At 35.8% G+C, this 144,179-nt stretch overlaps 2 protein-coding genes and 1 pseudogene across 3 annotated transcripts; 2 read left to right on the plus strand and 1 right to left on the minus strand.

Moving 5' to 3' along the window:
• Window positions 1-9,801: 9,801 nt before the first annotated feature.
• Window positions 9,802-10,697, plus strand: LOC124993480 (tRNA dimethylallyltransferase-like; annotated as a pseudogene).
• A 5,432-nt stretch (window positions 10,698-16,129) lies between these two features.
• On the plus strand, window positions 16,130-92,716 carry Pik3ca (phosphatidylinositol-4,5-bisphosphate 3-kinase catalytic subunit alpha). The gene is made up of 21 exons (XM_047565104.1): window positions 16,130-16,446; window positions 65,461-65,887; window positions 66,394-66,603; window positions 68,093-68,343; window positions 69,254-69,499; window positions 70,463-70,548; window positions 74,223-74,328; window positions 74,864-75,016; window positions 75,150-75,284; window positions 79,398-79,522; window positions 80,472-80,553; window positions 80,868-81,032; window positions 81,242-81,345; window positions 82,351-82,522; window positions 84,719-84,825; window positions 85,326-85,447; window positions 86,901-86,979; window positions 90,391-90,561; window positions 91,035-91,152; window positions 91,265-91,416; window positions 92,133-92,716. The coding sequence occupies exons 2-21, from the start codon at window positions 65,536-65,538 to the stop codon at window positions 92,401-92,403; spliced, it is 3,207 nt and encodes a 1,068-aa protein (XP_047421060.1). The 5' UTR covers window positions 16,130-16,446; window positions 65,461-65,535; the 3' UTR covers window positions 92,404-92,716.
• Window positions 92,717-97,961: 5,245 nt separating this feature from the next.
• Kcnmb3 (potassium calcium-activated channel subfamily M regulatory beta subunit 3) lies at window positions 97,962-112,687 on the minus strand. Of its 2 annotated transcripts, none has more exons than XM_047564856.1 (4): window positions 112,489-112,687; window positions 105,644-105,835; window positions 102,344-102,542; window positions 97,962-98,216 (listed from the first exon to the last, which is right to left on the minus strand). In XM_047564856.1, exons 1-4 carry the CDS (start codon window positions 112,593-112,595, stop codon window positions 98,148-98,150), a joined length of 567 nt encoding a protein of 188 aa, XP_047420812.1. In that variant the 5' UTR covers window positions 112,596-112,687; the 3' UTR covers window positions 97,962-98,147. The 2 variants fall into 2 exon arrangements, with proteins under 2 accessions (XP_047420812.1, XP_047420810.1); XM_047564854.1 differs by lacking the exon at window positions 97,962-98,216 and adding an exon at window positions 100,701-101,549.
• Between the last annotated feature and the right edge of the window lie 31,492 nt (window positions 112,688-144,179).

Below are 144,179 nucleotides of genomic sequence, written 5' to 3' on the forward strand. Positions count from 1 at the left end.
CATGAGACTGCAGTCAGGCTGTCAACTAAGTTGCAGTTTTCTAAATATTTGGATGATTCTATTTAAGATGGTTCATTACATAGCTGTTAAGAAATCTCAGTTTCTCAATACAGAGACCTCTCTATAAAATGGTTGTATAGTCTCACAACATAGTAACTGGCTTCTCCCAGAGCAAGAAACCCACAGAAAAAGCAACCAGAAGGCCACAGTGTTCTTTATAACCTGCTATCCAAAGTCACACCATCACATGTTCTTTTTTCATCTTCTTCTTTCTATTCAGTAGATACAAGTCACTAAATCCTGCCCATACACAAAGAGAAGATTATTAGGCTCCACTTTTTGATGGAAGCATCAAAGAATTTATGGACATACTTTAATCTACCATATGAGACAAATATAGCCCTAGGAAATTATAAATATGATCAAAGTATAACCATCAAAACAAAAATTCAATAGACATATTAAAAGGTAAAATTTAAAAAGTTATCTCCAAAGTCACAGATGATTAATATGAGAAAAATATGTAAGAAAAATAGAGCTTTAATTCAGAAGTTAAAACTCCCAACTAATTGAAATTTCAGGAAAAGAGAACAAAGAAAATAAAAGAGAGAAATAAATAAAGGAAAATTTTCCCATTACCAAAGGTCACAAATCTCCAGCTTCATAAAAGGATTTGCTTCCACCAAACATGCTATAAGAAAAATTATCCAGACCAAAGCACACCAATACTAGGTATAAAGAGGAGATCCTAAAAGCCTCCAGAATGGACATACAAGTCATGTGCATGTGCAAAGGAGTAGGATAAAAATGGCACAGGACTTCTCAACAATATCACATCTGCAAGGGGGGAGTGGGGGAAGAAAAAGAGGCAATGTTCTCAAAATTCTTATAGAATATAATTTCTATCTTAATTCTATAATCAGGTAAATTATTTTCTGGATTGGATCTTCCCCTCCAAATTCATATGTTGAAACCCGAACCCAGTTTCCCTTCTTCCCTCCTAGCCATGTGAGGTCACAGCAAGAAGGCAGCAACCTACAATTCAGGAAGAGGAACTTCAGCAAACACTCTGGTGATGGGCACCCTGACCTTAGACTTCAAGCCTCCAGAATCGTGAGAAATAAATTTCTGCGATTAAGTCCCCTGGTATAGTTGTTGTTGCAGTCCTATTAGACAAAAACACTATTAAACATATGTGAGGGCTAAAGAAAAATGCTTTCAGACATGGAAGTTCTCAAAAATTTATGTCCCATCCATTAGATGTTCTAGAGATGAAATTCATTAAAATGAGATAATAACAGGAGAAAGAAAAAGACAAGAAATCCAAGAAATGGAGGATTTGATATAGGAAATCCATGAAGTCAAATCTCGGTGTAACTACTGTGCAACTCTGTTGTTTAGACTGAAACATTCCAAGCTAGAGGAGAACAGAGGGCTCTGGGAAAAAAACAGTGTGAGAGGTAAATCATCTGACAGGTCTTGCCATGTTCATAGTTTACTGAGTGTGGGAAGAATTAGTAATAAATACACTTAAAATGAAACAAATTAAAATATGGAATAATTTTAACAAAAATACAAAAGGTATATAAGAAATAAAATAATACACTCTATGGTTCAATGTAATCAAAATTTATGTTATTTAAATGAGGGTCTGACTATAGGACACTTCAGCACAATGATCAGTAAACATAGTCATTCACCTGGAAAATTATAGTTATGGGGCAGTTGTTTAATTTTATTACACATTTCCAAGCACCACCTAGAATTTGAATTCAATACACTTGAAGTGAGGACTAAAGTGTTTTTATTAAGTTCCTCAGGTGAATTTAAAGATTGAACAAGTTTGGAAACCATTTGTGTAAAGAATACTGAGGAGAGTGAGATAAACATCTTTAGCCTTAAGTATCAACTTTCTCTAAAATTATAAGGCATGTTTTTCTAGTCTTCTGCAATAAATAAACTTATTTTTCCTCTGGGTGCCATAATTAACCTCATTTTATAGAATCATGGTAGAGAAAGAAGAAAAGAAATTTTAAAGCACACCTTTAAATTTTGAGTCCCTTGTAGTGTTCTTCTCATATTTGTACATAGGAATGCTAACTTGCTCTCTAGAAGTACAAAGGAAAAGAATAAAAGGAAATGACTTAAACTACAGCAAAATAGCCTTAGGGTAAGGAAATTTCCTGACATTGAGATTTGTTAAACACTAACATGGGTTTCCAGGGATATAATGAAATATTCACCTTGGAGAGTTTTTAGAAAATGTTGCCCATATATCTGGGTTTAGAGAATTAAGACTGGAAAAAAAAAAAAAAAAAAAAACTGAGAGGGCTGAATACATTCCAGGTACCAGGTACCCGGCACTGTGATAGGTGTTGAATATTTTAAGATAGCATTTTTCAAATTGTTTGGATTATGGGATACTTCTTAAATGAAAGTATATGAATTGATCTTCATCAAGAACGTCTAGATTTTCAATAGTTTGCAGCCGCCGGCCGCTAACACCAAAACCTCTTCTAGCTCCACGAACTCCAGCAGGAGAAGGTGGGTAAGTGAGGAGGCCTTTCTACCATGGCTCCTACAAAGCAGACTGCCTGCAAATCGACCGGTAGTAAAGCACCCAGGAAACAACCGGCTACAAAAGCCACTCGTAAGAGTGCGCCCTCTACTGGAGGGGTGAAGAAACCTCATGGTTACAGGCCTGGTACTGTGTGTGGCACTCTGTGAAATTAGTCATTATGGTAAGTCCATTGAACTTCTGATTCGCAAACTCCCCTTTCAGTGTCTGGTGAGTGAAAGTGCTCATGACTTCAAAACAGATCTGGGTTTCCAGAGTGCAGCTATTGGTGCTTTGCAGGAGGCAAGTGAGGCCTATCTGGTTGGCCTCTTCTAAAACACTAACCTGTGTGCTACTATTCATGCCAAACGTGTAACAATTATGCCAAAAAGACATCCAACTAGCACGCTACATATGTAGAGAATGTGCTTAAGAATTCGCTAAGATGGTAAACAGTTCATTCTCAAAAAAGAAAATTATTTTTTTCTTCTCTTCTTCCTGTTATTGGTAGTTCTGAACGTTGATATTTCTTCCTTGGAGTAAAAGGTACCTAAGGATATGATTCTGAGTGAGAAAAATAGGGGACAGAAATCAGTAATTGGCCGTTTTTCCAATTTTGTTTGTGTGTGAATTTTAAATATAAATGCAGGGATATAAAGGATTAATGAAAGTAAAAATGTTTTAGGGAATAAGATTCAGCAGTTTGACTTTATTACAATTGTAAATAAAATTTAAATTTCTCTGGACAATGCCAGCATTTGGATTTTTTTAAACAAGTAAATTTCTTCAACTAAATGGTGTTTGTAGAGTTTTTATCATACAGTAGATTCCATCCATTCACTATATTTTTCTGAGTTGTCCTACATGGAAGTACATGTTTTTAATGTTGTCTGTCTTCTGTGCTGTTCCTGTAAGTTTGCTATTAAAATACATTAAACTGTATTAAAAAAGAACTTCTAATATATAATGTTTATTTGGATAAAAAGAAAAAATCTCATGGGTTAATTACACAATAAAATAAATTATATTTACTAACAAAATGCATTGAGCTTAGAAAAATGGCTTTATTAGAATTTGTTGTAAAATACACATGTTTACAAATTATGTTTATAAAAATTTTTATGAAATGACTACTTTTTCAGAATTTGCAGTTCATCAAGGTCTGATCAGATACAGACAAATGTACCAATCATTAGTTTATTTTCTATACTTAGAAAATATAATGGGGGAAATGGACTAGGGATCTGTTCCAAATAGCAATCAAAATGATGAAATATCTACCAATAAGCTTATAAGAAACACACCTTTTGTATATGAAGAACCTAGAAGTAATTTACTTAAATAGCAAAGAATACCTAAAACAAATGAAGAATTCCTAGAAGGAAGAATCAGTATTATATTATAATAATGTCATTTCCCCACAAACTAACTTATAGATGTAATCCAATTCTAAATAAATTCCCTTGAGTATAGATGTGTTTGTCAGGTTTCTGTTGCTGTGACAATATACCTAAGATACACAACTTAAAGGAGGAAAGGGTTACTTTGGCTCATGGTTTCAGAGATTCAGTCTATGGTGGCTTGGCCATGATGCTTTGGCCATATGGAAGCACAATACATCCTGGCTGGAGCAAGAGGAAGAGGAAGCCGCTCACCTCATGGCAGCCAGCAAATAAAGAGGAAAGGGGCCAGGGTTCCACTATCCCCTTCGAGGGCATCCCCCAATGACCTAACTTCCTTCCACTAGGCCCCCTCTCCTAACAGTTCTACCTCCCAATAGCATCACAGGCTGGCAAGCAAGGCTTTGGCACATGGGCCTCTGAGGAACATTTAGGATCCAAACCTTAACAGACGATTACATGAGATGATATAACATAGAAAAACAATTACAAAGTTCTGTAAAAAGAATAAATACACTAAAAAGAGTCAGAAATGGGGGCAATTCCCATTGGGTTCCCTCTCACCCTGCAGGAGCTCTGTCTCTTTTCTCACAGAAGCCAAATTCAGGAGGTTAATGGTCATATGTTTTCTCTCATGTGTGGAAGCTAGAGAGGAAAAAGGAGAAGAAAGGTGGGGTGAGAGAGATTCACATGAAAAGCAAAGGGAGATCAATAGAATAGAGGAAAGGGACCAGGGAGTGGGAGGAGAGAAGGGATGGAGGAGGAAGTATTAGGGAAGAATATTGGCAAAATTATATTGTGTGCATGTGCTAATATGTAACAGCAAATTCTACTATTATGCATCAATTAAAAAACATGGAGGAAAAAATATCCAGGAATAGATGGTACATTGACCATAGTTCAATTTCTCTCCCTCCATGTTATCACCCAAAAATGGCAATAATTGGGCTCTTGGATAAATTGACTCTTAGAAAGAAAAGAAGAAAAATTAAGAACACCAATTAGCAAAAGAGATCAACAAATTTTAGGAAGATTGAAAACAGAGAAATAATAACAGAAAAGAGCAGGATGCTATAAGTTAAAATGACTACCAAAGAGAAAAAAATTGATTCACTTCACTGAACCCCTGGTAAGCTCAAAATATGGATAAACCAGGTGCCCTAGTTGTGGAAATCCTAACAACTCATCACAGTGCAATGAAGGTTACCAGTCAAATAGTACTATTCATCTTTTTCAGTTCCTCATTCTAAAATATAAATGGGGCCTTAGGATGGAACTCAATGCCAGATCACATGGCTAGCATGCATGAGGCTCTGGGTGCAATTGCCAGTACAGCAAAGAAAAAAAAAAATGATCAGTATACAGCAAAGAAAAAAAAATATCCAATGTAAATGCACAGTCTGGATAACTGAACATTTGAGGAAATCATGTAATGTAAAATACCTGTTACGATTTGGACTGGAATGTTCCCCAAAGGCTCATATTTTGAAGACCTGGTCCCTAGTGCAGCAATGTTCACAGGTAAGACTTTTGGGGAGTGATTGGATCGTGAAGGTTCTGGGCTCATCAATGAATTAATCCACTGATGGATTCATAATTAAATGGACTATCGGGAGGTGATGGAAAGTGAAGGAGGTGGAGCCTAGTTGGAGAAAGTAGTTCACTGGGGGCATACCTTGGAAAGGTAAATCTTATCCCTGACCCCTTCCTTTCTCTCACTTCTTTCTGACTGCCATGAGATAAAGAGCTTCACTCTACCATGCTCCTTTTCCATGATACACTACTTCATCAGAAACAATGCAACTAGCTGGCCATGGACTGAAACCTTTGAAACTGTAAGCCAAAATCTTTCCTCCTTTAAGTTGTTTTCCTCAGGCATTTTGTCACAGTGATGAAAAACTAACTAATAATAATACACTGAAACAAGCAAACAAAGAATGGGGTCAGGTGCGAGGACTCAGCCCAGACAAGAGAAAATGAATAAAGGCAAACATCCAGATATTTTATTATACTTCTTGGTAAGAAAAGGGAAGCCATGGCATATAATAACAGGATGTTATATGTGTGTGTGTGTGTTTTTTCAAAGTAACAATTAAAGTATAAAAAAATAGCTCTGCAAAGTTAAAAACCTAATAATAAAAGTTAAAAATTCAACATACCACTATCATTAAATTCCAATAGTAGAATCCTAAAATTCTGGCATACCTAGAATAGAGATCCTAGGCATTTCCAGAGAAAATCAGTAAATGAAGCAATTGATTCAACTCATTTAAAAGTGGGGACAATTTATTCAGGCAGAAATCATCAAAGAATCCTAATATTCCAGGTGAAAATAATTTAGGAACAGAATAATTACATCATCAACTTTTTCTCCATATACCACTTGTTAATTATAAAAGGAAAATAACTTATAGTGGAGAACATTGGTAGATCTCACCTAAATTAAGTGATCAAACAATGTTACAAATAGTGGAACAAACTGGTATAATGTGCTTCCTGGTGTGATGTAGTAAAAGCAAATAGCATTTATGTAGTATTAGTGCCATGATAAACAGTCAAACTCTGAGACATGAAAATATATCAGACAACTCCAAATTGAGGCACAGTCTACAAAACAACTGACTTACAGTTTTCAAAATGTCAGTGTCATAAAAGACAAAAATAAAAAAGTCTGAGGAACTGTTTCAAATTAAAGTGATATAAAAATTGAAAACAAAATGCAATGTATAACCCTGGACTGGATCCTGGTTCATCATTTTGAAAATGTTATAAAGGGAGCTGGGTTTGTAGCTTAGTGGTAAGCTTCCCCCACATGCCCAAGGTCCTGGGTTCAATTCTCAGAACTGTCAAAAAAGAAAAAAAGATATAAAGGATATTATTATGATAAATGGGGAATTTTAATAATGTTTGAGAATAAAAATACTATAAATGATGTCAAATTTTTAGATTTTCACGATTGTACTATTATATAAATGAGTATATTTGTTTTTAGGAAAGACACATTTCAATATTGAAAGGTAAAGTGATGTGTATTGAAATTTACTCACAAATGGCTCAAAATCACGGGCATCAGAATGACTTCTAATTTCATATTAGCAACATAGTAAGCTAAAAGCTGATGGAATGACGCCTCTAAAATTCATAAAGAAAATTATTTTCCTCATAGAATTCTATACCCAACTGGATCACTATTTTTATATTGTTGTGTAACAGATAATCATAATTTCAGTCACCCATTTATTATCACATATTTTCTGTGGTTTAGAAGTCTGGATGCAAAGTACCTGGGTTCCTTGCTCAAAGCATTACAGAGCTACAATCAAGGTGTCAACTGGATCTGTAGTGTCATCTGGAGTTCAAAGCCCTTTTCCAACTTCGTTTGGGTTGTCGATAGAAGTCAATTCCCTGAGGTTGTACGACTGAGGTCCTTGTTTTCTTGCTAGCCTTCAGCCCAAGCCCACAACTGCTCTTGGCAACTAGTGGTTATATTCAGGGTCTTGCCATCTGGCCCCCTCTTCTCATGACAAAGCAATTTGCTTTATCCTCAAGGCTAGTAGTAGAGAATCTTTAATGTTTTACCCTCTTTTGAACGGTTCACCTGATTAGGTAAGGTTAAAATAGGATAATCTGGCTTTTGATTAACTCAAAGTCAATAGATTCATAACTTATTCATGGGAATTATATCTTATAAAGAAAGGGTAATATCTCACTCAAAGGAAGGGTAAATTCTTTGAGATGTGGGATATCCAAAAAACATTTTTATGGGACTCCAGTTGTTCAAAGCCCTAGTTGCAAACTGGAATTTACTTCCTACTCACTCTTTCTCAGGATGCTACTAAAAGAGTATTCCTCTGAAATAAGGAGGCAATCAAGAAAGAGAAAAGGACAGGTTCCAGGAAACAAGGATTCTACCACAAGAAAATAGCAAAGGGAAATCCCAGATGACAGACAGTAGAAGAATAGAAAGAAATCAGTTCAGCCTGGAGCAGGAGGGATGAAAGACTTCAGGATGTGGTCTCTGAGAAAAAGGAGTGGAATTAATAGGTTATCTGCTATATATGAGCATTGGGGGAAGAAAACTCATATAAGGAATATGACAAATGAATAAGTAAAAAAAAAAAGAACAGATACACAGAAAAATTATACATATGATAAATGATGCTATTATTTTGAGAAAAAGTAAAAACTTTTTAAGAAATAAAAGTATGCACTACTCAGCTCTGCAGTTAACAATACAAATGTGCTCATATAAATATTGATCCTTAACCAAAGTCCGTAGTATTATACTGAGAATATATTAAAGAGAAGTAAGGATATGTACCTGTCTATGTAGGAGAGCTAAATCAAGAAATTGCAAAAAAGTAGTATGCTAGTACAGGAATAACAAAAGATTTAATGTGCTCAACTCCAAAAATATGATAGGAGGGGGAACAACTGATTGCTGTTTTTTTTTTTTGTATACTCCTTACAATTATATTCTTTGTAGCTATGCATGTATTAACTCTTGAAATTTTTTTTAAATAACAGAAAACTCAACAGTAATTACATTAAAGGAAAATAAATTGGTAACAGAAGATTAGTTTTTAATTCAACACATTGGTAAAAGCTGAAAATTCTGACATCAACAGTTACAAAAGATAATGAGGAATTCAGTTTCCTACCTTTTCATACTTTTTCCTTCCTATACCTAGAAACAATAAATTATTTCTTGTTGTATTATTTTTATATAAGCTTTAAAATGTGTTGTTAAAACTTTTACATTTTGCTTCAACAGTTTTTTTCCCTCAACATTAACTCCTTGAGCTTTACCCATGTTGCTATAGGTTGATCTACATGATCATTCTAACTCCCAGCACACTTTTCTCCCCACCCTAATCCCTATATTCTCTTAGCTTGCTCCCACACTTTTTCAAATCTCTACTCAAATCTCAATACGTACTTTGCCAACCATCTCTTTAACAATTACAAATGTTAGCACTTCCCAGTTTCCCGGTACTCTAAAATACTATGTGCTTCTTTATGATGTTTCCTAATTAAAAAAAAAATGTAAGCTTTGTGAAGGCAGGTGTTCCTGCTCCTTTTATTAACTGTTACTTTATTAACTGTTCTCCAGTCTCTACATTGCTTAGAGTATTTATTTTTTGTAAAAATAATAAAATAAATTTTCTGTATGTATATTGTGGAAAAAAGACTGGGGGATTATGTCAAAGCAATGATAACTATCTTTTATATTTTAGGAAGTCCTTTTTCCCCTTCAAATATTTGCATTGTTTTATAATAAATGTGTATTGTTTTACAAAGAATAAAATAACATTTGAGTGAAGATTTTTATAAAATTACATTTATCAAAACAATGCTTAAATTACAACAGTGTTTCTGTTTTATTATCATGTAATACTAAATATCAGAAAAGATATGGCTGAAATGTATACTCTTACTGCTGAATTACCAAAGTAAAGAAGAAAATGAATTTCACATTCTTTGATATTCAAGACCTTCTGTTTTGGGGTATGTTAAAAATCACTTTAGTTCAAATTTTTATGTTACCCCACATTGAAATATCCTTTCCTTCAGAAACTCATTATCCTACCCTTCTTAGAAAACTGGCTGGTTAACTATGAGAGGATTCAAACACAAAAAGTCTTGCTGTTTTTTTAGAAATATTTTAATAACAGCATGCAAATCCTTGGGCTATATTCTGGCATTAATATACTACAGGATTAATTTCAACCATAGCTACTGAGTATAAGAAAATTATTCTCTTTTGTGGTGAAGGTCAAAATTTGCTTTCTAGGCATCCTTTGGCTTTATGCTGACCAAACAGTTCTAGATGAGCGCTTGGATAAGAGAGTGGATGACATGCTTACTGCTGGACTCTTGGAGGAACTAAGAGATTTTCACAGACGCTATAATCAGAAGAACATTTCAGAAAATAGGTATTGAGGCTCTGAAACAAGTAACTAAGAGATATGCCCGGAAGCAAAACCGATGGGTTAAAAACCGTTTTTTGAGCAGACCTGGTCCCAGTGTCCCTCTGGTATATGGCCTAGAGGTGTCTGATATCTCAAAGTGGAAGGAGTCTGTTCTGGAACCTGCTCTTGATATAGTGCAAAGTTTTATTCAGGGTCACAAGCCTGCAGTTGCTCCCATGAAGATGCCATTCAATGAAACTGAGAACAAGAGAAGTTACCATATGTGTGATCTCTGTGGTCGAATCATCATTGGGGACCGTGAATGGGCAGCACATATAAAATCCAAATCCCATTTGCACCAACTGAAGAAAAGAAGAAGATTGGACTCAGATGCTGTCAATATCACAGAAAGCCAGAGTATTTCCCCAGACTGTGACAAAGAACTTAAAGAGAAGAGATCCTCAAGGCAGAATGATGAAGAGCTAAAATCCAGCATTTAAAAGACATGTTCAGTGATTTTTGCAAAGGTGGTGGGAATCTAGTTGAGGATGGAGTCCTGTGCCTATCTCCCACATCTGGGCTGAAGAGTGCTGTTCAGAAAGTCCTACCATTTTATTTCATATAGTGGTGTGGTTTTAAAGTCTCATGTTGTCCATAATGGAAACAGTAGGTCTTCAGCTCCTTGTATGGCTGTTGTGTCAGGGTAGGATTTTTTTTCTTTGAATCTTAAAGATTTTATTTTAAAAAGAAGCACAGAGGGCTGGGGTTGTGGCTCGGTGATAGAGCGCTTGCCTGGCATGTGTGAGGCACTGGGTTTGATTCTCAGTACCATATACAAATAAATAAATAAAGGCTCACCGACAACTAAAAATTAAAGTTTAAAAAAAAAGAAGCACAGATTTGCACATTTTTGTACTTGAGGATTTTTTTAGTGGTGAATGTCAGCATTCATTACAAAAACTTCATTTAAAAAAGAAGTTTTTTTATCCCTGATGCTGGCTAAAATTTCTAATTTCCAGATGCTTTTGTAGGTGACTGAGATATTGTGAGCCATAAATCAGGAGTGAATTTGAGGGAATGACAGGAAAGGACCATCCCCAATAAGATGATTAAGTGAACCAAACAAGTTCTTGGAATTCCACAGAGAAGGAGGGAATCAAACTGAGGTGTTGTGACCTGGTACTTGAATTCTAAAGACTTTGAAAATTTTTGAGCTACTACTGTGTGATAATTGCTATCACTGTTGTCTTCCTGTTGAGTTAGAAATCTCTATTTTTATTGAAAACCAAATAAAGTAAGTTAACAAAAGCCTCTTTGATATTAAAAAAAAAAAATTTGCTTTCTAAGCAATGTTGGTTTTTTTTTTCCCCCCAATGGAGTAAAACTGGTTATTCTTAAGAGTGTCTCTCCAAATTTATAAAAATATCTGCAACATATAAAAATCTCAGCAGACAAAAGGCATTTGTAAATCAGACAGAAAATAGGAGTTCAGGAAAATAAATAGTTCACTAGGTAGGTCAAATAAACTCACAAATTTTACTTGTGGAATTTATTCTACCTGGTATGTTAAAGAAAAACTATTTGCAAATAACCCATTTCTTCACTCCAAAATAAAACGAAACGTATTAAATTTAGTCATATGTTAAGGACTGATTTGCATTTGATGGTTGAGAGATGTAGATTTTATTTTCAACACATGACTACAGGTGACTTCTGCCACACTTCCATCTGTATTATAGATCTGTTCCGTTTTTAACGATCAGCACATATATCAACATGTTTTTCCCATTGAATTTGATGCTAGAACACATAGTCGATGTAATACTTCATTCATTCATTCAACAAATATTGAGCCCCTGGTGTAGATCTGGTACCTAAGTGATATGCAAACAACATTGCTCTCCTACACCTACTGGCAGGACACATACTAAAAAATTACAAATAAAATATTTTAAAAAATAATTCAGCATACCAGCTCCTAGATGGTGTAATAGTCTAATTCTTCCTCTACAGTTCCAAATAAATAAAACAGCAATTATGTGAGGACTCTGAAAATTAAACATAAGTGAGTGGATCACAGAAGGTAGTCAAAAATTTGGAGGTACAACCAGCAGTTCCAAATTTTTCTGTATTATATTTTTTCATTTCATGGTTTTTCCCCAAGGAAAGGCCCTACTCACAGAACTGGGTAGCAGAGTAGCAGAATGAGGGGTAGGGGTAAAAACTACAATGGAAACACATCTGTATGGCCAGGAGAACCAGGAAAATGGGCCTCTAAGGCCACAGGTATGGGGGAACTTCCAGAGGAAAGATCTATAAAGGGGGAATGCCCTAATTCTTTATGGAAACCTTCACAAGTCTGGATATCACCCAGAGCTTTGTAAATGTTGGGCAGATTAGAAGAAATATGGCAAAGATTTTGAGAACTGAACTAACATGTAAACTACAGTTCTAGTGTCAGACTAACCTCTAAGTAACACATGCACAGGACAAGCCCAAAGCAGAAGAGAAAAGGCATTGAAAACTGAACTGAGACAAGATTCATTCAATCATGTTGATTGCCTACTAAAACAAACAAAACTTTAGCATTATTCAGACTATAAGAGGACCCAGAATGAAATCAACATTGCATTCAAATTTTACAATCCAAAATTACTTGACATGTTAAAAGAAGGAAAATGTGCCCAATTCTCAAAAAAAAAAAAAGTAATCAACTGAGAGATGCCAATACTGAGATGCCCAAATGTTAAAATTTTCAGAGAAAGACTATAGCAGTTACTAACTGTGGTAAAGAGGTAAAGACTAACAAACCTCAAATGAATGGAAAGATACAGGTTCTCAGCAAAAACAAAAAATACCAACAATAACAAAAAACTAATAAAAAGCCAACTTAAAAATGAAGACTTGAAAAATATCTTATATTTTTTAAAATACCTTGGTGGGTTCAGTAGCAGAACAGATATCAAGAGTCAGAAGTAAACAACCTAAAAGACAGAGTAATAGAAAATATCTAGTAGAGACAGATATGAGGAACAAGAAAGAGAAGAAAGTTGAAAAAAATTAACAAAGTTTAGAAACATGTAGGACAATACCAAAATATCTACCATTCTTGTCATTAGATTCCAAGAGAAGAAAATTAGGGAAGAGAAAATATTTGAAAAAATAATTGCTAAAAACTTCCCCAATTTGGTGAAAAACATAAATTTATAGACTCAAGAACTCAACAAACCCAAATAGAACAAATCATAGAAAATAACAACTAGAAATATAACCAAACCACTGAAAACCAAAAAATTTAAATCTTGAAATAATATATAGAAAAAAAACAGGTTTCCCCTATCTGAATGACCACAGACAGGTTCTGAAGAAGTCGAGGGAACAGCGTTAAAGTACTGAGATAGAAAAGAAAAAGAAAAACAATAAACAATCCCGTTAGCCCAGATGTCTATAATCAGCTATAACATCTCTCAGGAATTATGGTAAAATTAAAATATTCTTAGATAAAGGAAAACTAAGAAACTTTGCCACTGCTAAAGTTTTTTAGGTTAAAGAGAAATAATATCAGAAAGAGTATATCAGAAGGGGTGGTAAGAGACAATGGAAAGTGTATATGTTTACAAGCCTTTTTTGACATTTTATTTTAAATTGTGTAATATCAATACAAGTGGACTTTGAACATTTCTGTATAGTGGATTCCATAAAGCAACTACAAAGAAAGAAAGAAAGAAAATCGATCTCCCCAAAGGCAATATATAAATTTTAAAAATGTTTAAAAATGTTCATATAATTCAAAAGAAGTCAGAAAAGTAGGAACATTAAAACAAGAACAGGGGACAAACAGAAAACAATAAATAACTAGTAAGACTAAATCCTATGTCAATAATTACATTATATGCAAATCATCTAAATAAGCAATAAAAAGGCAGAGATTGGAGTTTCTTTTAAAAAAGACTTGATATATGCTATCTACAGGTAACCCACTTTAAATACAACAAAAAAGATAAGAAAAGATATAAAATGCAAACAAATCAAAAGAAAGCTAGAATGGCTATTTTAATATGAGACAAAGTAGATTTCAGAAGAAGGATAGAGAATGTGTTTCAGAGGTAGAGTGCTTGCCTAGCACATAGAAGGAAGGCCCTGAGTTTCATCCACAAAACTGAGAGAGAGAGAGAGAGAGAGAGAGAGAGAGAGAGAGAGAAATTGCAAATGTTTTTTAAAATAAGATGAAACGTGTAAGACCAATGATCACCAAAGAAGCCAAAGGCATAGATTGTGAATTAAGTAATAAATGCTATTCCTACACCAATAAGTGCTGTCATGTACTTTGTAAGAGGATGCATTCTATCCTGTGTTATACTTCTGGTCTGGAGGAAGGCTTTGGTCTTGCATGGGCATGTGAGGAAGGCCCACTGGAATCCATATACAGATGGGTAAGTTCTTCCTCTTCATGGGCATTTCTTTCTTGAATTCTCTTCACCTGCTCCCCTAACACATAAAGCAGTTAATTATTTCAATTGCAAAACGGCAGTAAATAACACATATACAATCTGTCATTCATTGCTTCACAACAGGGGGATGGATTCCAAGAAGTCATTAGGCAATTTTATCATGGTGTGAACATATGAGTGCACTTACAGAAAGGAAGCTGACTATATCACTATATGATGAAAAAAAAAAAAAACCTGTCATACATTCAAGTACCAGATAGGGCACTTTCCGCTATAAGACATGATTTTATAACATAAATCATATAATTAGCATCATCTTACTTATTAAAAATCAATGTTAGAAGGAAAAATTTCTCTGGTGTGTATTTCCCCACCAAATACTAGCTATCAATATCTCATAGAACTTGAAAACACAACCTGGAAAACACTACCTTAAGTTCCTAAGGTTTACCTTGACTAGCAATTCAATGTTGTTTTTATTTCTCCGCTCCTGAATAACACAGTGTTCTGAAACTGCTGAAAACACTAGGTCAAGAAAAATATAGAGAAACATAAACCCCTGCAGTGAGATGAAAACCAGTACTTAAAGGGAAAGAAAGAAAACACAGGAAATACAGAAATACAGTCAAGTGAAACTATGACCACACAGAGGAATGGAGCTCATATAGGATTGTGTTACACCCATGTGGTGTTCAAGAAGACTGATATTGGTCGTTTTTGCTCCAGATGCTGAGTAGACTATAACATCTCTAGAGTGTTACACTTCCAAATCCTCTGTCCTTCAAAAATCAAAGGGGAAGAGACGTTGGAGAATTTTTATCTTAGACTTCTGATCACAGCTCCTACCCTTTTCCAATACAATAAAAGACCACTAGGGGGAGAAAACGCAGAGAACAGGAGCCTTAACAGGAATCTCAAAAGTCAACAGATTCCATTACCCTACTCTCACACAAAAAGAATGCTATGGTACGCAACACCAAGACACCAAACACCCGGCATCTAGTCTACAGCAAACATAGCTTTTCTGAAGCTTGTTGACTGTTTGCGAAAGAAATTAAAAAGTCTTTGAATAATCAAGACGAGAATCCTACAAACTGACACAAACCAGGACAAAAAAAGAGGGGACATAGTAAAAGGTCTTCCTAAAACGAGTCAAAGGATTGCAGAGGCCTGTGGCAGTGCATTCTACCTTCAGGATGGGCTACAACCTACACCAATGTTGGCGCAGCAGCTCCGTAACAGGTCTTCTTTACGGAATCGATAGTTACTTTGACAGCGAAGGTTAGTCACCGCGCTCCCTTCATTCTCCCCCAACTAATCCTGTTTCTTCTATGGCCATAAAAGTGAATAAACTCACTCGTTCCCAATAATCATTTCTACACCTCTACCACAGTCCGCCCGTCGTTTATAGAAACAAATATATGACACATACGGTGTCCTAGGATGACACAACACCCTCACTACTGCAAGAGACCAAGCATTAACAGATACATGCCAAAAAAGCAGCCCCAATGACACCCCCACTCCGGGCGGAAAAGCAAGGCGCAGGCGCAGTAGCACGCTGTTAGCCGCCTTGCCCACTTCCCCCGCCTCCTCGCCTCAATTTAACTTCCGCTTCTTTGCACATCTATTTCCGGGGTATTGCAGGCTCGGCCCCTCCTTAGCTCTTACCCTCCACTGCCCGAGGGGGGGAGTCGAGGGGGTGGGGAAGAGTTCGTTGTTTGTTTACACGATGTGAGCGGAAAAAGAGACCAATAAAGTTTATTCTGGAAACAAAAGGAAAAAAAAACAGGGGCGACAGAGAAAGGAGACGGGGCGGGGGCGTGTGACGGGGGCTAGTGAGGAGAGCGAGCAAGAAGGAGAAAGCGGCAGTTCCGGTGCCGCCGCTGAGGTCTCGGGCTGCTGCTACCGCGGCCGCTGGGGCTGGGGCTGGGGCCGCCGGCGAGGCAGGGCTCGGGCCCGGCCGGGCAGCTCCGGAGCGGCGGGGGAGAGGGGCCGGGAGGCGGGGGCCGTGCCGCCCGCTCTCCTCTCCCTCGGCGCCGCTGCCGCCGCCGCCGTCGCCGCCGCCGCCTGCGGGGCTGGGACCCGATGCGGTTAGAGCCGCGGAACCTGGAGGAGCCCCGAGCGTGAGTAGAGCGCCGACAGGCTGGGAGCGGCGCGGAGGGGATGGGGACCGGGCGGGTGCCGGGGACTCCTGGGCGCGCCCGCCGCGTTGGGCGGGGGCTACCGACCGGTTGTCTGCCAGCGTCGGCCCGTGGCGGAGTTCGCTTGCGATCGCCGCTCCCTCTGCCTGGTCCGCCTTGCCTGCCTCTGGCCTCTCCTAGCTGCAGAGGCAAGGGCTCACCGCTGCCTCTCCTTTCTCCCTCCGGCCGCCGCCTCGCTCCTCGTTTCCTTCCTCTCCCATTTTTGGGGATGGGGCGGCTGGAGGCTGAGGAAGTATACCCAGGGCCGCCGCCCCGGCCACAGTGGCGGGGTCTCCCGTGCCCCGCACACCCACCCAGCCCGCGGGTGGCGGGGCTGCCGCGAGCACCGCGGCGTGAGGGACCTCTGAGCTCTTCAGAGGGGCTGTCACGCCCGAGGACTCTGGCCGCCCAGCCCGGCAACCCTGCGTTCTCGCTTACTGGGTTTAAATCGCCCGGTAGGGGTATGGAAGGAAACCCTCTCCCCCCACCTCACAGTTCCCCTCCCACCCTTCCTTTCGAGGTTGTTTTTTCCTTTTAACCAGACAATCAAACGTTTGGATCTTTCATTCATAGACCTGAGACATTGTCTCATGTGACTTGTGTCTTTACTAAGTCTTTTATGCGATGACTGTTTCATAGCTCCTAAGTGACTTGGAAAGATAGGGTAGCGCCCAGGATTGGGCTATGTAAACACCAGACGTTCAGCCAGTGTGTTTTGACCGCAGCTTGAGAGATTTATTTTAGGATGCTAGAGGAATAGTGGTGATGGTGGCCAACCATGTTACTAGACTTAGGAATAGGAATCGAAAGCTATTTTCTTAGATGTTAGTAATTGGGGAACTGTTTACATAGCAATATAAAGGATAAGGGGGGAATAACAAAAGGGGGCTTTGTAGAACAAGTCTGCATGTTCTTTAATGAATTAGAGTTGTGATTTCATCTTCATGAAGCTTCCTCATTCCACCACTGCGCCTTTGTGCACTTGCAGAGCATAGATTTGCCCGACGATGTTTTGGATCATAGTTTGTAAGGCCGCGGGGAGGAGGGGGGAACCCCTAGAAAACTTGGGTAGGTAAATTCCAGGTACTGTAATCGCGTGATGTTTACTACAACTTCTGAACCACTTTGGACAGTGTTGGTGGTATGTTTTCGTGCTTAGAAACTGTATTCTCTGGGTATTTGTTTACTTTGCACTGTATAGAATTCGTTTATGTGCAGGATTGCGTGTTCTAAAGAAGGTCCTGGAAAATACTTAAGATACCTTGTTGCTGAATTAGTTTTGGTAATCAAAACTCTTTGTGTTCTTACTAATGCACCCTTAAAGAACTGCAGAGTAAGATTTTTTTTAGCATGCCTGCATATTTAAGTTTTAAGAATCTTTAACTGAAGCCTTGAATTCTGGTTGATAGCATAGTTCTCCATCTAAACATCACATGTTCTGGAAAATTATAATTATCAGATTAACTGTTCTGCAGTGTCATCAGTGAAAATTATCTGAAGGGAGCCCTGTGTGTGTGTGTGTGTGTGTCTGTGTGTCTGTGTGTCTGTCTCCTGGCACACAAATGTGTGTTGAATGTTGGTGTGTGCGTGTGTATGTCTGTTTTTTAGCTTTTCTCATCTTATGATTTGAGATAGTGTTTTGGGGGAAATAAATAAAATTTCATACTTAACTTTCCAAGTTATTTGTGCATTTTTCAAAATATAATGTTTCCACATTAAAATTACAAAATAGATGATTGAAAGAAATGGTAGCAGGACAAAATAGTAATAACATTGTGATGGAAATTAGAAAATAGTGAATGTTAACATTTTATAATTGGCTAAGTGTGAAGTTTTGAAAGGCATTTCTGCCAGTAGTAATTAAAGAATTTAAAATGAAACATATATACATGCACAGTTATTTTATTTACCTACAGTATTTTTTAAAAAAACTAGATAAATTGGATATAGCATTAAAGAAGTGTGGTTAAATATAAATAGTGTATGTAAACTCAAAATACACTCTATGAAGTGTATGTTCTCATGGGGCTAAATATATATAATAGAAGAGCAGTGACTGCCTGGCTCTATACATGGAACAGTCCTAGAGGCAGAGCTTCCTTCCTGTCAGGATAAGATCCTCTCCATCCCAAATCAGTATTCCCTTAAAAAATAATAATAAAATAAAATAAAAATATCTAGGTTTAGAAATAAAGTATTTATGTGATATAAAGTAGGTCATAATAACTTTTTTCCTAAAACAGTTTACTTTGCAGCTTATTCCTCATTAGTGCCCTTTACTAAATAAAGATTTTTAAACAATTGAGATTATCATGTAAAGGGCATTTGCTCTGTTGATCTGTTTATTTGAAGAGAGCTAACTTAATCCCACTTGATCTCTTTAGCAACTAGAGTAGCATTGAAAGGATCAGTTCTCTATTTTATTTTTCTATATCTTAAATTCCATAGTAGAGACAATTCTTTAAGTGCAAGGTACTTCTTAAGCATCGTAAAAGATTTTGTCACTAGTGAAACTATGATCTTAAAATTTATTCTATTTTAGAATCATAATTCTTTGAATATTGTGGCTTATATTTTATTAGTACAGTTGTCAAATATTTTAAGAGTTTTTTCTCTTGAACTTTATAATCATCCCATAGAGTGATATTACTATCCCTAGGAAATGATATTCTAGTCTGAGGTCAGACAGTTGGCAGGTGACAGACTCATTGACAAAACTAATGTTTTCTGATTCTTTTCATTCTGTTATGCTACCTCTAATCTGCTCCAGCTCATTTTTAAAACTAGAGAAACTAGGGCCCAGAGAGGTATAATTACTTAAGATGGTCTTTAACGTTTTGAAGTAATAAATAAGTATACATAATTCCCTTTATAGTTTAAAGAGTTCTTTCCAACCCTAGCTACCCATTAGAATCATTTTGGAAACTTAAAAAATACTAGTCTCATACCTAGAGATTCTGATTTAATTGGTCTGAAATGGAGCCCAGACATCTGTTTTGTTTGTTTTAAAGTTCAGGTAATTCTGATAGGCAAGATTGTAAAGCCCTGATTTTCAAGGACCTATATGATTTGATCCTTGCTTCTCTCTCTAGGTTCCTTTTACCTTGCTACTCCTACAGCCCCCCTGGCCTTTGCACATTCTAATGTACAAATGCTGTTTGCATATCCTGAAGTATTTGTGTACTCATTTCTCCTTCCTTAACTAGCTGTCTTCTACTTAGCTTTCACGTTCACTCCTTTGAAAAGTACAGCCTGGGACTTTGGCATCTTGTTCCCATGGCATCTTATACTCCCACTGTCATCATTGACCTCACTGCATTGTAATTGCCTATTTATTTGTCTATACCCTTCACCAGGATGTAAATTCCATGACCGGAACTCCTTTCTATCTTATATATGGTTATAGTTTTATAGCCAATCATGCCAGTACATTATAATAGGCTTTTGACTGAATAAATAAATATTTCGGAGACAGATTTCTCTACAATATGTGATAATTCATAAGCATCAGTTACGTTTTTATTCTTGCCAAATACATTTAATATATTTGGCCACTAAAACGTGTAGCCTGAAATTGCCACACACATGAATTTCATTTGGACATATTTGAGATGTTATAAATTATATCAAGAGTGACACTCTACCCCAGGCACAAATGCACACAGCCAAACATAAGAATTGTTATTAGACGTAGTACTTCACAGGAAATTGGGATATTTAAATTCAGATCCCCATTTCACCACAAACATTGTGTCTTTGGCAAGTCTCATCCTTTTCAGGCTTCATCCTCATTTGTAACAACATAAAGGGATTATACTGAAATGTTCCACTTAGTTCTCAGTGATCTAGCCTTAAAATTCAGAGTACTAAATTCCTGGCTTTGAAATCTGTTGTGTCTTAGTTCAAAACCTGGTCCTTAAACTTAACTGGCAGGACTTCCTAGTCTATATAATGGGGGTAATTGCTACTCAATAGTGTTGTTGTTGTTAAATTAAATAATATAATGTAAATCCAAATTAGTTCTTGACCTTTAGGAGATGTAAAATATGAGGATTTAACTGAGATAAAAGAACACAGTTTATGTAATAAGTTCTGTTTTCCACCTTGCTGACTGCTAACACTGCAGGTATGACTAGGGAGCAAAAAACACTTGACTTTTGGTTTCATTTTCTTAGAACCCCATTCTACTGCCAGACACTCAGGTGTTGGTCATCTTGCTTGGGGAATATTATACCGGGAAATTTGAACCTGACATGATAGCAAGTACCAAACTATTGATACATATATAATATGGGGGGGAGGAGAATCTAAACTGATGACCTTACACCACCCCCAAAGATAAATAAAATCAGACTTGACCATTCAAAAGAAGGAAATAAAGTGATTCATAAAAGAAGACCCAGAGACTGGTAAAATCTCTGTTCAACAAGCCTTAAAATTTAGAGACCATTATTAAGTAATTTCCAAGCAATAAGGAAATATAGGAAAAAATGGTCTTGTGATTAGAGCCAGTTCCAGAAAATAGACACCAAAAGGGTTCTCAGTGTCAGATTAGCTGTTGAAAGATACCAACAAAGTTGCTGAAATTTTTCTCTATAAGGGAGCCATTCTTAGTTTTATGTAGTGATTTCAGCCTTTATTTATTTGGTAATATTGAGAGCAACTTTATTCAGAATGTATTTTTTGCTCTGCTGAAGTTACTTGTTGTCAGTCTTATTTCTCTATAAATTAAAATTACTTGCCTGAGTTTACCTTTAAATTTATATGAAAAGTGAATTTTATAAACAACCTTTTTGGAAAATAGTGAAATAAAAATTTAAAACCATGGATAGGAGAAACTGAAGTATTAGGATGTAAAAGAGAAATAGACAACATACAGTGAAGTGTGAGGATCCAACTTGAAAACTGGAGGTTTCCTTATCAAAATGTGATTATAGCTCAGTGGTAGAGCGCTTGCCTAGCACATGTGCCACAATGGATTTGATTCTCAGCACCACATGTAAATAAATTAATTAAGGTCTATCAACAATTTTAAAAAAATCATTCATATTTAAACCTTTTTCATATTTCCTTATTCACATTTAAGCCTTTTTTATATGAATCAGTTGAACCTAGGTAAGGAATTTTTAAGTGTTCTTTCTTTCCCTCCCCACTATACAGTTTAGGGAGTTTAAAGTTAAAATACTCCAGTGAAGAGTTTGTAATGAAAGTGGTGGCTTAGAGCTATCTTTTTCTTCAAATTTAATATTTCTTTAAGTGAAGCTGTTTTTATTACATATTAGCGATTTCCTATCAACATGCTTGAGACTAAATTCCAATCCCAGAGTGCTACTGTGTGTGTGTGTGTGTGTGTGTGTGTGTGTGTGTGTGTAGTATGTATTTAGTTAAAACCAAAGAAGTCAGTGTTGTGTTGTGGAAAAAAAAGCTGTGTGAGGATAGAATCATTGTGCTATGATCATAACCCTTTCCTAACTCACTTGCATATTTCTTTTGATATTTGAAGACTTTAAATTTTTTATTTGTTTTAATTAGTTGTACATGACAGTACAATGCATTAATACATTTTGATAGATCATACATAAATGGAGTGTAATCTCATTTTTCTGATTATGCATATTGAGGATCACATTGGTCAAGCAGTCATATATGTTCATGAGGTAATAATGTCTGTTTCACTCTACTATCATTCTACCCCTTTACCCCTTTCCCTCCTTTCACTCCCCTCTATCTAATATAAAGTAACTCTATTCTTCCCTATCCCCCCCTTATTGTGAATTCGCATCCACATATTAGAGAAAACATTTGGCCTTAGGTTTTTTGGGTTTGGCTTATTTTGCTTAGCATGATATTCTTTAACTCCTTCCATTTATCAGCAAATACTATAACTTCATTCTTCTTTAAAACTGAGTAATATTTCATCACATATACATACATACGTGTGTGTGTGTGTGTGTGTGTGTGTGTGTGTGTGTGTATCACATTTTCTTTATCCATTCATCTGTTGAAGTGCATCTAGGTTGGTTCCATAGTTTAGCTATGGTGAATTGAGCTGCTATAAACATTGATGTGGCTGCGTCACTGTAAGTATGTTGATTTTAAGTCCTTTGGGTAAAAACCTAGGAGTGGGATAGCTGGGTCAAATGGTGGTTCCATTCCAAGCTTTCTGAGGAATCTCCATACTGCTTTCCATAATGGTTGCACCATTTTGCATTCCCACCAACAATGTGTGAATGTATCTTTTTCCCCACATCCTTGGAGAGGGTTCTAACTGAGATTTGTAAGTGAAGGAGAGGCTGTATGTTCTGGTGGAAAGAACATTGTATCAGATATCAGATAGTATGAATTCTGTATTCAGTTATTAACTAGCCATTTGGTCTTAGATCTTGACCTTGCAGAGTTTATTCTTCACCTCCAAAATTTCTAATGTTCTTTACAATTCCTGAACTCTATGAGGTTTCTAGTATGTAAAGTCTGTTTCTGATTTCAGAGAAGAGTAAGCAAGCCACTCTTTAGAGGGAAGACAGTCTATATCAGTTTATTGTATTAAAGACACTAAACTTTTTGTCTGCCTATTTTTACATTTGCACACAATTGAAAGATTTTGTGTGAGATTCTGTGGCAGACAAAGCTGACATTGGAAAAGAATGGAATGAAAACTTTTCCCCCCTTTCTGAAATTATTAGTGACTTTGGAAAACCAAATTTACTTCTGCAGGTGTGGTCATTTTGCTTACTGGCACTGGAAACGGTCAGATGACTAACAGACATTGAGAGTAGGTCATCACTCCACACTATTTGCCAGGGTTATGAGGGCCAGCAGACCTGTCACAGCACCCTTAATAGCCACTGGACATCGTCCTTGTTAAAGACTTCTAGGAAAATATGTCCATAATTCCCTTGGTAACCATCCTACTAGACAGGTTTCAGAAAATGTGTTCCAATCTTAGAAACATAATTCCAGAAGCATAGTAAATTCTTTTTTTAGGTCTATCCTAGAAAATGTACGTAAAGATGACAAAAATCATTGTCCTTGATCAAACAAACATTAATGTTTATGCTGTTGATTTGTTGTTTATATTACTGTTTAAATTACTTTCAAATTTGAATATTTTTTTAACCAGCAAGCTGCTCAGGTACTGAGTTATTTTGAGTTATGTACTCATTTTTCAGCAAGCTAAGCAGATTTTTATGGCTTTGAGAGATCTTGATTTTGTAAGTACTTTCCATGGTGGACTTACTGCAGGTCCAGACCTGAGAGTAGTATTGTATTTCAAAACAACTGACTGCCTTTAGTCTAAAAGTGAATTGTATTTTTCCCCCTTAGGAAGTGAACTGGTTGACAAGTTCAAAAACTTTGGAGTTAGTTTGTTTTGTTTTGTTTTTGTTTGTTTTTGTTACTGGGGATTGAACCCAGAGGCAGTTTACCATTGAGCTACATCCTCAACCCTTTTTATTTTATATTTTAAGAGAGGGTCTGTCTAATTCACTTGGGACCTCAGTAACTTAGGATCACCTTGACCTTGGTGATCCTCTTGCCTCAACCTCCCTAGCTGCTGGGATAATAGGCATGTGCCACCACCCACCAGCTGGAGTTTTTTTGTTGTTGCCTCTAAATCAGCTAATCTGTGAATATAAATTTATTGAATATATCATCAAATGTAAAATCAGCATTGATGGGAAAATTGTGGGGAAAATATTGAAATTGGGCACTAATAAACATTAATCTGCGATGAAACCGTATATGACAACAGAAAAAGAAAATAATTATATTTTGAAACTGTCATTTTCTAAAAATCTAATGACTATTATTCTTTGTACATAAGACCCTCAGGGGTACATCTTAAAGTACTTATGAAAGTAATACTTGCATTCCTTTTCGTAACTCTATATTAGTTGTAAAAGTTGAACATTACTTTTTCAAATGAGTTTTTATATTTGTTTTAATAATGGTAGTAAGACTCAGAATGATTTAGAATATTAAATATTAGGATTTTATAGTGTGGAGACTGGTTAGTTGTTTTTTTCTTCACTAGAAATGACCAACTCTTAGCTTTCTCAGTTCATAGTAACAGGACTCCAGATTTCTTCAAAATCATTTTGGATAAATCTAATGTACAGCTACTAACACAGAACTACATGTGTTATGCTCTTGTCTTTTGTTAAGTATAAATAGCAGACATATAAGTTAGTACACTACTGCAAATATATATATTTTCTCCCCCAACTGAAATGGGGGCAAGTCGTTAGACAACAGGAAAGAATATTTGAAGTCTTACAAAACCCACAAAATACAGTTGGTAGGTTTTTTAAATTTTCCTTTCCTTCTCTTAAATATATATCAATGGTTAAGAGCATGTGCTCTGGAGCCAGACTATTGAGATTACTAGTTTCATAACTTTGAGCAAGTTATTTAACTGGTCTGGGTTAAATATTCTCTGCATGATGCATATTTTCTCATTTGTAAGAGAAAGGGATAATAACTAACTACATCATATTATTGTAATGATGACTAAGTGGGTAATACATGAAAGCATTTAGGACAGTATCTAGTACATAGTACCCAATAAATATTTTTAAACTCCTTCAGAGTAAGAACTATGTCATATTCACCAATTTATTTTGGAGTTTTCACGTTATGGAGTAAATTGATTTCTATCTATTCTGAGAATTTAATATTGGATCCAGTTTCTAGTAGTGAATAATAAAGGTGCTTTCTAACAGGTTTAGAGTAGTCAGTTCTTCACACAGCTTTTGTTTTGTTTTGTTTTGTATGTGTATGTGTGGTCGTTGGTTTGTTTTGACACTGGGGATTGAACCCAGAGGTGCTTTATCACTAAGCTATGTCCCCAACCCTTTTTATTTCTTATTTTGAGACAGTGTCTCACTAAGTTGCTGAGACTGGTCTGGAACTTGCAATCCTCCTACCTCGGTCTCCTGAGTATAGGCATGCATGATCGGGCCTGGCTTTTTGCACGGTTCTCTTAAAACTTTTAAAATTCATTTTAGCTCTAGAAATCTGAATTGAATTTCATATCTAATCCTTAGAAATATTATCATTAGGAGATTTAACTTGAGAGAAATGAAGAATTAATGGACAGAGGTATTAAGTAAATGGATATACATTTTTCACATCTATTCTGAGCTTCCTCTGTAGTGGTTTTTCTGTCTATTCTTAAACTCTCAGAATCCCCAGCAGATATGTTAATAACACTACCATTGGAGCTTGTTTCATGCTATTAGGTATTTCCTTACCCTGACTTTCTTCAGTCACTAAAGACAATACTTAGGTCATATTGTAACTTAGTTCTCATGTTCTGTTTAAAAGCTGCTGGTACTTGTTCATTCTATGTGCTGTGAAGTCTTTATTAAAGGTTTTTACCCTTGTATATAATTTTGTTTGTTATCTAGTGTACACTGACTGAACTTTGTACAAACTTTACAAGTCATTAATGTGAAAATAAGGAATGTAGCCATGTGTTTTAATTATTTGAGTTTAAACTTTAAGTTTTGGCCTTTAATCACCAAAATAGCTTCTGGTGCCACTATGGCATCGTGTACCTAGTTTCAGTTCTGTTGTTGGTACCTTATGTAAGTGAGACTATTAGTTCATTTTTAAGTTTATGGTAAACATAGATATGTTTATTACATATATGTATATATGTGATTATTATATATGTGTATATATATGTATGTCTTACCTCTCTTTAGCAGTTTGGGCTAGTGGTTTTTTTTTTTTTTTCTTTTAGGTATACATGACAGTAGAATTATTTTGGCGTATTAGACATATATGGAGTGTAACTTATTCAAATTAGGATCCCATTCTTTTATATATATATTTTTTTCTTTTTTTAGTTGTTGATGGACTTTTATTTTATTCACTTACCTATATGCACTGCTGAGAATCAAGCCCAGTGCCTCACACAAGCTAGGCAAGCACTCTACCACTGAGTCACAACCCCAGCCCTAGGATCCCATTCCTGCGGTTGTACACGATGTTGAGTTTTACTGGTCGTGCATTCATATATGAACATAGGAAAGTTGTATCCAGTTCATTCTCCTGCCTTTCCTATTCCCAGTCTCCCTTCCTTTGCTTCATTCCCCTTTGTCTAATCCAGCGAACATCTGTTCTCTTCTCCTCACCCTTATTGTGCATTATCATCTGCGTATCATACAGAACATTTGACCTTTGGTTTTTGGGGATATGCTTATTTTAGTTAGCATGATAGTCTCCAGTTTCATCAATTTACTGGCAAATGCCATAATATCACTCTTTCTTATGGCTGAGTAATATTCCATTGTGTCTATATACCACATTTTCTTTATCCATTTATTTGTTGAAGGACACCTAGACTGATTCCATAGTTTAGCTATTGTGAATTGAGCTGCTTTAAACATTGATGTGGATGCATCACTGTATTATGCTGACTTCTAAGTCCTTTGGGTATAAACTGAGGAATGAAATAACTGAGTCCAAGTTTTCTAAGGAATATCCATACTGCTTTCCACAGTGGTTACACCAATTTGCATTCCCACCAGCAGTGTATGAGTGTACCTTTTTCCCCACATCCTCGCCACCACTTATTGTTACTTGTATTCTTGATAATTGTCATTCTGACTGGAGAGAGATGAAATCTCAACGTAGTTTTAATTTCCATTTCCTTAATGGCTAGAGATGTTGAACATTTTTTCACATATTTGTTGACCATTCATATTTCTTCTTCTGCGAGGTGTCTGTTCAGTTCCTTTGCCCATTTATTGATTGGGTTATTTGTTTTTTTGGTGTTTTTTGGGTTCTTTGTGTATCCTGGAGATTAATGCTCTCTCTGAGGTGCTGGTGGCAAAGATTTTCTCCCATTCTGTAGGCTCTCTTCACATTGTGTTTCCTTTGCTGTGAAGAAGCTTTTTAGTTTGATGCCATCCCATTTATTAATCCTTGATTTTACTTCTTGCACTTTAAGGAATCTTGTTGAGGAAGTCTGTTCCTGAGCCAACATGATAGAGAGTTGGACCTACTTTTTCTTCTAGTCGGCACAGGTCTCTGTTCTAATGCCAAAGTCCTTGATCTACTTTGGGTTTTGTGCAGGGTGAGAGAGAGGGTTTAATTTTATTTTGCTTACATGTGGATTTCCAGTTTTCCCAACACCATTTGTTGAAGAGGCTATCTTTTCTCCAGTGTTTGTTCACAGCACCTTTGTCTGGTACGAGATAACTGTATTTATGTGAGTTTGTCTCTGTCTGTTCTGTTCCATTGGTCTTTATGTCTGTTTTGGTGCAAATACCATGCCATTTTTGTTACTATAGCTCTGTAGTATAATTTAAGGTCTGGTATTGTGATGCCTTCTGCTTCACTTTTCTTGCTAAGAATTGCTTTGGCTACTCTGGGCCTCTTATTTTTCCAAATGAATTTCACAGCTGCTTTTTCTATTTCTATGAAGAACTTCATTGGAATTTTAATAGGAATTGCATTAAATATCTACAGGGCTTTTGGTAGTATGACTGTTTTGACAATATTAATTCTGCCTATCTGAGAACATGGGAGATCTTTTTATTTTCTAAGGTCTTCAATTTCTTTCTTCAGTGTTCTGTGGTTTTCATTGTAGAGATCTTTCACCTCTTTTGTTAGATTGAATCCCAAGTACTTATTTTTCAGTGAATGGGATAGTTTTCCTAATTTCTCTTTCAGTTGATTCCTCATAGGTGTATAGGAACACAGTTGATTTATGGGTGTTAATTTTATATTCTGCTACTTTGCTGAATTGGTTTATGAGTTGTTGGAGCTTTCTGGTAGAGTTTTTTATTTAATGGAAATTATTTTAAATTTTTTTCCTTTTTTGTTAATTTTTATTTTTACAGACTACATTTTGATTCATTGTATACAAATGGGGTACAGCTTTTCATTTCTATGTATGTACACAATGTAGATTCACACGATTCATGTAATCATACATGTCCATAGGGTTATGATGTTTGTCTCATTCTACTATCTTTCCTTCCCCCACCCTCTCCCCTCACCTCATTTCCCTCTACACAATCCAAAGTTCCTCCATTGTTCTCTTACCACCACCCCTACCCCACCCCCGTTATGTATCATCATCCACTTATCAGAGAAAACATTTGGACTTTGGTTTTTTGGGATTGGCTTATTTCACTTAGCATATTCTCTAACTCCATCCATTTACCTGCAAATGCCATAATTTTATTATTCTTTATGACCGAATAATATTCCATTGTGTATATATACTGCAGTTTCTTTATCCATTCATCTATTGAAGGGCATCTAGGCTGCTATAAATGCTGACATGGCTATGTTACTGTAGTATGCTGATTTAAGTCCTTTGGGTATAAACCAAGGAGTGGGATAGCTGGGTCAAATGGAGGGTCCATTCCAAGTTTTCTGAGGAATTTCCATACTGCTTTCCAGAGTGGCTGCACCAGTTTGCAGAGTAGAGTTTTTGGGTCTTGTAAATATAGAATCATGTTGTTGGCAAATAGAGATAGTTTGAGATCTTCTTTTCTTTATTCAGTTTCTTTCTGTTGTCATATTGCTCTGGCTAGGGTTTCAAGGACTATGTTGAATAGGTTAAAAAAAAAACACACCCCTGTCTTATTCCAGTTTTTAGGGGGAATACTTTGGCTTGTGTTCTTGATGTTCAGAATAACATATTCTTCTCAAGTTTATGATCCCATAATATATATGTCTAATAAACAGAATAAAATAAAACCTACAGGCTTTTACAGACTGTGTATAGTGTTGCCATTATTACTTTACATGGAGATTCTTTCAGAAAGTAGCAATAGTTTTGGGCATAATTGTTCAAAAATGTTTATTGTTATTTGCTTTTAAGAATTTTTTTCTGAGGGGGAGGGGGCACAGGGGATTGAACTTGGGCACACAGCTACTGAGCCACATCCCCAGCCCTATTTTGTATTTTATTTAGAGACAGGGTTTCACTGTATTGCTTAGCAACTCGCTTTTGCTGAGGCTGGCTTTGAACTTGTGAATCCTTCTGCTTCAGCCTCCTGAGTTGCCTGGATTAAAGGTGTGAACCACCACTCCTGGCTTAAGAATGATTTTTATTAAGCATACTACCAAATAGAACTGTATAATTTTATTGCATAATAAAACTATAGAACTGGGTATAATCCCACACACCTATAATCCCAGTGACTCAGGAGGCTGAGGCAGGAGGATCACAAGTTTCAAAGCCAGTCTCAGCAACTTACTGAGGCCCTATGCAACTCTAAATTTAAAACTCTAAATTTAAGGCTCTAAATTTAAAGCGGGGGGCGGGGCGAGGGGGGGATTGGGCTTGTGGCTCAGTGGCTAAGCACCCCTGGCTTCAATTGCCAGTAACCCCTCCTGTCCAAAAATAAAACCTATAGAATTTAGTCTCCTCTTTCTGGAGTGGAATGCACAATAAAAAAAAAAATAACATGACTTTGAACTGCCCTAGTACTTATCAAAAGTTTATTTCAATAATATGGAATTATGACTAATCTAGGCATTGAAGTTAACAATTATTTATATTTGAACATCATCACAAAGAATTATAGCTAAAAAGCTATGTGAGAAATTTTCTTGATTTTTCTGAATATATATATTCTTTATTTTGAGGCCCCTTAAACCCAAACTTTAATATGAATCTGAGGAAGGAAAATATGATGGACATTTAAATTAAAGGATTATTTCCCTTAATCTTCACAATAATACTTCAGTACACAGGTAGTGTCTTCATTTCAAGTGGAGTCCCACATCAGTACATAAGAATCCCATCACATTTACCTTTCATGAAATTGTCTGCATATACTCAGCCAAACATATAACAAAACAATAATTTAAATATTGCAGTCACATTCTACTGGTAGCTTTTACTTCACAGTAGATAAATTTGCTGTCCCATCAGTTCTTTTCATTGCCTAGGTGTGAACATCTCACTATGTTGAATGTGATTCTTTTACTAAGACATGTAATGTTCATACAACATTACCTCTATTACACATCCTCTAGTGCTCAACCAAAGAAACAGCAATTTGTTCCTGGAAGAGAAATTGCTATTTAGGCTTGTTCAACCATTTTGTTTGTCTCCTTGTTGATTTGCAGATACATGGTTATAACAAGCTATCATCCATGCATGTATTCTCTTTGATATATGTACACATGAGCACTCGTGCATAAACTCACACCCTTTTAAATACATATATTTCATATACTTCACATGTAACTTTATTGAGTTTTAGATCACTGAATATACATTGTATTTTTGTACAAAATACTTCTGTACAAAGTGGTATACAAAAACCTTATACATTTATTTTATGGGTGATTTAACAGATTTTTCAAGGACAATGTTGACCCCAAATATGCAGAGGCTATATTTGCACAAGCTTATTTCTAGAATGTAACACCCTGAAAATATCTATTTCAGTCACTAGCCATTCACTAACAAATTTTCAGTCTTCTGAAACAGAAGTATTTGGTTTGGTGTCACATAATCAGCAGAGAAGTTAGTATTCTGGTTCTGTTCTAGAATCATAGCAATGTCTCATTTTATTGCATCAAACCTTCCTCCCTCCCCAGTGTCAGAGAGATCATGTCTTCTTGGCCCTGTATCCATATCTTTGATTAGCTAGAAAAATGGCACATGGCGGCTTTTCTCTTTACAAGGGTCTAGATGAAGTTCTTGTCCACACATTTCAGATAGGACATAAATCGGGCATTTGTATGAAAGGAATGAATATTATATAAGGAAGTGAGAGTAACATATAGATTTGTCACGTTATTTACATTTTCTGTCTTTAATCTGTTTCTCTAGACTAAGGAGCTAGCCTAGCTCCACTCAGTGTTTTCATACAATAAATTCTGCCTGGTATGGTAGTGTTTTCTTTAACAAATTCATAGACTTAGAAAAGAACAGACAGGAGAAAGAAACATAAATAACAAAGGTCCAGTTATCACAGAATGAGACGTTGTGAGCTACTTATAATTTCTAATATTCTATTTCCATTTTGTTTTAATATGACTCAAGATTATTGCCTCTGGGGAATGAAGCAGATTTTTCTAAAGTGCCTTCGAGCTGGGGATATAGCTCAGTTGGTAGAGTGCTTGACTCACAAGCACAAGGCCCTGGGTTCAAATCCCCAGCACCGCAAAAAAAAAAAAAAAAAAAGACTCTTAAAGTGCCTTCGAAATTTGGGCTGAGAAAATATGGTCACTATGTATATTTATATTTTTAAAAATAACTGAATTTATCCTATTTATTCAGTATACCTCATGCTTGGAAGTATGCTAGACCTTTGATATATAATGATGAACAATGCAAACACAGTCTGTGGATATAAGAGTCAACATTTTCCTTGAAGAAAATTTCTTAAATCACCCACAACCAGGTGTGGTGATACACACCTGTAATCCCAGCAGCTCAGCAGACTGAGGCAGGAGCGTCACAAGTTCTTAGCCCACCTCAGCAACTTAGCAAGGTGCTAAGCAACTTGGTGAAATACTGTCTCAAAATTTAAAAATCAAAAAGGGCTGGGGGCGAGGCTCTACGGTTAAGTGCCCCTGGTTTCAGTTCCTTGTATAAAAAAAAAAATTTTTATCACAAAATACAATGTATGTGGATTTTATGCACAGTATTATACAGAAATGTGTTTTGTACAAAGATATGTATACTCAACAATCTAAAACATATGTTACCATTATACATTTATGCACTGAAAAGGCACACTGTACCCCACAAGTGTGTACACTGTGTGTCAATTAAAAGTAAAGAATATACTGGCCTGTAATCCCAGCAACTTGGGAGGCTGAGGCACGAAGATCACAAGTTTGAGGTCAACCTCAGCAACTTACACATATAGCTCAGAGGTAAAGCACCCCTGGGTTCATTCCCCAGTACCAAAACAATAAAGAAGGAAGGAAGGATTACATACAAAAAAGTAAAGTTATATATGCAATATATAAACTACTTAAAAATATTTAAGTCTTTAAAAGGATGTGGGTTTCTGTGTGAAAGAATGCATCTGTGTATCAGAAAATACTCATGAACAAAATAGTTTGTTATATTAAACCATTTTTGCATTGCTAGGATAAATTTTACTTGGTAGTCATAAAATACACCCAATATACTATTGAATTGTGTTTGCTCCTCTTTTACTTAGAATTGCCATTTTATGTGATCTAGATAAAGTTTGTATCAATACAGTAAGAAATGAATTAGAAAGAAGAGGAATAAGTACTGAAAAGAAATAGCACAGTTCCCGTTTTTGGTGTAATATGATTGCCTTCGTAAGAAAACCAGGAAATTATTGGAATGAATAAGAAAAACTTTGAAAATTAGTAGTTCTCCTTTGATAGCAATAATTGTTAGCAAGTATGATAGAAAATCATTTGTAACAGAATTTTAAAAATTATAGTGGTGAAAAATTCATGAATCTTTGTGAAGAAACCTAAAAAACTTCATTGGAACATAGTAGGTTAGGGAGAGGAATATCATGTTCCTGAATGGGAAATTCAAAATACCAGTTTTTCTCATTAATTTATAAGTACATAATGTAATTCTCTTTTTTAAAAAATGCTTTAGAAATTAACAAGGTAATTTTGCGAGACTAAAACAGATGAAAATGAGATAACTTTTGAGTGAAAAACCAAGACCGTTGACAGAGAGCTAACCCTACAGCACTGTCAGAAACCAAAATATAATGTAAAATTAGAGTAAATAAGAGTTTGAGACTGGCATAAGCATTGATAGTAAGGGAAGAGAAATCCCAGAAACTCTATATATGAGAAAATTGTCATCAGAAATCAGGAGAAGAGGTCATGGTGGTACATGCCTGTAATCACAGTGATTCAGGAGGATCACAGATTCAAAGCCAGACTTAACAATTTAGCTAGACCCTGTCTCAAAGTAAAAAAAGGGCTGAGCATGTGGCTCAGTGGTAATGGTTAAGCGCTCCTGGTTTCAGTCCCTGGTACCAAAAAAAAAAAAACAAAAAACAAAGAAATCAGGAGAAAAAGAGAGACTTAAAATTGTTTTGGGGAAGTGTTAAATATTTAGAAAAATGAGAATTTTTATCTCATACCAAAATAAAGTTAAGATAAATTAAAGAGTTAAATGAAAAAGTAAATATCCTATACTTGTCCATTTTTAAAAGTTGGGTTTGTTTGTTTATTTTGAATTTTGTGCCAGGGATTGAACTCAGGAGTGCTTAACAACAGAACCACATCCCCAGCCTTTTTGTTTTGGGACAGGATCTTGCAAAGTTGCTTAGGGCCTTGCTAAATTGCTGGGGTTGGCTTTGAACTTGTGATCCTCCTGCCTTAACCTCCAGAGCTGCATGTGCCACCGAGTCCAGCTCATTTTAAAAAGATATTTATCTGAATTGAAAGTACTTACTAAGGGAAATTTCATTATATTTGCCTGTTAAAACGGTGACAATCTCTTTTTGCACCCCCATGCAAATGAACAAATTAAAAGATGTGCAAAGTAGGATTAGAATTTCCATAAAAATGTAACAGACAGATGTTCATCTTTAAATTTTAAAGTATAAATACTTTCAAAAGTACCAGTTCCTTGTAGACAAAAGAGTGAAAACTGAGAAGATGGGCTCATTTACTAAAGAAGAAAAAACCACCATTTAAGAAATTTTTTTCCCAACAGGTAATTGAAGAAGTAGAAGTTTTAAATATATTGATATTTTTACTTTTTGAGTTAGCAAAAATATTTTTCTAATAGCTATTACAGTTAGAGAGTGCCTTGAAATGTACTTGCTCATTTAATTCCATTGACTGCCTACATTGTTTCAACTCTTTTGGAAAGCAAGTGAGCAATTTTTAGGCCTTTAAAATTAGCATACCTTTTGACCCAGTAATCCTATTTACATCATTATATAAGCAGTAATTTATGACTGCTTAAATATTTAACACATAAACTATATTAAATTTCCCATAGAAATAGGTAGTCAGAGAAGATGTGTTTATGAATAATTTACAATATGAGGAAATGTTTTTGAAGTGAAAAAAACAAGATACCAAAAATATATACACTATATGAGTACAACTATACAAAGAAAGAAACCGAAAAATATAAGCAAATGAGAACTATAAAAGAATATATCAAAAATGCTAATAATGGTTGTCTTAGGCACATTTTTCACTCTTTTCTTCATTCATTTATGTCCTGTATTTCCATTAATTACAGGGCAGAGTCTCATGCCCATGCACTTCAGTCAGCTTAAAGTGAATGAACTTCTATAATATGTATGGGTTACTTTCACATTGAAAGAAATACAGTATAATTCATATTTGTGTTAAGTGTAATAAGTACTCTAGAAAGTTTTCATGTGCCTCTTACCAACCACCCCCCTTATTTATTTATTTATTCAAAGTGCTAGATATCAACCCAGGGCCTTGCAAATGCTGGGCAAGCTTTCTGTTACTGTGCTATAGCCCAAGCCCTCACATTTTTTTTTTAATATACATTTATTTTTAGTTTTATGTGAACACAATACCTTTATTTTATTTTTAATATGGTGCTGAGGATTGAACTCAGGGCTTCAGGCATGCTAGGCAGGCACTCTACCACTAAGCCACAACCCCAGTCCCTCACATTTCTTTTATGTGACCTTTTTTCTCTTCTAATATAACATCATTACTTGCTTAAGTTAGAAAATCCTGCTAATCTTGACTCTGTTCTCGACCTGCCAAATCCACCTGATCACCAGACTTTAGGTATTCTTTCTTAGACATGTCTTTTGATTTTTATCTTTATCTTTTCTCATAATCACTGCCTCTGTTTAGTTATTTCCTGTATCATAGGAGTATTCCATACAGTCTATACATTTCTGATTTCTTTTTTATTTTCCACACTGCCGCCAAAATATTAGACATGTAAATAGCTAGCAGAATTTTATGTATGTGCTGTAATAAATAAGCTTTATGGAAGAGAGCCAGGGAGAGATTGACATTGCTTCTATACTGTGTGCTACAGTGATTGCTCTAAAAGACAAAATTGATCTGCTTAAAGTTCTTAATTCCTTATTGACCTGTATTGCTCCTCTCAAATTTGAGATTTATGAGAATCACCTACAGAACTTTTTAAAATACAAATTTCCTAGACCCTAGAAATTCTAATTCAGTAGATCTATAGCCTGAGAACCTGAATTTTAATAAGTCTTCCCTTTCATGATCTCAAGCACATGAGAATAAGTTGTTAAGGAACACTGACCTTAGGATGAAGTCCAGCCTCATTAATTTACTACAATACCCCTCACAAATTGGCATCAGCCCCCCTTTTTTATAGTCACTTTCTGCACTTTACCTCATATAACACCATATAATCTAGCCACTCTGGACCAACTCAGACTCACCTAAATCTTTCAGAACTTCTGTTCCTGCTGCTTAGAGACCCTTTTGCTATGGCTGTTCCTGCCCAGTAATGTGTTGACCTGACAACACACATAGCTTCAGTTTATATGTGATCTCTGTAAGCCTTTCCTGTATGCACTCTCACAGGCAGAGTCTATCTCCCCCTTCTATGTATTTATTACAATATACATGTGCTAAATTATACTTAATTATTTACATATTTTCCTCATGAGCCTGAGGGCCTCTTGATGATCAGGGATGTCACTTTATTTATCTCATACTTCTAGCATAAGCCTGGCACATAATAATTGCATAGTTAATATTTTTCTTGTGATTAGCAATTCAGTGAAGAAGGCAGGGAAGAAGGGAATCGTCCCATTTTTCAGTGAGAACAGTGGAGTCTTGAGAAATTATGTATTTGCCCGCCGTTATCTAGCTTTTAAAATGTACACTTGGGACTCATGCTCAAGATATCTGCCTTTTTTGTTTTTTGGTTTTGACCTTTTCAGGAAAGTCAGTAATAGTGTAATTACCCCCTCCTTTTTTTGAACACTTTTTGGCTCCCATGTAATTGATCCATCATATTTAGGGAGAAGGTGTTTTAATAAACTTTTTCATCATTATAAAATAATGCGCATCCCTCTAGGGCAAGAGCTGACTGCTGGATATTAAGCTATTTGTATCTCACTTTCACACTCAACCTCCTATACTCAGCTTTGTGCTGTTTGTTTGCAGAAAACATATTATAATGCCTACTGGGATGTCCACAAACACTTATTTAATTAAATTGAGCTGATATTTATATAGGAAACATTCGGCAACAAGACAAAAAAATTTGTATGTGTAATTATTCAATTGGGTTTCCATTGTAGTTTTGAATGCTCAGTTTCCAAAGTTGAGATGTACTTAGCCTTGCTGTAGACTTCATTCTTAAGGTGTTGATGGAAGTCATTGACCAGCTGCAAAGTTTGGATCCTGTGTGCCATAGAAAACGTGTAGCTATGGTTGAAACCAAATGTTAGCAATGAAATATTTAGCCCCAACTGTTCTTTTAAAAGAAACATTTTAGATAATTAGAGTCATCTTGTAATATACTTATACCCAGCTGTCAGCTTTTAAATTTTTCTGCCAACATTTCTGGAACTGAAACCAAGAAAATGGAAGTTAGTGTACCATGCTTTGAAATAAACTAAACACTTGAAAAACGGTTATGTCTTAGAAGATTTCCAAAGTTCCTCAGTGCCTCAAAAGATTTTTCTAAAAAGCAAATATCTAATAATCTTCCCTCATATTAAGCTGAAATATATACTTGAGTAAGTAAGAGATTTTGAGAAGTAGAAAATTACCTCTATCAGTAATCACTAGACTTGAGGATTATTAAAGTAAATTTGAGCTTTTTAATTCCAGTTTTGAAATTTTCTGTTCCTCAGTTTTGTTACCCTGTTTAATCAACATCTCTCTATCCTTCTCCTACTCTCCCTTTGTTTAGCTTTTGTTATCTTTCTAATTTTAAGATATTCAAATTTAATTTCCTGTCACATCAATTTTCAGTAATATTCCTGATTCCTCACTGTGGGTTAGACAGTAATAATAGTAATCTGTTCTTACTGTCAAGTCTTCTCCCATCCTTCCACAAGAAGTGTATACTTTTTATATTTTCAATTTAATAATAACATTTACACTCTCTTGCATACCCATACTGAAACCCTCTTAAATTTTGACCATAGGTGGATTTTAATAGTTGAAACTAATAGCATCATATGATTATTAAAAAAAAAAGGTTTCACTTCACAACCAAGTGAACCACCATGGTTAGATTTCTTTGAATTCATGTTCAGCATCACAAAGAATATTAGCACTCAGGTCACTTAATTTGTTTTTTCATATACTCCTGATATTTCTCAAAATTGTGCTGTTTTGTTCATTGAGGTAGGATTTTATATGTTTGTTTTTTTTCCCCCTGACTTTTTAACTGTCTTCCCTTTTTTTCCCTATTGTGAGATTCTTCACATCCTTAGTACTAACTCCTCAGTTCTTTCATCTGTTGCTTAGTATCTGTTGACTTATTTTTCCTGAACACTTTTTACTTTGGCCAAAGATTTTGGCTTATTACCTTTTATGATTAATGAATGTAAAACTATTCCAGGATTGCCTTTTCTTAACTATTTATGTGGATTGTTTGGACTTTGGGCCAATATGTGATATTTTCCTTTCTCTTGACCTCCACCTTCAGTTGACCTCCACCTTATCTTGACCTCCACCTTTACTAATGAGTAATAATTATTGAGTTAAGTACTTTAAAATTGGTTCAGGGGAAGTAAAGCTTTGAGAACCTAGTTGTTTGGAAATGTCTTTACCTTTTTTTTTTTTTTTTTTTTTTTTTCCATTTTACATGATTGTTTCCAAGGTGTGGAATTCCTGGTCAAATTATTTTCCAACAGATTTTCATTTCTGCATAGTTTTGCACTTCTGTTATTGATAAGATTAGTGTTGTCAGTCTGATAATTTGTTCCTTTGATTTTTACCTGTTCCCTGTCCCCTGAACATTTTTAGGCTCTTATCTTTCTCATTTATTGTCTATATAGATTCTTCTTTTTCTTAACGTTCTGCCTCACTGACCCTTTGAATCTAAACATGCCTCCTCAGATCTAAAATGTTTTTCTTTTATGTCTTTAATATTCCTTCCATTTTTCTCTTGTTACATAACTTCAGGAATATAAGGATTTGGTTATTGGACCTTTTTGATTCATCAGAGCCTTTTCCTGATTGTTTTCTTTGCTTATGTCTCAGTGTTCTAGCAGGTTTTTTGCTTATTTGTTTTGTTTTTTACAAATATGGTAGGTAACATGCTGTATCATTTAACTTACATTCTGATTGCAGTTTTATTGGCCATTTACATTACTTTTTCTGTGAACTGTCAATTTATATTATATGGTGCATTTTTAATTAGGTTCTTACTATTCAGTAGGGATTTCTCCCTTTATAAGTTAACATGAGTAGCACAGTTTTTACTAGTTTATATTTTCTTTTTGCCTAATGATATTTTCCCTCTACATACAGGAATTTTTAGTATGTGGTTGCATTTATCAGTCTTCTTTATACTGCAGTTTTACTTAGAAAAGACTTTTTCATGCATTATTAAAAGAATTACCTAATGCTTTCTTATAGCATGTTCATGATTTTGCTTTTATGTAGTTTTACCATTTTAAATAGGTTTTAGTTTTATGTATAAATTAAAAATCCACCCTTATATTTTGTATAGCTAGTTCTAAATAGTATTTTCCCTTTTAATTTAAAATGATCTTTGTTATATACTGTGTCTGTTTTTAAATTTTGTTATAATTTTTTAAGCTGACTTTTCATGAGCTGTATCTTATCATTGTACTTATTGTAGTTTTATAGTGTTTTAATATCCGTTCGGACTAGGCCCTTCTCTATCCCATACATTCTCCCTTACTCTAATTTTTCTTGGGTTTCCTGCAGTTTTTTAACATGAGAGTTACGTATGAAACACACACACACACACACACACACACACACACACACACATTGGTATTTTATTGGAATTAGATCAAATGTATAGGTCATATAAGGGATAATTGAATCTTTTTGAATTTATATCTTTGTGTCCAAGAATTTGTGTTTTTTGTTTCCTTTTTTTTTTTTTTTCCTTTTTTTGTTTCTTCAGGTTTTTTTTATATTACATGGGAACATTTTAAAATTTTCTTTATCTTAAAGCCCTAAAATTCAATTTTTTTCCCTTCATGTGTCTATTCAATTCTACCGGGACCTTCTGTTAAATAATCCTTCCTATTACCCCAATTAGAGATTTGTAGGATTTTTCACTGTACAAAATTGTATCAACAACTTGAGTCCATATCTGAATTTAGTTCTGTTTCCTGGATCTGCATTGGCCAGTGCTGTGCTATTCTTTATTAAATGAGGCCAGAAGATCTATTAAGGCTAGCCTTTTCACATTACCCTTCTTTAAAACATTCAGTATATTAAAAGTTATTATGAAACTCCTTGCACTCTTCTAGAGGTTGACAGAGACAATACATACACTCAAAAAGAAAACCACAAACCAGTCTCATTTTAAATGTTTGTTATTCTTGATTAAATATTAGCTCATAGATTCAGGAGTTTGTTCTCACACATGCACACACACACAACACAACCAAATGGTATTTACTCTAGAAATACAATGGTATTTTAATATTAGGAAATCTGTAGAAGACATATTCTCTTCCCCCCACACAGTCTTAGTAAAATAAGAATAGCTATTTTATATTAGTTAAAAGACATCCCAAACCAGAAAATTTAAACAGGCTATATAATGAAAGGCCCACATTCCTATTAACATCATGAATAATGCAAGGAATAATCAGCATACAATGCTAATGCAGTTAGATAAGAGAGAGTTGTCTAATAAGAAATTATAATTTGCAAATTTTGCATTCCACATCCATTTTTGTCTGACTGCCCACATAGCTCCTTCCCAAAGTGAAACCAATGTCATTAATCTGACTAATTTTAGTAGGAAAACTGGGAAGGGGTATAGGGATATATATTTATTTACATATATTTTCAAGCCAGATTTTTAATATTTATTAGTATATTGTTTTTATTATATCTAATTTAAAATATCTTCTGAGTCTGAAATCATATTTCCTTCTTATTTATTTTTCATCATCAAAATTAAATGCATCTTCCAGGTTTTTTTTTTAATATTTTGGTGTAGATGAACACAAATACCTTTTATTTATTTATTTTCATGTGGTTCTGTGGATGGAACCCCATGTCTCACACGTGCTAGACAAGCCTTCTACCACTGAGCTACAACCCCAGCCTCCATCTTTTAGTTTTGACAGTGTGTGGAGGTTGGGTGGTTCTCTTCTTCAGAAAGCAAACTTCAGACTTCTGAAGTAGCCAAAATATATTGTAAGTATTTCTGAAGATAATGAGAGACATTTCAAAATTATAAAGAAACCAGCAGACCAGGAAAATGTAAAAATTCTAAGTGTATGTGTACTTAAGAGGCATAAAATACATGAAATCAAGATTGACAGAACTGAAAGGAGAAATGGCCTATTCAACATTTGTACTCCTTTCTCAACAACTGGTAGAATAAGTGGACAAAAAAAGAGGATACAGAAAGCAGTCAACCAACTCAATTAACATCTACAGAATATTCCACCCAGCAGCAGAATAGACATTCTTCTTAAGTGCATTTGAAATATCCATCAGGCTGGGCAGAATAATGGCCCCCCAAAATTAAATGTGTTAATAAATATGAAAGATATGAAGTAATGCTCAGTGTTTTGTAACTACAAAGGAATTAGTTATCACTAATAAGGAAATTTTTCAAATGTGGATATTAAACTACATATTTAAGTAATCACGTGAGTAAAAAAGGAATTCACTGGAGAAAGTAGAAAATATTTTTAACTGAATGAAAATGGAAATGGAACATATTAAAGTATTTGATATGTATCTAAAGCAGTGCCAAGGAAGAAATACAAAGCATTAAATGTTTATACTAGAAAAGAAGTCTAAAATCAATCATTTAAGCTGCTACCTTGTGAAACTAGAAGAGAAAGAGTAAAGTAAACCCCGTGTAGAAAAAAAGGAAATAATAAAGATCGTTACAGAAATCAAGGAAATATGAAAAATCAGTTAAACACTGGTTCTTTGAAAAGTTTAATGAAATTGATAAACCTGTGATTAAAATGATTAAGAAAAAGAGATGAACTGGGGATATAATTCAGTGTTAGAACACTTGCCTAGCATGCATGAGGCCCTGTGTTTGATCTGCAGAAGGTGGTGGGTGCAGAGAAAGAAAAAATGTAAATTAATAATAGTAAGAATGAGGGGCTTGGGTTGTGGCTCAGTGGTAGAGTACTTGTCTAGCATTGGGTTCAATCCTCAGCACCAAAAATATACAATTTGATGTTTAAAAAAAAATAGGAATGAAATAATGAACATTATTATACATACATTGGGTACTGAAAGGATAAGAAAGGAGTTTTATGAGCAACTTTACAATAACCAATTTGACAGCTTAGCTGAAATGGACAAATTCCTTGAAAAACACAAATTATTAACTCCAAAAGAAGTATAGAATCTAATTAGAACTATATAGAGAAAATAAATTAAATTAGTACATAAAATCCTTCCAAAAAAGAAAATCCAGTTCCCAGTGGACTAGCTGGTAGTTTCATCAAACACGAAAGGAAGGGAAAAATGCAAATTTTTAGAAAATACAGAAAGACTAATATCACAATTCAGTTTATGAGACCAGTATTACTAGTTTCCAAATTCAAAACAAAGGCATCACAAGAAAAAAACTAGCAACCAGTATTCCTCATGAAAATACACACAGAAATTCTTACTCATAAATTAGCATACTTAATACAGTATAAAAAAGATAGTACATTATAACCAAGTAGAATTTGTCCTGGTAATGCAAGGCTAATTTAACTTAAAAATAATTCAGTGTAGTATACCATACTAGTAACATAAAATTGAAAAACCATATGATCGTCTCAGTAGATATAGAAAAAGCATTTGATGAAACTCAGCATAAGTTAATAATAGAAACTAAGCAAACTAGGAATTGAAGGTAACTTCCTTAGACTGAAAGTGGATGTCTGAAAAAAACAATTAACCATTTGTGGTGAATGGTTTTATGCTTTTCCACTTTAGATCAAGATAAGGCAAGGATGTTTGTTCTCATCTCTATAATTGAGCATCCTTATCCTAGAAATTCTAGCCAGTGCAGTAAGGAAAGAAAAAGAACACACAGAATGGAAAGAAAGAAGTAACACTAAACAGATGGTGTGTAAAATAGAAAATTCTAAAGAATTGACACCCTCCCTCCCAAAAAAAACCCTACTAGAATAAGTGATTTTAGCAAGGCCATAGGATAAAAAATAATAATTCTGTATTCTAGCAATGAACTGTTCAAAAATAAAATTAAAAATCAGTCATTCACAATATTACAAATGAAATACTTAGAAATAAATTTAACAAGATATGCAAAATCTATACCCTGAAAACTATAAAATATTGCTGACAAATTAAGGCCCATGTTTGTGAATTGGAAGAATGAATATTGCTAGAATGGCAGTTCTTATGAAATTGATCTGTATAATCTATAGAAATTGATCTATAGATCTAATTCTATTAAAATCTTATTTTTTAATAGAAATTGACAAGTGGGTTTCTAAAATTTATATGGAAGGTAAAGATATAAAATAGTCATAAAAAATTCAACTACCAAATCTGAAGACTGATTTTTTAAAATTGTTATAAAGGTACAAAAATCAAAATAGCACAATGTTAACGTAAGGATAGATCTGTAGGTGAATGGGAAAAAAATTTGAGAGTCTCAAAATAGAACTGTACTTAATATAGTAATTTATTTTTTCATTTTGTTTCTTCTTTTGGACAATTGGTACATCCCATGTATCTTTTCCCCATAATATTAATGAAATATAGTATAATAATTTTCTAACTGAGCATTTTTGCTTTGTATACCTATATTTGCAATTTAGAACACATAAGTAAACTAAGGTATGTAGTAATTTTATTACCTTGACAAAGGTAATAACAAGGTGTCAAGGTAATAAAATGGCAGAAAGAATAGTCTTTTCAAAAAATAGTGCTAGAATAATTGACTATACATGAAGAAATTTTTTAGAAGACCCAGTGCTGTCTCTGCACCAAGCCCCAAAAATGCATTCAAAATGTGGCTGGGCACCAGTGGAGATGTCCAGGAGGATCCCACATCCAAGGCCAGCCTCTGTAACTTAGTGAGACCTGTCTCAAAATAAAAAACAACAAGGGCTGGGAATGTTGCTTGGTGGTTAAGCACCTCTGGGTTCAATCCCTGTTATCAAAAAATAAAATAAAATAAGTATATCCTAACCCTAAACATAAGTACTTATGTAATAATTGACTACAAAGGAAGAAAACTTTTAGGGGAGGATATGGAAGTGTTTTAAAACTTGATTGTTGCTGGATGCGGTGAGGCACACCTGTAATCCCAGTGGCTCTGGAGGCTGAGACAGGAGGATGGAATGTTCAAAGTCAGCCTCAGCAATAGTGGGATGCTAAGCAACTCAGTGAGACCCTGTCTCTAAATAAAATACAAAGTAGAACTGGGGATGTGACTCAGTGGTTGAGTGCCCCTGAGTTCAATCCGCAGTACCAAAGGAAAAAAAAAATTAAAACTTGATTGTTGTGTGGTTCACACAACTGTACACATTTACCACAACTCATCAAAGTGATTTTTAAACTACATCTCAAGTAAGACTGAAATAAAAAACAATATATGCAAGTAGTTTTAAGTTAGGACTGAAAGTTTAATTAAAACAATAGTTGATTACTGCACTTCCCTCCTGCTTTCTTGCCCCCTAATTTGCCTTTCTTCAGGAAAAACACTTTCAACTTCTTTAGCAGCTACTTCTGGTGTTACCACCTTATAATAATGGTTGTATTGCTCTCTCTTGGTTCACATATCCATTAATTGCTTTTTATTTGGGTTTCAGCTCTCCTGTTTCTTCCTTTGTCTTATCTCATCATCCTGATATATTTAATCATTATTGATTGGTTAAGTCAGATTTAGCGGGAAGTTTTGTTTTGTTTTCTTCTATCCTGGGGATTGATGCCATTCAGCTACATTCCTAGTCCTTTTTAGTTTTATTTTGAGATAGGGTCTTGTTAAGTTGCCTGGACTGGCTTAGAACTTGGAACCCTCCAAAGTAGCAATGGGTCTACAGGTATGTGTCTCACAGGCTCAGATTTTGTGTTTTTTATTATTATGACCAAATAGTATTAAGTAAATATTTCTTAGGGTTATATACGTGTGTGTGTGTGTATATATATATATATATATATTTTTTTTTTTTTTTTTTTTTTTTTTTTTGCCGTGCTGGGGATTGAACCCAGGGTCTTACACTTGTGAGGCAAGCACTCTACCAACTGAGCTATATCCTCAGCCCGGGTTATAATTTTTGTTACAATTCAATGATCAAATAATTGCCTCATCTTAAAATTCTGCATAGTTACCATTGCATTTGAATATGTCTTCCCATAGACTAATCCATCATCTTAGTAACTCACCTGTGAGATAATCACTTTGATTTTTTTTTCCTGAGGTATCCTTGCTGGTGCTTCAGTTTTCATGATTTAATCTTGATTGCTCTCTAATTCTGTATCACAACTGTGACCTTAAGACTTGTCTTTGCTCTCATCCTGAAACTTCCTTATACCTACTTCCTGTTTGGAAGCTTTGATTCTTGTGCCCTGTACCTTTATGGTTTTTCTCCTTCATTTTACAGGGGCATTTCCTCTAGTGGCTTTCTACAATGAGATTACTAGGAAGATAAACTTTTGAGAATTTGCATACCTTAATAATTATGCGACACTTCATAGAATTCTAGGTTAAAAGTCATTTTTACTAAAAATTTAAAGTATTGATTGCTTGGTATCTTCAGGCTTCCAGTTTTGCTTTTTAATGGTCCAGTGCCATTCCGGTTCCTGATCTTTTATTTTTGTCTTTCTTTTTCTCTCTCTAGAAGTGATATTCTCTCTCTCTCTCTCTCTCTTTTCATTTCTGGTGTTCAGAAATTTTATAGTGGTGTATGCATCTTTTAAAAAATTTCTTGTGCTGTGTACTCAATAGATCCTTTCTGGAGATTTAATCTGTAATTCCTGGAAGTTTTCTAGCTTTTTTTTTTTTTTTTAAGAATTTCCCCCATTCTATTTTCTTCCTTCTATCTAGAACTACTAATCAGATATTAGACTTCCTGGATAACTTTTCTGATTTTTACCTTTTCCTCTTTTTACTCAACTTGTTCTTTTTATTCTTTTGTCTGGACAATTGTCTTGTCTTTTTTTTTCACATTTTGTTCTCTGTTCTTGTTGGTTTCTTAAGAATTTTCTTACAAGAATTTTAATTACAGTTTCTTTGACATTTTCCTGTGTGTCATCATTCTCTCTTAGCACTTGTGTTTTGTTTTGTCTCAGATTAATATTGGAGATTTTCCTCAAATGTATTAAGATGCTTTGTTTTCATTCATATTTGAAAGGCATTATGAGATGATTAAAAACTCTGGGTTTGGGGTCAGGGCCTTTGTCTATTGGTGGACTGTGCCATATGAAATCCCTATCTTGATCCTTCTCTCTAGGTTGGTTAGCTTGGGATCCTTTTCTGAAGAAAATTTAGTCTCACGTGGGCTGTTATGTTTTAGAGCTATCCTGAAGGAAAAAAAGGGGGTTGGGGGTGCTTCGGGTCTTATTAGACTTCCACATAATCCTCTGGTTTTAGTCACAACATTACCCATAACTACTTCTGTGCCTATTAAAGTTCAAAGCCTCTTGGGTTTAGTTTTTCCAGAAACTGGGCAGTAGTAATTTCTTTAAGGCTGGGAAATCTTTGACTATACCAAGTGGAATTAGAGACCTGGAATTCCATTGTGCTACTGCCACTCTAGGGACCTGGAATTCTAATCATTCTAGGAATCTCCCAGTCCTGACTCTTTTTGGGATTTTGTGAGAATTTGCATTCTTCTTATCTACAAGCACTTAAATTTTAGTATTCCTCACCTCTGCTGAGTCATTTTTCATCCCCTGTCTCACCCTGTCTTCATATATCATGGTTTATGGATCGAAAAAGGTGTTTTTCTTTATCTCATCTTCCTTATTTAGGAATAATTGAGAATATAAAGTCTTTATTCTGCAATTTTAGAACCAGACCTCTTTTTTATGCTTTTTTAAACAAGCTGTTGCATAGCTTTTTCCCATCTCCTCACTGTATCTTGGAGATATGTTTATATCAGTACAGGCTTATCAACAGCTATATAATATTCTATAAAATGTTTTGCTTTGATTTATGCAATCATTCCTCTGCTGGTGAATATTTTGGTTGGTTCTACTCTGTCCTCATGAATATTATTACTGCAGTGAAGATTCTGTAGCCTAATTTTTTGGTAAATTTTTACAAATACAACCATGTGTCTTAATTTCTAGGACTGAAATCGCCTTGTCTAAGAATATGTGTGTTTAAATTTTGAATCATGTTGTCAGTTTGTCTCCCCAAAAGTTTACATCCTCACCAGTGATCTAAGAGAGCTATCTTTTTTTCTTTTTTTTTCTTTTCTTTTTGTGGTACTAAGGATTGAACTCGGGGCACTCGACCACTGAGTCATATCCGCTGCCCTATTTTGTATTTTATTTAGAGACAGGGTCTCACTGAATTGCTTATTAGCACCTCACTTTTTGCTGAGACTGGCTTTGAACCTCCTGCCTAAGTCTCCAGAGCCACTGGGATAAGAGAACTATCTTTGTAGTGACTGGTTTTCATCAAGATTAAGTTGTTTTTTCAATCCACTAAGTAGAAAATGGGACTCTGACATTGTTTTTATTTGCATACTTTGTTATTTTCCTAGGCTTATTGTCTACTTAAACTTCAGTTCCCGCAAATTGTGTATTTGTAACCTTTTTATTCTTACTGATTTGTCTGAGCTATTTGTAAATTACAAAAATTAACCCCTTGCCACATGTGTTAAATATGCCTTCCCAGTTTGCCACTGGTCTAATTTAGTTTATGGTACTCTGCCAGATAGAATTTTCAACATAGGAGGAATATTGTGTGTATTACATACATGGTACAGTAATAGAAGAACCCAGTCACCAGATTAACAAAAGAAATCAGTTATATAGAAATAAATTTAAGCCTAATAGAACTTACATGAGGAAATCTTTTTAAACTATTGAGAAGGAAAAATTTCTTGGATAGGACACAAAATATCGAAACATAAAAGAAATTTTTATATGTAGGATTTACTCAAAATTAATAATTTTTGATCATCAAAAGACAGTATTTAAAAAATGAAATACCCTAGAATGGAGAGAAATTATTAGTACTTATAATAATTGGTATCCAAAATATATGAAGAGCCTTTGAAATCATTTTTTAAATGAAGTAGGTAATTTTAAAAAATGAAAGAATGAAACATTTCACAGAAGATATACAAACAACCTATAAGCACTTGAAAATATTTCACAATTATTAGTCATTAATATGTAAATCATAATCATAATGAGGACTGGGAGGGTAACTGAGTGTAGAGTGTGTACCTTCGGGTCAGTTCGTGTCACCAAAAAACTAACAAACAAAACACCAGTGAACGCTCATTACATAGTGAGGTACCAGTAGAACAGCTAGAATTTAATAGAAAAAAACTGATAACACTAATATTTATGAGACTGTAGAGCAACTGTAACTCTCATTAGTGATTGGGTCACAAAATAGTAAGCCCTTTGGAGAACTATTTTTCATAAAGTTAAACATAACATTTACCTTAATCTTTTTTTTTTTTTTTTTTTTTTTTTTTTTTTTTTTTTGCAGTGCTGGGGATTGAACCCAGGGTCTTGTGCTTGCGAGGCAAGCACTCTACCAGCTGAGCTATATCCTCAGTCCATGTTTACTTTAATCTTGAGAGTATTCCTAAATTTGCTAAGAGGACATAAGATGAAGCATATAGTCATACTTACAGCTTTGTGTTTTACTATAGCAAAAGAATACAGAGCACAGTCAGCAAAGGGAAAAGATAAATGGAACAAAATCCAGGGGAAACTAAGTTCAAATTTCCAAGGGTCCTTTACCAGTGAACTCTTACTGAATTCATCCAGCAAGGAATTTGACGCCACCTGTGAAATATTACATAAGTAAAGCAGACAAGCTCATTAGAGATTCAGTGTCCAGGGATTTTTCTGAGGCCTGATCACACCCTCTGCCTGGCACAAACCCAAATTTCACCCCAAAAGAAAAGCAGGTATTTAGGATAAATCATATTTTTGTTGTATACCTTGTAGGCATAGTGAGCCACTCTTACTGGATAGTGAGGATGGAAATCATCTCCACATCCAAAATTCGAGTTCCCAGACACCAACCTAAGGCCAGACTTGCAATCAAACACTTTCCAGAATACATTCTTTTAAAGAATGTTAATTTCTTTCTGAACACCTCACAACACAGTGTTTCTCTCCCTAAGTATTTATCAAGAGTATTTTATTCACCTAAAAAAGTTTTTTAAATGTAAGAATGTTAATAGCCAAAGCTAAAAACAGCCCATATATTGAACAACTAGAGATTGAATAAACAAGTTCTTGTATATTTTGGAACACTACTTAGAAATTAAAAAGAAGTAACTACCTGAACAAAGATGTAATATGGCAGTAGAGTAGCCTACCATGTGTGAGCCCCTGAGTTCAATCCCCAGCACCAAAAAAAGAAAAACAACTAACTCTTCACAAAGCTGACAAAGTAAAAACATGAATGTAGTCATAGCATCAAAAAAGAAAGTAAACAAAAACATGAATTTCAGAAACAACATACTAAGCAAAAGAAACCAAACACAAGCATTACAATATGTGCCTCAATTTATATTAAAGAGTCAGCAAAAATAAAACAAAATAAATAAATAAAAGAACAGACTAATCTGTAATTACAGAAACAATTGTTTGGGGGGATGACAGAGAAATTAATTGGAAAAAGGCACAAGGGAATGTTCTAGGGCAATAGAAATGTAATGTGTCTTTTGTGGTGGTTTCATAGATATAAAAAGTTGTCAGAAGTCAAAATATGTGCAGTTCATTAGATGTTAACTAAGTACAATTTTTAAAAATAACTATGAAAGAACACTGAAAATAGACTTAGATAAGTGAATGTACTAACTTGGCTAGGAAAAATATTTAACAAAGGTGTCAGTTTTCTCTAAATTTGTATAAAAGTGTTCTCAGTCAAAATACCTACTAGCTTTGCTTTGATCTTTGTTTTTGAATTTAATAAAGTGACTGAAGTTCATCTGAAATAAGCCAAATTTAATGAGACTGAAAGGACTTTAGAGAAGGCATTGGAACTGAATTTAAAGGATGGGTATGAGTGAAATGGCAACAAATAGGAATAGAGATAGAAAAAAGAACATGGACCCTGTTTACAAAAATATAAAAATCCATTGAAATTTGAGCTTAGTTGGAAAAGTAAGGGCAGAGCATAGTTAAAATGGTTGCTGAGACTTTGAGTGTGAAACATACTCTATATTAGAAATTCACCAAACTGATTGAGTTGAATAATGGTATAAGTAGTATGTGTTTTAGATCATCAATTCTAGTGATACTGGGGGTAGTGAAATGGGGAGGGGAAATAAAATGAACATTGTCTGCTTTCCGGACATTTGGATAGTTCATACTCCCACTTAATATGCTATGCCCTTCTCAGTCACCACCTGTCAAAAATCCTTTTCATTCATTCGAAGTGTACCTCCCTAAACACACACGCTTTTTCTTTTAATTACTGCATTCTGCTTCATAGATTGTGAGGTAGACTGGAACTTTGTCCTTTTCATCTTCAGTTGTATGCACATGTGAACATTGTCATCCTTTCTTTTCTATCACCTTCCACTTCAGCAACCAGTATCTTATAGATATAAGCAGTTGGATTAGAGATAGGCCATTTTTCCATATCAGAGCTTGTTAAAATCCAATAGTGATAGAGAAGATTGGGGGAGAATGATTAATTTGAGAACGACTTGATGGAAGTGACATCATTTTGTACAAGAGTTGAAAATACTAATGGTTCTAACCTTGAAGATTGAGAAAGGTGATTTCATGGAGAATACCCACATTTGAGTATGAAAGCAGAGTAAGTGATACCAACAAAATAACTAACTAAAGGAGGTCTCAACATTATAGACTATTTTAAACTTTTTTTTTTTAATTGGAGAAATTTGTAGTGGGAGCTGTAAGTAAACCATTTATAACGTCAATATTTCCTTAGTTTAGTAGGAAGATATATTTAAGATGAAATGTAAAATATGAACCTAAAAACTTTTGTTTGTTGGTTGGTTGTTTGCTTGGTTGCTTGGTGCTGGGGATTGAACCCAGAACTCCACACATACTTAGTCATGCTCTACCACTGATCTTATACCCCCAGTCCCTGAGTCTGAGAACTTTTTAAACACTTAACATTATGGAAATAAATATCCACTTTTAGAATGATCTCTGTGCACTTATTGCAATGATTTTGTAATAGATGCTCAAATAGGGAGGGAAAGATCACAGTGGGGGTTGTCCTGAGAAAATAATATCCTGACAGGATAGAACAAAAGAGCAGTACTGAAATAAGTAGACTAAAGGTTGTTTTCCTCTCACCACACACCAGATATGGAGAGTAGTAAAAGCAGACAGATGGACAATTCTGCTAGTTTTGGAATGTGTGAAAAAAGGAAAAAAAAAAAAAAACATTCTGTTCCTTTTACTTAAAAAAGGAATTCCTGGGCTAAATTACTGGTCTCAGTAATAAGTTTCATATTCTGACCAAAGAAGCATTTTTTTTACCCTGGGGATAATGACTCATGCTCTTCTTAGAATTTTGCTTTTGTGGATACTAAAATGCAGTCATAAATACAGCACTGTTAGTTGGAGCTTAGTGCTAATAATATTATTGAATATGCTAGTGATGGGTAGGAATGTTAGTATTGTAAACCCAGTGTAATGAAGGAACCAAGCACATATTAGTTAACTGATTCTGGAAGATGAAAAAATATTTTTTTTTAAGAAGCTAATTATGGGCTGGGGAGATAACTCAGCTGGTAGAGTGCTTGCCTCGCAAGCACAAGGCCCTGAGTTCGATCCCCAGTACCTAAAAAAAAAAAAAAAGAAGAAGAAGCGGGGCTGGGGAGATAGCTCAGTCGGTAGAGTGCTTGCCTCGTAAGCGCAAGGCCCTGGGTTCGATCCCCAGCACCCAAAAAAAAAAAAGAAGCTAATTATTATAATTTGGTGAATTATGCAATAAAACTGGGACCTATAATTTCATTTTTTAAAATGCTTCATCGTTTTGATACGTTTGTGGAAGAAGGCAAATTTTCTTCCAGTATTGGATGGGGTTTGGTTTGGTTTGGTTCGGTTCGGTTCCGTTTGGTTCAGTTTTGGTAGTTCTGGGGATTGAGCCCAGGGCCTCATGCCAGGCAAACTACTCTACCACTGAGCCACATCTCCAGATCTCTCAACTTCCAGTATTGACAGTGGAGATACCTTTCTCCCCCTATGCCCTTTTTTTTCTTACATTCTTAAAATTGGTATGAGATTTTCAATTTTAATCATATACCATAAAGCAAGTGTCAAATTATAGAAATCAATAGTATTGGCTAAAGGAAATTGAAAGTTTTATGATCCCATTTTATTTTAACCGTAATGTTAAAATTTAATAGAGGTTTAAATGTGCTCTTTATGGACCATGATGGGCACTCTTCACTTGGAATTTTCACCATGTCAGGATATTCTGTCACATGTTCTGTCACATAATTAGTTATTGGACACATACAAAAGACTCTGTTAATGTCCCTTATAATCTATTTCTCCAACCTATACACTTTCCCTTGTCTCTTCACTTGAATCTTCTCAGTCACTGCCTTTTCTTGGGTTATCTTGTTCACCTTTCCATAATGAGGGCTTAGAACTTCAGCTCTTGAAGTTCCCATTTTCAAACTTCCTTACATCTCCCTCTGTACCTTTTTTAAATTTCAGCAAAAGTTAGCTGATAGGTCATATGTGAAGCAGTCGGAAAAGTAGCCTAAAGAGATGTTGATAAGTTTTAGAAGGAAGGACTTCATATTAGTAATTTTTTGTGTGCTTTTGGGTTGTCACCTAATGGACTGTAACACATCATTGAATAAAAATGGAAATATACTACTTACTTAGCACTTAAATTGCTGTTTTTACATAGTTACACCCATTTCAGTTCCTCATTCTCATTGTTCTCTTTTTAAGACATAGTAACTATAATTTCCAAAAGACTTGATACATTGTACTATAACAAGTGTGAGTAAACAGTAATGTTTGAAAAGGCAAAGTAAAGACAATCTACTAATATGTCTCTACCATGCTTAAAAGGATTCTGAAGTACCTCACCCATAGTACATTGTCTTAAAAAGTTTGATTTTTTTAAAAAAACGTTATCCTTAACATGACTGCACTTCGTTGTTGCTGTCGTTCATAGTATTCTTCACGTCTTGGCTGAGTGATGCTTGTGCTAAAATTAAGCTACCCTTTGTCTGGTGGCAGTTCTGGGAGATCTTTCTTCCCTCGCTTGCCAAACAGCTATCCTCCATTACCTCAAGTTTTACTTTAGTGAAGTGCCCTTTTACAAGAAACCAAATACTGAAGGATGATTTAATCATTATTAAAATTGGTCAGTAACTGGTGACAACGGAGTTTTTCATTGTTACTGATATAATACTGGGATCTTCTGTTATTACCAGAAAAGAGGGCAGATGGCAAGCAATTAAATCAGAATTTGATGTTATTATTTTGTCTTTATCATTTAAAAAGTATTTTTTTAATTTAAGTTTCAGTATATTTCACGTCCTTTATCCAGTGACATAATATACTCTTGAAATGTATTTTTACCCAAGGGTATAGAAAGGACATATTCACTGAGCAAATAATATAACAGTTTATATTCATTAGAATATAGTTTGAAGAAAATGGAACATTCTTGATGTGAGCTCTTAATGGGTTTATGTCATTAAATAAAACTAGGAAAAACTTGTTTGGACCAATAAATTTAGCATGTGAAGTGAGCACGTTAAGAATAGACATTAAGTACTCAGCTTAAGAAAAACAATGTTTCGGTGTACTCTCTCTCTCTCTCTCTCTCTCTCTCTCTCTCTCTTTCTCTCTCTCTCTCTCTCTCTATATATATATATATATATACATACTGTGCTTTGTATCTTTTGTAAGAATGGCAATAATATGTAGTAGATACAGTATACAGGAAAGGATAATAAGAGATTACAATAATAGACTCTAAGAAAGGAAATCAGTTCAAGGACAGAGACCGAGATTGTGATATGGGGCAAAAGGTAACAGCAAGGGTAGATAAATAACTAGACAACAATGTCAGAGACCTAAGTATTGATATAGTAAACAAGGATACTTAGTACATTTACAGCCACAGTTTTTCAAGGCTGGAATCTAATCCTGGTTGTATATTAAATACTTTGTAATCTAAAGTATGTCCTAAGACACTGAATTATTCTATTGCTTAATTATATAACGCAATACATCAAGGACTGTGCCTTGGGATGAATGAAACTAAAACTAAGTTCCTAGTATTTTGATACAAATTCATTAGTGTCTGAAAACAGGTTTGTTTTCAGGCAGTATCTACTAAAATTGAAATGACAGCAGAAAACTAGCATGACTCCTCCCTGTGCAAAATTGGTAACACAAGTTCAAGAAGTATTTCATATTTTAAGCTAATCTTTTTATTTGAGTCACTTACCAGCAGGTGGTTACAAAGCAAATTGGTGGAGTTCACTTATACCTCCTCCTTAGCCTGTCAGTATTGGCAGAATCACCCCCATGATCACAACAGCACAGTTTAGGCCTTGTCGTTTGATTTTGGAAATATTGTCCTTATAACACCAATTAGGGCAATGATATATACATCTTTGCTTTGCTCATTATTTATTCCTGAAAGCATGTAATCATAGACACAGACACCATAGGGAACTCTATTGGAAGCAGTATACCATAGAGGTTTGTGAATGGTCCCGAATTCTCTCCTCCCAGAGCATTTTGGCCTTCTGACAGGTAATACAGAAAAATCCTTTAAGTTTGTTGAGTTAGTTTATTAAAAAAAAAAAAAAAAGTGAAACTAATAGTCTAAAACAAAGAGATCTTCTGTGAAACACATCTGGAACCAAACAGGTAAATATGTTGTGCCTTCTAGAGCCCCAATCAAAGTAGTTAGCTCCATTGAACCAGATAGACTGAAAATCTTCTGTGAATACAAACTGTTATATGCAAGGAAAATAGAGCCACAGGTTCTACTGAGAAACCTATAGCTGACCCAGGTTTATCTTTGCTGTGATGGCAGCATAAGATTGATATTCATTATTAATCAGTGGGATGCAGGCAAATTTTAATGCATGTAGATACTAGTGTATCAGAAGAAATGGTACTTGAAATGAGTTCCAATAGAGACTCATGGTGTGTCCTCATGCCATGACATCCAAAAATAAGGCAGCCATTTTTGATGAAGAGAGACTAGGGGAACAGTTTGAAACAAGAGTCTGCCCCTACTGAGGAAGACTTGAAAATGGTCTTCCACTGAGGACAATGGATCAATGATTTGTACTATAGCAAAAGCACTCTAGTTAGACTACTTTGGCTTAGGATAAATATACATTGGGTTAATAAACATTGTTCTTTTTGCTTCTAAATACTGATTGCTTCTAAATACTGATTGCATAGTACTAATTCTAGGGGTTTCCAAAGTGTTTTTAGGTTCATTTGGTATTCATTTGCTGTAGGTGGTTTTAAAGATGTTAAAACTGAAGTCTCTAGTTAGACTCTGTGGAATGGTTAGCTTTTGCTATAAAGAGGTATCAGAGCAAAACTATTAAAATAACAAAGGCAGGATATTGATGTATTTTTCCATTGGACGTATTAGTCATTCTTCTAGTCTGTATTTTAAAATCATAATTTACCAAATACTGTCATCTTGATCTGAAAATGTAAATGGGGTGTCTAGAGTTCCCTGATTTACCATTTATTTCTGACTGCCTGTTGTTTTATGTGAAACTATGATAAACTGCCTTGACTCAGGAAAATAAGAAAAATATTAACTAGAAAATTTTTTATAACTGTGAAATTGTATCCTATTAAATTATATAATATTATGAAATATCTTGTATTTTCCACACTGTAGAACTACATTTGTTCTTCCTCATATTTCTTTCTAACCTTTCCTAATGGTTAATCTCCTTTGGAACTTAAATTTCAAGAAACTTTAGTTTCTACAATTACACACTAAAATTTGAATTTTTAAAGATGAAGTTAAGAAAAATAGTGACTACATATTTAAAGATTTTGTATGGTTTTTTATGTATCTACATAAAATTTTAAATTAATGATTTATCTAATAACCTATAATCAAGTGTTAATCTATACTTCATTAATGGCTGTTGACTCATTTTATTCTGCTCACATTGGTTTCTTTTAACCCACCTCGTTTACATTTACTGATAATCAAAATCTACGTTGTTACAGACATTACTCACCTAGGTCTTATCTGTCATTATTTTTTAAAAAATTAATTAGCACAGATCCTCCCTAAACCCATTCATGAGCCTCATTTTAGGAAAACTTTGTCTTACATGATGCAGTAAATTATTAGAGTGTATTTTCATAATACCTTTTATCGCACTGTGAATATGAATTTAACAGTGAAAATAAACTGCAACCCTTACTAAAGGAATTTGAATTTTCTACATTCTAGCCATGAGAACTTGATTTTCTACTCTAGGGTTGTAAAGGTCTTTCTGTCTCGTTGAAGGCATGAGTTAAATCTGTTTTATCATGGTCAGTTTGTAAAGGTCAGTGAAGGACAGCACTTTGAAAGAAATGGATAATATGCATCCTTCCAGAGCTAGTGTATATTACAGCTGTCCCTTTGGACTTTCTCCAACAACAGCTCTGTGACTCTTAGAGGAAAAGAATTTTAGAGGCCCTAACAGGGGCTTAGAAAATTGTACTAAAGGACACTTGCTTCCCATGTATTTCCATAGCAGTGAAATTTGTTTAAAACTCTGCTTCTTATCTCCCAAATCCAGTTGGTCTTTGAGTATTTTATATTTTTCTTTGCAAGATATCTTCATCCATTTATGTCTTGCTATTCCTATTACTGCCTCTTTCTTCAGGCCTTTCTTGCATTTTCACTGAGATAATTTCAACAATTTAATTTTCTACTTACTCTTCTATGCTCTGAGATTATAGTATACCCCCCAAGACCCCATCCTGTTATATATATGTATATATATATCTTGGTTATATCGTTTTATATATCCTGTTATATATATAAAGATTCATATTCTAGTAGGAAGTCAAAAGTGAAGGTAGATAATTTTGGTAAGAATGTGGTAGGCCACAGTAGAAATACCCATAAGAGGCTGTGGTAACATTAAGAAAAGGAGTAACTGACTTTAGATATATTTAAGAGTAATCAGACCATTTAATTATTAACCCAGGTATTAATCACATAGTTTCTGTAGCAAATATAGAGGGAAATTTTTGTTCTGCTCTAAAGATTCACTTGGTAATTTAAACATTAAGTAGAGCTTATTTTTATATTTTAGCAAATAAAAAGATATAACAGATATAAAACAAGTATTAATGTTTTCCTATTGATATGTCTGAGAGTGAGGGTGGAAAGTATCTTCTCAACATTTATCTAAATATGAAGAAAAATCAGAAACAAGTATTTGTAGAAGCAAACATAAACATTGGTCATTTAACAAACATTCAAGCAGCTTCTGTATCTGTGAAACATAAGTATCTGGAAAATACAAGCCAATTGTTTTAGCTGGTTGTGACTGAGTTGATTTAGACTACCAATTGAGTCAGCCTAGATATGTCCCCTAAACTTATAGATAGAGGCTTCAAAATAGCCTTCTTATTTTTAATGACTTTCTGGTACAGATACAATATTGATGTTTTAGAAATATAACTGTTTGAAATGTACTTCTGAAGTGAGAAGAGTCGCCACTATCTTAGGCTGTGTTTACACAAACTTTTAATTTGCAGCCAGGAGCATATCCAGTGATGGCAGAGATGATAATGTAAGCTGTCTTGCTTAAATTATGGTCAAAGAAATTAGGGGTAAAAAAGAGCCAGGGAAAATTCTAATGACTGTCAAGTTTGTGATGAAATAGAGAATACAGAGCTGAGGGAATGAAGAAGATAATTTAGAATTAATAATGTTAGGGAGAACTTTAGAAATACTTCAGAAAAAGTTCCATATCCACTGGTGAGCTCCTGAGAAGTTCCATATCAAGTAGTGAGCTCCCAGCACTTAAAAGTACCCAATTAATTGATTTCTGAGATACTTTCAAGATATTAATTTTCTGCCTTAAAATTAATGCTTTTCTTTTTCTTCTCCTTGAAAACTTAGGTCAGAAGTATAGAATTGTCATTACAGAGAGACAGGATTGGGGATGACTTCTTAGCCAGTGTACATTTAGAAAATTCTCCATTTGACTTCAAGTAATTCTGATATCTTTTCCGGGATCAGCAAACTTTCTATAAAAAGCCAGATAATAGTATGTTAATCCTTGCAGGCAATATGGTCTCTATAGCATCTGCTCACTCCACTGTTACAGTGCAAAAGCATCATGTGAAAAAAGTTTGTTGGCTGTATATATATGTGTGTTCCAATAAAACTTTATTCACAGAATCAAGTGGTGAGCTGGATTTGACCTGCAGGTCATATTTTGACCACCTTTACCTTAAAAGATGAAATCTAGAAATAGACTTCTATAAATGGGAGAAAAACCTTCAATTTAGTGATTAAAAATAAAACTGTCAAGATGTTGTCTTGGACTGAGCATGCACATCAAATGTTAAAAATACTTGGATTGCCTATTGCATGAAGAAACTTTCCATTATAAAAGTCAAGTGACATTGGATAATCTGAGACTATTTTCTCTCCATTTCTGCCATTTGTTTTATTTTAAAGGAGTCTGATTCCATCTGAGTAGTACCATCCACCCTTCTGGGTCTACTAATGCACTCAACCCTTTCCAAAAAATAAATGCAGGGTCAACCCTTGTAACTCCAGATTAAAGAAGGAAACAAACATCTGTAATTATCCAGGCATGTTTTGTGCTCTTAAGGTGATATGGCAGAGTCCCACATCTAGTCATTTGACCTATTGGCCTTTAATGTATAGACTCTTATACAGTAGTGTTCAAATGTTGATGCTGACCAGATTCTAGTAATGGAAGGGGATGCTGCAAGTACTCAGGCAAGCTTACCTCAAATGAGAAGTGACATTAACTGTTAGAATGAAAGAAAATAGGGAGCATTTTTTAAAGCATCATATCCAACCTGGGGTCATTGGTTTGGGGACTGGAAGAACACCCTTCCCCCCAATTTCTCATAATTGAGTTTTGCTACATTGTGTTACAGTATAGCATGATAATTGCTATTTATAATGAGGACTATAACTTATAAAAGTAAATTGTGAATTATGTATAACTTCTAAGAAAATAGGACCGAACTAATTGAAACAGTTATTTAGATAATACAGAAAATTAGGATAAGCACAACTAATTTATTTCTTAAAGGAATTCTGGATAGTTGTGATTTGTTAGTATATGAATATTTAGTCCTGGAATTCTGAACCAATATAGTGGTTGCTTGATTCTTAATGTTTTAGTAAGTACATTTTTTATTCTTTGATCTCAAACCTCCAAATAATTTAGATTAGTATTTCAAAAATTAATTTTATAATCATTTATTCTCTATTGCTTTTCAAATAAATCTTTTATAAATAGAAGAATATGCATTTAAATTTGTTAATTCCATCTTCTTTATCAACAGTTAATTTTTTAATAGTCTGTTAGGTCTTTTTATTTTAAATGTTATACTTATATTTCTTAATTTTAGGAGGTTCTTTCTAAAGTCAGAGAACTGAGAACATATAGTTAGTATATCATAATGTTAATTTTTATATCCTGTATCTAAAAGCAATTTTTAAGGAAATCTGAGAAAATTTAAAAATCATGAGAAAATGAAATGTTTTTGTTTTTTAAAGATGCATTGGCTGGGCTGGTGGTATACACCTGTAATCCCAGTAGCTCAGGAGGCTGAGGCAGGAGGATCACAAGGTCAAAACCAACCTCAGCAACTTAGTGAGGCCCTAAGCAAATAGGAAAATCCTTTCTCAAAATTAAAAATAAAAAGCAGCTGGGGATATGGCTCAGTGGTTAAGTGCCCCAGGGTTCAATTCCTGGTACCAAAAAAATAAAAATACTTTGGAAACTCCTTTTGACTCTTTTGTGTAGTACAAACTAAACAGTGTACATCATAAAATTCAAACTCTCTAACATGGTTTTATTATCTGGCTTCTACCTGCCTTTCACCCCTCCTTCTTTGTCACATACCCCACCTGTTCCCATGTACTTTAGACTCAAGTAATTAAAAAAAAAAAAAATAGCTTATATTGCTAGTAATAGACTGCACTGTTTTTTATGGTTAGTGACTGTACACTCACTCTGGCAGCCATCTCGCTTGCCCTCCTCATCTAGCACTCCCACATTCAAGCCACTCCCTCTCTGTAAAATCCCTGTAATCCCTGAAACTTTACCTCTCTGAAGCTATCCCTAACCTACTCAGGCTTTTCCATAATTCATATTCTATCTTGTAACAGTTGTCACGTGGTTAAAGTTGTTCCCAGTAAACCAGTGAGTCTTTAAACAGCAGAAGAGAAAGTATCTTCTTTACCTCTAATACCATATTTAGCTTAGAGTCTGGCATAAGTAGTGCTTCTCAAAAGGAGGTGGCAAGAGTAGGGTGCAAGAGGAGGGAAGGGATTCCTCACATTCAAGCTGTAGATAGCTATACCATTTAGGAATCCGGGCAACTGGAAGCAGCTGTAAAAGCATCACATCTGAGTCATTCCCTACTTAACTATTCCAGGCCTATGTGTGAACCTTACATGACCAGTGCTACCTTCAAGTACTAACACTTGAAACTAACATTGCTTTATGAAGCTCCTTTACTTGCCACCCTTGATGAAAGAACTCAGCATCTCCATCTGGTGCTATCTCTGAATAATTCATAATAGCTTAAAAAGATAATGTTGACATTCAGGTTTGTTAATAATATTTAGCATTTATTGAGTGCTTACTATGTGCTGATGAAAAACCATTCATTATAATGTGTTTTTCACATTACCTCATCCAATCCTCTGGTCCAGATGCTTATTATCCCAATTTAACAACTGGAGGATGAGGTTCTATAAAATGAACTAAACTGCCCAGTGCCACATAGCAATTAACTAAGGAAGCTAGAATTTGAATCTAGTGAAATTTAGGGCCCATTCTCTTTTTTACCACCCTTGACTTTACCCAGTCATAACTGAAGCCCAAATAGCATCATGGTTATATTAGATGCTTTAAAATCATCTAGATCTGGATTCAAAATTATTTTTTGGTGGCAAGTAATTTCACTTCTCTGACCTTCAATTTCCTCAAGTAAAATGGTAATACCCCCAAAAGGGTTATTGCCTGACTAAATGCATGGTACATACTAAATAAAATGTTAAGGGATATAGCTCAGTGGTAGAGAGTTTGCCTAGCATGCATGAGGTCCTGGGTTCCAAACTCCCCGACCCCCAGCACCACCAAAAAAAAAAAGTTAGCTCCATTTGCTTTTCTGCACTTCTGTATGTGAGCTCTGAGATAATAGTTTGTACAGAATAAAGCTTGTCATGAGAAGGCAAATAACCATTAGACAAATAAGAAATTTAGTATATTCTGTTTTCTACATAGTTATTACCATAGTGACAAACAGTGCTTACCTTTTAGGATATCTAAACGTTTTATAGCTGTGACCATATTATTCTCTTTATGAAAAAGGTATGTTTTGAGTATTTAAGACCTTTACGACTTTAGAGTAGAAAATCAAGTGCTCATGGCTAGTATGTGGAAAATTCAGATTCTTTTAGTAAGGGTTACAGTTTATTTTCACTATTAAGTTAATATTCATAGTGCCATGAAAGGTATTATGATGACAAATATACTATAGTATAAAAAGGAATGAAATCAGTAATCTATCCTAGATGTCTCTTACTAATTCTTAGGGAACAGGTGAGACTCTTTGGGTATTTATTATATGAAATAGTTGCCCCAGTAGTTCTATAACATAAACTTCTTAGCACTATTCAACAAAGAAAACCAGAAACATAACTGCTATTTTGGTGTGGCTTGTGGTTTTAGAGTTGTTTTTTATTTGAACTGCTTTATACAGGCAGATCATCCTTTAAAAGTAGTCACTTGGCATTTTCCCTTGCATTCTTAAAAATTTTTTATATGTTTTTAAAAACTTAATTAAAGTCTCCTTTGAAATTGTGCACACGGATTGATCCATCTGCTCTTTTTACTAGCCAGTGAATTTTTTTTTTATTGTAAACAAATGGGGTACATTTCGTTTCTCTGTTTCTACATGAAGTAGAGGCATACCATTTGTATAATCATACATTTACATAGGGTAATGGTGTTTGATTCATTCTGTTATTTTTTCCTTCCCTCCCACCCCTCTTTCCCTCCTATACAGTCCCTCCTTCCTCCATTCTTGCCTCCCTCCCACCCCCCATTATGTATCATCATCTGTTTATCAGCGAGATCATTCGTCCTTTGGTTTTTTGAGATTGGCTTATCTCATTTAGCATGATATTCTCCAATTTCATCCATTTGCCTGCAAATGCCATAATTTTATTATTCTTTATGGCTGAGTAAAGTAATATTCCATTGTATATATATACCACAGTTTCTTTATCCATTCAAACTGAAGGGCATCTAGGTTGGTTCCACAATCTGGCTATTGTGAATTGAGCAGCTATGAACATTGATGTGGCTGCATTACTGTAGTATGCTGATTTTAAGTCATTTGGGTATAAGCCAAGGAGTGGGATAGCTGGGTCAAATGGTGGTTCCATTCCAAGTTTTCTAAGGAATCTCCACACTGCTTCCCAGAGTGGCTGCACTAATTTGCAGCCCCACCAGCAATATATGAGTGTACCTTTTTCCCCACATCCTCGCCAACACCTATCATTGCTTATATTCTTGATAATCGCCATTCTAATTGGAATGAGATGGAATCTTAGGGTAGTTTTGATTTGCATTTCTCTTATCACTAGAGATGTTGAACATTTTTCATATGTTTGTTGATTGCTTGTAGATCTTCTGTGAAGTGTCTGTTCATTTCCTTAGCCCATTTGTCGATTGGGTTATTTGTATTCTTGGTGTACAGTTTTTTGAGTTCTTTATATATTCTGGAAATTAGTGCTCTATCTGAAGTATGAGTGGCAAAGATTTTCTTCCACTCTGTAGGCTCTCTCTTCAATTGCTGATAGTTTCCTTTGCTGAGAGAAAGCTTTTAAGTTTGAATCTATCCCAGTTATTGATTCTTGCTTTTATTTCTTGTGCTATGGGAGTCCTGTTAAGGAAGTCTGACCCTAAGCCGACATGTTGAAGATTTGGACCTACTTTTTCTTCTATAAGATGCAGGGTCTCTGGTCTGATTCCAAGTCCTTGATCCATTTTGAGTTGAGTTTTGTGCAGGGTAAGAGATAGGGGTTTAGTTTCATTCTGCTGCATATGGATTTCTAGTTTTCCCAGCACCATTTGTTGAAGAGGCTATCTTTTCTCCATTGCATATTTTTGACACCTTTATCTCATACGAGAAAATTGTATTTATTTGGGTTTGCGTCCGTGTCCTCTATTCTGTTCCATTGATCTACCTGACTTTTGGTACCAATACCATGCTGTTTTTGTTACTGTTGCTTTGTAGTATAGTTGAAATTGTTTTAACTTAGAGGAAATGATTATATATTAAATTCCATCACTTCATTGGATTTTTTTGTAAGTTTGAAGAATATTTTCAACTATCAAAAAATAATTTTCATATATTCATCATTGTCTTTCAGTTAATCTCCTTGCTTACAGAGGTGGGAAGAAGGCTAGAAAGTTCTGCTATCCTCATTCCTTACCCCTTTCATGTGTTACAACTTTGAAGCATATCATAATCATTTGTTTGTAACTGGAAATTGGTGCAACAGAAGTGGCCGATCAAATTAGGGTCTATTACTGTCTTTAGGTCACACTAATTATGAGGTAGAAGATGGATTATAGGGGGTGAACAAAAATGCAAGGAGACCACATAGGCCTTTGCTGTGATCCAGAAAAAAATAGTGGTGGCCTGATCCAGGGAATATATATAATGAGGGAATATAGACAAAGAGAATTTATTGATGGGTTAGATATTAATAGGTGTGATATAGAGGAGTTATTGGGATGGCAGGTTTCTGGATTAAGTGCGTTATCCTCCTCACCCCTTTCTCATTTTGCTTACCCCTTAGTTCATGTGTTACTTTCTGTGAGATTGCTTCCTGCCCCAACCTCCATTGAGTTGAATGACCACACTGTGTTTTTATACAACCTCATACTTCTCCATGATAGCATTTATCTGTTTTGTAACTATGAGTTTACCCCACACACAATTTACACATAACCTTTTCATTCTTGACTTTGATGAGGACAAGGACCATGTTTATCTTATTCCTCATTACATACCCAGTACCCAACATAGTTCTGGAATTGCACTAATGTAATTTCAGTGAATAAGCAGACAGTGACATTTATGGTTATTGTCTACAGTACCTGATAGAGTAATCAAATATAATAGATTATCTGAGCCTTTTTGGCTCATTTCTCTAGCTTAACTTTTTTATTTGGTATCGTTGATTATCTCTTGCTTAACTTTTTTGTTTGGTGTCTTTGGTTATCGTTTGTTGTACCCTTATAGTTTAGTTTACTGAATAAAGGAAAATAAAAACATAAACAGCAATAAATAAACTTGTGTTTTGTGGATTTTGATCATATCTCCCAAAAGAATCCCCAAGATTATTGAAGTCTAAAAAATAAAGGTCTTCAAGTTATAATAGCACTTACTAGTTTTTTAAATCATACAAGTTCTTCACACAGGTGGTTGGAACGTTATACTGACAGGGTCATGGGTTCCATTTGTGTGTAGAACAGTTCATTTCAATTAGAAGTATCAGGACTGAGATATTGGGAAAGAGCATACATCATTGCAGACTCATCATCATACTTCAAGGAAAATGTATTGATTATATTTTATTGTGAATGTATACCTACATCATACTTTTAAAAATAGAATGATATATCACCTAGACAAGAATCAGTGCTCTCTAGTAAAAAGGGGGAAATTACCAAGATGGATTGAAAAAGGAAAGAGCTGGGTGGGTGTGGTGGCCTCAGAAGGCAGGAGGCAAGAGGATTGCCAATTGGAGGCCAACTTCAGCAATTCAGCAAAACACTGTCTCAAAAATAAAAGGGCTAAAATTGTAGGTGTATGGTGGAGCACCCCTGAATCCAGTCCCCGTATGAAGTGGGGAGAGGATGGAGGGATGGAGAGAAAAAAGGAAAAAGGAAAAAAATAAAGACCATATAATTTTTCATTACTGCAGATTGAGGGGTAGGAGGTGAAAAAGGAAAAGAATTTTACTTCTGTAGGCTTTACTTAACTTTTTAAAGTAAGAGCAGTGGACCTATGACCTAAAAAATCCTTTCTGACCCAAATTCTGTTGCTTCAGAAAATAGCACCAAGTGATAAATGTGTTAATAGGTGATGGGAATTTGGGCTAGAATTAAAACTTACTTTGAATTCTTTCTGTGGCCTCAGCACTGTCCTACTCAAGTGTAATGTTTTTAAAATAACTGAATTAGACTTAACTAAATACAAGTGGTTTTATGATTTCTGTTGAAATCTGTTCTTTAAGCCCTAATTTAGAGCAACAGTCTTGATCAAAATATTTAAGATTATTACTTTGCCTATTCAAACTACAGAAAACGTGAATTTTTGCATTTAGCAATACTACAAACGTATTTCTCTACAGTTGTTTTCTCTTTTAACAGAAGTTTTCCTTCTTTCATTTAGGCTATTGCTTTGGAACAGCCATACGTCTAATTTCTTAAAGTAGTTTTATATGTAAAACTTGTAAGGATCAGAACAATGCCTCCACGACCATCATCAGGTGAACTGTGGGGCATCCACTTGATGCCCCCAAGAATCCTAGTAGAATGTTTACTACCAAATGGAATGATAGTGACTTTAGAATGCCTCCGTGAGGCTACATTAATAACTATAAAGCATGAACTATTTAAAGAAGCAAGAAAATACCCTCTCCATCAACTTCTTCAAGATGAATCTTCTTACATTTTCGTAAGTGTTACCCAAGAGGCAGAAAGGGAAGAATTTTTTGATGAAACAAGACGACTTTGTGATCTTCGACTTTTTCAACCCTTTTTAAAAGTAATCGAACCAGTAGGCAACCGCGAGGAAAAGATCCTGAATCGAGAAATTGGTATGGTATAATTTTCAACTAGATAGCATTGTCATCCTATTCTAAAATGCAAATAACTATGAAACCTAACTAGTGTCTCATTATTGAAATATCTTTGTCTAAACCAGTATCTGTATAATCTTAAATAGCTTTCTCAATAAAAATCTTTTTAAATCTGAAGTATTCTTGCCTATTGAGCTATGGAACTATTTTTAATACCTTGATATTCTATAAAGTTTTATTTAAGAAATACCATTTATAGGAAGACATAGATTTGTTATATCCCCGTATTGTGTTGTTATTCTAAAATAATTGATATATATATCAATATATTGATATATATTTGTATATTAAAAATACTTGATCTTACTGAGTACTGCTTTCTGTATTCATCACAGATTTTTTTTTAACCAAGACAAAGTTAACTCTATTGTGATCTTTCTCATCTGTATATTTCCCCATTCTTAAAAACCTATCCATGCTATGCACTTAATAAAATGTTACATCCTTTATATAATGTTTTCAAGGTTTTGTTATCGGTATGCCAGTGTGTGAATTTGATATGGTTAAAGATCCAGAAGTACAGGACTTTCGGAGAAATATTCTGAATGTTTGTAAAGAAGCTGTGGATCTTAGGGATCTCAATTCACCTCATAGTAGAGCAATGTATGTCTATCCTCCAAATGTGGAGTCTTCACCAGAACTGCCAAAGCACATATATAATAAATTAGATAAAGGTAAGGTAATTGTTGGCCTACTGTAAATGTTACTATAGCTAAGTCTTCTATCTGTGCCTTTATTTCTATACAGTCCCTTTTTTTTTTCTTTTAAGCTCTACCTAGATGATAAACTTCTTGAAGGCGAGGACTTCTTGTAGTGACAAGATATACTTAAGTACTAAGTGTATAACTTCTGTACAGTAAAAAATTACTGATCAAATGAATTGTATGATATGGTGCTGATCTCTTGGTGAATTTATATCTCAGTGAAACTAAAGAACTTTGAATTTGAAACTCACTTTTTTAGAATACTAATGGAATTAGAGCTGATTATCTTTTTACGGATAAAAGCAGATATAACTAGAAACTTTTAATGAAGAAAACTTTATGTTCTCATCATTACATATTATATATTCAAAGAAAAAAATTTAATATTAAGTACAATAATTAAGTCTGATCATAATGATTGATAATATATAAGTATACTTGACATTTAGTGAACCAGTTTCAGAATTAAGTGAACATGAAAATATATAAACTTCTTTTGGAAATAAGTATCATATCAGGTAAATATCTGTTTTTCAAGGTAACAAAAGTTCAGTTTGAAGTTATAGAACACCTCATGCTATTATTGAATATAAAATTCTATAAGTAGAGTTAATTTAAGATGTCTTATTTCTGGGCTGGGGATATAGCTCAGTTGGTAGAGTGCTTGCCTTGCAAGCACAAGGCCCTGGGTTCAATCCCCAGCACCGCAAAAAAAAAAAAAAAAAAAAGTCTTATTTCTGTCTCACCCATATTATTCAGAGTAGTTTAGTGCAGTATAGCATAAGATCTTTCAAAATTCTTTTCTGCTGTGGCAAACTTTTTAAAAATGGAATGCTCTTTTCACTTGAAAAATTTCTGTGTAAATTTCCACCATATAGGAGAGTTGAAAAATTGGACCGTGAACATAGTTCACATATTTTTAATCGTTCCATTTTTCACATCTTTTTCTATGGAGGGGGGGTTCTCCTGCCATAACTGATCTTTATAGGAGAAAACTGGAAATCCCATGTCCTCTTTCCTCTTTATCTTCTGACCTTTCCTCCCCATCTTTTCTAACATTCTAATCCAGCATCTATCAGTCAGTCTTTATTCTTTCTTTACTTCACATAGTCTTCCATTTTAGGAACTGTTGAATCTTTGAAATCATCATGAACTTCATAGGGGTTGAACCCTTCAAGTATGTCATGCAGTTTAAAATGTAAATTACCTTGGTCTTAGGTACTTGTGACCCACTGGTTCCAGCTTTGCCTGCTTGCTTTAAATAGAAGTTTTGGTCCTGGTCTGGCAACCTGATCAAATATGAAAATTTTCTGTTTCTACCAGATATTTACCTGTATTTAATTACATTGATGAGAAATCATATCTGATTATGTTTAATGGATAGTACATACTTGAAATTTATCTCTTGAAAAATGAAATAAATGTGATGATTGCATCTCATAATGTTTTTCTGTTACAGGACAAATAATAGTGGTGATTTGGGTAATAGTTTCTCCAAATAATGACAAGCAGAAGTATACTCTAAAAATCAACCATGACTGTGTGCCAGAACAAGTAATTGCTGAAGCAATCAGGAAAAAAACTCGAAGTATGTTGCTATCCTCTGAGCAACTAAAACTCTGTGTTTTAGAATATCAGGGCAAATATATTTTAAAAGTATGTGGATGTGATGAATACTTCCTAGAAAAATATCCTCTGAGTCAATATAAGGTGAGTAACAAATTTCAAGAATATTGATTTTAAATTTAAAAAGTAGTCACAGAAGAACTGGCCTCTTCTTTTTTTAAGGAATAGTTCTTGAAAATTAGTAATAAATATTAGATATTAGATAATAAATATATATTAGAAAATATCATTTGCAAGTTCAATTTTTATACCATAATTATTTTAGAGAATGAAATATTGGCAGTTACACTAACCTCAAAATATGTAGTATTTTATGATTTTTATCCTATCCCAAGCAATGGGGTGAGAATATAATTAAATGGGCATTTCAGGAAAAAAGATTCCATGATCTACTATTAAGATGTATTAGTAATACTTCCCTACCCTTTCTGTACATTAAGAAGCAAGTAGAGCAAGCACATGCCAAGTGATGATTTATAGTCCCAAGCAAAACATGGTCCTAGCCCTCAGGTTACTTATGGCCTAGTGGGGCTTATAGGTAAGAAAATAGGCTATTATAACATAAGTACAGTAGCATTTATATTAAAAATTTCTCTCCTAACTACCATTTCAGTGTTAGTATCCTACTAACATTTGGGAGTTAGATGCTACAACCTAACTGTACCTAATTCCACAGTGTTAATATTTTAAATGTTAAAAACAACTGATAAGAAACATGGTGTATGAACTGGAGTTGTGGCTCAGTGGTAGAGTGCTTGCCTAGCATGTGCGAGGCCCTGGGTTCGATCCTCCGCACCGCATATAAATAAATAAAATAAAAGATCCATTGAAAACTATTTTTTTTTAAAAAGAAACATGGTCTACAAGGTTTGATTTTTTTTTTTAATCACCTTTGCAGATTTATATGCAAATTCTCATATCTCTTGCGTGTTGCTTTTAAAATGAAAAACCTTATAGGAAATGATTTCTTTCCTCCTTTCTTAATCTGTTACAGTACATAAGAAGCTGTATAATGCTTGGAAGGATGCCCAATTTGATGCTGATGGCTAAAGAAAGCCTTTACTCTCAACTGCCAATGGACTGTTTTACAATGCCATCTTATTCTAGACGCATCTCCACAGCTACACCGTATATGAATGGAGAAACGTCTACAAAATCCCTTTGGGTTATAAATAGTGCACTCAGAATAAAAATTCTTTGTGCAACCTATGTAAATGTAAATATTCGAGACATTGATAAGGTAATGTCAAATGCTGATGCTTATTATTTTATACAAGTAATTTTAAATTGAACTATAACAATCTGGTATGTTTTCAGATGATAAAAGCACTCAAATCTCAGAAAATAAAAATATGTAACAAATTCTCTTTTAATTGCCATCTACTTCAGCTTTTACAGAGCTCTTAGTCCTGTGTCTGTAATTCTAACATTGATAATTCTGAATTCTTAAAACCAAAAGTTTTTTACAGAACTAGTTTAGCAATAAAACCTAATCCAACCTAAAGTAAATCTTCTTACAGTCATTATTAATCCCACTTAGTGCCAAATGTGGTAGGTAACACATGCCTGTAATCCCAGTAACTTTAGATGCTGAGGCAAGAGGATCATAAGTTGAAGGCCAATCTCATCAACTTAACAAGACCCTCAGCAACTTAGTAAGACAAAATAAACATAAATAGCAAACTCTGAGAATGTAGTCAGTGGTAAAGTGCCCCTGATTTCAATCCTCAGTACCAAAAACAATCCCACTTAGTGTGAATATTCATGTGTCCTATTACAGAAACATTAATGTCTTTATGGGGTGCTGCTCCAGCTGCCAAAGGTTTTTTAAGAAATACCTACTGTTATGTACCAGTTTGTCTTTCTAAAGTACAAACAACTCTGAATTCCATACTAATAATTACATACTAGCTAAAAGCAACTGTGGGTCTGTATTAATTTTTTGGTAGCTTGTTGAACCCATCATTGTTAATGGATGAAAACAACAGCAAATTTTGTTGAATCTTTATCAGTATTAATTTCTATATGTGAAGAAAAGCTATATCTGAACACAGTTTTCCTTGGTACTCTCTAAAATATTTTATTTTTAATATTTGATTTTGTCTAGTGTATGTGCATATGTGTGAATATATATTTTTGTATATACATACTTATTTTCTTTCTTTCTTCCTTCCTTTTTTTTTTTTTTTTTTTTTTTTTTTAGATTTATGTTCGAACAGGTATCTACCATGGAGGAGAACCTTTATGTGACAATGTGAACACTCAGAGAGTTCCTTGTTCCAATCCCAGGTAAGGAAGTATTTGTATATAGTCACATTAGTGTTTATTAGCAAGGTGATCAATAAAGTGAAATATTTTACATCATTCGTTTTATGCAAGTGGTATAAATCCGATATATACATATGGAACATAAGAACTTTTTGTCAAATGAGTATCACTGTTAGGATCATTTTTTTAATTCTAAAATTTCTTCCAAAGGATTTTTCTGATTCTCTTTTCCCATTGTTTAAAGGAGAAAACAGAATATGATTACTGTTTAGTCCTGATCCTTCTTCACATTAGATCAGAAACTCAGCATTTTCTTTTCTTATCTCCATTGCCATTTATGTGAGGAAATGAGAGTTGACAAACAATTCCAGAGCCAAACCACTCTGAGACAGTTCCCTTCAAATAACTCCCAAGAATAGATATGTATGTATTCAATTAAAGGGTCTTTGGGAACAGCCCAATTTCTTGGAGGGTAAGTTATTGGGAGCATTTTAAATTATTAGTGCCAAGATGGATTGAAGAAATAAAAGGTAGTATAATTCAAAAGCTTATCATCCTATTTGTCTCTCTTTATAGAGTTTGGGAATAAGAGTGTACCCCTAAATGTCATAGCATTAATATTTTAAGAGAACTCAAATTGGTGCTGAAGACAGATTGAAGAGGATGTTATAGAATAGCAATAGCACTAACAAGTGGCTACTCCAGAAGTACTTCTCATAATGAACTTAGCCTTGAGTTCTAGAAAAATCAAGAGAAAATTCCAGTCTTGTAATTAAGCAATTAAGAGCCTCGGTAAAGTTCAAAGAGATGGTATTCATCTTTATCAGAGGGAAGAGAGGTAGTTCCTCATCCCACTTGGACCATTATGATCACAAAGTACATTATTCAGGTTAGAAGGTACACTGTAGCAACAGATAACCACAGGATCTTTATAAATTTTTGCTAAAACAGTACTTAATTTCCTATACATACTGCGTATCTCTAACAGGTTGGGTGAACTTGTTATGAGAACACAAAAACAGTATTTTGAGGAAGTAATGCCATAATTTTTCCAAATTTGGTGAAAACTGCTAATTAACCCATCTAAAGAGCTCCACGAGCTCCAAACAAAAAACCCTAAATATGATACCCCAAGGTACATTTATCCTAGTTGTTTCAAGTACCAAAAGTAAAGGTTTGTAAAATTAAAGGGAGGTTTACTTGATAATATATGATTAAAATGTTGAAATTTTAGTAAATTAAAGTAGGTATTTAGAAAGGACTATATTTGATTATCTTTATAAGAATTCTCTAGTCTTAAAGGTAAAATCCCTATGGAAGTACTGTGAAATTTTAAGTTTTCTGTTTACAAAAACAAAAAATCAGATATATGAAATTACTAGAAAGTAGATGATTAATGATTTCTCCAGTTACCTCTCAAAATTAGAATCAGTAGACTGCATATATAAAGCCATTTTCTAAAAACAACTTGATTTGTGTGTGTCGAATTTGGTTTATTTATATTGTGAGATGGATGAACTCTAGAAGAAAAGAAGAACATATTTTATTCTGTTAGCATAGTGCTAAAACAACTAGATTCTGAGGCCATAGCTCTCTTAGAAAATGTATAGAATACTTCCCATTAATTTATGAGCAATTCTAGGAATTTAGAAGTGATAAAAAAAAATTTGTGAATTTAAGTAGATATACCTTTAATTTTTCTTAAATACTGTAGACTTTCTAAGTCCCATATTTCTTCTTCCTATATTTCTATAATAGTATTTATAGTTTCTTTTGCCTTTAGAATTCTTCCATTTTAAATGTAATTCTTCTTACTATAAATGGATAATTTTGGTGGGGAGTGGGTACTGGGGATTTAACTCAGGGATGTCTACCACTGAGCTACATTCACCAACCCGTTTTATTTTTTTATTTTGAGACAGAATCTCACTAAGTTGTTTAGGGCCAGCCTCAAACTTGTAGTTTGTTTGCCTCAGCCTCCCGAAACTGGGATTACAGTGATGTATCACCACGCCTAGCTAAATGGATGATATTTTTAATCTTGTACGTATTAATGCAAAGATATTAGCATAAATAGAACTTATTTTACTGATAAAGCTTATACCTTAGTTTGGTTAGTTAAAAATAGAATTTTCATAGGAGTGATAATGAAGACTTGTTTTATTTGTAATCCAAGAATAGACTAAAATTATAAAGAAGCCATTTGAAAAGTTTTCAAAGTTAATAGTATCTAGCACTTGAACTTTTACCATGGACCAATATGCTGTTTTAATCTCTTCATTCAAATTATGTCATTTAATCTTACTAGATAAGTACTATTATTGGTCTCATTTCACAGATGAGGCAAAAAACATTGCAAGGCTCACACATTCAGTGGAACAATAGAAATAAGGTTGTATTCTAAACAGTCTTGACTTTTGAGTACATACACTTTCCCTATTGATTTTATATGTTTTATTATACATGGATCTTTGCAAATATGTTTACCAAATATAGACATAATTTCATTCGTAACATCCAGTAAATGAAGATAATTTGTTTTGAATCATTTTTTTATCTTGTTAATTTTTGTAGTGGTTTTTTTTCTGTCCATATTATGAGTGTTAAGTTTTATTACCTTATGTGAAGTTGTTATTTTAAAATTCAAATAAGTTTTCCCTTTGTATTCTTCATTTTATTTATGTACTGACTTATTTAGATCAGTGGATTATTTTGTATAACTACATTATGTGTAAAAATAATTAAATACAACTATGTTTAAACAGTAAATTCTTGTCTAATTTCCCTTTTCTGTTTGATTTTTACCAAGTAAAAGTTGGCTTTTGGGTTTTTTTTTTTTTAAATTGAAGTATAACACACATACATGCATAAAAGTGTAGTTCAATGAATTATCACGCCATAAATATCATATTCACTGTGGTCAAAGAACCAAACATATGCTAACACTTGAGAAATCCTTCCTCATGCCTGTTCCCAATCTATTAACTTTCTCCTCTCCTCAAAGGTAACATCAACTTCCCTGACTTCTACCATTTTGGGGTTAGTTTTGTCTATTTTTCAGTTTTGTATAAGTGGTATTCTTTTGTGTCTAGTTTTTACCCAATAATGTTTATAGGATTTCATCCATTTTGTTAATAACTGATGTTCATTTTTATTGACATATAATATTCCATTATGTGAATATAACAGTTTATTCTACTCTCAGACATTTGGGTTATTTGCAGTTTGAAGATACTATAAATTATTTTCTATTAACATTCTGTGCATAAATACACACGTTTCTATGGCTTTATTCCTAGAAGTAGAGAGGGGTTATTGGTTGTATGTATGTTCACTTTTAATAGATTTTGCTTTCAAAATTGGTTGTAACAATTTTATCCCCACTCTTACTGTGTAGGATTTCCTATTAGTACATATCTTTACCACCTCATAGTATCATCAGTCCTTTTAGTTTTAGCCATTCTCATGTTTAGTAATATTTCCATAAGATTTTAGTTTTCATTTGTGTATGACAGATAATATTGACCACTTTTTCATGTTTATTGGCCATTTAAACATAATCTCACAGAGTGCCTATTCCAATCACTTGCCTATTTTTTGTTTGCTTTATCTTTTTTCTTAATGCTTTGCAGGAGTCATATATTCTGGATAAAGCTTTTTTGGTAAATTCTTTTTTTCTTTAAAATTTTACAAAGGTGGAATGAATGGCTGAATTATGATATATACATTCCTGATCTTCCTCGTGCTGCTCGACTTTGCCTTTCCATTTGCTCTGTTAAAGGCCGAAAGGGTGCTAAAGAGGTAAAGTATTTCAGAAGGAACAATTAATTATGTTTATCGCCAAAATCTCCTACTTATACCTCTGATTGAATAACATTATACAAAATGAGTATTTTTTTGTTTTTAAAAATTAATAAATCAAACCTATTTTAAAACATTTTAATAAATAAATGTATCATAGGGGAATAACTTGGGAGAGCTTCAGAAATTTATTTATGAAAAATGTGTCCTAAGTTCATATTGATAAAATTTTTAAATATGCAAAATGACTGTATAATAGTGACTGAATCCAAATATGTATCATGACTGCTTTAGATTGTTATTTCCTATTTATAATTTTGAAAAATGTAATTTCAAATGGGAAAGGGGGAAATAAACACAAATGAGAAAAAGGAAAGAGGGTGCTTAAATTTTGAAAAACCAATGTGACTTTTGATAGATTTCATATTTCTGTTATAGAAACAGCTGTTGAAATATGTTTTCCAGGGAGGAGAATGTTTTGAGATTCATTTTATAATTTAATCTATAGAATAGCAAATATTTTTTTCTTGTTTAGGAACACTGTCCATTGGCCTGGGGAAATATAAACTTGTTTGATTACACCGATACCTTAGTATCTGGAAAAATGGCTTTGAATCTTTGGCCAGTACCTCATGGATTAGAAGATCTGTTGAACCCTATTGGTGTTACTGGGTCAAATCCAAATAAAGTAAGCTTTTGTTATAAATTAGATGGTTTTCTTTTTTATGATAGTAAAAGGCAATATTTATTTATGTGTATACATATATACACAAACACTCACACACATATATATATGTAATAATTTTTATTCCATGTCTTAGGAAACACCATGCTTAGAGTTGGAGTTTGATTGGTTCAGCAGTGTGGTCAAGTTTCCAGATATGTCAGTGATTGAAGAACATGCCAATTGGTCTGTCTCCCGAGAAGCAGGATTTAGTTATTCCCATGCAGGACTGGTAAGGCAAATCATTGACTTTCCTAAGTATCAGTCATCGTCTGCAGATATGGGTACATACTCTGTGTGGACAAGGTTTCATGAATTTTAGTTATAGTGACAGAAATGCTGTTGAGCTCTAGAACAGTATTGCAACAGAATAAAATTTTCTTTATGCTAGTATTTTTCCTGCAACTGTGTTTCCTCTTGGTTTATTCAGAGCCTTAGCCCTCCTTCATTTGTTTAAAAAATATTTATTGAATGCCAACCATGTGTAAAGCTGAAATAGGTATTAAGGGAAGTTGTAAACTAAACAGTCCTCCATTAAGTATTCAGCCTAATGTTAATAACAGACATTAAACAGACATAAGTAGAAATGTAAGATTAAAATTTATGGTAAACGGTATGAATAAAACAATAGTGTGATAACAAAAAATGAGGGTCAGGGGACAGAAAGGCTAATTAATGTTTATTGGGTTCAAGAAGGACGTCCCTGAGATAGTAACCTTCAAGTTGAGACTGAAGTTTAAATACTTTGTTAGCTGAACTTGGAAGCACAGGAAAGAGCAAGTCCACATTAGTCCTGGTACTCCAGAAAAGAGTGAATATAAAGTGGAACTTAAGTACTGATCCAGGGCTGGGGAGATAGCTCAGTCGGTAGAGTGCTTGCCTTGTAAGCACAAGGCCCTAGGTTCGATCCCCAGCACCACAAATACATGCTAAGTACTGATCCAGTTATCTAATCTTGACTATAACTTTGAAACCACAAATAACTGTGCTCAAGGACCATTAACTCTCCTTTATTTCTCAAGGGCAAAGGTGTTAGGGTTAAAGGAAATACTTTGTTTCTTTGTGTCTCTCCCATTTTCCAAATTTATCATTTTTTTATTTTTTATTTTTATTTTTTGGCCTTGTTTTAGGTTATAGATAGACAGCCAATGAATAATGGACCAAGAGTTTCTGAAATTTACCCATCCTGGGCACAGTAACAGCAGCACAAAGATGCATACTTTATCTGTTTTTATCTATGGTTCTAGTAAGGAATTAACCAGTTGCTTTGTAAACTGAGTAATATAGCTTTCCTGCACACATGATTTAAAAGATATGTTTCTTTTTTTAGAAGTTATAACTGTTTGTAGTAATTGATATTTTGTAGCTCGTATTCTTTCTTAGAAGAATTTTTCTTTTAAAAAGTGCTTATTTTTTTAATAAGATCTGTTGGAAACTTTTATAAATCTAGGATACATTGTGGGATCATAGTTTTCCTGTATCTTAAAATATTTTACTCTTTAATCATCTTAGGAATTATTTCATCCTTATTCATTAATTCCATTTATGCTAAAAAGACTAAAATGATATGAAGATATAGAAGGATATAATAGCGTAGAAAGATAATACGGTAATGACATGAATCATCACTATTACATAACTCTTCCATTTTCTTACTGCTTTGCCCAGTGTCTTGCAGCATATTTTCAGAGGTATAAATCTATGGACATTGTCTTTGTAGGATTTTGGTTCATTTGTGGTTTTTTAGGCTTTCATTGCACAAACTTTTTCACTTTCCACCCACAATGGCAGGGAGAAGAAAATTAAAGAGAAAGATATTCACAGTTATTAGACAGATCATAATAGGAATGTAGAGACAGACAATAAGACTGTATAGCACTATTTCTTAATCTCAGTCCTACATTTTAGACCAAGTAATTCTTTGTTGTGGGGACGGTCCTGTGCATTATAGTATGTTCAGCAGCATCACTGGCCTCTGCCGTGCTAGACACTGCCAGCAGCACCACACCTAGTTGTGACAATCAAGCATGTTTCCACACCTTACCAAAGGTCCCTGGGAGGTAGGGAGTGTAAACTCCCTAGTCACTCCAATTGAAAACCACTTCTCTAGATTCTAATTATGATGGTTAAGTTTATCATATAAATGAAATGTCAGATGATGATATCCTACGTGAATTTTCTCAAAACTGAAGACAGCAGTGAATAAGCAATGTATTTTTAAGCACAAAAAGGAAGTTTGGTATTTACATTCAGTTATTATTCACTGGTAATGATTTAATCTGATAATTCTGTGATAAGAATCTAAACATCCTTGTATTTTGTATTATTATTTTTATCTTTTATGATGTACACCAAAATTTTCTTGATAAACTTTCTAAATGGACAAATGCAGAAGGCAGGTATGTGTACAAAGGTGATGTAGAAGGAAAAGAGTGACATAGAAATTTTAAAAGACCTTGAAAATTTATGATTACACAAATGGTATGCCTTTACGCCATGTACAGACAGAGAAACAACATGTATCCCATTTGTTTACAATAAAAAATAAAATAAAATAAAATAAAAGACCTTGAATTTGTCATTCTGATGGTATTTATAAGTATAAAAATGGAAATATTTTGCAGTTATTGATCAAAGAAGATGACTATCTTCTCCAACAAAATTATGAACCATTAGTTTTCAGTGATTTTCATTTTGATAATGTCATTTACAATTTGACAAAGTAGTATTTTAAAACAAGGAAAATGTGGATAAAAATTTGGTAAAATATAAAATTGTTTTTATCATCACTTAAAAATTAAATTATTTCACTTAAGTTTAAATAATTTAATTTTTAATACAAAATAATAAATTATTTTGTATTAAAAATATGAACAAAAATAAGTAAATAAAAGAGTCTCTTGAATGCAGGTGGTAATTAGTAATGACAACTTTTCCTGGTAAGTTGAGGGTTAAATACTATCTCTTCCTTACTGATTTCTCTCCTTCCACAGAGCAGCCAAAATAATTTTTATGAAACATAAATTAAATCATAGCTTTCAACGTATAAATAGCTGTCACTAAAAATAAAATCCAAACTTTTTAGCCTGAACCATACATTTTACATACTGTAAACTCCACCTCCTATCTCTCTGAGTCTCCCTCATTTATTGGGCACTAGGCTTACTGGCTTCCTTCCATTTCCTTCATCAAACCAAACTCATTTTCTCCTTGGGGCCTTTACACTATTTCCTCCATCTCTAATTGTCTCCCTGATCAAATGTGGACGGTTTCTTTTTGACATTTGAATCACAAATTAAGTATTATGTTCTATTCCAAATACCCAGTCATCAGTAGCCATTCTGTAATTCCCTGTTACATAACTCAGCATACTTATATAAGTATACAATATTTTTCTTTTCTGTTTATTTGATTTCCAACTAGAATGGAGGCTCTGTTAGTGCATGTCTTTTACTCTTTTGTAACTCCAACAACAAGAAAAAGACAAGGCACATAGTACATATCTAATGAATGCTTGTTGAACAACTATGTGCAAGTAGTATTTCTTCATACTGTTGAATAAATCAACAATGTAAATACACAAAAGCCATGTAGCATGAATTTCTGCTTTCACTCATAGCAGTGAAAATCACTATGGAGTGTATATTTGTTTTGAGCAATATACTAATAATATGCATTCATAATTATTAATTATCCAGGTAATATATCTATATATATATTTATGTATATATTTATTTATATTTATATATATAAAGGAAACAAATACATTACTTGGAATTATACAAAAAGTTATTTTCAGTTTTCTGACATTCATTGTACAGTATTTTAAGAGGGTATTTCATCCCCCTTTTTCTCTTTATTTTTCCTTTTTATATTTGAAAGCTTTGCAGCAATTAAGGATGTGCTCAGACAAGAAACATAGAAAAGTTTACATTTTTGTCTTATTATTATACTGTTTTTTATTCTTTTATACCAGAAACATTAGTAGATTAGTTCATAAGTGCTACAAAGGGAGCTCATCAGGAAGAAGAGTGAATGGTTCACTACTGTCCTCTAGTATTCCATTTTGGTCTCCCTTACTAACTTTGGCAGTTACTGTTCTGTGATTGATGGTAATATTAACCTAGTAAGTGACTGCATTTTTTCTACAAATACTGTGTCTTAGATTGGTTCTTCCCTGTCCCTGAAAATGCTGTGGTATTGGGAGAATACATTTTTAGCAGTTAATAAGCAATGTGAAGTTTATTGAAAATTAATTTGCTTTTTTGGGGGGAGGGTCATTCATGAATACCAGGGAAAGGTTTAAAGCAAAGAAAACTATCTAAGGTATTGCTTTATTTTACAGAGTAACAGACTAGCTAGAGATAATGAATTAAGAGAAAATGACAAAGAACAGCTCCGAGCAATATGTACACGAGATCCTCTATCTGAAATCACTGAACAAGAGAAAGATTTTCTATGGAGCCACAGGTAAATGTTAAGATGGAGTATCTCTGTTTTTTTCTTTATTACAGAAGGAAAAACTGACTTTGGTTGATCTTGCCATATTTTTATCATACTTAGTATAATAATAAAGCATAGATAATTTTTGATAATTTTGAATTTTTTAAAACCATGGCTATAAATTGTTCTTACAGAAAAATATGCTGTATTGATACTTATTTTGGACTCTGAAAGCTTTTAAAACTCTAAAAAAACTCTTTATGGGCTCTAGAGGTTGAACCTAAGGCATTATACATATTAAGCATGTATTCTTCACTGAACTAACTCCTCAAGGCATTTTTTTAAACTTAACTGGCTTTCTTAGGGTTTTTTCAAATTCAAGGGGAAAAAAATAGTTCTAGCCCAATTAGTTGTGATTTAGTTGGTGTGGCTATTATAATTTTTAGAAATTTACTTCTACTTTTTTTTTAAATTTTTTTTCCTTTAAAAGTCCTCAAAGTAATAGTGTAATGCCTTATTTTCATTTAGGCAGAAATTACCTTGCTACTTGTAAGTGACATTGGTTTAGTTAACTGAAGCAGTTGCAGTGAATTTCTGCAGAAAGTTCATTAAAACATATTTTGTCTGGTAACCTCAATAGAAGTGGTAACTCTATGGTTCAAGTTGTATAAGTAGGTGAACAATATGAGTGATCTAAAGAGTAATATAACATAGTCTTAATTTTTCTTAAATGTCAGCTAAATTTAAGTACTGTCCTCCATTTGGATTTCCTTTTATCTTTGCCATTTTAATCATGTCTAAGTATGTAAGTAAATATATATACAACTATAGTGTTAAACCCTGGTTTCTTTTGATTTTAAAAAAGGATCATAGTAACGATAAGTTCAGAACTTCTTAAAGATTGAAGAGTTAGATACCTAAGCCTTTTGAAGAACATGGAAGAATGTTTTTTATTTTGTTTTGTTTTTCCCAACAGACACTATTGTGTAACCATCCCTGAAATTCTACCCAAATTGCTTCTGTCTGTTAAATGGAATTCTAGAGATGAAGTAGCCCAGGTAAATGCATGTTTGAGGTTTTTAAATAAATGTTGCACAAAATTGGTACATCACTCCAATTGTTTTCTTTCAAAAAATCTACATAAATTTAAGAGATGAAATGGACAATTGATTAGTTATGGTATATAGTGGAGAAAAAATACTATTCACACTATTTTCACAAATAAAACTTGCTGGAACTGAAAATCTTAAGTAAGTTTTAAGGTCTTTTATCTAAACTAATCCTAAAATCAGAGACTAGATAAGGTTGAAGAAAGTTCATTCACAATTATCCTTACTTTTAAAATATGATCTATTGTCTTTCTTACACACAGATGTACTGCTTAGTAAAAGATTGGCCTCCAATCAAGCCTGAACAGGCAATGGAGCTTCTGGACTGTAATTACCCGGATCCTATGGTTCGAGGTTTTGCTGTTCGATGCTTAGAAAAATATTTAACAGACGACAAACTTTCTCAGTACCTAATTCAGCTAGTACAGGTAAAATAATGTAAAATAGAAAATAACGTTTTATTCTAAAACTATGCAATTTCCAAAACTACTATATTAACTAGTTTTATGCTTTTAAAAGAAATCATTTTTTTTACCAATAGTATCCACTTTGTTTCTGAAATTTTTTCTTTAAATTCAGCCATGCAGAAACAGACCCTGATTCATTTGAGTTTTTGTTTGTTCTTTTAATTATCTAGGTCCTAAAATATGAGCAATATTTGGATAACCTGCTTGTGAGATTTTTGCTCAAGAAAGCATTGACAAATCAAAGGATTGGGCACTTTTTCTTTTGGCACTTAAAGTAAGTCAGATTATTTCTCCACCAAATTCTTTCACTGTTACTTGCTTTCTTAATAGATGTATAAATATGTATTACTTCTGTACTTTTGTTTTTGGCTGGGGTCATTTTCTGTACTAAAAATTCATTGCAGCAGTGAAGTCTTCCAACTTTTTCTCTTTGAAATTAAGCAGTAAAAGTCAAAACTGAATGTTTTTCATGAATGAAAACTGAAATATTTTTTAAGGTTTGATTCTGCTTTAAGTAAAAAGTTTTAGCTGCAGATTAATGTTTCTATAGGTTTCATTCTATGTATAGATTAAAATATTCCAAAATAAATAAAAATCTTAACTCAAAATTTAGAACAGTAATGTCAAAATCACATTTCTTACTAGAATATAAGGCTAATTAAGAATAACAAATATTTTTGCAGAAGGCAGTGTATTTTGTACTTAAAGTTAGAGGTCATGAGCCATATACTTTTAAGTAAGCTTAAATCTATGTGTAATATGATATTTTAAATGTTGAAATAAAAAAATGGGACCTAGATACCAGGTTTAAGACAACTTAATTTTCGATATGGTGTAAAAAGTATGAATTGTGTTCCAGAAAAGTCAAATAATACTTGCTGAATGCTTTCATTTTATTATTTCTTATCATTTTATTATTTTGTGTCCAGTTTTTTTGTGTTTTTATATTTTGTGCTGAGATTAGTGAATGAAAAGTAATTTAAAATAAACCTAAAATAAAATATACCTGTTAAATAACATGTCCAGGAACTACCTAAAACTTGATTATTTTCTTTTTTTTTTTTCCATTGGCATTTTTTTTTAATTATTTTCTTTTAAGTAATAAACTTTAAGTCATTTTATTGTTAGTAGGATTTTAACATTTATTGGTTTAACAAAATGGGTTTCCTTATTTTTTTTAAGAATATATATATACTAATTTAAGACACACACACGTGTGTGTGTGTGTGTGTGTGTGTGTATGTATATATATACTTTTTTTTTTTTATTCTTCTTTTAGATCTGAGATGCACAATAAAACAGTTAGTCAGAGGTTTGGCCTGCTTTTGGAGTCCTACTGTCGTGCTTGTGGGATGTATTTGAAGCACCTGAATAGGCAAGTTGAGGCTATGGAAAAGCTCATTAACTTAACTGACATTCTCAAACAGGAAAAGAAGGATGAAACACAAAAGGTGTGTGACTTTAGTTTGTATTTGAGACTTGAAATTTTAGTTGCAATGTGTCAAGGTTGTTCAGAAAACTCAAACTTCTGTAGTCATGGTCCTTGGAATCAAGCTAACTAGGATTTGAGTCCAAGTTCCACTGTCTCTCAGCTATGTAATGTTAAATACATTATTTAGGGTCTTAAGATTTCATTTTGCTCATTTGTAAAATGGAAGTACTACTATAAGGTTGTTGTGAGAACCAAACTACATGCTCTTTGCAAAGTACCTATCATAGTTCCTAGAACATAAGATGCCCAATAGAAGTCTCTCTTTTTTCCTTTCTTTTTGTATACCCCTAAGTATTTAAAATGATTCTTTCCTTATTCTCTCATTTATTATCTTAAAAATGACCCTGAAAATGAGTGAAAAGAAGTGAGTTTTGTCATTTTTAAGTTTTAAATGGACTCATAGCCACTCAGTAAATATGTCACATACACTAATTATGTATACTGTGGCTTAGTGTAGCTTAGGATTATGAAATGTAAAGGTTTTTCATGACCTTTTCCTATTCCCTATTCTTCGATGAATCCATTCTACCACATCCTACAGTGAAAAGTGAAATCATTCCCCACCTCTTTCGAAGTTGGGGTTGGAATTGGAATTAATCCCAGTTTATTAACAAGTCCCCGGAGGGCAGAGAACATAAGTGAATGGGTTTTTCCAACATCTTCCTTAATATTACTGGAAGGAAAAAACAATTTTAAAAGAAAGTTGGTATATTGATCTACAAGAAAGTTACTGCATTAATCTAAATGACTTAATTGATTTTTTTGAAGTTCTTTTATATAAATTCAAATGTAAGATATTAGAAAATAATTGTAATATCTCTGATGCTGGAATTTATGAACAAAAGGGGACTAGACTGCTTTGTAAGAACAAAATATATTTATACATTGTAACTGAGCTAAGAAAAAAGAAATTAGGTTTTAGATATATTTCTAAATATAGGCATTTATTTTGTATTAGAGTTTTCTTATCACAAATTGGTGATGACACAATGACTTAATTAGAAACATGAAATTAGATCATTATTACTTTAAATGAGTTTGTGATAAGTAACTAAAATTGCAGTTCTAGAAACAAAATAGTTACTTTGAGTAGTTTTTGTGTTTTATAGCAATGAGTGATAAGATACGCAAAGCACTGTACTAACAATAGAGTTGGCAGTGGTAGAAAAAGAAATGTATTTACATCAGCAGTAGCTATTTATTTAGTGATGAATAGATTTTCCAGCTATTTATTTTAAAATTGCAGCATGAAAATGTATTTATTATGAATTTATTTTGAATTTCTAGCTCCTGATATCTTTTTTCCATCACACATTTTACATTTTTGATATAAAATGTATTTTAATATAAAATTATTGGAATAAAAGCAACTTTAAAAGAAAGTTGCTAATTAATCTACGTTAGATAGAGGCTTCCTGAAATAAAATGCCAGATACTGCATGACAGCTCAGCAGTTTGGTTTCTGACTTGAAATAATTAAAAAGTGATATTTCTTTTCAGATAAACACTAGAACCTGAGTATAGTGTGAGACTCTTTGTAACAAGCAAAAGTTTTTATAAGTTCTTTTTCCCAAGTTTGTTTTAGTATCACTAGACCTTTTTTTACCCAACAGAGAGCATGAATGTAATGTTTTCTGAAAACTTAAAAGAATATTAAGCTAAGATTGCATGTTCTCCTCTAGAAGAGGGAGCAGCAGATTTTTTTTTTTTTTTCTTAAAGGGCCAGATAATAAGCATTTTATATTTTACAGGCCACATGGTCTGGTCTTACTACTCAACTCTGCTGTACTAGTGTAAAGGCAGCTAATAAGTGATGAATGGGCATGGCTATATTTTAATGCAACTTGATTTACAAAAGCTGGCAGCTGATCTGTAGGCAGTGGTTGACCAGCCCTGCTCTGCAGCCAGAGCATTGCCTCTGTCAGCACTACAGAGTTCATCCTCTCACAGGAAGGGTGCAAGTGCTGTCACTCTTTTCTCTCCCTGAGTTATGCTACTCTGTGTCATAGAAATCCTTTTCATTAGCAGACAGCCAGTCTGGAGCATAGACTTAAAGACTATGCAGTACTGAATTTTCAGTGTATAGAAGAGATTGGCAGTTAATTTTACTTTTTATGAACTCAGTTTCTAACTTTGATTATGCTTTTTTAATCAGGTACAGATGAAGTTTTTAGTGGAGCAAATGAGGCAGCCAGATTTCATGGATGCTCTACAAGGCTTTCTGTCTCCTTTAAACCCTGCTCATCAACTAGGAAATCTTAGGTAAGATACCTTCTTGGAAATTTCATTGATATATTTGAATAAGTACTTTTTGGATAAAATTTTGAAACAAGTCAAAATGTCCCATATAATAAGAATGTCCAATTGTATATGCTTCCTCTCCCATCTCCTACCCTGAAAAATAGAAATAGTAAAATTTTCTTAAATTAGAACTGCATTTATTAGAATAAATTTTTACTACTTTAATAATAGAGTTTAAGACCTTCTATGGTTAGACTTTCTGGTATTAGAGGTAAGAAATAGAATATAATATCTATAAAACTAATGTCTGCCTATATTGATTGAAAATTCATTATATAAACATTTAAAAATATTTTTCTTTATACTTCTCAGGAATGACTTCATAATTAAAACTAGAGAAATTTTAAAATTTTTATAATACTTCAAAAAGTTATACTAGATATATATTTTAAAGTAAAATTGAGGGTAAAAAGAATATTGAAGCTAAGGTGTCCTAGTAAAATGTTTCAATGATTTCAAAGGCTTGAAGAGTGTCGAATTATGTCCTCTGCAAAAAGGCCACTGTGGTTGAATTGGGAGAACCCAGACATCATGTCAGAGTTACTGTTTCAGAACAATGAGATCATCTTTAAAAATGGAGATGGTAAGGAAAAGTATTAAGAGTTTGTGATGCATGAATTTAGTGATCTTTTTATGCACAAAGTATTTATGAACCATGAAAGCTGTTTTTAAAATACACTTATGATAAAATATAGAATATTAAGCAGATGTCCTAACTTTTGCAATACATATAAAGAAATTCAGGAAATGTGAGCGCAAGGTATGATGATTTGATTTGCAAACAACTTAGAACTGAGGGTACATTGGGAAACAGATGCAGGCAGAGGCTTTTGAACTCCCTTCATCTGCCTATTCTCCAGAAGGAACCTACTTGTCATGAATCTTACCAACCAGCAAAGATCAACCAGAGAGGTCGATCCCTACAGTTCTAAATATATGTAAACATTAAAAAAGAAGTAGTAGTAATTTTGCTCCCCTAGACACATTTTCTTTTTAACAATTATGCTTGTCTAAGGAAACTAAAAATGGCTTGCCTAATCTCTCTACATTCCTGGGCTGGGTTGTGAATTAAATAAGCATAAAACAGATTAATAGGAAAAAATATTTAATTATGTTTATAATTACACCAAATATGACACTTGAAGAAGGATCAGATAGATAAAACTTAGGAGCATCCTGAGCTACGAAAGGAATAGGAGGTTGGGGTGTCCTAGGAGTAATAGTGACACTGTTGTGGGAGGGTAGGAGAGCAAAGATATGATGATTAATGTTGTCTTAATAGTCAAATAAAAAAAATTCTCCATTAATAAAAGTTGTCTCTGAGTAGCCCTCAGAAGAATAGTTGATAGTCTCTCTAGGCTTGTTCCTCTGGTTGAAATGGCATTTTTTGAACTCCTTCAGAATCAGAAATCCTGAAATTTGTTTGTCATTTGCTTAACTATCATTTGAATGGATGGTGTGAGCATCCATTTATTATGTAACTATTCTATGTGGCATTCCCAGGGATTATAGCAATAAGCAAAACAGAGTCCCTGCCCTTTTAGAGCTTACAGTCTCAACAGAATAAAGGGACACTAATAACAAATAATTACAAAAAATAAGATTGCAACCATGGTACAAAGAAAAAGTATAGTCTGCTAAGAAACAATATAAAGAATGTCCAAGTTTATGGGGAAAATAGGCTGTAGGGAGAAATGGGAGGATCATCAATGACTTTCCATTGGAAAACGATGATTCACTGGTAAATTCTGTTGATCTTGGTACTTTAATATAAACATGTTCATAGTTAAGGATTTGCAAAAATGTTTTAAATATATTTAAAATTTCTTTTGAATATGTGCTTACTTATTCTGTTAACACAAATATGTTAATGCAGATTCTTTGGAAGTAGGTTAAAGAATCAAAATATTGCTGTCTTATAAATTATTTTGAAAAGTAAATATAGTTCTCCATTTTCCATTTGAAAACAGTGTAATGACATGATCCCCTAATTTCTGTTCATGACTAATTGGTGAAACATATAATTTAAATTTCAGATTTACGGCAAGATATGCTAACACTTCAAATTATTCGCATTATGGAAAATATCTGGCAAAATCAAGGCCTTGATCTTCGGTAGGTAATCAGTAAAATAACCTGTATGTTAAAAGTTATCCTGGGAAAAAATACTAATAAATATTAATAATAGAAGGATATAGACATATACATATGTAGTAGTATTAACAGGTTGATTATGCAGTGTACTTTTGTTTGTCCTCTTATGTGGCTTAGACTAATGTGATATTTCAGTAAAGTAAGAACCATTTCTAATAAAACTAGGTAAGATGCTGCAGTTGCCCCTAAAAGGTCACCATTAGGAACAGGACATACATAGGTGACACAAAAGGCCCCTGATTTTATTCAGAAGTTGAGTTTAAATTTTCTAATCTTGAATTAGTTTTTCAACAAAGTTTATGAAACCAACTAAAGATTTTGCCAGTTCTTTGGGTTTTGTCCAACTTTCCACAATTATCAGTATTATCTCCAAGTTTTTGTCATGCTTCATAAGTGAGCATAAACCAAGTCTAGCTATAGCAACAAGGTAGATTAGATAGAAATAGCAAAAAAATAACAAATGAGGGCTTGTATGTCTCTTATAGATTGAGTAGCAAGTAAATAAGAGTGTAAGTAACAAATAGTAGTAGTACCCCTTTTATTTGCAAGGAAGAAAGTGGATATTTCAAGTAACCTGTGAGGCACAAAATGAAGTCATCAATTCTGATTCTTAACTTTTTTTTTTAAATCTTATTTGTTCTTTTTAGTTATACTTGAAAACAGAATCCATTTTGATGTAATTATACAAGCATGGAATATATTTTATTCTAGTTAGAGTCCCAATCTTATGGATGTACTTGATGGTGGGATTCACTGATTCTTTGCTTAATCCCTACTCCTTTCCAAAGATAATTAATGTTATAGGAATCACGTTTCCTTTTTGATACAGTTTCCTGTGTCATAAAAGATGCCCCCAGTACCACAGTTCTCAGTAACAAAGAGTATAAAAAGATTGCAGAACTACAAAGAGTAAAGGATCTAAGTAAATATCTCTGGTAATTATCACACTTAAGTGAATTTTTTATTTGAAATTTAATTTTAGGTAAAAATTACTTAAGTAAAATGGCAGCAGTTTTACTTGACAAAAGTATAATTCAAATTCAGATTTCTTATAACTCTGCTTTTCATATTGCAAGAATCATAGGATAATTTAACTCTTTAAATTATGAGCATGTTCAACAGTAATAAAATAAAAACATTGAATGAGAGAAAATAAGCTGAAGTACAACTTTAAAAAAAGTCTATATTTACCAGGGCAAGCAAGGAAAAGATTCCATAGAGAAATGGTCCAGAGGGATTAGTACCAGCGTGATTCACAGCTCCCAAAAGATGGGAGAGATTCACAAACCATTTGCAGTGCCAGTTCCTCCAGGGGTTTAGAAAACAAGAACTAAGAAAAAGCCCCTGAATTTGAGGCTTATAGTTAGCTATGAGAAGAGTTTACAGTAGAATGGTAGGCACAGAAACTAGGCAACAAGGAATTAAAGTGAGAAAATAAAAATAAGTGTAGACTATTTTAGGAAGATAAAAAAGAACAAGAAAGAATGGACAATAGCTTTATGAAACCAACAGAGCAAATAAAACCATACTTTGAGTATTTCATGTGACAATTTGTATGCTTTTTTTTTCATTATTTTAAGTCCTCATGTCTTTACCTTGATTACATGTATTTACTGTTTGATATTCTTTTTCTGTGTTTAATATTTGATAGGATAAAACAGGAAGTACCCAAAAAGCACTTTTGCAACATGGCAAAATATGATGGTTATATCAAGGAAACACATTGGTGGGATTGAGCTGTGAACTACAGTAGCTCCTTTTTTTGTGGAATGCCCTTTTTATTTAAAAAAATAATAAGTAAAGGCTGTGATTATTCAGACATGAGTATTTGGCAGACATTTTCTTGAAAATGAACAATATCTCTTCAAATAAACCAACAACAACAACATTTGTTGCCAAAGATAAAATTTGAGCTTTTAGTCAACAATTAGAATTTTTAAAAATTCATATTCACCACTGAACTTAAAGTGTCCTCAAACTTAAACACATATAATTGAAAGTCTGTGGTAATATTAACAATTATGAGTTTTTAGTAAGCAACACTTAGAAGATATACACAACTTGGTAAACTGGTATCTTCCAAATGACCATTGCAGGATACCCATTCAAAGGCAAGAAAAACAAATCAATCAATTTTAATAAAGCAGTATGAAAAATTTGTTGATATGTCTGAGATTCAATAGTGTAACTTGAGACACTATCTTGTATCCAGTTTTAGAATAGTCTCTAAGAAAAATATCTATAGTTAGAAGACTATGATAATCTCCTTTTTTCAACTACCTATTTGTATGATGCCAGATTTTCTTTATATACTTCAATAAAAATACCATACTTAGGTTGGTTACAGAAGTGTATATGAAACTCTAGCTGGCTATAACACCAGACATCAAAATTTTTTGAAGACATGTCTCTCTTCTCACTAAATTTTTTTTTTTTAAATATAGGGTTTTTTTTTGTTGTTTAGTTTCCATTTTTGTTTTTTTGGTACCAGGATTGAATGTAGGGGTACTTAACCACTGAGCCATATCCCCAGCCTCTCCCTTTTTTATTATTTAATTAATTTATTTATTTTTTGAGACCAGTCTTACTAAGTTGCTAAGGCTGGCTTTGAACTTGATATCCTCCTGTCTCAGCCTCCCCAGCCCCTGGGATTTTGGGTGTGCACCACAGTACCTGGCAATGAAGGATTTTTTAATTTCGTAACAGGTATTATTTATATTGACACATAATGTTTTGGTTTTAAAACATGGTCAATTTTTTTTATCCTTTCTCATATGGAATCTTTTCTCTCCAGACCTGATAAATACATTTTTAAGATTTTACTCCAACTTACTCTTATTTTATGTTTTTGTTTTATCAGTGTTGAGCATGCTTGTAGTTTAAAGTGTGATGGTTTATTTTTAGATGAATTAATAATTGCTTTAATTTTTATTTTCTTTGTTTTAATTTCTAATATCAATAGATATAAACTTCATAAATAAAAGTTCTTTGGGGTCCTCAGTAATTTTTACAAGGATAGTGGAGTCCTGAGACCAGAAACATGGGAACTGCTGCCCTGAAGCTTTGCTTAGATGCCAATTAAACATTTTTAAATTCACCCATATTTTTAAAGTCATAAATGTTTACAATTTATTGCTATAATTTCTGAATAATATTTTTCTGATATTACAAGTAAGTACTTTCTCATTTGAAGGCTATAGTAAATAAAGACATAATTTTGTGTATTTTTTAGAAAAGTTTTTCGCACCATAAAAATAATTTACCACAGTACATTACAAATTTAAAAATAGAATATTCATGATTTAACCTATTAAAATATTTGCTATACTAAAATTCCATTATTTAATTGTAAATATGTTTCTCTTTTTTCAGAATGTTACCTTATGGTTGTTTATCAATTGGTGACTGTGTAGGACTTATTGAGGTGGTAAGAAATTCTCACACTATCATGCAGATTCAGTGCAAAGGTGGCCTGAAAGGCGCACTGCAGTTCAACAGCCACACACTACATCAGTGGCTCAAAGACAAGAACAAAGGAGAAATGTGAGTGTTTTTATTCCTTTTTACTACATTAGCTAAATTGTTAGATGAGTTTCTTAGTGGTTGAATATATTCCTCTGATTTAGACCATAGAAAACAATTATACTTAATTTCAGGTAAAAATATGCTCAACTTTTGAAATATTTGAGATAATAAGTGATCAGAATTGCTTATAATTTGATAAAATCATGTATATTCAACTCTGTATCTAAAAGTGTTCTTATCATTTGTCCTTTTTTTGACACAAACTCAAAATTTTACTTCTAAATCATTGTTAAAATTATTAGAAAAAAATTAAGTTTAATGACATAAGTATTTTTTTCACTGTGGTAAGAATTATGCTTTTTTCTTAGATCTTTGGACATAATTACTTCTTCCCTAATTCGTTGTTTAAATAGAAACTTCATATTTTCTCAGTCTGGCTTAGATTACTTTGTTTTTCCACACTACTCCTGACGTGTTTTTCTTCTGTATAGATATGATGCAGCCATAGACCTGTTCACACGTTCGTGTGCTGGATATTGTGTGGCTACCTTCATTTTGGGAATTGGAGATCGTCACAATAGTAACATCATGGTGAAAGATGATGGACAAGTAATGACTTTTCTCTTTAAAATATTTCAATATTCTTAAGCTAAATTTATTAATTCAAGATATTGTATTTCTACATGTGTCGACCTATAACATAATTTCTTATTTTTGAAAGCTGTTTCATATAGATTTTGGACACTTTTTGGATCACAAGAAGAAAAAATTTGGTTATAAACGAGAACGCGTACCCTTTGTTTTGACACAAGATTTCTTAATAGTGATCAGTAAAGGAGCTCAAGAATGCACAAAAACCAGAGAATTTGAGAGGTAAGCTCAAGAAATTGAAAGCTCAAGATAAAAAATTCTTGCTGCTCTCTCAGAAATAATTGATATTGTTCAAGCAATTTAAAATAACAGATGTTATCTAACAAAAATTGAATGATGCTGTAAAGAATTTGTTGAGCTAATTAAGGCCTAAAAAGAAAATAATTCTTAAACTTCATAACACATTTAAAGTTTTTACTTACTGCTGTTTAAATAATTGGAGTCTACCTTCTCTGTATTGGCAAATAATATATAGTGCTTAAAACATTTTTAGTCATACAAGTTGAAAAATTAATCAACTATAACTACCATACTTATTCATAATTTTTCTTACCACCTTATGGTACATCAATAGTCTGTCTTAGGCCTTAAATTACTTTTATAAAAATCTGCTTTATCTACAACTCTGTCTCCTGACCCTAGCTGAAACCCTACAGGCTTTACTATGGACCAGTTCATACATTTAGTAAATATTTTTTAAACTCCCAGTGTGCCAGACATTGTTTTATGTGCTTGTGATAAAACAGTAATTGAAGTCTTTATCCTCATTGAGTTTACTCTCTAGTGGGGAAAAGGAAATAGAAAAGTGCTGGCAAGGGGATGGGAAGAGGAGGGCTATTTTTTTGTCCAAGTAAACCTTTCCATGACATTTGAGCAGAGATCTGAAAGTATTAATACGATTTACAGCATACTGACTAAACTGTTTTTACTACTTATAGGTTTCAGGAGATGTGTTACAAGGCTTATCTAGCTATTCGGCAGCACGCCAATCTCTTCATAAATCTTTTCTCAATGATGCTTGGCTCTGGAATGCCAGAACTACAATCTTTTGATGACATTGCATATATTCGAAAGACCCTAGCCTTAGATAAAACTGAGCAAGAGGCTTTGGAATATTTCATGAAACAAATGAATGATGCACACCATGGTGGCTGGACAACAAAAATGGATTGGATCTTCCACACAATTAAGCAGCATGCATTGAACTGAAAGGATAACTAAGAAACTGAAAGCCCAATATCTGAATTCTACACTGCACTGTTAATAACTATCAGCAGGCAAAGACTGATTGCATAGGAATTGCACAATCCATGAACAGCATTAGAATTTACAGCAAGAACAGAAATAAAATACTATATAATTTAAATAATGTAATGCAAACAGGGTTTGATAGCACTAAACTAGTTCATTTCAAAATTAAGCTTTAGAATAATGCGCAATTTCATGTTATGCCTTAAGTCCAAAAAAAAAAAAAAAAAAGGTAAACTTTGGAGATTGTTTGTATCTTTTTTAAAAAACAAAACAAAACAGAAATCCCCAAAATATATAGCAATGATGGAGAAGGAAAAAGAATGATGTTCTATTTGTCTTGCAAATGTTCTGTTTTGAAATGTGGACACAACAAAGGCTGTTATATCAGGGCTAAGTAAACTGGAGCTTATGTTAAATTACGTAAGATTGGAAAAGAATGAAAATTTCTTTTTTTCCCCATTGCTAATCAATTTGCAATTTGAAGTGGGTTTTTTGACTCCTTGTTTAATGAAGAAAGAATGCTTGGGGTGGAAGGGACTCTTGAGATTTCATCAGAGACTTTTTCTTTTTAATAAATCAAACCTTTTGATGATTTGGGGTCTTATCTGCACAGTTTTGGAAGCAGTCACAAATGAGACCTGTTATAAGGTAGTGTTTTTATTGGTGTTTTTGTTTTTGTTTTTTCTTTTTCTTTTTTTTTTTTTTCTTTTTTTTTTTTTTTTTTCTGGACAGTATTTACAAGGATCTGACTCTTTATTTCCTAGGGAAATTCTGGACTCCCACAAAGTAAAATAATCATCATAGAAAAAGAATGAGCAGGAATAGTATTTGTTCCAGAATTGTACAGTGTTCACCTTAAGTTGATTTTTTTCCTCCTTTTGCAATTGAACTGAATACATTTTTCATGCATGTTTTCCAGAAAATAGAAGTGAGTATTAATGTTATTAAAAAGATTATTTTTTTTATCAAAGGCTATTTATATTATAGAAACTATCATTAATATATATTCTTTATTTACATAATCTGTCCCATAGTCATGCATTGTTTTGCACCCCAAATTTTTTATTGTTAGTAGCAGCATGGTTAGCTTTTCTCTTGGTCTATAGATGAGGCTCAGGCACTCTCTCGTTAATACTAATACCCAGTGTTTAACTACTTAAAGAAAACAGATTGAACTTCACCCTCTTTCCTTTTATTTCTTTCTGTTTTCACGTGAATCCCTTATCTTCTACCCTTTTGTAGTTAGGAGTGGCTCAATCATATGAAATCAGTTACCAGAATTAACACAATTTAGACTATCGTCCTGATTGCATAAACCCCTCTACTGAGGTGTGCTCATGAATAATACTTTAGAATATGGAAGAATAGAAACCATGAACTTTTTACCTTTTTAAGCTATCTACCCATATTTCAATGATAAAAATAGGATGTTAAACCATTTTTAAGATCATGTCCCAGTTCAAAATGATCAGGTCTCACTCCAACTTCATTAAATCTCATTTGAGCACATTCTAAAACATTTTTTAAAACATTCACCCAAGATGTAGGAACTAATGCTAGTCATCATTCTAGAATCTGATATTTTACTCAGTATTTGAAATGAATGATTAATGTCCTAGGAAATAGCTTTAGCAAATGTCCAGGTGCCATGCCAAAAAAAAAAAAAAAAAAAAAATAGTGCAATAATTTATTGACAGTTTTCTAGATTAGGCATATTATTGGAGAACAACTTTATAAAGAGTGCACATTGTATACTCTAGTAAAACAGCATCACTTTAAAAATACTCATCTATGAAATCAGATACTTATAATAGAAGTCTTGAATAGTGAACAAGGGACTCTAATACAAATACTCTTAGTATCTGGCTGTTCTAGAACCCTTAAAGGGCATAATAACTGAAGATTTAGGTACTTCACTAAAGCATGTATATAATATTGCCAAGAAGAAAAATAAATTCGAAGATTAGGTGAACTTATCTCTGTAAACTGTCTTGGAATAGTTAAGCAGAATTTAAACTGTTTTAAGCAGGAAACCAGCTAGATTCTTTTGCAGATACAAAATATCTCATAACTTATTTAAACTTCACAATTACATTTGTGTTATTTAGCTATATGCAGTCGATACATACTAACATCCCACCCTTTTCTGTATCAGGGATTGATTATAGGAAATCTCAGTGAAATGGTACAAATCTGAAAATTTGGTGGAAACTGAAGAATTAACAGAGAACTGTGTTTTGCCAAGTGCCAAAAAAGCCTTGAGCCTCCTTGCACAAAATTTGTATAATTTTTGCTTTTTTTCACAGTAGTTCAGATCATTGCCCTTCATTCCCCCAGGACTCCTCCACCATAAAAACAAACAAGCCACATAGCTTATTTCATCATTTACATTTATTTTCAAAAGTTATTACAACCAAATTAATTGTGTTTGGAGAAGTGTAAGACAAACTTGTAAAGAATACAGATTAAATGATCTAACTAAAAAGAAAGGAGGACAGGAAGTTCAGAAAGGCAAGACCAAAAATTGAAAGCTGCATGGGGTGATGAGATCTCTTTCAAGTCAGTGATAATATAGCCATTTCCAGGTACTTCAGTATCAGAGAGCAGTTCCCATAGATTGGTTAGTTCCTAGAGCTGACCATCCTTGTTATTGAATGTGATGTAACTGTTGGCTCCGCAGTTTCCTTAAGTCACTTGAGAAATACTCCTTCAATAATTATTTTAGAGCGGAACAAAGCTCATCTAAAGAAAAAAAAACCTAACTTTACATTGTAGCAAGAAATAATCAACTGTTTGAAAATCATGCTTTAACTTTTTACCATATTCTCAGCTATACAAAAACTTTTTTTTAGGATTTTTAGACTGCTGTTAATTTGAAATCTGTTAATCTTACTGTGGGATTTGTTTTTTTTAAAAAAAAAAAAAAAGATGTTTCTAATTGGATTTTTTAAAAGAAGAGTGTAATTTGGTTGCTATTTTATGATAGAACCTAAGCTTTTTGTGGTTCTTAGTGTCCTCTGTAAAACTTAGTTTCAAAGTAATCAACTTCAAAGTTTTTCCCTTCTATTCTGCTTTATATTACAAGCCCATTAGGAAATGGGAACCTGGTGAATATATAATGAATTGTAAAATATTTTAATGTGTAACTTTTTCAACTGTGAAACTATGACTTGGTTTTTTGATGAAAACAGCTGCTGATAAAGTATTTTGTGTAAAGTGTAGTTCTTATTAATCAGGAAAATGATGGCTTGATTAGATTGTGTATACCCTCTTGGATTTTATTTTAAATTAATTGGTAATTTTCACATAGGTAAAACACAGTTCATCTGTGTTCTTTTTCCATCAAAAACTGAGTGATTTGGCATTATATAAAAAAAAAAAACTGTGAGCAGCCTATTTTAAAGGCACCATGAAAATGTCACAGCACATAAACTTGGATTTGTTTCTTTACATAATGATTTTGTAAATCCGTTTAACTCATTGGGATCAGTAGTCCATGCTTGCCAACTCTTTGAAGAAATTTAATATCCAACAGTATGTTAAAGTTAGGATGTGAACTTTTTCTGAGTATCATAACTTCTTGTTTCTGTGTCTGCACAAACTACAGATCTGGGCTGGACCCACACACTCAGAGTCCACCTTAAAAAACTATTGTGATGTCAAGGACATCACTAAAATATGAGCAATTTTTAAAGGCAATATGTGGTGTTAAAAGATTGTGGTGCTTCTCCTATTTATTTAAAGACAACTTTCATACTTCAGATGTTTTTGAGAAGAGGGGAATATGAAGGGAGTGGGCAGAACAAGAGGAGACGTTCAAATGAATTACATTTTTTATATCCATCCTGGCTGGATGGAGAATGTCTAAGAGAAGGCTGAAAGTTGTGAGAATATATTGTGCATACCACCAGGGAATCAACTCTTCATCGAGGATGGGATTGTGAAGGCCGAATTATAAAATTCAGCATTGACAGTATCCTCAGATAATAATTCTTAGTGACAAAATAATACAGCTGGGCTGTTTTTAAAGTAAAACACAAAACCATTTTAATTATCACATTAAAAATTGTAAATATATCTTGTATGCCATGGCCTGGGAAGCCTGTTTTCTTTTCTTGTAAAAAATGATTTTCACTCTCTGAAAATATGGGATTAGCTCAAGATAACTATGGTCCCAATAAAATTGGATGGGTAACTCTACCTCAGAAGGTTAATGGGGAAAAAATTAGATGAGTCACAATTCAATACTTCAGGCTTTTATGTTACAGACGTTTTGCAGAGCACTATATTTTAGGCTTATAAAGTCAGGTCTTGTTTTTAATGGTGCAAGAAACATTAAGGAAAATGTTTGGCTAAAATGTAATCATTGTTCCAGCCATTTAGAGAAGGCTATAGTGCAAGGAGGTTCGCGGTCCTAGGTTCTTGATTTGGCATTTTAAGTTCATTTTGTTCTCTTTTCTTTTTTGTTCATGCATTTGATATGTGTATTTTTGCACACATTTCTATTTGCAAACACTGCTAGACCTAGTCAAGTGGGATCTTTCATAAAAGATGTAAATAAATACATAATTCAAAATTTCAGAAGAGTTTAAAGTTTATTAGGAGTCTCCCTAATGGAGTAGTAAATAAACTGATTTTATCATTCAACTACTCCACTTGATGAAGGTTTTGCACTTCCTCCTTACTAGTGCAGCGCCACTCCTTCTTCTTGGTTTTACATATGTTAATATTCCAGCCCTGCTGGTTAGCAGGAAGCGAAAGGTGTGAGCCATATGGATATTTTCTGACTTGATTTTTACATGACTACATTAAGAGTTTTAGTGGGGGGGAGTAAAGTCAGTCCATTGTATGTATAACATAGTTAGATCTGATTTTTACTACCAACAGTAGACTTCATTCTTCATGTTGGTAAGTACAGAAAAAAAGTTTTAAAATACATTTGGTAAGACAAATAAAGTCTGAATTTTATCTGCAACCTCATTTAATCTGTCACTACAATAATTTTGTGACAGAACCAGGTGTATTTTTAGGTATTGCTATTTTGTTGATCCTTCTAAGTTAGCAAGGAGGCAGAAAACCTTCAGTGTCTGATATTAAAATATCTTTAATAAAACTAAAGTTCTTAATTCTAGTGCAGATTTCCAAATGTGGTCATAATCCATTAATTTCATAAAAAAAAGTCCCTTACCAGATTTAATTTATGTCCTAAGAGTAGCTTGAGGACTTGGCCTTTATCTGACTCTAGAAATCTTTTTGGCTATGGAACCCAAACTTTAAATTGCAGTTATTTATTTCAGTCTTTGGACTTAAATTTGGTTAAATAAAATGTTAAAGAATATGTCCTTTTGGAACATAACACCTTAATGTCTTGGGAAATGTAACACTACCAGAAGGCTACTGACACATCAAATGTTTATCTTAGAAGCTTCAACAAGGAACTCAACCACCTTTTTAGTCCCACTAATTGTAGCAAGTTGTTTCTATTTATTTTGTTCATTTAATGAATTGAAGTCCTGTGGTATATTGCATTAGTTCAGAGACAGATGTTTTTAATGTTCTTTTAACGATGGCCCAAAAAGTATTTGACACAGCAAGATGCATGTGTTATTATATCAAGACTATAGAATAATACAGTATCACTACATTTAAGACCTCTTCCCAGTCTTGCTGTTCATAGCAGGAAGTTTGGCCTGTGACTGCACTTATTGTTTGTGCTCATCAGAAACTGTCAATGTCTGCTTTTCTTTAACTTTGCAGTCTGTAACATCACGCTGTTTATTAAAAAAAAAAAAAAAAGAAAAAAAAAAGAAAACAAAAAAACCCTTGACTTGTGTCCAAACAATCCTTAGTGTATTATGTAAACAAAGAGCTGTGATAATTCTATCTTGCCGTTTCTTTTGAAAAGAAAACCAGTGTTGCTAATGATCAAAATTTAGCTGAATTTGATTGAAAACCTGAAACTATTATGCCTTAAAAGCCAATTTTTCTACCCTGGTAAAGTGATGAATATTAGAGAAATGTATGTTTAGATATTAACTTCCTTTAACCATAATTTTATACTTGTACTTTAAGCAGACGTATATGTATGTACACACAGGTGTGAATGTATGTATGTATATATATATAGGTAGATGGACTTTTTTCTTCAACAGTTGAAGACCAGAACCTAAAAGTGAAGTTAGAAACGAGCTGATTTTGCTTTCCGTTATCATTAAACATTGCAAAGGGTAAGTCTGGGCTTTTCTTTGACTGGTAATGCACCTGGACATTAATACTTAGTATTTATAAGCAGTTAAGCATATCATTGCTTAAATTCTATTGATTTGCCAAGTGGTTTAACGTGAACTTTAAAGCAACTTTGTTCTTCAGGTATAATGTCTCTCTTTCCTGGGATAAACCAAGTAACCACATCTGAACAGAAAACAACAATGATCAAAGCATATGCTTTAGGCTTCAAATTAGTAGTTTTAAATTTGTTAGCCACAAGAATTGTACATTGTTATGGCAGAAGTCAAATTTATTAATAGAATAGAGATACAAACTTCATTTAAGAAAATTACATAATTTCCATTTCCTGAATGATTTAAAATAGACATGCATACATTTTATTACAGGGAAGTCTTTGGTATACAAAATAATTTATCATAACTTTATACCACACGTTCTGGACCTTAAACATATGTCATCTTTAGCCAAGAGAATGGAGTGGGGCAGAGGGAATTCTCTCTTGCAGCACTCTTCCCTAGCCTCCATGCCCACTGTCCAATGAAAAGTACCAAGGCTGACTATCGGAACTTAAGATTTTTTTTGGTTTTAGCTACTAACATATTTGAGCCCACTACTAGATGTCACTGAGCTTTGTGTTTCATTGACCCTACTCTGTTTATGCCTTAGAAAAACATGAAGGAAGATACCTATTGTATACATGAGGAGAGAGATGTTCAGACAGCTTTTCAGATTTGCCCAAGAATAGGCATCTAAAAAGTTGCTTGATGGCTTACAAATTGAAATGAATCTTACTCTGAGATATGTTCCATGCAAGAAAGGTAAAACATCAAGATCATTTGTTACTGGTCAAGTCAGCATTACTCCATTAAATTCAGTGTATTTACTGGTTTGTGACTTGAAATTAATTGGCAAAAGGTGTTAAACTGATTTAGAATCAAAGTTTGGAGTTTCATTACATCTACACATAAAAGATGCTTTGAAAGTCTGACTTGTGGGCTGGGATGGAGCTCAGTGGTAAATCATCTGCCTCACACAATAAATAAAAATAAAAGTCTTTCTATTCATGATTTAAGATTTTTTGGTCAAATTTTAAAAATGTTTCAAGGCACATTGGAAAATCAAATTCTTTTATATATTTTTTTAGTTGTAGGTGAACACAATACTTTTATTTATTTGTATGCGGTGCTGAGGATCAAACCCAGTGCCTCACACATGCTAGGCAAGTGCTAGACCACTGAGCTACAACCCCAGCCCACAAGCAAATTTTTTTCAACTCAATCTGGAAAGCACTTGTGGGAAGAATCTTGTGACACTATCAAAGTACTGCTGACTAGCCCTGTGGCATTTTGCTACAGTATGGATTATCTGAGGTGGATGTTGAAATCCAGTTCAGCTTCTCCTTACTTTATATTTCTAGACATTTCTCCTGCCAGAATGTGCACAAAGTGAGCTGATGAAAAGCATAATGAACTAGAAAAATATGTTGTGGTACATAGCAAGGCTAAGTACAAATAACTGTAAACTTAGCTTTCTGGTAAGCTTTTTTATCATGACTAGTGAAAAAAAAAATTGAAAAATGGTAAGTCCACATTTTCTGAACCAGGAGGTAGGTAGGTAGGTAGGTAGGTAGGTAGATAGATAGATTTTTTTTTTTAAACCCAGGGATTGAACCCAGGGGTTCTTAACCACTGAGCCACATCCCCAGCTCTCTATTTTATTTAGAGACAGGGTCTTGCTGAGTTGCTTAGGGTTTGGCTAAGTTGCTGAGGCTTGCTTTGAACTTGCAATCCTCCTGCCTCAGCCTCCTGAGCTGCTGGGACCACAGGCATGCACCACCACCCTGCTAATTTTTGTCTTTCTGTAGTAAATGAACTATTTTTTGTCAAAGTTTGTGTGTGTGTGTGTGTATGTGTATTTGTTTTTTGGGTACTGGGAATTTAACCCAGAGGCACTTAACTACTGAGCTACATCTCCAGCCCTTTTATTTTTTATTTTGAGACAGGGTTTCACTGAGTTACTGAGGCTAGCCTTGAACCTGTGATCCTCCTCCTGCCTTAGCCTCCCTAGTCACTGGGACTACAGACATGTACCACCACATACCACTAAGGATTTCTTTGAGAAACATTATTGTGTGAACTGTACTGCATAGATTGTTAGGCTGAGAGTCCAGTGCTCAGTAGATACCTTGGTTTCCATACTGACAGATTCTAGCTAGGGCTAAACTTAGACACTGAGAATAACTACCTTGAACTCATTTCGCCCTGTGTGCTTCATTGGCTCTTCTGTGGAAAGAGGTTTGGAATAGAAAGGATGATGAATTTGTGCATATTTATAGAATAAATAGAATACACATGAAGCTTTTTAAAAATGTCTCCCACATGAAAATATGATACTTAGCTTTGTGTAATTAGTTTAATTGGCAGGCAACCATAATTAGGTGTTCAGTTGCAGAAATCCCAGTATAGGAGGCCAGTGCTTTACTTTAGCCACCATCTTAAGATCTCTCTGGTCCTTCCTTTGTTCCTCCCCATACTCTGTAGTTGGATTTGCTGCCATCCCGTAGAGTGTACTCTGCCACCTATCTCATCTCTGGCTGAAGTGCTGTATTTTTCACACCGCAGGGAAAGGTACTGTGTCAATCTCACCATGCCAACAATCAGGGCACCACCTAGCAAAGTCAGTGAAGGCCAAAATAAACAGTGGAAGAGAACCATGTGGTCATACTTTTTTATAAGAATGACATCTTCAGATTGGCCATCTGGACTGTAGAAGCATGAAAAGGGGGTTCCATTTTTGTGATCAAAGAATTCCTTTATGTCCAGAGCACTGTTGAGCAAATCATTCCTATCTTGATGGCACTTGGGTGTATAAAAGCACTAGGAATATGGAGGAGGAAAAAGATAAGAACACTCTCACTAATACCAAGCAACAGTTTTAATTCTAAAATAGCTTCAGGCTAAAGCTTTGAGTGAGATTTCAGTCTTAGAAGGTGGTTTAATATTACAAAGCTCATAAGGAAAGGTTGGTAGGAGAGCACAGTGAAATGGCCATTTCCAAGTGCTAAGAAAAAAGCTTGAGGTTCATTACCATATCCGTTAGGGGATTGAGGAACTGTGTTAGGGGCTAAGAAATGTTTGAGACCTTAAAAGTAACTGCATCCAAAATAGAAAATAACTCATCAGATTGAAATTGAGTGCTTAAAGATACTAAAATGTAAATGTCAATCTAATACAACTTCTATAAGTGTAAATATAAATTTTAAATCCTTTTAACTAGTGTAATTTACTGAAATCAAAATTGTAACAATTATTTAAATTTAATAAGAAAATATACTTGCTTGACTTAAGATCAACTGTGAGTATATTTTAACATTTTTTGATATGATAGAGAGTGGGAGCTCCAAAAGACTGCCTACTAAAAAACCTGCTCTTTGGACCAGCCTACTAATTTCAGATACCAAAACTGGAATAATGACTTTCCTTTCTGTATACCCTGTTTGCCCTCCAAGAATACTTTGTTTCATTTATCCTGACTTGACCACTTTGAAAATGTTTGCTAGAAGAAAACAGATTTATCCCTACAGATGGCTCTGGGTTCTGCACCCTGCTAGCACAGTCTGTCATGGAAGGGTTGTTGTTGTAAGAAATCCATTACATGAACTTAACATTACCTTGGAATTGATCTGAACAGCCTCTTCATTATAATGCAGGAGAGCTTTCTGACCTGAATGGGTGAGGTTCACAAACACCTGAAGACACGGGTACTTCCCCTGGCCTCGGCAGTCCATGCCACAGCTGAAAGCACAGTCCAGCCAGTCCTCCATGATGTGCGTGTGGATGGTAGTGCAGTTCGACTCTTTGCGCTGAGTGCTTCAATATGAAAAAATAAATACTCTTCACTTACAAGGAATTTTAGTTTCACATTTCTAATGTGGTAGCCCAAGGCATTTTGTCTATTTAAAGGCTATAATGCAGGACATCACAGAAGCCACATAATGATCAGGGAAGGGAGTGTGCAGAAAGTAGGAATGGGATAAACAAACAGCAGATGGTCAAGTTCCATCTCAATTTTGATCCTACTGACATTTCTCACTATGCCAACACTAAGATCCCCTTAGATTAATGGTTCTCAAAGCTCAGTCACCTGAATGTGTTTGGTAGAAAAAAGTATTTGTGTACTCCAGGGCTTCACTTCCAGAGATTCTGGCTTAGTCTAGAGTAGAGGTCCAGGAGTCTCTATATTGGATAGTATTTAAGATGCACATATTTGAGAAACAGATTAAGTAGTGTTACCCTAAGTGCTGTGCCACCAAGATTCACACTCAGCATCCAACTGGCTTGTCCTCATAATTGCCTTTGGATTGAGTCAACTATAAGGCTTAGTCAACAGCCTACAGAAAGTTCTGCTATCAAGACATAATTCCATATACCTACTCTGCTTCCAAAGAGCGAAATACAAACAGGGAATCTCTATTACAATACCTACCACATTTTTGCTCTCCGAAGTTCCTTAAAGCCAAGAACTCTATCCTGTTCGTCTTTAGGTTTCTCAGGGTGTAAGGCACAATTCCTCACATCCTAAATGATCCATAAGGATTATACCGAATTAGATTTTACTTGAAAAACAGTCCTTGAGAATTTGCACGTGCTACGTACACATAATGCCTTAGGTGCTATGGAAATGGTAGATAAAGTCCCTGCTTCAAAGATCTTGTGGTGGTATTGACAAAAGACTTATACATATGAAATAATTAGAGAACAAGCCCAAGATAGAGTAAATGAGACCAAGAGGAAATACAAGGATTGTTATGGGACCAATTCCTCATGCAGCCTCACACATCAAGGTGTGCCTCCATTTCCTCTTGCCTGAAACAAGAAGTTAAATTAGCCAGCTTTAAAGTCAGAAGCCTGAAAAGCATTGTTTAGCTAGATTCATACCACACTTCCTAATACCATTGACCATAAATAATCATTTTTCTTTATTAATAAACAGGAGACACTCTGAAGTTTAACCTGACTGACCTCCAGGCCCACAGCATAAAAGCCCCTGGGGGTGGGGCAGGGTGAGCCATGTGGGATTCTGTGATATGAGGGTGTTCAGGAGCTCAGCCTGCTATTTCTGGTTTCAAAGGTGGAGAACAATGGAGCACAGGAGCCAGGACTGTGGCAGCCTCCTGAAAAGGTTCCCAAAAAGGTTCTTTTCTGGAACCCCCAGAAGGGAATGCAGCAAGCTGATGTCTTTGTGTTAGCCCTGCAACACCTGTATCAGACTTCTGATCTACAGAGATATAAGATCATAAATTTGTGTTGCTTTTGATAACTTGTTACAGAGGCAACAGAAAACTAATATAGATACTGCAAACCAAAAAAAAAAAATAAATAAGAAATGGAGGTAGAAATATTATTGGGCAAGTGAAAATTATAAAAATAGAAAAAAAAAATTCTTTCATAGGTTTAGGTCTGGCCTGCTGCTTCACTAAATTAGCCTATTACTTAAACTAGGCATCTTGGAATGATATTTTAGAGTTGCTTTCTTATCTGTTAGAACCTAAGTTCTATAAAGCTGGAGCAAATACAAATGGTAGGATTTGAATCTCCCTTGAAAAGTTCAGAAAGCTCTGCTATAAAGAGTGTGACGTTGTGTCCTGTGCCAGGTTAGAACCTTTCAGCTGGAACCAAGAACATATTTAGGACTAAAAGGTGAACACATTCTTTCAATAGTATTGTGTGTGTATTTGTCTACAGCTGTGACAAAATCCATCACTTGATCAAAAAATGAGGGATTGAGATCATGAAGATGGGCAAGAGCTACCCAAGGCTTCCTAACTACCTTATTTTATGGAGCAGAACTATTTGAGATGGCACAAGATGAGAAATGTGAACTCACTACTCTTAAGCATTCACTTTATTTAACCAATTTCCAGAAACACTTAGAAAAGTAAACCTTAAATATGAGCAACAGTTTGGTGCCAGCTTACATAAGGTATCCTCAAGTCATCTCCCAAATAGATTTCATTTTTCATACAACCTGGTCTGCCTGTGCGCACACACATTTATTCAAATATGTAAATATATGTAATACAGTTATATTTTAAAAATAGATGAGGAAATTGGAGTAACAGGAAAAGAGAAAGCAAGAATAAAATCAAGATTGAGGTACAAGCATTGAACCTGAAGACCATCAGATCCCTTATAGTTAACAAGAACTGAGCTCTGAATTCCTAGCAGCCAACTAGAAGTATGATTCCTGGCTTCCTCTGAATAAAAGTGAGCTGGTTGATCGGGAAGAGAACCAGTTCTTCCAGTCCTAATATCAGAGAAAAAAATTCCCCTGGAATACTTCTAATAGCAGCACCATGAGTTTAGTGTCCTCTGCCTTTTCTCCTAACACTGGTAACTCAGGAATCGCAGGGGATGAATCTGGAAAAATAACACAAGTAGACCACTCACTCTCTTTCCCTTATTGGAATCCTAGGCCTCTTCCCATTCTCCCTGGGCTGCCTTTGTCCTTTGGAGGTCCAAAGTGAAAGCATCCTTTACTTTTACATGCATTTAATAAGGAAGCAAGGTTCAAGAAAGGCAAACTAATATTTATTGAGCAACTACTATGGAGTCAGGTAGACATTGTCAAATTTGAAAAACTTTCATTGTGTTCACATAGAAGGGTTAGCATTTCCCTGAGAAATTGACATTTTAGAGGATGAATTTGTCACCTAAATGAATATCTGACTTATAGGTTATGTTTGGAGGTAAATGTGAATTATGAGATTGGGTGGGAGAGGGATATCTTCCACATTCTTACCACTTCATTTCCCACACCCAACTGCTTTCCAACATGGAGAGAAGGACAGGTGATTGCACCTCTGCAGAAGAGCAGAGACTGGAGAAAACTAAGCCAGCCTTCCCACCTTTACCATCGTGCCTGAGTCTGATCTGATTCGTAAACACAGGATCTCATGACTAATTCTTACCTGAGCATGAAAGGTTTTAGGATGGTTGTTCCAAGCAAGAAGAACATTAGGATGGAGAAACCCATCATTGCAAACCCTAGCAGCATGGCTCTGTCCTCTCCAGCACTGGAGGGCAGCTTCCTGTGCACCTCTGCTGAGTCTCCATCCTTATAGTCTCTGTGTCTCTTCTTCACCGAGGTAGGAAAGGCTGTCCTTTGGAGGAAGTGATGGGGGAGATTGAGACAAGCTAGTAGACAAGTGGCATTTACCAACACAGGGAGTAGGGGGATAATCCCATCTGCCACCACCTGAAGGTTATGAACAGGCTCCATGCAACACAACGAGATCCCCCTTTCAGAGGTTGGTGGGAAATCCATCTAAATAAGCTTCAATGGTGTGTTATTAAATATTTTTAAAGATAGAGTAACAAGTCTGAGTTCTGTGGCCTGGTAGAAGTCTTTAGGGTTCTGTGTAATCAATGACTATAATTTTGTTTTATATGAATATGTGTTATAAACTGATTTATCTTTCAGGGATATTGCACATCCTTTCTGAAAATATTTTTTACATTCTCTTATGGATTCTGTGTGGTAAGAATGACTGAGAAGTTTCACATTCGGAATTAAGAGCATCCTGAAACAGTAGGGTTTGTCTCACATGTTGGCAAGGCAGCACCCCCGCACTGGGCTTCCTGACCCATGGCCCAGTCTACTGAGAATTATGAAGTTTTCACTGCCGTCTTCTCTCTCCTTGTCCACTTCTCCTCTCCATCTGCTCACTGCTCTGCATAAGTGTCCCTGTGTTTCTTCTCTCTGCTCTGCCTGAGAACCTGCTCCAGCAAAGGATGTGATAACTTATTTCACAATGGGGTGGCTAGTGAACGGTAAAGTCCAACACAAAGGTCACAAACTGGTGGCCCATGGACAGCATGCAGCCCATGAATACGTTTTATTTGGACTTCTCTCTGGATTCTTTTATTTTCTTAATGTGGGATTAGTTGCTAACACTTCAAAATCATGAGATTTCTCATAAAAATGCCAATTTCTGACTTTGGATAAACATCACAAGATCTACATTCCTTCTACCCGGGCCAAGCAACGGCTGCCCTGTGGCCAAACAGTCCCAGAACTTCACATGACAGTGTCACTAATCAGCCATTCCCGGCTCAGTAGCCATTTGAGTCCCAGGGATATTTCTTTTTTATGAGAATTTATGAATTTATAAGTCAAACAAATGCTTATAATAGTAAAAAACTCAGGCTCCATCAAGCTGCCTGAAAACCATACTAAATTTTGAAGCTAAACAAAAACCTTATCAAGAGGATTGCTAGTTTTTGTTTTTGTTTCTTTTTTCCAAAAGTGCATTTCATATTTTATCCCATGTCCTTGCCCTTTCTTCTCCCTTCTCTTCTGCAGCACATTCAACCTCTAAAGAGAGCAAGGAGCATGTCAGGCAATCCAGAACGCGTTGGGAGCCCCCACTGGGAAGCAGTCGCCTCCAAAGATGGTGTCAGCACTCCATTGTTCACACCACTTCAGAGAATCAGGAACCTTCTAACCCCCTTTGTACTTTAGTATGCTCTGTCTTCCCACCCTGAGAGAATGGACACAGAAAAAAAATTTATAAAATTTGAGACAAAATATTTTTAACTTATCAGCAAATCCAATGTATTGTTTAAGAGTTTTAGCCCTAAGGTGAAGTTTGAATATTTTCTGCAGTTTCCAACACACAGCACCCCGCATGTGCCCTTTGCTCTGACACTGAACATTAGTTGCTCTGTGTCGTAAGGTATGTGGAGATTTATTGCAAGACACCTTTGGAATCCATGGGTGAAGAGGCCGATGATGAGGCCCCATAGCATTTCTAATACATTCACTAAATATACCCAATTATACTGTGTGGTTACATGGAACTGGCATAACCTGTTAGATTCTGATCTAAAGTAGGAATAAGAACTGCTAGGATACTAGAACAGGCTTCCAATTTTCAATATTTCTGTCTACCTTGTTCTAAGGTTTTACGAAAAATTGACAACCTTATAGATACCTCGTAAAGATGTTATTTCATGTTTGGGGGAAGGGATAATATAATCATTTAAAATTAACACATATGGACTGGGGTTGTGACTCAGTGATACAGCGCTTGCCTAGCATATGTGAGGCACTAGGTTCGATTCTCAGCACCATAAATAATAAATAAACAAATAAATAAAGGCCCATGGACAACTAAAAAAATTTTTTTTTTAATTAACACATATGCTGAGAGAGGTGGCTGCACAACTATAATACCAGCTACTTAGGAAGCTGAGGCAGGAAGATCACAAGTTCAAAGCCAGCCTGGGCATCTTAGCAAGACCCTCTCTTACAGTGAAAAATAAAAGGACTGGGATGTGGCTCAGTGGTAAATAAAGGAAAGGGGGAGGGAAGGATAGGATAACATAAAGGGAAGATCAGTGATGTAGAAGAAGATCAAGAGACAGAGTGGAGAGATGGGTAAAGGGAGGCAATGCAGAATAAATTTTTCAAAAATCATGTTATGGGCATATATAAATATACCATGGAACTTCACTTTTATGCATAGGTAGAAAGAACCAATCAAATAGAAATTAATAAATGAGCAAAAGGAAGTCTAGTAGAGGAAGGAGGCTGGGAGGCTGGGATTTCATGAACTGAAATCAAATTCCATCTATGTATGAATTTGTCAGGATGGACCCAAATACTATGTATGACTATAAATCTCTAAGAATTTTTTGAAAAAATTTAAATGAAGTAAAATACGTATCTGTAACATTTGAAGAAATAAAAGAAGGATTGCAGATATCAAAGAGTAATAGACTCTAAAATATGAACAAGCTAATACTAAAGAAAAACAAATAGAAAGGAAAAATAAAGTAGTTGAAAGTAAAAACATTGTGGATATATTTAATAGTTAATTAGATACATCTGAAAAGATAATTAGTAAACAGAAAATGGATCTGAAAAATAGCCAAAGTGTAATGTAGAGGGATTTTAAAGTGGAAAATATGAAAGAAAGGTTAAGAGACATAGAAGATAGGTTGAAAAATTCCTAACATGATATCTATTCAGAATTCCAGAAGAAGATAAGTTAGAAGCAATATTTTAAAGAGAAAATCAAATTTCAGAACTAATGAAAGGCTCAGTGCACAGATTCCAGGAGCCTGGTGCAATAAAATAAAAAGAAATTCACACCTAAACAGATCCACAGATATGTTGCGAAGCCACAAAAACAAGGGGGGGGGGGGGGGGGGACTTAACAGAAGCCAAAGAAAAAAACAGATTAATTTCAAAGGACTCATAATTCTTTGTTACAAGAATGGAAGCCAGAGGACAGGAATATTGTCAATACACTGAGAAAAAGTAACTACAAGTTTCTATACCCAGCAAAACAATTTCTCAAGCCCACGTGTAAAATAAAGAAATTCCAGACACACACAAAACTGAGTTTGCCCTCATACACTCTAAAGGAAAAGGGTAAGTAGTTAATCCAAGTTGAAGTAGAATAATCCAGGAGGCAGAGCTGGGATTTCACCGGAAATGAAGAACAAATACAGGAATAAATAAGTAAAGATATTGACTCTACATAAATAATAGTCATTATTATTACTATTAAAATGTTTTATGCAGAAATAATACATGACAAAAGCATGTAATTTACAGGGGGTAATGGGGGCAATGTGTTCTAAATGGCTAAAAGTTGGGTGGGGGGAGATAAAGACATTGATTTCACTTTGGTAAGTTCTGGTCTGCATGTGAAATTTCTGCAGTGGCCCTAAAAGAGTAGAAATAGGAGACGTAATTTCCAAACTATTAGAAGCAGGGAGAAATCAATCTAAAAGAAAGCAAGAAGGAAGAAGAGAACTCTCGTGGGAAAGACAGGACAAATAACACAAAAAACCTGATAGAATAACGGTATTCTATCAGTATATCAGAAATTATAATAAATCTAAGAAGATTGATTCAGTTAAAAGATGAAGATTGTCAGACTAGATTTAAATATGTTTATATTTTTACAAGACACATCTGTGTATTCACAAATACAGAAAAGTTGACATTTATCGCACCAAGTATAACAAAAAGCAAGCCAATATGAACCTTAAGATTAAAAAGCTTTGTTAGAAAGATAATGACATTGATAAAACTTCTATTCACCTGGGAGATAAAACAATTCTAATCTGTATATACCTAATATTATTGCCTCACTGACAGAACTACAAGAAGAAACAGACAAAATCCACTATCAGATTATGAGATATTTTTATATACTCTCTCAGTAATTAATAGCTCAATCAGACAAGTCAATAAGGAAATAGATCTGAACAAGCAATTAACAAATTTTACCTACATAAGAGATATGGACTACTGTCCCCTGCAGAATGTGGTCTTCTCAAGCATATATGGAACATTTATGAGATCTGACAACAAATTTAGCTGTAAACAAACACTCAAAAATTGATTGAGGAGGGCTGGGGTTGAGGCTCAGCGGTAGAGCACCTCCTGCCTAGCACGTGTGATGACTGGGTTTGATCCTCAGCACCACATAAAAATGAATAAATAAATGTATTGTGTCCATCTATACTTAAAATTTTTTTAATTAAAAAAAAAAATTAGCCGAGGATTTGTGCAAGCAACATGCCTTTGTATGCTCTTTGTAAAGTTAGAAAACATGGGAAAGTCTAAGGAAGAGGGGAGAAAAAACCCACAATCCTTTAGAGGTAATTCCTGTTCATTTACAGAGTTATTCCTCCCTTTCTCTATATTGTTTTAAATGAATGCGATCACACTAGACACAGTTTAGGTTTTTAATCTTGTATTTTTCACTTGCTTCCCATGTCATTAATTATTCTTTGTAGCCATTCTATTGGCTACATGCTATTCCATCAGAAGGATATTCCATCATTTCCTTAACCCTGTCTTTATTGTTGAATATTATTACATTGTTTCCAATTCTCCCAGACCACAAACAGCCCTATAATTAACTTTGTGGTATTTACAAGCACCTTTCATCCAAGGACCTCAAAGCACTTACAAATGATCTGATTCTCTCTCTGGTCAGAGATATGAGAGAAGGCATTTTTACTCCTTTTCTCTAGTACGACATCTCCACTTCTAACCAAGGTATTTCCTGGAGAGGTTTAGTCATAGTCAAGGCAGAGTCCACCCTGCCGGTCCTCTTCACAGCAGGTAGGACCAACCTTCCCAGACCTGAGCACAGCACAGCTCCCCGGTGCCTTCTGGCTCAGCCCCAGGCAAACTCGATGACAAAGCTCAAACACGCTCATCTGGGTGTGAGCCGGACAGAAACCAGCAGCCTCTCCCTCCAACACTGAAACTTGTGCAAGAAGTGTTCCTCAGAAACATGCTGTGGCTCATCAAACTTCATAATTCACTTACTTCATATATGCATGTAACTTCTAAGCATGGGGTACATTAAATTAATATCCCCCTGTAATTTGTTTTTGTTGCAGAGGAGACTTTGGCAATTATTTTTACCCTTCTATCTTTTAATGACAAAATTATTTAACGACTTCTTTTGAAACAGCAAAGGAGGTTGAATAAAGTCAACATGGTTCATCAAGTTCAGCAAGAGGAAAGAGCAATAATTCAATTGTGCGTTTCAGAAAAGAAAATGAGGTGCTACCTTGCTTTGGAGTTAATGTGACTCTCTTTCTATCTAGTTAATTGGGCTGTGTACAGGGCATTAAAACCTGTTTTCTTGCATGTTTGCATTTGATCGTTTGCCATGCAGTGATTCACTTAAATTGTCTACTCATAAAAGTATTTGCTCATTTCTAGGTGAAAAGAATCCCTCTCTCCTCGTGCTCTGTCCATTCCTTCATCCCCAGATCTCAGCCAAATCCCTATATCTCCCTCTCTGCCTGTGTTCTCTCTCTCAAATACCCATGAGCCTAGCTAGAGGACAGTGAAATAGATAAAAGTGATGGCATTGCAATCTTCAGTGTTTCCACTTTCACCTCCGACTCCACTTGAACCTCTAACAGGTCAACCAAGTTTTACGATGGAGAACTAGGTTGTAACTGGCACCTCTCGCAAGAACATGATGACATGCTTTTATTCTCTCATTTCTTGAAAACCCTCAGGCATTGCCCCTCTCCTGTTTTGGTTACCACTGCTGACTGCCTTACCGCCCCAATCCCAGAGTAGAGTGGGTACCACTTCACTAAGGGTTCTCAGCTTCTCTGCTCTGCATTCCCCTGGGGAGAAAAGAGTGCTGAAAATAATTGATCTCACTTCCCCCTTTATGGAGTGTAGGAGGGTGGTTAATAACAATAGATGAAATGTACACAGAATCTGATAATCTAGCTGAGAGTGCCTGGCGTGTACATCACTGTGCTAGGGCGTGTGGATGTCCATTTCACAGATAAGGAAGAGAGCAGGTGGAGACAGGTTAAGTCACTTGCCCAGAGTCATATGGCTAGCTAAATGGTGGAGCTGGGATTTGAATCCAGGGCAGTGACCGGAAGGATTCACAAATAGGACCAAATACTGGTGTTATTTCCTCATTCCTTCATTCAACCAAGAGACATTGATTGATTGAGCACTAACTCTGTGCCGGAGCATATTTTAGTGCTGGGACCCAGAGGTGAGTTTTAAAAGGCCCCTGACCTTCAATAACTTGAAACCTAGGGAGGAAGTCAACAAGAAAGGGTACAGCCTACGATGTCAGCACTGCTGGGGAAGCCTCAGAGTTACCATGAGAGGCATGGCAAGTGGGCGTCCTTAAAGCACAAAGACCAAACCCAACCCCCAAGTTCATACGGCCCCCCTGGTAACCATTTCTTCGGTAAGATGCACCTTATAGGCTGAGAGAGTCTGGTGGCGACTTACCTCCCCTGGCACCTCCGGCTGCCCTGGAGTGTAATTTGAACGGGGATGCTGAAGGGCTGCATGAGGCCAGGGGGTTGGCCAAAATGAACCCCCTTCACCTGAGTCATGCCCTCTGAGGGCTGGAGAAGGGTGAAGCTGAAGCATCAACGGAAGTGGAGTCCCAAAGGGAACCCCTAATCCCCAGCACAGCAACAGCCATCAGAAGCCCTGGTGCTTCCACAGCTGCCAGCCAGCTAGAACTTTCCTGGAGAGGTGGGAACTCGGGGCAGCCTGGCCCACACAGCTCGCAGATCCCTGCAGGGCGAGGCAGTCACTCCTAGATGCTCAAGAAGAACCTGTTTGGTTTTCTACAGACCTCTCCGCCTCTCCGCTACCAAATGCCTGGTGCCTGCCTCCACCTGATCACCAGAGTTTCCGCTTCACCAACTAGGTACATCGTCATAGAGACCAAAACACTGTGGAAAGTTCTGAGGCCCAAGGGACCCTACATAATTGGTGAGGGACATACTCTGTACAAGGTTTATAAGAAGAGGAAATATTTGGCTTTGGTCACATTTCCTTTTTTAACAAATGGCCTCAGCATGCAAGCTTAGAGAATGCTTTTTCTAGTTAATTGCATGTTCTGGCTAAGAGAATTAGCTTTTTATATCATAGGTGACTTCCCCAAGACTCAAAAAACCATAAAATAACTCGCTATTAAAACTATCTAAAAAGGCACCGTATCAAACATCACTTTATCTTTGATGATTTAAAAGGCATTCGAGGATATTTTCACACTCCCAAATTATGCGTTAATCATTGACATACAGCATTGTTTCCTGAAATGTGGATGATAGAGTGCTAAATAAACTTTTGCTGTGTTTGGATTTTTGTTTTGTTTTGTCTTTGTTGTTTTTTTTTTGTTGTTGTTTTTGTTTTGTTTTGTTTTGTTTTTTGAACCTAGGGGTGCTCTATCACGGAACTACATCCCAAACTTTTGTATTTTTTATTTTGAAGCAGGTTCTAAATTGCTGAGGTTGACTTTGAACTTGTAATCCTTCTCCCTCAGCCTCCAGAGTCACTGGTACTACAGGCATGTGTCTAGCTTGGGGTATGTTTTTTAATCAAGGCAAAATTATCTTGACATTTTCCAAAATGTTGGTGCAAACAAGAATATAAGCATAATCTCATACATAAATATAGCTATATAAACTTACTTGAAGACATTTTAATACTATTTAATGAAAATATGCATTTGTATATTTCTAATTTGTATTATTATTCTCAGAGTTATAGACTAGATCCTCTGTGAAATATTTGTTTTTAGTGAACTGAAGCAATTTAGAATAAAAACTGATGGCAACTAGATTTTTTTTTTCTTCTGCCTCCTACTTCCACCTTAGCCTTTATATATGATAGCTTTTCTTTTTTAGATTTAGATGTGCTAATAAATTCCCCTGAAACATGAAACATAACTCCCTCGGAAGAAGTGAATGATTTGCTACTTTTAGGTAATTGATTCAACCTCAGAAATATGGTAATTTTTTCAACCCATGAGACCCTTTCTTTCTTTTCTTTTTCTTTCTTTTAGAGGGGCTGTAACTATGTTGCCTAGGCTGGTCCCAAACTTCAGGCTCAAGCAGTCCCCGCTGCCCGGCCTCCTGAGTAGCCAGGACGACAGGAATACCCTGTCATACCCAGAACTTGCACCTGCCTTTATAGGAACCTCCAGGTCATTCCTATCTTAAGTTCCAGTTCCAAGTGAAAGAAAATAGTCATGCGCAATCTTTAAAAATTTGTTGTAAAATGGTATGAGAAAGGAAAGTAAGTTTTTAAAAATCATTTTTAGTCCTAATTTACAAGTTCAGATGGACCCTGACAGACTCCTCTTGGATCCTCACAAATGTGGGTCTAGTTATATCATGTAGTTATATCATGAGTATAGTTGTCAAAATTGGCTGTCTGAAACTGACCTCAAACCTAGCCTGTGTTTGGTTCTTTTCCCTTTTTTTTTTTTTTTTTTTTTGTACTGGTGTTTAAACCGAGGGAAACTTATCACTGAGCTACATGCCAATCCCTTTTTATTTTCAATTTTGACACAGGGTCGAAATTGAAGGGTCAAGTTGCTGAGGATGTAGCTAAATTGCTGAGGCTGGTCTCCAAGTTGCCATTCTCCTTCCTCAGCCTCCCCAGTTGTGATCACAGGCAGGTGCCACCATACCCAGTTCACCTCTTCCTTTTTAAATAGGATCAAGATAGTGAGAAGGCTTAACATCACCTCTTGTTCTTTGATTTTTTTTTTTCCTTCACTTGGTAGTGTCTGGCCACTCTGCACACCTACAACCCTCTCGCCCAAAAGCTAAGCCTGCTCCACACACATACTCCATCCTGGACTCCTGGCCCAGAGAAGTGGGTACGAATTGCAATCCTGGCATGTCTGTTTGGCAACACGGCAAGGCTAAGCAGATAGAGTGTGGAGATGAGAGACACCCTGCACTCGCATCAGCATTCCTGGTCCCCAAGACTCTCCTGAGCTCCTGCCTCCTCCTTCTGATTACTGGCAATCACATCCTGCTCCACAAAACAACAGTAAGTGATCTGTCAACCCACCATGTGGGTCTCTGGCCCTGAGACTTTGAATACTAGGTTGAAATCCAAGCTTTGTAACTTCAAGTAACCCTTTAAAAATTCCCTGCCCTGGTTTTCTTCAGTTTAAAGGGAGGAAATAAAAACTCAGTGTGAACTGCATGAGTATGCTAAGTCTAAGTGTCCATAAACTGTTGTGAAATCTATATATGAAAGCAGGTATTATTGCAAAACACTGTCATGGTGAAGTCCTGGCTCCAGAGTCCCAGTCATTTATTTTGCAGTTAATAAATGCCTTTCTCAAGGGAAGAAAAGGACCCTCTCTCCTTTTCACCATGCTGAAGAAACTACTTCCTCATTCTTTTTCCATTATCTCAGTTGCACACTAGTTATCACAGCTAAGAATTCTTTTGTAGCTGAAATTCTCCATGTTCATGAAAACTCTGTTTCCACATTTAGAGATGCACAAATCATTTACATCCTAAAATGTATGCAAAGACTCATGTTCTCTGTGTTTTTGTGTAGGGAAACAAATAAGCCCTAACTGAACAGTCATCAGGATGGGGAAATTTTGCTGATGTGAGCAACAATTTAAACTGTCAAAAGTCAAGTCAAGCAGGGCGCAGTAGTGCATGCCTGTAATCCCAGGAGCTCAAAGAGGCAGAGACAGGAAGATTGCAAGTTCAAAGCCAGCCTCAGCAACTTAGCAAGGTCCTACATAATTTAATGAAACCCTGTCTCAAAATAAAAAATATAAAATAAAGAAGGAATGGGAATGTGGCTCAGTGGTTAAGCATCCCTGAGTTCATCCCTGGTACCAAAAAAAAAAAAAAAAAGTAAAGTTCATATCTGATCTTACATCCTTTTTGTAGGAAAGTAACAACAACAAGGAACAACAAGGGAGTATGGTCTATGCCACACACTCCTGAAATTTGGGACCTTCCTTTTCCATTATCCTAATCATTACCTTCAGCCATCTTTGCTCATCAAATGGGTAGTTGAACCTAAGAACTAGGTCCACAGCTGAAATACCAGCATCACCTCTCTGCAGATATTTTTCCCTCTGAGTAAAACTAATGGCTAACATTTATTAAGCACTTAGTATAAGCCTGGCACAGTGCTCAGGTCATACATCCATTCATTCATTATGGGAAACTTTTCTAGAGCACAGAGCTATGTTGACTCATACAACCTCATAAGAAGCAGGGAACTGGACCTATCCTGGCATCCAGACAACTCAATGGACAATTGAGGCAGAAATTAATAAAAATGATAACTGAAATTGTTAGATAGTTCAATAGTCCTCAATTTATGGTCTTGTTTGAAATCCACTGTGACCAAGTCTTTACCAAGTGGCACTGGGTACAGACATTTTCTAATATTATAAATCAAAGTATATTTGGTTTGAATATGTGGTGTCCCCCAAAAGCTCACATGGGAGCCAATGCAAGAACAGTAAAAGGTGAAATGATTAGAGTATGAGGATAGTAACCTAATCAGTAGATAATCCACTGATTACAGATTAACTGGGTAGTTACTGTAGGCAGGTAGAGGATGGGTGGAGGAGGTGGGTCATTGTGGCCACAGCTTTAGGGTTTGTATTTTGTCCCTGGTGAGCCACGCTCTCTTTGCTGCTTTGCTGACTGGCTGTCATGTCCTGAGCTGCTTTCCTCTACCACGCCCTTTTGCCATGATGTTCAGCCTCAACTTGGACCCAGAGCTATGGAACCAGCCAACCATGGACTGAAGCTCTGAAACCATGAACCAAAATAAACTTTTCTCCTCTGCATTGTTCTTGTCAGGTCTTTTGGTGAGAGCAGTAAAAAGTTGACTAAAACAAGGTAATTGTTCTCTATATAAGTGGTACTAAAATCCAAGTATGACCTATAAAATACAGATTCCTGAGCCCAATCTCTAGTGTTGTTGATAAAAATATTTAGGGGGGGATGTAGGACCCAAAAACTTAATTTTTAAAAGTCCGTAACACAAGTGGTCCTACATTCAGACTTTGACAAACACTAGGTCACATTATGCATTTAATAAGCCCTGGAGAGCTGGGTTTGCAAAACTGAACAGCATTTCTAATCCCAGATGTTGCTACCTCTCTGGAATATGGAAGTTGCAGATGATTTAATATGCTTTAAGGTCTACCTTTAAGATCCCAAAGTATCTGAACCCATATTTGTTTGCGCAGAATAAGTATCTTCTCTTCAGTAGTCACAACGTGCAAACATTGGCCCCTCAGCTCTGTGTGGTGGTTCTCAGCTAGCAAGAGGAAAGAACGCAACCACTGCCGCTCAGCCTCACTTTTCCTAGACAAGTAGTGATAACTTCAGTGCCCTGAGCACCCATGTGCCAGGTATTGTGCTCCGTGCTCTGGGAGCATTCTATTCTTCAGCCATGTAACCCATGTAACTCATGTAAGCCATGTAACTCATGTAAGCCATGTAACTCATTCTGCAGATGAGGACACAGAGAACTAGAGAGGCTGAGTTATTGCCATAATCACTCAGCAACAGTGGGTAGGTCCAACACTCCAGAACACATCAGATTCAAAAGCCCCTGCCTAGGCCAGCGGTGGTGGCACATACCTGTAGTCCCAGCTACTCAGGAGGATGAGGCTAGAGGATCGCTTGAGCCCAGAAGTTAGAGGCTAACTTAGAGAGACGCCATCTCAAAGGAAAGAAAGAAAGAAAGAAGAAAGAAAGAAAGAAAGAAAGAAAGAAAGAAAGAAAGAAAGAAAGGAAGGAAGGAAGAAAGAAAGAAAAAGAAAGAAAAGGGGGGAGAGGAAGGAAGGAAGGAAGGAAGGAGGGAGGGAGGGAAGGAAGGAAGGAAAGAAGGAAGGAAGGGAAGAAGGAAGGAAAGAGGGAGGGAGGGAGGGAAGGAAGAAAGGAAGGGAGGGTGAGAGGGAGGGAGGGTGGGAGGGAGGGAGGGAGAACACCCATGCTTTTATTGACATTAATATTCTGCCTCTTTACTTGGGGGCTTAGGATATGTATCAAAATCTCAAGGAACTGACCCTTTTGTCCCAGGAATGTTGCTGGACAGGTCTTCATACAGATGAAAACATTCATAACTTTTGCTAAGTCTGGATGTCTTTTTTTTTTTTTCTGCGAAGAGAAAGCCTACAGAGTGGGAGAAAATCTTGCCACTCATACTTCAGATAGAGCACTGATTTCCAGAATATATAAAGAACTCAACTCTACATGAAGAATACAAATAACCCAATCAACAAATGGGCTAAGGATATGAACAGACGCTTCACAGAAGAAGATCTACAAGCAATCAACAAACATATGAAAAATATTCACCATCTTTAGTAATAAGAGAAATGCAAATCAAAACTACACTAAGATTCCATCTCACCCCAATTAGAATGGCGATTATCAAGAATACAAGCAACGATAGGTGTTGGAGAGGATGTGGGGAAAAAAGTACACTCATACATTGCTGGTGGGGCTGCAAATTAGTGCAGCCACTCTGGAAAACAGTGTGGAGATTCCTTAGAAAACTTGGAATGGAACCACCATTTGACCCAGCTATCCCACTCCTTGGCCTATACCCAAAGGACTTAAAATCAGCATACTTCAGAGATACAGCCACATCAATGTTCATAGCTGCTCAATTCACAATAGCCAGATTGCAGAATCAACCTAGATGCCCTTCAGTTGATGAATGGATAAAGAAACTGTGGTATATATATACAATGGAATATTACTTTACTCAGCCATAAAGAATAGTAAAATTATGGCATTTGCAGGCAAATGGATGAAGTTGGAGAATATCATGCTAAGTGAGATAAGCCAATCTCAAAAAACCAAAGGACAAATGATCTCGCTGATAAGCAGATGATGACACATAATGGGGTGGGAGGGGGGCAAGAATGGAGGAAGGAGGGACTATATAGAGGGAAAAGAGGGGTGGGGGGGGAAATAACAGAATGTATTAAACATCGTTACCCTATGTAAATGTATGAATACGCAAATGGTATGCTGTTACTCAAAAAAAAAAAAAAAAAAAAAAGTCTGGATGTCTTGATTACTTTTAGATAAATCCTTGTTTCTCCCCATGTCTTGGCAAGTGATATCTGGTCATCCATTCTAAGGCATCCTTAAAAATTATAGATTAACTCCTGTTCACAAGAACCCCAATAATCTGAATTGTCCATCAACTAACTAACATTTTTTTTACTTTTAGTTAGTTTATAAGGAGAAAAAGACACGTAACAGCAAAAGAAACCTACATCAGATATGCATAATTTTTAAATTAAGTTTCTCCAGGAGAAAGCCTGGAGGTCAGCAGTGATCAAGCAACTTTCGAGTTTCAGGTAAGACAAATTGGTGGCAGACACCTTTGTGTCTCAGTTAGCTCCATGAGGGTCTGCGTTTTATTCCCTGAGGTATCAACAGCTTCTAGAGTAGTGTCTAGCATAGGTGCTCAGTAAATAGTGCTTGAATGATTAAACGAGCTGGAAACTGCCTCAAAAATTATTCTGCACGTGGCATTAAGCCACTTTCAACAAGCGGTGGCTTGTTAGGCTATCCCTGTCCAGATCTTCCTCTTACATCAGCCACCTGTGAGGATTTGGCCAAGCAGTGAGTGAGCCTCTCCTATGACAGAGTCCCGATCATGCACCTTCCATTTCAGGGGTTGTCAAAGGGGACAGTGCTACCCTCTAGTGGTCATTTTGAAATCTGAGGGGTGTTTGTTGGATGTCACCACGGCACTGACCACATGTAAAGAGTGCGGAGCGTGTGATAGACCTGCAGTTTGCCCGGAAGCCCGCAACCCTGAAGAATTGCCTGAGTGTCATGGAGCTTTACGCGCCCCGCTGGAAGTTTATCGGGTAGGAGAGTGTAGCTCGGTACAGTGCTCTGGACGGATGTGGTTCCCAGCAGCAGGAAAGGAGGGGTGGGGAGTGGGGGGGGGGAGGAGAGAGAGAGAGAGAGAGAGAAGGAAGGGGGAGAGAAAGGAAAGGCTATTTATACTGATCTGAGCTAAAACTTAGTGCAAATTTCTGAATTTACACAGCAGTTCCACTTAGGGGAAATTCAGTGGATATTGCAAAAAGGCCAAAGATACTCAAACATAATTTCTCTGTGTGTATATGTAAAATGGAGGTAAGAAATTTGCACTGTTTCATTCAGAAATTGATGAAAACATCTTTCCTCTTTTGGAAAACCACATCACCATCAGCAAACTTTTTCATGGTATTTGAATTGTCAATACACACCCAAATCAGCACTTGTCCATTTAGATATTAGTGTCCGAGGATTTTATTATGTTTCTCATCTATTCATTAGGAGAATTATGTATTTAATGAAAAATTCTTTAACTTAAATGTTTCCTACATCTTATGATTAGGGCATTATGTGGGTAGGTTACACTGTCTATGAACTTCATTTCAAAATAGTACAGTAATTGCTATGAAGGGGACATCAGGGCTAAAGGCATTGGAACCTACTATTTTGATTGCTAAGAAAGTGTACAATTATGTTTCAAGTTTTTTTTAAAGTTGGGCTCAACATATTCTTAGGCTTTTTATTCTTTTTTTCTTTTTTTGGTACACGGGATTAAATCCAGAGGTGCTTTCCCACTGAGCCATGTCCCCAGCCCTCTTCTATATTTTATCGAGAGACAGCGTCTCTCTAAGTTCCTCAGGGCCTCACTAAATTGCTAAGACTGGTTTTGAATTTGCGATCCTCCTGCCTCAGCCTCCCAAGCCACTGGGATTACAGGTGTGTGCCACTGTGCCTGCACATTGCCTTTCTCTTTTCAGAGGAGTGTGGGTTCTCACCTGAGCTACTTCAGCTTCCCTCCACTTTCCGGAACATTCCTTTTGTCATGTGGCCTCTGCATCGGCACCACCCCACCCCACAGTCCCATTCCCTCCCAGAGGAAAGGGTTTCCCCCTTTTCAGGAAACATTTTCACACTTTTGCTCTCTTCCCTTCCCACTGTCTGCAAGATCTACATCTTCCCTTCTCTTTATCAAAATAAATAAAATAAATTAAATAAATAAATAAATAAATAACGGCACTACCCCCATCTGCTCACATCAAATTGAGCACTCCAACAGGGTGCAGTGGCACACGCCTATAATCCCAGCAGCTTGGGAGGCTGAGGCAGGAGAATCTCGATTTCAAAGCCAGTCTCAGCAAAAGTGAGGCACTAAGCAACTCAGTGAGACCCTGTCTCTAAATAAAATACAAAATAGGCTGGGGATGTGGCTCAGTGGTCGAGTGTCACTGAGTTCAATCCCCGGTATCAAAAAAAAAAAAAAAAAAAGAGCACTCCAGGTACTCAGTTTGTGTATGTGTGTTACATGTAATGTGTTACATGTAATATGTTACATGTGCATGCACATGTAATTTACTGAGTCATTTGTTTTTTCCAGCCACCAGCTAAGGGAATGCAAAGAATATTATTTATATGTTACAATAAAGAATCTGGGAGACTGAGAAACTTTTCCAAATCCCACAGCTAGTGAGTAGTGGGGTCAAGGTCCAGGCAGCTTACCTGTGGCCGCCCACCAGAAAACAGCTATGGATTGGGCTTCTATTTCCCCTATTTTCTGTCTCCTGAAACCCTGGTGGCCTGACTTCTCTCCCCCAACACTGTAAAATGACTTTTTGTCAGGTTAATAACCTGCCAATGATCGATCTATTCTATCACATTTTAATAGAAATTTTGAATTATGAATTTCAAATTATTTTGTCTTTAATGCACCAATTACCTCTACCAATTGTTCTTAATCTTAGCTACATCTAGATCACCCATGGATTTTTTTTTAATTTGCACCTTATTTTTACTAGATAATACTTAGCCATGGTTCATGGTTTTATAGTGAAGACTCTTCCTTCTGTCCCTGTCACCCAACCACCTACTCCCTCCTCAGAGTCAACAAGTGTTACCAGTTTTCTGTGTGTCTGGAGTTTTTTTAAAAATATAAACTGGGGCTGGGGTTGTAGCTCAGTGGTAGAGCGCTTGCCTAGCATGTGGAAGGCCCTGGGTTCGATTCTCAGTACCACGTATCAATGAATAAAACTAACGGTCCATTGACAACTAAAAGAAAAGTATTAAAAATATATAAACTGTTCTCTAGGAAGCTTAGATTTAGTAGGTTGGTATTTTGAAAAGTAAATGTAATTATTATACACTAACAAAACTGAGATCCCTAAACTATCTGAAGCCATTTTTGAATGACCTGGATCATAGGTAAATGTGCTCTATCATTTGGGAAAATTAAATCTCACCCCATTTCTCCCTAGCAGAAAACCCTTCAATGGCTCCTCACGATCCTCTCAGCAGCCTTGCAAAAACTGCCACAGAACTGAATGGATATCCTCTGAATGGGTTTCTGTGGTCAAATTCACTTGGGAAATGCCCTATTTCAATGTCCAACATGAGAAAATGCAAAAGGCACACTAGCATATGCCCCGTTTAGCCTCAACTGAATCCAGTGAGGATTGGGCGGTCTAGTTTAGGGTATGGGCTTAAGGAAATTACTGTTAATTACTGTTCTTATTTATCACTCTGTCCTATGTCCCATAATACCCTGCAGTCTCCTTTCTGGGACTTTTCTCACTTGCAGTCGCCTAACAAATTGTGTGCGATAATTTGTTTAGTTCTTCCTTTCTAGATTGACCTGCAAGACCTGCAGGTAGGAGACAGTGTCTATTCGTTCTCCAGTGTATTCCTCTGCCTAACACAGAATGATGCTCCGTACTGTATAAAAATAGATACCGACTCAACAGGCTCAGTGGCACATGCCTGTAATTCCACTGCCTTGGGAGGCTAAAGCCCAGAAGAGCACAAGTTCAAGTCCAGCCTGGGCAACTTAGTGAGACCCTGTCTTAAAATAAAATAAACAGGGCTGGGAATGTAGCACAGAGGTAGAGTGGCCCTGGGTACAATCCTTAGCAATGAAAAATAAATAAATTAAGAAAAATGTTTTAAAAAGTAGATACCAACTGAACATTATTAATGTCTTTTAAATTAGTGTTTCCCAAATTTGATTAACCACGAAACCCTCATTCCACACAAGAGAAATTATCACACAGTACAGGTATTCCTTACTTGGATGTTGAATTTTATCAAATGCTTTTTCTGTACCTATTGAGATGATCATGTGGTTTTTATTCTCTATTCTTTGTAAAATATTATATTAATTTGCATATGTTGAACCATCCTTGTATCCCAGAGATAAAAAACAATCAATCATTTTTAATGCACTGTTGAATTTCATTTGCTAGTATTTTGTTGAGGATTTTTGTATTTATGTTCATCAGGGATATCAACCTATAATTACTTATGTTTTTTTGTTGTTTTTTTTTCTTGTAGTGTCTTTGTCTGGCTGTGGTATCAGGGTGATGCAGGTCCTATAAGATGAATTTGGAAGTATCCCCTCTTCTTCAATTATTTTGGAGAGTTTAAAAAGGATTACTTTTTTATCTGCTTGTCATCTGGTCCTTAGATTTTCTTTGTTAGAATTTTTATGATTATTAATTCAATCTTCTTATTTGCTATTGGTCTGTTCAGGTTTTCTGTTTCTCCACGATTCAGACTTGATTGGTTTATGTCTCTGGGAATTTGTGCATTTGTTCTAGGTTATCCAATTTGTTATCCATAAGACTGTCTTATGATCCTTTTTATATTTGTGGCGTTAAGTTGTAATGTTTTCTCTCTTCGTTTCTTTTCTTTTTCTCCCCAGTGTTGACAATTGAACCCAGGGATGTTTTTACATCAAGCTACAGTCCCAGCCCTTTTTATTTTTTATTTTGAGATAGGGTCTCAGTAAGTTGCTGGGGGTCTTGTCAAGTTGCAGAGGCTGACTTCAAATTTGCAATTCTCCTGCCTCTGCCTCCCCAGTTATTGGGATTATAAGTATGCACCACCATGCCCAGCTTTCACTTTTATTTGAGTCTTCTCTTTTTTTCTTAGTTTACTTAAGAGTTGTATATTTTATTTAACTTTTACATAAAAACTCAATTTCATTGTTTTAACTTTCAATTCTTTATTTCTGCTTTTAATCTTTTTTACTTTTTCCCTTCTGCTAACTCAACCCTTCAACAATTAAGTATAAAAGGAATTTATCTCAACATAATAAAGGCCATATATGAAAAGCCCACCATTAACATCATACTCAATCATGAAACACTATAAGTTTTTCTTTTAAGATCAGGAATAAATCAAGGATGCTCATTCTCACCACTTACATTCAACATATCACCAGACATCCTAGCCAGAGCAATAAAGTAAAAGAAAGAAATAAAAGACATCAAATTAGGACAGGAAGAAGATAAATTTTATCTGTTTGTAGATAACATAACCTTATATATAATAAACTCTTACTATGCCACCTAAAAACTATTTTAACTAATAAAAAAATTATGAATAAAGGATACCAAATCAACATTCAAGAATCCATTGCAAGTCTATGCACTAATGATTTGTATCTGGAATAGCCAAACCATCTGGAATATCACCAAAAGCTCACGTGTTAAAAGGATGGTCCCCACTATAGTAAGGCTCAGAGTTGGCGCTTTCAGGAAATGTTTGGATTGTGAGGGTGATAACATCATCAGTGAATTAATCCATTTGAAGGAGTAATAATTTGAACTGACTACTGGGTGGCAGCCATAGGCAGGTGGCGTGTAGTTGGAGGAAGTCGGCCCCTGGGAGAGTGGCCCTTGCTGACTATGCCTTTCCTGCCCCTTCCTGTTTCTCTTTCTCTCTCTCGCCTTCCCAGCTGCTATGAGCTCAGCAGCTTTCCCCGACTACATCCTTCCATCATTTTTCTGCCTTGGAGCCAGGCAGACATGGACTGAATCCTCCAGAAATGGAAGCCGAAACAAATGCTAAGTTCTTCATGTCAGGGATTTTGGTCACAGCAATGAAAAGCTAACTAACACATTGTCCCAAAAGAAAAAATTTAAAACGATTTCATTTACAATAACATCAAAGAGAAGAAGAAAATGGGGTATATATACACAATGGAATATTACACAGCATTAAAGAAGAATGAAATTATGGCATTTGCAGGTAAATGAATGGAGTTGGAGAATATCATGCTAAGTAAAAAAAGCCAATTCCAAGAACCCAAAGGCCTTGGTATATGTGGATGCTAATTCACAATAAGGGTGTGGGGACTAGGGAAAGTAGAAGTACTTTGGATTAGGCAGAGAGGAGTGAAGGGAAGGGAGGGGGTATAGTGGTAGGAAGAATAGTAGAATGAATCGGACATTATTACCCTATGTATTATGACTACACAACTAGTGAGATTCTACAACATGTACAACCAGAAGAATGAGAAGTTATACTCCATTTGTGTATGATGTGTCAGTGCATTCTTCTGTCATGTATTGAACAAAATTCTTAAAAAATAATAATAAATAAAAGAACTTGATTAGGGGAAAAAGAGAGCATAAGATATTTATGAATAAAATTGTGAAAGCCTATATATTAAAAACTATAAAAAATGGATGAAAGAAATTAAAGATACCAATAAACATAAAGATAATCCTGTGTTCATGGATTAGAAGACTTAAGATTTTTTGAATGTCCCTACTACCCAAATTAATTTACAGATTCAATGAAATCCCTATCAAAATCCCAAGAATTTTTTTTTTTTACTGAAATAGAAAAAAAAAAAAATCTAACATTATTGGAACCATAGAGACTCTGAACAACCAAAGAAATAATGATTAAGAAGAAAAATGTCGGAAACATTACAGTTTCTGATTTTAACATACACTAAAACTCTGTAGTCACTAAAATGGTATAATCCTGGAATAAAAATAAGCATGTGGACCTATGAAATAAACAATAAATAATCCCATAAGCAATATTGACAAATTGAGTTCATAAACAAACGCACATAAACCAACATAAACAAACCCTTGTCAACTGAGCTTTGACAAGGGTGTCAAGAATATACAAGGAGGGCTGGGAATATAACTCAGTGGTAAACTGCTGCACAACATGTGTGAAGCCCAAGTTCAAATCCCAGTGCATGTGCGTGTACCCTGCCACACACACACACACACACACACACACACACACACACACACAAATTACTGAAGGAACACATGAGGAAAGAAAAATCTTTTCAACAAATGATGGTGAGAAAACTGGATACCCATGTACAAAAAAGAATAATAATAATGGGATGCTTATCTAATACTATACACAAAAATTAACTCAAAATGAAGAAAAAAAAATTTAAACATAAGAGCTGGAACTATAAGATCCTTAGAAGAAAATGTAGGGGAAACTTCATGGCATTGGTCTTGGCAATGATTTCTTGAGTGTGACACCAAAATCACAGACAACAAAGTTAAACTAGGCAAGTGGGACTATATCAAACTAAAAAGCTTTCACACAGCAAAGGGTACAATCAACAAAGTGAAAAGACAAACTACAGAATGGAGAAAACATGCTTGAACCAAATATCTGACAAGGGGATAATAGGCAAACTATATAATGAATTTCTTCAACTCAATAGAAAAAAAATTTTTAATAACTTGATTTTAAAATAAGAAAAGGAATTAAATAGACATTTCTCCAGAGAAGACAAATGACCACGAAGTTTATGAAAGAATGCTCAACATCACTAACTGCCAGAGAAATGTAACTCAAAACCATAATGCAATATCACCTCCCTCCTATTAAGATCGCTATTGTCTTAGCCCCTTTTCATTGCTATAACAAAATACTTGAGGCTGGATAAGTCATAAAGAAAAGAAACTTATTTTGGCTTACAGTTCTGTGGTCAGGAAAGTTCAAAATCAGGCAACCATATCTGGCAAGGGCCTCATGCCACATCATGACATAGCAGGTGGTATCAACTAGAGAGAGGTTATGTGGGAGTGTTAAGGAGGCACACACAGAATAGGCCAAAACACCAGGGAGTAAACTTGCTTTATGAAAACCCACTTTGCAGTGACCGATCCTGTCCCATGAGACCCAACTCACTCTCCCACTACCTAATCCAGTCTTGAGAGACCTAACCCAGTCTCTGGAGAAAGACATTACTCTACTAATAACAGTGGTGAGCCCAAGACCCAGTCTTCTCCCCAAAGCTCCACCTCTGAACACTGCTTCATTGAGGAATTAAGTCTTAACATGAATTTTGACAGACAGAAAACACCACCAAATCAGAAGTGGCTATGGTCAAAACAACAAGAGACCAAAAGTGTTGGGTGGGTGGAGAAATTGGAACCCTTGTTCACAGTTGCTGGAGATCAACTGGTATAGCCACTATGGAAAAGAGCATCAAGATTCCTCAAAAAGTGAAAATTATGACTACCCCATGATCAGGCAATACCCTTTCTGGGAATTTGCCCCAAAAGAATCAAAATCAGGATTCTAAACAGTATCACTCTCATCTCACTGTGGCTCTGTCCCTAACACCAAGATGTGACAACAACCTAAAGCCATCAACAGTTGTAACGCAATCATGAGACCCTGAGCTCAAGTCCCAGCACAGAAGAGAAGAGAGAAGGGAAGAAGGAAGGGAGGAAAATGAAGAAAACGTGGTACCTACAAACGACGGAATGTCACTCGGCTTAACACATGCAGGGAATTCCGTACTGTGCCACAGCGTGGATAAGCCTGGAGGACGTTACGTTTAGTGAGATAAGTCACAGGAGCACGCAGAAGCAGTGATTTCAATGATTTTACTTATGTGAAGTAGCTAAAAGGGTCAGGTTCATAAAAGCAGAGAGTAAGATGATAGCTGTCGGAGGCAGAGAGAGGCGGAAAAGCGAGGGTCGCGATTCAACGCGTGTGAAGTTCCACTTCCCGGAGATGAACAAGCTCTGGAGGTCTGATGTGCCACAGTGGGCCTACGCTCCTACTTCACAGTACTGCATCATACACATAGATCTGTAGAGAGGATGATCTCAAGCTAAGCGTCTGGGGGTGTAGGTAGCTGATGGTGGTAGAAAACTGGCTTAGCCTGTGCAGCACCCTGGGTTCAATTCCCAGCCCTGGAAACAATTTTTAAAACAATAATAAATTAAAGAAATACAGCTCAAGTTAAGTGTCCGCACACACACACACACCCACACACACACACACACACATTTTAGAGAACACTGGTCTATAGGTTCCTTACATAACCCAGATATCTCTCTGGTCATCACTCTGGCCACATCACACTCATGCTTTCTGTCCTGTCTTTTGTCCTTGCTGCCCACTCCCGCTCCCCTCTCCTTCATCTGACCAGCTCGTGTTCACGTCCCAAGGCCTCACTCTACCATGGCCTTCATCAAACGGGCCTGAAATCATCTGCCCCCTTGTCTTGCACTGCCCTTTGGACTCAACTCCTCAAAGACAAAGATGTTATCTTACTCATCCTTGTCCTGAGCTCCTAGCGCAAGGCCTGAATTGCAACACACAACTTAGAAATGGTTGCTGAATACACAGCTAAGTTTCTTTCCAGATTAACATCTCCTCTCAGGGATGACATTGCAGAAAATAACCAGGTGAATTATGTCTTTGGATCTCAAATCTCTGACAACACAGTGGGCCGAGGGTTGGGCAGACTAAAACCACTAATGAACTGAAAGTGAAGGGAGTTAACCCTCAGAGTCCGCGTCATTAAATCCACACTGGGGTGAGGTGAGGTAGGTGCCCCCTCCCGGCACACGCAGTTTCAAGATGAAGGAGGCCGCTCTCACAAGAGTGTATGACTGTCCTCAGGTTAGATGACTCTAGAGTTGTTCACGGGCTGGGAATATCAGAACAGCCAATCTGGAGTTATCCTGAGTGACTCAGGACACAAAACTCTTTGGATTTCTATCCTAGTAAATGTGGACTTGAGAACAGAAAGATGGCTCAGATAAACTTAAGAACATGACCCAAAAATGACAACCTGAGCAGATGACTAGACAAAGTTTCAAAGACTTCTTTCTTCAGTCACATGGCCTTTGGATAAATAGCTGTTAATTCATTTTACTATTGCACCACTCCGTGTGACTTATATGTCTTGCATACCAGACTTATAATTGCAGTTTCCTAATGTACTCGACTAATACGGCACCACACAAATAACTGAAAATAACTGTCACACCAGAGACCCAAAGATAAACCCAACAGAACTCCCATCGGCAAAAGCTCATAGTCTAAAGGAGAAAAAATCAGTTAAACAAACAAATAAGCAATACTATGTGACAAGTGGATAATTAAATGTTGGAAGGAAATGTTACCAGAGCAAGGAAGAGGGATGCTTGGTACTGCTTTGGGGGCCAGAGTAAGGGATGATTTTTTGAGAGGACACGTCTCCTGAGCTAAATCTAGGAGCTTGCTCAATAGACAAGGTAGAGAATTCTGGCACAGGGAGCTGGACCTCTCCCTGGGGTCAGCCCTCCAGTACAATCTGCTCAAACCCATCACGTCCTCTCCCCATCGGGTTAGACCAGACATGTTGGGGTCCCAGCCATCCAGAACATTCAGTAACATTGCATAAATAGCTTATCGAGCACAGACTATGTGGCAGGCCCCTTTTTAGACCCTCAAATGGAAGAGTAAATATAAACAGAGAGGTTCCTGCCTTCCAGTCGCTTTCATTCTATCAAAGAGAGAGGCAAGAAACAGAACGCAAACCAAACAAGTCCCAACGCGTTAGTGTGACGAAGAGAGAGGAACCAGTGATGATATGGAAAGGGGCGAGCAACACTGAACAGGACCTTGACAGGTCAGCTGGGACCTGAAGGGCAAGGAAAAGCCAACCAAGGCAGGAGCAGAGCACTGCAGTCACGGGGGTGGCCAGTGTAAAGACTCTGAGGCGGGAATGAGTTTGGTCAGCCAGGGGGACAAGAAGTAGACCTGAGGACTTCAGCAAAACCACCCCTGCAGAAGGAAGGTCTGAGTCTCAGAAGAGGCCAGCCCCGCAGCTCCCAGCCATGCAGGAGTCCAGCAGTGATACTCTCCGTCACCCAAGCAGTGGCTGATGACAGGAATTGGGGTGAGAGCTCATCACTGAGGGATATTTGGACATGTGAGGTCTGGCCCTGGCCAGCATGTCCCAAGGCCAGGCAGAAGGGGATTGCAAGAGTCATGCAGGACACAGGGTCTGATCACTGCATTGGTCCTCAAAGCAGTGCTAGAGTGCTCGGATTCAGGAAGGGAGTCTGGGACAGCTTAATGTGGACTGGAACCCAGGCCACCTAAGCACCAGGACTCATGCTCAGGGACACCAAACTGAATCTGACTTCGCAGCAAGGAATCTAGGAACTGGAGGAACTCTGAGGAGACAAAACCTAGACCCCTAGACCACCACGAAAGCTAGATGCAGCTGCACCACCGAGTCCTAAGTCTAGGAGTCCCCTGAGATGGGGCAGGGGTTATTGCTGGGGCCCCAACAGGACCGGCTCAAGACCTGAAGTGAGGTGGGAGGAGGTACCTGAGAAGCAGGGAATCAGCTCTGCCTGCCCGCATTCTCTGTCTTTGTTAATGGGAGCAGCACCCACCCCATCAGTCGCCCAAGCTGGAAGGCTGAGTCACAGATGTCTCCTTCCCTGCCACCTCCACCCACAGCCAGTGAGTCACTGCAGTCTGCTGATAACTCTTCTGAACTCTCTCTCTGAAACCTGGGCCCTCCCCACGCACACTGGGGCTGCTCTAGCTCAGCCTCTTCCTCCCGGGGTGTGGTGGAAAACATGAGAAATGTAGAGTCAGCCCACCTGGGTTCAAGTGTTGCCTCTTCACCTTACTAGGGGTGTAGCATGGGGTTAGCTCTGCAGACTCTGGGTACCTAAGCTCGTTCACCTGTAAAATGAGAAAGTCACAAACCTCATGGGGTTATTAGAAGAATTTGTGGAAAACTGGGTGCAGCAGTGCACACCTGTAATTCCAGCAACTCAGGAGGCTGAAGCAGGAGGATTGCAAGTTCAAGACCAGCCTCAGCAACTGAGCAAAACCCATCTCAAAATAAAAACTAGAAAGGGCTGGGGATGTAGTTCAGCAATAAAGCATACCTGCATTCAATCCTCAATACAAAAAAAAAAAAAAGGGGGGGGGATTTCTGGAAGTACTTTGCAAAATCTTTATAAAGGTAGGTATCTGTAACCGGCATAAATGTGTGTTTCCTTAGGTCTCAATATAATGTCACATAAAAAAGAAAAGGAAGCCAACCTGAGAATGTTGAAACAACAAATGGCGGCTTTTGTTAAAGTCTCGATTTTTCCATTCTAGTTGGCTGGCTTTTATTCTCCCTTCTGCCCAGGCCTGACTCTCTTCAGGCACCACCTTCCACCACACTCCCTTCTTGTCCTACATCTCTGTCTCCAGGGACAAAGTACACGGCTCAGGCCTGGTCACTCAGCAGCAGGCTACCTTGGTCATGCGAGTGATTCAGGGTGGGCATGGGACTGATTTAGAGCCCCTGAGACATAAAGGAACTTTTTCTGAAGTTGTTGGAAGAGTGACGCTTTTTTTCCACTGGACTTGAAACTGAGATCTGAGCTCCAAACATCTGGGAACCTCATGTTAACAAAGAACAAAACCAACATAAGAAATGGCAGAGTGAAATGCTGGACATAAATCAGATTCAGATCATGTTGCCCAGCAGCCTACATCAAACTGTACCTGAATCAAGACGGTCAAGCTACCTGATAATATTTTTAGTTACAGTGGCTGTATATTTCTTCTTTTGCTTTAAACATTTGTGTTTTATGTTACTTTTTTTTTTTTTTTCTTTTTGCAATACTGGGGATTGAATGTAGCAGTGTTCTACCACTGAGCTACATTCCTAGACCTTTTTATAATTTCGAAATACGGTCTTGCTAAATTGCCAAAGCTGGCCTCAAACTCGCAATCCTCCTACCTCAGCCTCCTGAGTAGCTGGGATTTCAGACATGTGCCAGCCACACCCCAAACTTCTGTTACGTTTAACAAGTGAGATCTAACTGATTCACTTGAACACCAGCAGTGTTCAAGGGAATAAAGAAGGAAATCACAATATACTATCCATAGACTGTGCCCCAGAAATTCTTATTATGTCTTTTCTTCCCCACAATCTCACATAATACCAATGGTACTCTCAATCTCCCTGTAATCTCTTGTCCATTGACCCCACTTCAGGCTTCCATCTCTGAATGCCCAGGTATCACCAGAGATATCTGGAGTGCTGGGGACCAGAGCCCTACCCATGCTAGACAGGTGCTCTATTACTGAGTTCTATCCCCAGCCATAAGAAATTCACTTTGCATTCTCCTCTTCTTCCAAATCTTCAATTTGTCTGTCACACCAATCAGCACAGGATCATGGGCTTAGCATTGCAAAGACTGAAACTTCCTTAAAGAACAAGAGTTGGTAAAAGTCTAGGAACATGGGGATTTTAGTATTTTTAACCTTGCCATATGCTGTTTTAGTAAATTCTAACTGGAACTAAGTTATATGAGTACTGGAAAAGTTCATGCCATGGTACTGGCACCAACACAGACATGAAGACCAATGAAACAGATGACACAGAGACACATAAATAGTTATCTCATCCATTAGACAAAGGCACCATAAATGTATATTGGAGAAAAGATAGCCTCTTCAACAAATGGTGCTAGGAAAGCTGGAAATCCATTTGTAATAGAATGAAATTGAACACCTATCTCTCACCCTCCACAAAACTCAACGCTAAGTGGATTAAAGACCTAGGCATTAGACCAGAGACCTTGCACTTACTAGAAGAAAAAGTAGGCCCAACTCTCCAACACAGCAGTCTGGGAACCGAATTCCTCAACAAGATTCCTAAAGTGCAAGAAGTAAAATCAACCTTTACGCCATGTACAAACAGAGAAACAACATGTATCCCATTTGTTTACAATAAAAAAAAGAAGTAAAATCAAGAATCAATGGGATGGTATCAAACTGAAAACTTTTTCACAGCAAAGGAAACAATCAAGAACATGTACAGAGATACTACAGATTGGGAGAAAATCTTCACCACCAGTACCTCAGACAAGGCATTTATTTCCAGGATATACAAAGAACTCAAAAAACTTAACATCAGAAAAATAAATAACCCAATCAACAAATAGGCAAAGGAACTGAACCGATACTTCAGAGAAAAGGAAATACCAATTGTCAAAAAATACATGAAAAAATGTTCAACATCTCTAGCAGTTAGAGAAATGCAAATCAAAACTACTCTGAGATTTCATCTCGATCCAGTCAGAATGGCAATTATCAAGAACACTAGTAACAGAAAGTGTTGGTGAGGATGTAGGGGGAAAGGCACACTCAAACATTGCTGGTGGGACTGCAAATTGGTGCAATCACTCTGGAAAGCAGTATGGAGATTCCTTAGAAATTTGGAATGGAACCAGCATTTGACCCAGCTATCCCGCTCCTTGGCATATACCCAAAGGACTTAAAATTAGCGTATTACAGTGACATTTTCACATCAAGGCTTATAGCAGCTCAATTCACAATAGCTAAACTGTGGAACCAAACTCAATGCCCTTCAATAGATGATTAAATTAAAAAACTGTGATATATATGCACAATGGAATATTACTCAACCTTAAAGAATAATGAAATTATGACATTTGCAGGTAAATGGATAGAGTTGGAGAATATCATGCTAAGCCAAATAAATCAATCCCAAAAACCCAAAGACCAAATGTTTTCTCTGATATGTGGATGCTGATCCATAATGGGGTCAGGGGGCAAGGGAAGAATGGAGGAACTTTAGATTGGGCAGAGGGACGTAAGGACAGAGGGTATGGGGATGGGAATAATGATGGAATGAGATGGACATCATTACTCTATGTACACGTATGATTGCACAAATGGTGTGACTTTGCATCATGCATCACTAGAGAAATGAAAAGTTGTGCTCCATTTGTATACAATGAGTCAAAATGCATTATGCTGTCACATATAACTAATTGGAACAGATTTTTTTGAAAAGAAAGAAAATGAAATTACGGCATTTGCCAATAAATGGATGCAACTGGAAAATATCATGCTAAGTGAAATAAACTAATCCCCCAAAATTAAAGGCCAAATGTTCTCTCTGATTTGCGGCTGCTAACCCAAAACAAGGCAAGTTGGCGGGAAGGGAAATAATAGAAATCCACTGAACTAGACAAAGGGAAATGTAGGGTAGGGAAGGGGAGGGGAATAGGAAGGACAGTAGAATTAACTGGTTGTAACTTTCCTAGCCTGGTATTTGTAATTCCACAGCACGTATGACCACACAAGTGGGAACCTAAATAGAATAAGTTATATTTTATGTATGTATATTCTGCCAAAATACATTCTACTATCGTGTATAACTAAAAGTAAAAAATAAAAATATATTTTAAAAAAAGAAAAGTTCATACCAGAGTATTAGGCCACTGTCAGAATCTCTCAAGCATTTGACAAATAGATCAACCCACTGGCTACTGCTTTAGGCATTTAGAGAGCTCAGGACCCATGCCCTGCAGAAGCTGGCCATCTTTTGTGGACAATAAAGCACAAAACAAATCAACAAATATTATTAAGTATTCACTCCAAGGCACTGAGCAGTGTCTTCATTTTATTTATTTTTTCATATATCCTTTTAATTTATTTTATTTTATTTATCTATTTTTGTACTGGGGATTGAACCCAGGATACTCCACCCACCCAGCCCTGTTTATTTTGAGACAGGGTCTCCCTACATTGCTGATAGTCTTACTAAATTGCTGAGATGTGCCACCATATCCAGCCAAAGACTTATTTTTAAAAATGCAATTTTATTTTTATTAACTTTGTTATCATTTTGTGGCTAGCTGCATCATAAAATTATTTATAAAATTTAAAATGTATTTATTAAATAAAAATAATTTCATGCAACATATGATTAATTTTATATTGCTGCTATAGCCCATGAATGCCAGAAGACATTAGAGGCAAGAGAAGATTCAGGAAGTTTCCCAAAGTCACAGAAACCCAGAAGGTTAAAAAAAAAGAAAAGGAAAAGAAAAAAAGGCAGGATCTGGTGAAATCAGAGGGATTTATTTTGTGAGACCATTTGTGAGACTGTGGTAATTACAACTTTTATCTGGCTGTCCTTTTTCCCTCCTCTTTCAATTCCTTCAGAGGAATCCATGTGTCTCCATGTGTCCTGGAGACCTGTCAGCTGTAGGTAGCTGGCATCCCCACCACAGGGATGAGCTTTGGACACAGAGTGTATAGTTCACATATATCATTCCCACAGCCATGGGGTCTACTTCAAATGAGAATTTTCTCCAAAAGTAACGTAAGGGGACAAATTTTCACTCAGGATACCTAAGCTAGAGAATTTGGTCCAGGGCTATTGTTACCCATCTTGTCAATCACATGAGGAGGAGAACTTGCCTTTACAATGGATGAGAAGCAAAAAGGTAGAGAAAGAGAAAAGTTGCGTGGATGACAACGTGTGAAACACTAGATCCAGCTGTGCCTGAAGATAATTCACTCCTAAATGCACTTCCCTATCATGTGAGTGAATAAATTTCACTTTCTGCTGAAGCTAGATGGAGTTGGGTTTCTACCATTTGTCTCTGAAAAAGTCAATTCCTAACAATTTAGATAAAAGAACAAAGTTTCACCAAAGTAAATATTTCTATTTTCTGCCTTCTTTTGCAGAAAATATGACCCAGTTACATATAGTAGCTCCCCCTTATCCACAGGGACTACATCCCAAGACCCTAGTAGAAGCCTGAAACCACAGATTGTTCAGAGATCTGTATATGTACTTTTTCTTATGCATACATATCTAAAATAAAGTTTATCAATTAGGAACAGTAAGAGATTAGAAGCAATAGTTAATAACAAAAGAGAACAATTATAGTGCCATACTGTAATACAAGTCCTATGAATATGATCTCTCTCTCTCTCTCTCTCTCTTTCTCTCTCTCTCAAATATCTACTTGTGCTGTCCTCACCCTTCCTGTGATGTTGGGAGAGGACACAGTGCCTACAGGACAAGATAAAGTGAGATGGATGATGTAGCATGTGGTGTGGTGTTTGGGTACCACATAGGGCAACCTAAACACAAACCCTGTCATTCTATACAGTCAATCTGATAACCGAGATAGTTACGGACTAACAGGTCGGTACACTGGACAAAGGAATGATTCAGTCCCAGGCAGGACAGAGCATGAAGGCACAAGATTTCATCACAGTACTCAGAACTGTGCACAATCTAAAATGTAGCAGTTGTTTATTTCTGGAATTTTCCATTCAATATTTTCAGGCCATTGTGGCCATCAGGTCACTGAAACTGGGAAGCAAAGTCACAGATAAGAGGGTACCGTTGTACTCATAAGATGATAAAGGGAGCAGTGCCCATCGATTTACTCTAAGTGATCCAGAAAGGAGCAAATGCGCAGAAAATCAAATTTGCTCTGTGTGCCAATTATTAATCACGAAGTGAAGCAACTATTATAACTGAATGTTATTAATCACAATTAATTATGAATTCTTAATCATACGTTGAAGCCAACTATCTGGCAATATTGGCAGTTAAATTATCAGACATCCATTAACTTTTGGCAGCATGGAAACTGTAAACTCATGGCCCACAAGGCAGGAGACAGGAAGCCAACCTTGGAACAGCAAGCTTTCCTTTATTCTGCAGCGAAGTCGATCAGGCATGGGAGGGTCCATTTTCTGGGTATGGAACTGGCCCCCAGTTACAAAAGGAGTCAGGGTTTTTTAGGGTAGGACTAATTTGCCATGGGGGAAGCTCAAGGTTTAGGGCATTCAGTATCCGCCCCTTTCCCCCAGGGCCCATTTTTCTTGGGGATGGCGGGGGGAAGCTATCTTGCAGGAATATTATTTTCCATAACCCTTCAGAAACATGCCTCCCTTTGAGGACATGTTTATTCCAAGAACACAACTTTGCAGCCACATGGGCAAAAATGATCAGCAACTTCACGGATTACCCCATCTGGTCCATCCAAGCTGAACTAGCTAGGCTATGTTTCCCTGCCAAGATACAGAAGAGAAGTAGCAAAGAAATCTTACCAGTCATAAGCCTGGACCAGATCCTAAATGCTAAAGGCAAGGATCAATGTATCCTTTTCTAAATTATGTTTTATTGTGTGACCTGTCAATTTTTACTAATCCTTTATTAGTAACCTTGATTTATTTTCACTTGCTCCTCTGGAAGACAACACTAGAAGCTTCCATTTATAGGGTGAGGTAACTGAGAAGGGAATGGTGTCAAATACAAAGCAGCAGACAGACTGCCTCAGGGAGAGCCACAGCCTCCTGATGCTTGGATTGGACCTTTCCATTTTCGCCATGAAAATGTACTATCATCTGAGACACTGAGAGTTTGTTGAGCCTCTTGCCTCAGCGTGAATTCTGGCATTAATGAAATCTATTCATGGTCTTTCTTCTGTTTTGCATCTCTAGGTGTGGTCTTTTTTTTTTTTTTTTTTTTTATTGTGAACAAATGGGATACATGTTCTTTCACTGTTTGTACATAGAGTAAAGGCATACCATTTGTGTAATCATACGTTTACATAGGGTGATGTTGGTTGATTCATTGTTATTTTTTTCCCCTTCCCCCCACCCCTCCCATCCCTCTTTTCCCTCTATACAGTCCTTCCTTCCCCCATTCTTGCCCCCCTCCCTAACCCTCACTCTAACCCTAAAACTAACCCCTCCCACACCCCATTATGTATCATCATCCACTTATCAGCGAGATCATTCTTCCTTTGGTTTTTTGAGATTGGCTTATCTCACTTAGCATGATATTCTCCAATTTCGTCCATTTGCTTGCAAATGCCATAATTTTATCATTCTTTATGGCTGAGTAATATTCCATTGTATATATATGCCACAGTTTCTTTATCCATTCATCAACTGAAGGGCATCTAGGTTGGTTCCACAATCTGGCTATGGTGAATTGAGCAGCAATGAACATTGATGTGGCTGTATCTCTGTAGTATGCTGATTTTAAGTCCTTTGGGTATAGGCCAAGGAGTGGGATAGCTGGGTCAAATGGTAGTTCCATTCCAAGTTTTTTAAGGAATCTCCATACTGCCTTCCAGAGTGGTTGCACTAATTTGCAACCCCACCAGCAATGTATGAGTGTACCTTTTTCCCCACATCCTCGCCAACACCTGTTGTTGCTTGTGTTCTTGATAATCGCCATTCTGATTGGGGTGAGATGGAATCTTAGGGTGGTTTTGATTTGCATTTCTTTTATTACTAGAGATGTTGAACATTTTTCCATATGTTTGTTGATTGTTTGTAGGTCTTCTTCTGTGAAGTGTCTGTTCATTTCCTTAGACCATTTGTCGATTGGATTATTTGTAGTCTTGGTGTTGAGTTTTTTGAGTTCTTTATAGATTCTGGAGATTAGTGCTCTATCTGAAGTATGATTGGCAAAGATTTTCTCCCACTCTGTAGGCTCTTTCTTCACATTGCTGATAGTTTCTTTTGCTGAGAGAAAGCTTTTTAATTTGAATCTATCCCAGTTGTTGATTCTTACTTTTATTTCTTGTGCTATGGGAGTCCTGTTGAGAAAGTCTGGTCCTAAGCCGACATGTTGAAGATCTGGACCTACATTTTCTTCTATAAGATGCAGGGTCTCTGGTCTGATTCCGAGGTCCTTAATCCATTTTGAGTTTAGTTTTGTGCACGGTGAGAGATATGGGTTTATTTTCATTTTGTTGCATATGGATTTCCAATTCTCCCAGCACCATTTGTTGAAGAGGCTATCTTTTCTCCATTGCATATTTTTGGCCCCTTTGTCTAGTATGAGGAAATTATATTTGTTTGGGTTTTTGTCCGTGTCTTCTATTCTGTACCATTGATCTACCTGTCTATTTTGGTACCAATACCATGCCGTTTTTGTTACTATTGCTTTGTAGTAAAGTTGAAGTTCAGGTATTGCAATACCCCCTGCTTCATTTTTCCTGCGAAGGATTGCTTTAGCAATTCTGGGTTTCTTATTCTTCCAGATGAATTTCATAATTGCTTGCTCTATTTCTGCAAGGTACATCATTGGGATTTTAATTGGAATTGCATTGAATCTGTATAGCACTTTTGGTAGTATGGCCATTTTGACAATATTAATTCTGCCTATCCAGGAACATGGGAGATCTTTCCATCTTCTAAGGTGTTCTTTAATTTCTTTCTTTAGTGTTCTGTAGTTCTCATTGTAGAGGTCTTTCACCTCTTTTGTGAGATTGATTCCCAAGTATTTTATTTTTTTTGAGGCTATTGTGAATGGAGTAGTTTTCCTAACTTCTCTTTCTGAAGATTCATCACTTATGTATAAAAATGCATTGGATTTATGAGCATTGATCTTGTATCCTGCTACTTTACTGAATTCACTTATGAGTTCTAAGAGTTTTCTGGTGGAATTTCCTGGTTCCTCTAAGTATATAATCATATCATCAGCAAATAGGGATAGTTTGAGTTCTTCTTTTCCAATTCGTATCCCTTTAATTTCTTTGGTCTGTCTAATTGCTCTGGCTAGAGTTTCAAGGACGATATTGAATAGGAGTGGTGAGAGAGGGCATCCCTGCCTTGTTCCAGATTTTAGGGGGAATGCTTTCAGTTTTTCACCATTAAGAATAATATTAGCCATGGGCTTAGCATAGATGGCCTTTACAATGTTAAGGAACGTTCCCACTATCCCTATTTTTTCTAGTGTTTTGAGCATGAAGGGGTGCTGTATTTTATCAAATGCTTTTTCTGCATCTATTGAAATAATCATGTGGTTCTTGACTTTAAGTCTGTTGATATGGTGAATTACATTTATTGATTTCCTGATGTTGAACCAACCTTGCATTCCTGGGATGAAACCCACTTGATCATGATGCACTATCTTTTTAATACATTTTTGTATGCAATTTGCTAAAATTTTGTTGAGAATTTTTGCGTCGATGTTCATTAAGGAAATTGGTCTGAAATTTTCTTTCCTCGATGTGTCTCTGTCTGGTTTAGGTATCAGGGTGATATTGGCTTCGTAGAATGAGTTTGGGAGGGTTCCCTCCTCTTCTATTTCATGGAATACTTTGAAAAGTATTGGAATGAGCTCTTCTTTAAAGGTTTTGTAGAACTCGGCTGAGAAACCATCAGGTCCTGGACTTTTCTTTGTTGGTAGGCTTTTGATGACTTCTTCTATTTCATTACTTGAAATTGGTCTATTTAAATTGTGCATGTCCTCCTCGTTTAGTTTAGGCAATTCATAGGTCTCTAGAAACTTGTTGATATCTTCGAAATTTTCTATTTTGTTGGAATATAGATTTTCAAAATAGCTTCTAATTATGTTTTGTATTTCAGTCGTGTCTGTTGTGATACTTCCTTGTTCATTCCGAATTTTGGTGATTTGGGTTTTCTCTCGTCTTCTCTTTGTTAGTGTGGCTAAAGGTTTATCAATTTTGTTTATTTTTTCGAAGAACCAACTATTTATTTTGTCAATTTTTTGTATTGTTTCTTTCGTTTCAATTTCGTTGATTTCAGCTCTGAGTTTAACTATTTCCTGTCTTCTACTACTTCTGGTGTTGGTCTGTTCTTCTTTTTCTAGGGCTTTGAGCTGTAGTGTTAGTTCATTTATTTTTTGAGTTTTACTTCTTTTATTAAATGCGCTCCATGAAATAAATCTTCCTCTAAGTACGGCTTTCATAGTGTCCCAGAGATTTTGATACGATGTTTCTTTGTTCTCGTTTACCTCTAAGAATTTTTTAATTTCCTTCCTAATATCTTCTGTTATCCATTCCTCATATAATAGCATATTGTTTAATCTCCAGGTGTTGGAGTAATTTCTGTTTTTTGCTCTTTCATTTATTTCTAGTTTCAATCCATTATGGTCTGATAAAATACAAGGAAGTGTCTCTATCTTCTTGTATTTGCTAACATTAGCTTTGTGGCATAATATATGGTCTATTTTAGAGAAGGATCCATGTGCTGCTGAGAAGAAAGTGTATTCACTCTTCGTTGGATGGTATATTCTATAAATGTCTGTTAAGTCTAAATTATTGATTGTGTTATTGAGATCTAAGGTTTCTTTATTCAATTTTTGTTTGGAAGATCTGTCCAGTGGAGAGAGAGGCGTGTTAAAATCACCTAGTATTATTGTATTGTGGTCTATTTGGTTTCTGAGATTGAGAAGGATTTGTTTGACATACATGGGTGAGCCACTGTTTGGGGCATAGATATTTATGATTGTTATGTCTTGCTGATTTATGGTTCCCTTAAGCATTATGAAATGTCCTTCTTTATCCCTTCTGATTAACTTTGGCTTGAAGTCCACTTTATCTGAAATGAGGATGGATACCCCAGCTTTTTTGCTGGGTCCATGTGCATGGTAAGTTTTTTCCCATCCTTTCACCTTTAGTCTTTGGGTATCTCTTTCTAAGAGATGAGTCTCTTGCAGGCAACATATTGTTGGATCTTTCTTTTTTATCCAATCTGCCAGTCTATGTCTTTTGATTGATGAATTCAGGCCGTTAATATTCAGGGTAATTATTGAGATATGATTTGTATTCCCGGTCATTTGACTCATTTTATTCATTTATTTGCTTATTTTTGACACGACTTGGTTCCTCTTTATTTGAGAGTTCCTTTAGGATATCTCCTCCCTTTGCTGATTTGCTTCTTTGTTTTTCATTTCTTCTTCATGGAATATTTTGCTGAGAATGTTCTGTAATGCTGGCTTTCTTTTTGTATATTCTTTTAGCTTTTGTTTATCATGGAAGGATTTTATTTCGTTGTCAAATCTGAAGGTAAGTTTTGCTGGGTATAAGATTCTTGGTTGGCATCCATTTTCTTTTAGGGCTTGAAAAATGTTATTCCAGGCCCTTCTAGCTTTTAGGGTCTGGATTGAAAAATCTGCTGATATCCGTATTGGCTTCCCCCTGAATGTAATTTGGTTCTTTTCTCTCACAGCCTTTAAGATTCTGTCTTTATTTTGTATGTTAGGTATTTTCATTATAATGTGCCTTGGTGTGGGTCTGTTGTAATTTTGTGTATTTGGAGTCCTGTAAGCCTCTTGAACTTGATTTTCCATTTCGTTCTTCAGATTTGGGAAATTTTCTGAAATTATCTCATTGAATAGGTTGTTCATTCCTTTGGTTTGTTTCTCTAAGCCTTCCTCAATCCCAATAATTCTCAAATTTGGCCTTTTCATGATATCCCATAGTTCTTGGAGATTCTGTTCATGATTTCTTACCATCTTCTCTGTTTGTTCGACTTTGTTTTCGAGGTTAAATATTTTGTCTTCAATATCTGAGGTTCTGTCTTCCAGGTGTTCTATCCTATTGGTTGTGCTTTCTATGGAGTTCTTAATTTGGTTTATTGTTTCCTTCATTTCAAGGATTTCTGTTTGGTTTTTTTTCAATATCTCTAACTCTTTATTGAAATGGTCTTTTGCTTCCTGTATTTGCTCTTTTAACTGTCTATTGGTGCGTTCATTCAATGCCTGCATTTGCTCTTTCATTTCATCGTTTGCTTCCCTTATCATGTTGATTATGTACATTCTGAACTCCCTTTCTGACATTTCTTCTGCCATGCTGTCATTGGATTTTATTGATATAACATCCAGATTTGTTTGAGGCATTTTCTTCCCTTGTTTTCTCATATTGTTCAGGTATCAGTGGACTGCAGAGATGTTGCAGATTTCCTCTATTGACTTATAATGTCCCTGAAGATTGCTAGTGTATCCCCTCTTATCCTTCAGTAGCCTGAAGTCTTAGAGGAAGTTGATACTTCGGTGTTCCCCTAGGTAGCTGCCTCTCTAGGGGTGGTGGTCTTCAGGTGGGGTATATTCCCTGCTAGAGGGCAGAGGTGCCTCTACTTGTTGACCAATGGTCATCCAAAGGGGAGCTAGACTGCGGGCTAAGGCAATGCCTGTTTGGGCCTGTGTCTCTGGTTTTACTGTCTTTGTGGGAAAACCTCACTCTGCGGGGAAGACCCACCCGGTGGGGAGGTCTCACTAGTCCGTTCCCCTCCTAGAGGTTCTCCTCAGTCCACAACTACCGCCTGTGCAGGGCAGCCTTCCCAAGCAGCGTTTCCAGGGGCCTGGACCTACCTCCTGGGCTTGGGAGCCCTGCCCTTCGCAGACGAGTCTCCTTTGGTGGCCCCTCCTCAGAGAAGCTGCCCACAGTCCTGGAACCTTCGCTCCACCCCTCAGCTGGTCTCTGTGTAGCTCTTTCAAGAAAAGGTGCTTAGATCCCCGGCTCGGACCGTGCTTTGCACCTAATCACTTGGCTATGCGACCCCTCCTCTGAAGAGTCACTTGGAGCCTCGTACATATGCTCCAAGCCCCAGTGACCCGTCACTCGTCTCTTCCTCCAGGCAGGTGTTCTGTGTGGGCGCTTGGAGACCAAGCCACTCACTGCGCACCTCCACCTCCTCAGGACAGCCCCCTCCCCGTTGTTCAGGCAGTTGCTGAATCCAAATAGTTCGCCACCCAACTCTTTCTCTGGCAGCCCCCGGAGCCCTGGCAGATTGGTCCAAAAAACCAAAAAACCAAGCGGTGTGCTGCTCGGCCTCCTCTGCAAGGTCTCCCACTTTCCGAGCTCACTGTTCCAATGAGGGTAGATGTGTCTTGCTGCCTGGGCAGGGCAGCCTTCCCAGGGGCCCAGACCTACCTCCTGGGCCTGGGAGCCTCACCCTTCGTAGACGAGTCTCCTTAGGTTGTCCCTTCTCAGAGACGCTGCCTGAAGTCCTGGAACCTTCACTTCGCCCCTCAGTTTGTCTCTGTGTAGTTCATTCAAGAAAAGGTGCCTAGGTCCCTGGACCGGACCTTGCTATGCACCTAATCGCCTGGCTATGCGACCCGCCCTCTGAGCAGTCACTTGGAGCCTCGTACATATGCTCCAAGCCCCAGTGACCCGTCGCTCGTCTCTTCCTCCAGGTGTGGGCGCTTGGAGACCAAGGCACTCACTGCGTACCTCCACCTCCTCTGGGCAGCCCCCTCCCCGTTGCTCTGGCGGTTGCTGGATCCAAACAACTCGCCGCCCCACTCTTTCTCTGGCAGCCGCTGGAGCCCTGGCAGATCGCTTCAAAACCAAGCAGTGTGTCGCACAACCTCCCTTGCAAAGTTCCCCGCTTTCCGAGTTCACTGCTCCAGCAGGGGAGGTGTGTCTTGCCGCCTGGGCAGGGGCAGCCTTTGCAGGCAACGTTCCCAGGGGCCCAGACCTCCCT

The sequence above is a fragment of the Sciurus carolinensis genome, chromosome 9 (genome assembly GCF_902686445.1).
Source record: "Sciurus carolinensis chromosome 9, mSciCar1.2, whole genome shotgun sequence".
In the NCBI taxonomy this organism is placed as follows: Eukaryota; Metazoa; Chordata; class Mammalia; order Rodentia; family Sciuridae; genus Sciurus; species Sciurus carolinensis.

Coding starts and splice junctions, on each gene's coding strand:
- Pik3ca (XM_047565104.1), top strand. CDS start 65,536: ATGCCTCCACGACCATCATCAGGTGAACTGTGGGGCATCCACTTGATG. Junction 70,549..74,222: donor GTTCCTTGTTCCAATCCCAG/GTAAGGAAGTAT, acceptor AATTTTACAAAG/GTGGAATGAATGGCTGAATT. Junction 81,033..81,241: donor ACCTAATTCAGCTAGTACAG/GTAAAATAATGT, acceptor TTAATTATCTAG/GTCCTAAAATATGAGCAATA.
- Kcnmb3 (XM_047564854.1), bottom strand. CDS start 112,595: ATGACTCAGGTGAAGGGGGTTCATTTTGGCCAACCCCCTGGCCTCATG. Junction 102,543..105,643: donor CTAAAACCTTTCATGCTCAG/GTAAGAATTAGT, acceptor TTCATATTGAAG/CACTCAGCGCAAAGAGTCGA. Junction 101,550..102,343: donor CTGTTCAGATCAATTCCAAG/GTAATGTTAAGT, acceptor CCATATTCCTAG/TGCTTTTATACACCCAAGTG.